This window comes from Metopolophium dirhodum, chromosome 6, assembly GCF_019925205.1.
Source record: "Metopolophium dirhodum isolate CAU chromosome 6, ASM1992520v1, whole genome shotgun sequence".
Lineage (NCBI taxonomy): Eukaryota > Metazoa > Arthropoda > Insecta > Hemiptera > Aphididae > Metopolophium > Metopolophium dirhodum.
In genome coordinates this window covers 23168717-23312895 of record NC_083565.1, presented here as the reverse complement: position 1 = coordinate 23312895, position 144179 = coordinate 23168717, and the positions used below count along the sequence as shown (strand labels likewise).

At 29.4% G+C, this 144179-nt stretch overlaps 11 protein-coding genes across 16 annotated transcripts; 5 read left to right on the top strand and 6 right to left on the bottom strand.

The window, feature by feature from the left end:
- Window positions 1-22878: 22878 nt before the first annotated feature.
- Window positions 22879-32827, bottom strand: LOC132946714 (zinc finger and BTB domain-containing protein 18-like). Its single transcript, XM_061016772.1, has 4 exons — window positions 31375-32827; window positions 25002-25806; window positions 24799-24855; window positions 22879-24715 (listed from the first exon to the last, which is right to left on the bottom strand). Exons 1-4 carry the CDS (start codon window positions 31561-31563, stop codon window positions 24474-24476), a joined length of 1293 nt encoding a protein of 430 aa, XP_060872755.1. The 5' UTR covers window positions 31564-32827; the 3' UTR covers window positions 22879-24473.
- Window positions 32828-47540: 14713 nt separating this feature from the next.
- Window positions 47541-49642, bottom strand: LOC132947265 (uncharacterized). 3 transcript variants are annotated; one of them, XM_061017519.1, is made up of 3 exons: window positions 49400-49642; window positions 49249-49311; window positions 47541-48712 (listed from the first exon to the last, which is right to left on the bottom strand). In XM_061017519.1, the coding sequence occupies exons 2-3, from the start codon at window positions 49280-49282 to the stop codon at window positions 47847-47849; spliced, it is 900 nt and encodes a 299-aa protein (XP_060873502.1). In that variant the 5' UTR covers window positions 49283-49311; window positions 49400-49642; the 3' UTR covers window positions 47541-47846. The 3 variants fall into 3 exon arrangements, with proteins under 3 accessions (XP_060873502.1, XP_060873501.1, XP_060873503.1); XM_061017518.1 differs by having other exon boundaries at window positions 49249-49642; XM_061017520.1 differs by lacking the exon at window positions 49249-49311.
- A 1972-nt stretch (window positions 49643-51614) lies between these two features.
- LOC132946070 (serine/threonine-protein kinase Wnk-like) lies at window positions 51615-59744 on the bottom strand. Its single transcript, XM_061015895.1, has 24 exons — window positions 59447-59744; window positions 59024-59238; window positions 58839-58959; window positions 58465-58781; window positions 58281-58383; window positions 57806-58199; window positions 57584-57741; window positions 57411-57499; window positions 57129-57342; window positions 56914-57043; window positions 56740-56825; window positions 55776-56632; window positions 55272-55473; window positions 55070-55201; window positions 54513-54635; window positions 54332-54391; window positions 54059-54273; window positions 53777-53987; window positions 53387-53707; window positions 53225-53317; window positions 52476-52625; window positions 52243-52364; window positions 52041-52171; window positions 51615-51982 (listed from the first exon to the last, which is right to left on the bottom strand). Exons 2-24 carry the CDS (start codon window positions 59230-59232, stop codon window positions 51816-51818), a joined length of 4605 nt encoding a protein of 1534 aa, XP_060871878.1. The 5' UTR covers window positions 59233-59238; window positions 59447-59744; the 3' UTR covers window positions 51615-51815.
- Window positions 59745-61395: 1651 nt separating this feature from the next.
- LOC132946071 (vam6/Vps39-like protein) lies at window positions 61396-67807 on the top strand. The gene is made up of 16 exons (XM_061015896.1): window positions 61396-61633; window positions 61708-61783; window positions 62195-62350; window positions 62414-62520; window positions 62588-62794; window positions 64197-64377; window positions 64441-64694; window positions 65600-65729; window positions 65796-65920; window positions 65986-66111; window positions 66178-66400; window positions 66494-66877; window positions 66958-67106; window positions 67175-67453; window positions 67518-67612; window positions 67669-67807. Exons 2-16 carry the CDS (start codon window positions 61714-61716, stop codon window positions 67736-67738), a joined length of 2556 nt encoding a protein of 851 aa, XP_060871879.1. The 5' UTR covers window positions 61396-61633; window positions 61708-61713; the 3' UTR covers window positions 67739-67807.
- Window positions 67098-72974, bottom strand: LOC132946072 (anaphase-promoting complex subunit 7). Its single transcript, XM_061015897.1, has 10 exons — window positions 72525-72974; window positions 72222-72444; window positions 71937-72118; window positions 71521-71630; window positions 71272-71458; window positions 70999-71205; window positions 70823-70933; window positions 70633-70764; window positions 69657-69931; window positions 67098-68054 (listed from the first exon to the last, which is right to left on the bottom strand). Exons 1-10 carry the CDS (start codon window positions 72591-72593, stop codon window positions 67811-67813), a joined length of 1740 nt encoding a protein of 579 aa, XP_060871880.1. The 5' UTR covers window positions 72594-72974; the 3' UTR covers window positions 67098-67810.
- A 3416-nt stretch (window positions 72975-76390) lies between these two features.
- LOC132946047 (uncharacterized) lies at window positions 76391-77093 on the top strand. Its single transcript, XM_061015869.1, has 2 exons — window positions 76391-76569; window positions 76633-77093. Exons 1-2 carry the CDS (start codon window positions 76425-76427, stop codon window positions 76935-76937), a joined length of 450 nt encoding a protein of 149 aa, XP_060871852.1. The 5' UTR covers window positions 76391-76424; the 3' UTR covers window positions 76938-77093.
- A 426-nt stretch (window positions 77094-77519) lies between these two features.
- On the top strand, window positions 77520-95051 carry LOC132946419 (uncharacterized). 2 transcript variants are annotated; one of them, XM_061016413.1, is made up of 21 exons: window positions 77542-77982; window positions 78047-78191; window positions 78269-78529; window positions 80685-80816; window positions 82276-82441; window positions 82566-82690; window positions 82755-82879; window positions 82991-83209; window positions 83522-83724; window positions 84297-84485; window positions 85405-85596; window positions 85679-85814; window positions 85891-86026; window positions 91533-91734; window positions 92378-92654; window positions 92753-92865; window positions 92933-93240; window positions 93940-94184; window positions 94266-94499; window positions 94570-94728; window positions 94786-95051. In XM_061016413.1, the coding sequence occupies exons 1-21, from the start codon at window positions 77857-77859 to the stop codon at window positions 94927-94929; spliced, it is 3837 nt and encodes a 1278-aa protein (XP_060872396.1). In that variant the 5' UTR covers window positions 77542-77856; the 3' UTR covers window positions 94930-95051. The 2 variants fall into 2 exon arrangements, with proteins under 2 accessions (XP_060872397.1, XP_060872396.1); XM_061016414.1 differs by lacking the exon at window positions 94786-95051 and having other exon boundaries at window positions 77520-77982; window positions 94580-94719.
- Window positions 88115-91526, bottom strand: LOC132946420 (E3 SUMO-protein ligase ZBED1-like). The gene is made up of 3 exons (XM_061016415.1): window positions 90696-91526; window positions 88866-89943; window positions 88115-88775 (listed from the first exon to the last, which is right to left on the bottom strand). The coding sequence occupies exons 1-3, from the start codon at window positions 90881-90883 to the stop codon at window positions 88164-88166; spliced, it is 1878 nt and encodes a 625-aa protein (XP_060872398.1). The 5' UTR covers window positions 90884-91526; the 3' UTR covers window positions 88115-88163.
- Window positions 95052-100546: 5495 nt separating the features above from the next.
- LOC132946447 (microtubule-associated protein Jupiter-like) lies at window positions 100547-117159 on the top strand. 3 transcript variants are annotated; one of them, XM_061016451.1, is made up of 4 exons: window positions 113356-113433; window positions 113787-113864; window positions 114999-115180; window positions 116644-117159. In XM_061016451.1, the coding sequence occupies exons 1-4, from the start codon at window positions 113423-113425 to the stop codon at window positions 116790-116792; spliced, it is 420 nt and encodes a 139-aa protein (XP_060872434.1). In that variant the 5' UTR covers window positions 113356-113422; the 3' UTR covers window positions 116793-117159. The 3 variants fall into 3 exon arrangements, with proteins under 3 accessions (XP_060872436.1, XP_060872435.1, XP_060872434.1); XM_061016453.1 differs by lacking the exons at window positions 113356-113433; window positions 113787-113864 and adding an exon at window positions 100547-100747; XM_061016452.1 differs by lacking the exons at window positions 113356-113433; window positions 113787-113864 and adding an exon at window positions 108452-108630.
- Window positions 117140-119173, bottom strand: LOC132946446 (beta-1,3-galactosyltransferase 5-like). Its single transcript, XM_061016450.1, has one exon. The coding sequence runs from the start codon at window positions 118872-118874 to the stop codon at window positions 117759-117761; it is 1116 nt and encodes a 371-aa protein (XP_060872433.1). The 5' UTR covers window positions 118875-119173; the 3' UTR covers window positions 117140-117758.
- Window positions 119174-133689: 14516 nt separating this feature from the next.
- Window positions 133690-135747, top strand: LOC132947550 (beta-galactosidase-like). The gene is made up of 6 exons (XM_061017855.1): window positions 133690-133723; window positions 134031-134368; window positions 134434-134709; window positions 134767-134913; window positions 135200-135415; window positions 135498-135747. Exons 1-6 carry the CDS (start codon window positions 133690-133692, stop codon window positions 135699-135701), a joined length of 1215 nt encoding a protein of 404 aa, XP_060873838.1. The 3' UTR covers window positions 135702-135747.
- Window positions 135748-144179: the final 8432 nt, after the last annotated feature.

The following is a 144179-nucleotide window of genomic DNA, read 5'->3' as shown; positions in this document are numbered from 1 at the left end:
ATGCACCTACATTGAAAAAAAAAATATTGATTTATAATGAGTTCAAATTATGTAAGTAATACAAACATTTTCAAGACGTTAACTGCCCTTAGGCCTTGGAGATCACGTGTCTCTTACTCTCTCATATACTGTCAAAAGAATCGCCCTATACCCCACATGTTTTCATTTCCGTAACAATTTCTAATCACGTTTTTTAACCGATCCGATAACAACCCCGTTCGACGGTATATAGGTACGAGTTTTATTCTTTCGTTTTCGCACATATACTCCGTCAATGATTGTGTTTTCCCCAATTACACGCTCACGCGGTTACCTCTCTCGCGGGTAACCATATAATATATATATATATCGTTTATTTTTCTAAACTAGAGTGCATGCACAACGCACCGCGACCGCGGCCCGCAGCCGATAAATCATCGCCGTAGATATTAGTTGTAATTTAAAATAACCGAACGAAACCAGTCCGCTGGTTAATTGGTCATGTATATATGTACCATATATATATTATAGTATACGTAATATACATACACGGCGACTCGGGTATATACACTCGTACAGGTGTCTGACTGCGTGAGAACACTGCACCGTCGCCGCGCGCGAGTGTTATTTTAACGACCTGTTGGGTGTTGTATTGAAATTGAAAATAATCAATACAACATCGGATCGTGTAGTGTATTATGCACTGTCATAAACCATGCTGCAATGCTCGGGCGCTGTTGCATATTATATTATGCAGTTGACGCGCGGGGAAATGCGCTTCCAACGCATTTTTGAGCTCGTGTGCCGATGCGGGGCGGTCGCGTGTGTGTGTGTGTGTGTGTGTGTGCGCCTATCGCATAAATATACTTGTGGCATTAAAATCGACCTCTTAAATCAAATTGTTTTCCAGAACGTCGAAATCACCACAACCACGGCTAAAACGTTTATAATATGATTAAAATTCAACATTATACCTGGTTTGACACGGGTTATAATATTATAATATATTAGGTACACATAATTTCAAGTTCGAATAACGTTCGCTAAATTATTTCGTTTGAGAAATAAATGTTATAATCGAATCTAATATACCTTCGTGAATATAATTTATTATAATACTGCTATAGGTATACTATTATAATAAACTTCACTGAATCAAGACACTTTTGGCTCCAAAGTCTAAATCCGTTATCCCTCTACCCCCTCCCCTCTTGTACAAGACGAGAACAAACAATATGGTCACGTATAAAAATCGGCCTCACTTACACTTAATTTAAAAAGAACCGAGACCCACATGTGAATTTTGCAACATATCTTTAATATCCATAAAATACCTCCGCCAAGGATGTCCATGGTTATCCGAAGAAAGAAAATCATTTTCACAACCAACGAATCTAGAAGATATATCATTATCAACGAACAATTTTTAATTTATTAATGCATTTCTTTAAAAAAAAACCAAACAGTACAACCAAATTTAAATATTACACAAATTTACTATTATTATTATTATTATTATTATTATTATTATTACCTAATTAACTTTGTGTGATTATTATGATGAATGTATATAATATTATAACATAAAATATAAAATGTAAATTTTTTTCAGTCAACGGCTAATTGAATCTGTAATAAAAAATAAATTTAAAAAAAATACCAGAGTCGTATAATTAAACTATTAAAGTCAATTTAAACTCATAATGAATTGGTACTATACTCATATCGTATACCTAATATTATAAAATAACACTACCACGTCGACATATGTCGACATATGTGTATAATATTATACCTACTTCTTGTTAATCGTGTACTTTTGTTAAACTTGCCTCATATACGAGTACCAAACCTGTGCTGCTAACCAGTGTTGGGAATTATCTTATCTAGATAAAAATAATTAAATCATCTAATTATCTCTTCTAGATAAATGTAATGGTTATCTGTGGTGATTTATCTGGATAAATAATATAATAATCAGAATATTTTGAATACCGAAATAGCCAATAATTTACGAGAACCGAGTAGTGATTCCAAATTCCAATATTATTATAGTTAAAAAAAGAAATGTTTACTGAAATATTGTCAGTTTTATTATTTTTTTTTTTTTTAATTGATCTTGAGCCCGGCAGCTGAGGCCATTGGCTCTTTTTAGTTTTTTACTGTAGGATATTAAGTCGGTAGGGGGAGGAACACGTGTGTGTTTTGCTTGGCAGAATTTTTGATTGGGCACCCGTAGGTATCTGCCATGCCCGGGTGGGGGATGGCGACACTTGTTCTCCGGACACCGTGACTTGTCCGAAGAAAAATGCCGCCCATGGCCGAGGAATCGAACTCGGGTCGACTGCGTCGCAGCCGACGCCTTAGTCCACTCAGCCACTCCGTCCCCCTATTGTTATTTTATTTTTATTCAAGTTGTAATAATAAAAAAAATAAAAATTGTATATTATTTTAGTTGAGAAATGACATTAAGGATCTATTAATTAATACATTTTATCTAATTAGTAATTACTAATAAATTACATTATTTATAATATAATTTTAAAAAAAAATCATCTATTTTTTTATCTAGATAAATGTATGTGTATTTTTATCTTTATCTGGATAAAAAATAATGATGTTATATTTTATCTTATCTAGATAAATTTTGAATGGATTATCTATTGTCTTATCCGGATGATTTTTTGGTTATCTTTTCCCAACACTGCTACTAACACACTGTACCTACTCATAGGTTACTGTCTATGAGTATATAGTTGTGCGGTTGTGCCTACATCATACACAACGATTTACTTCAAGAATTGAGACATCGTGGCCATGCATAAAAATGTATCCTAAGTATACCTATAAGTTGATATTATGTGATTACATTTAAAACAAATTGATAATACTAATAAATATTATTGGTAGGTACAACTTTGTAGGTTTAAATAACTATGAACTTTTTTTCAAATATTTTTGTAATGTTTAAAATTAATATTTTACAATTTTACATTGTTTATATATTCCATAGTCTAATTATATCTTATACATAGTGTATCGATTGATCGATTGTTGAACGATAAGAAATAAGTAAAGAAAAGCTCAAAAACAAATAGGCATACCTACATTGGCTGCATATTATTATGTATCGATTTATACTCTTTACAATATTGCCTGTACGGTATTTTTTTCAAACGAATAAATATATTTTTAAATTTAACTTATATGTACCTATGCAAGTTAATTTTACACTGTGAAGCTTACTTGAGCTAATTAAATTATGTTAAAACACCGAGGTCACAACTCACAACTCTCAGTTTACCAACCGTCTAATTATTGTTCTACATCGCGATTGTTAGAAGGTTGTATCTAGTTTTAAAGTGTTGCAACGCATAATAAATTATAAATATTCTCAATATACTTTATAATCAATAAATTACATGAAACATGTTAGCACTCGATAATAACGTGTATATGAGTGCTTGTCGGTTATTTTTCACACTATATTATATAATTTTATGGTAAATGTATTCTCGAGGAACCCGACAGTTAACTTTTAAAGTTTCATCATTATAAATGTATTAATAATTAAATTAGTAACAAACCTGTTGAATATTTTTAAACAACCTGCAGATATAAAACACCTATTATATATTATAATATATGATAATGTAGATACAATTTAAAATATTGATGTTATCAATTAAATATAAGGAAGTTTTGCTAAACATCAAACACGAGAGAGGTGAACAAGGTGAATTATATATATTCACAATTTCTATTTTCTATAGAAATATAATTTCCGATATGATATTGTCTAAGGCTATAGAACTCAGCCGAATAAGTATAGGTAAGTACAGGTAAGTACAGGTACCTACCACTAAAACGTCTATAATAACCTATAATTTAAATTCAAAAATCGTATGCGATTTATTTACTTAAGTAATATAATTTACTAATAAATAATATGATAAAGTTATATTATATGATTTATGGGTATAAATAACACAGTGGTCTCTGATGAGGCCTAAATTATAGGTTGCAACTGAAGAAGTCTGCAGATAAGCCGCGTTCCGTTTAAATATTTCCCTGGTAAAATAATTGAAAATTAGTTTCAAAATACACCTATCCCTACCAACCAACCAAAGGTGCAATCTAAATTCCGTTACTAATTTGAATAAACTATCCATCAACGCAACGACGCGCGTTTGTTAAAAGGGAATAAATCAATTTGTTAATTTTTTTTCCAATTATTATTATACGTTACCTAGTAAAGAAAATGTTTTACGTAGATTCCATCATAAAAATATTTTTCTTGTTTTATAAAGTATTTGCGAAAAACGAAAAAGCAATTATTACAGTCATATTATAATATCGGCGGTATACAGCTGCACATCGAGTCGGTTATTTTCGTTTCTTGAAAATATGTGATTTTTACTTGTTCCCGTTCACCGCGGTCCAATCATACATATCATCTTGCACTTTAAACATCCTACTTATTGCCACTATACTAGTAACTATATGGTAGGCTAATGCCTAAAACATGATAATAATAACGAATGATTATTTTATTGTTTAAGTCTTCCGTAATTCCGTAAAATTATACAAATTTCCGTTGAAACATGACGTGATTTATGGAACTAAAAATGTATAATTATTATACACATACATAATATACTCACACTATTGTTCCAACATACGTGTACTACAGTTGTAACGTGGAAATTATAAACCTATACAATTCGCAATAAATGTACTGCTTAAGTGCATTAATTATTTACGCAAACATCGATCAATATATTTCATTTATTATATTATGATTAAACGAGCGAGTCAAATATTACAATAGTCATGTGAAAACATAAAATAACGATGAAGGGTATGAACACCGCAAAATTTCTAACGAGTTCGATATAGGCAATTTTCTATTTGTGTGCATGCGGGTCGTGTAAATGTGTGCGTAAGAAGTGATCATTAGTGTGGGTGACTGTGTATAAAATAAAAAGCGCACCCGCACCCGCACGCAAATGTCAGCACTTTACCACCAATTACAAGTCAATTCAATGTCCAATATTTAGCTCTAAAACTAGTGATATTTTTGAATTTTAATTATCGAGTTTAGCGGTTGAAATATCAAAAATTGACTTCCATACAGACGCAGATTAACTTCTCTCCTACAATATTGACAATAGGTGTATTTACTCTCAAACCGCTCAATAAACCATATTATTGGAAATACGAAATTATACATTTTCATAGAATTTTTCAATACCATTCATACCCCATAATATTATGCAGTATATAGATGTCGGGAGAGGTGGGCATACAATTTAGATTTAAGTGATACAAACACTAAGATATAAATTAAAGGAAATAACAGTTACATTCAAAAATTGAAAAATGTCGATACCAAAATGTGTTTACACGTTGCACGGTTCTAATTAAAGGAGAGTTTTTACCATAATATTATAGTAAAATTATTATAATATAGTTTATAGTTTATACCTTATGAAATATATTTTGGTTGAATATAATTTGGTGCTGCCATCTAGGATATAGTTTCCGATTTAAACAAGCGCTGATGTTTAACTAAAAAACTAAATTTTTCCGTACGTAGTTGGCACACGAAACACAATACAATAAAATATTGATGATCTACCGAACTGTTCGTTTCGTTTCATTTAATGCACATACCTAACGTGCTCTTTTATGTATTTATCATGTAAATACATAATAATATATTATTATTGTATCAAATCTCGGTTTTAATGTTTTACATTAACTATTGTCTAATATTGTACCTATAGAGTTTCAATAAAGTAACGTTTAAACATCACAATAACGAAATTGGCATTCAAAAGCCATAAGCCTGTACTATAAATATTAATTATTATTAATGACAAGCGATTAAGGATGTGAGTAATGTATTTTAAGAATTATCGTAATAGACGTAGTAATCTGAAGGTCAAATATCACGAGCCTCTATTTAATTAATTTTAAAGACCATTTTAATTAAAAATAGATCTATATTATACTATTTTATAATTGTCGATCGATAATAAGACGTCGTGTTAAGTACAATAACAACATGATGTCGTCCTTAACGTCCAAAACAAATAGGTTATAGTTGAAAAAAACCAAATTAATTATTAATGCGTACTTATGTATAATCCAAAGTAAATATAGATACGAGTAAATACATTATACGCAATTTATTGTAATAGAGGTACACTGTCGTTAAAAATTATAATGTCTTAATAGTTAATTATAAGTAATTAACCACCGTTCCATATTATTATCTTTTATTTTGATTAGTCCGATTTATTTTTCGTTAATTTTTATCATCACTGTTCCGTAATTATTATTACGATATACATTTTTTTTAATTTAATTTCAATATAATTCGAAGAAACTGGAACTTAATTGAAAATCTAAGTTTTATAGTCTACAGCATAAATATAGTGTCTACAAGACTTCTGTTAGGAAAACGAGTTCACTAAATATAAGGTATAGGTATACTTATGATATTTGTATCATATAGTGAAACCTGATTATCGTGTGCAATCAATCGCAAATATCTATGATGTTCGTATAGATGATAGATACACGGGATGCATACGATATAATAAAATTATTTCTGTTTAATATTCTAAAAAATACGTAAGTTTATGTGTTTTTAAAAAAATCCGTTAACATAATATTATTATGTCGAAATATTAAAACGCGTACAACTAATATTACATTTAAAAATTAATAATTTTACGATCGATTTGTCCATAACTCAAGTGTATACGTACCTACATATATAGCATTATAATACCATGTTATTTAAGGCAGAGTTTCTTAAACGTAGAGAACGCTACCCTGTCCCTGGACCTCCGGAACAATATAGACATTCTGCAGTCCAGATCTCCCGAGATTTCGGGCCTTATAAGGCTATATATATACAGGGTGATTCATTAAGCGTAAAACAATCACTATCTCAAAAAGTATTGATGTTTTTGAAAATATTTTTTTACATAGTTTCAAGTTGTTGAAAACACGACGTTTTTGTTAAAAAATCATGTTTTTAAATATTTTTTATACTTACATTTTTTTAAGTTTTCTACTTTTTTGAACGACAACATAGAGTTTTAATTTCGTTTTCCAAAGCAGAATATTTTTCTAAGTATTTTGATTCATACAAAACGAATTTAGGGCGAGTAGTTTATGAGTTATAAGTATTTAAAGTTTAGATTGGTGGAGTGGAGTGGTGTGGGGTTATTCCGCAAAATGTTTGTCCACTACTCCGCATGTCTAAACTTTAAATACTTATAAGTTATAACTCACAAACTACTCGTCCTAAATTCGATTTTTATGTATCAAAATACTTAGAAAAATAGTCTGCTTTGGAAAATGGAATTAAAACTCTATGTTGTCATTCAAAAAAGTAAAAAACTTAAAAAAATATTATTTTTCAACAAAAACGTTGTTTTTTTAACAACTTGAAACTGTGTATAAAAATATTTTCAAAAACATTAATACTTTTTGATATAATGAGTGCTGTACGCTTAATGAATCAGCCTGTATACGCGTATTATATTATAATATTTTAACGAGGATTCGTATTTCGATTTGTATCAGGTGTACTGCAGCGCTCGATGCTTAATGTATATTGTACTGTTGGGGAAGTCTTTTAGATTCTGAACAACGCGATGAATGACTTATTGATTTTGCAACTATGTGTTTTTTTTTTTACATATCTGTACGGGCAACGAAGTGCACGGGATCAGCTAATTTTATATAAAATGATTCGATCTCAAACTTTGACGATGATTTCTGATAGCAAATTGAATTTAGTTGTTTCATCAATATTTGAAATTCTTTGTCTCTGCTCGGTTTTTTTTTTTTTTTATATTATTTTATTACCAACTATCATTTATCTATATATAATATCTGCAGCTAGAACTTGGAATATAGTTCAATCATTTCGTGTGATATTCATAGGCGTAGTATGCATGGGGGCTATGGGGGCTACAGCTCCCATGGAAACTTTTGTAGCCCCTTTGGTGTTTACTTTCATTTTTACATTTTATCCGAAATTATAGGTTTAAGTGTTTTTATAATATTCTAGACCTATAATTTAGCCCCCACAAATAATTATACCAAACTACGCCCGTGGTGATATTAAATATTTTATAATCCTATCACCGGAGGAATTGATTAACAACCAAGTGATTTTAGGTTTTCCAATTATTTTATATTCTGAGCGGAGCGAGGGATCTAGTGGTTTTACAATGGTGTTAATTTTTTTATTTATTTTTTTTTTTATCCTGTATACAAAAGTTTTACCAGAAGGAGTGCTTCGATTTCAACATATAGTATCTTATCTTTTAGAAAATATTAGATTAAGATGGTACTTTAGGATGTAAGTTTTCGATTTTCTCAATAGTTATTTAATTCCACGGGAAAAACCACCGACAAATTACAAAAAACCGCTAAAAATGGGATTTTAATTTCTAACGCTTTCCTTATCACCATAGAAACGAATAAAAATAACGATTTTGGTTATTTTGTTGTAATTTACAATATTAATTCAACATACAGGCTATAATAAAATATAACAACAATATAAAATATCCAGACTGACAAACCGTCTCTGCTCAGAATCGTTTTTCTTATACAATGATATGATATCATTGAATTCAAATTTAATACAATCCATTATACGGTGACCCTCTTGTAGCCTACTGTATAGCAGAGCGACATCCACTTACCCTCTTTTTTTATTTTTATATTATTAATATATTCTTTTGAGCGATGTCTAACTGCTATAAGTAAAGTGTGCCCAATACCAAAGAAATATAGAATATAGATATACATTATATATATTTAACTTATTATTTTGATTATCATTAGTCATAATCCCTGATATATACATGGTAAATCGTTTATTTAATTCCTTACCACGTCCCATGATAACAAACAAACTGTATTTAAATACCCACGAAAATAGTTCCGTGTCGTTAAAATATTGGTCATATTGTGGCCCTAAATTGCCTACCTAACGCGCCGTCCTGAATTTTCATAATATTTAATGTCGTACATTTACCGGTCTTTTGGTAAGTGTTATACTAAATTACCTCAAATACCTCTTGACCCAGGGATGGATCCGGGGAGGGGGGGGCTAAGGGCCCAGGACACCCCCGGACATCCCCCTCTCAGATCTTTGCTCTGGATCCGTGCCTGGACTTGATGATAAAGCATATATTAATAAAATTGAAATTATTCAGTACCTATACCCGCCGTGGAATAAGATCATGACCGGTCGCGCAGTCAAAACAACTTCCTCCGCACCGCTTGTCCTTGCGACCACTTCGGGGAACCAATCAAAAACCGGCTACGCGAAACGGACGAAAAACGGTCCGCCGCGCAGTCATGATCTTATTCCACGGCGGGTCTAAACATAATATTTTATATGACGTATAATATAATATAATGGGCAACAATATACAGTATAATCTGTAACGCTGATGTTAACTTTGTTTCTAAAGAATCTATCTACTCCCTATGCTATGTTTAGTTAATTAAATCGTACTTTTAGTTCTATAATGTATAAGTAAAATACTTTAAAACAAATTATTATATCCACGAAACTCATATAACACATAAGAGCTCATAGCTCATTTGGTATACTTATCAGCTTATATTAGGTATTAATGCAGTTTATTGTAACTATTTAAATATAATTGATTTTATCAAAATAAAAATTATAAATAAAAAAACATAAAAAAAAACAAACAAAATATAGTAATAACTTAAAATAACAGACCGTAAAAACACAAGTATAAAACTTTTTTTTCCATTGGTGGAACGCATAGAAACCCATTATTAATGTACCTTGCAAGAATATAAAAAATGAACTACAATGGAGATTTAAAAATTGTAATAACTGAATAAAATGGCAAAACATTTTGGAGTTCGAGCGCTCTGCAGCATTCGTGGACAAATGTGATAGAGTCCCTTTTTTTGTAAAGCTTGTGTTTTCATGTGCTTACAAATGAGTAAATTACTTCGTCGGTTCTCCTGTAAGTGGGCCGGGCGAGTTGAGAGACATTAATCCGGGGTTAAACGTGATATCTGTGATAAGGGATTTTCATGCCATACGGCTACTTTGGACATTTGTCACACAACAGACCTCCAAATGTAGAGCGGCCAGCAGGTCGTATATATAAATATATATATAAGACATTCAGTCGGCTACCGAGATAAGGCAGAGCAGAAGACGTCTGTTCTGAGTATATAGACATATATATTATATGTGTATATATATCCAGACAAATATACCAGCTTTTAAATATTTTAAAAATATTCCCATTTCGCCGGCAGTCTAATTCGCCGACAAATTATACCGGTTTTATAATATAGATATAATTGTCCCGATTCGCCGATAGGTGACAATAATTGTATCAAAAACGGATATGACAGCGATAATATAATAGTATGTGTGTTGTCGATAAGTTCAATGATTAAATGTTTTTCCATACATCAGATCAATGGGAGTATATAGATTGGTGAACTTAGTTCATTCCAGCCGTTTGAACTGTGAAGTTCGGAATTTAATAGACAATTAAAACGTGCTTTCTAAAAATTAATTAAAATGGATCCAATATGGTTTTTTTTTGTATGTTATATTGACTAAGCAATTTTAATTTGACAATTTATATGCAATAATTGTATTTTAAGTTATATTGAATTTTATTCAAACTTACGTATTCAAACAGTAAAGATTGAGACAAGAGTATCATAGTAGTTATCCCATTTAATATAAGCTCGACAATAGGGATCAACCGTTTCATACAGAGATTTTTCTGCAAAATAAATTAGTATTAGATATCATGTTGAGTGTGTTCATTAGAATACCCTTCTACAGTCGCGTACAGAACTCGATTTGTATACGTTTATAAAGAAAAATGTTTAGTTCACAAACCAGGCTAATGTTTAAAAATAAATAAAAAATATGGAATGCCCAACACATTAATGGACATTTGTATATTTTAACCATACTTACGTTTTTTCTTTATTGTTGATAAAACATCTGTAAATATAAAATGTTATTACTTATTTACTTATATTGACTATTGAGTACGAACTAAACTATATCTGACTGACCATTTTTTTAGTTACGTAGTATAAAATAATAAATTAAATAAAAATTATCTTAATTTATTTTAGATTTTATGGGGTATAATGTGTTCTTTTTTTATTATTATTATTTTTTTTTTTGTGTCTGTCGTCTCCTTTTAGGACAATAAAAATGGTTCGATTTTTTTCAACAGTACCTTTTCTGGTTGGAAAGTGAATATAGTTCTGTACTTTGGGGGGTAAAAACTAAAAAGTAATCAATAATAGTTGGGAAAACCAAACAACAAATTAATAAAGAACTGAGATTTTTACGCAAAATAAGTTTTCAAAAAAAAATTGGTTTTGTTTTATTGTACTGTAATAACGTAAAATAGGATAACATATAAATACGTATAATAATACGGCTCCTGCCGATAGTTATATTAAAATAGTAAAGGTTAGAATAGTATAATTACGCTATTACCTTCCTCCAGGTGTTCGGAGGGCTCTCGAGATCGTGTATTCGAGAATTATATCAAATACACCGTACAATATGATTTTATGGAAAAAAGCACATAGAACGTATTGACTGCAATCCACATAAAATATTATATCAAATGCCTTACCTGATTCGCAGTTGTTCGTAGACGATATTGTAAGAGTTTTAGGTTTTAGATAAGATAAAGTACTACTTCAAATACACAAATTGAATTAACGAACGCACTGATTATTGCTTGCATAAGAAGTCCAGTTGTCGCTCGTTGAAATCGGTTTGATACTTGAGAGGTTGTTACTTGGTGGCTGGTGCTCATGCACTGGTTTAAGGGACGGACGCGAGGATGCTGACCAGAGAGTGGAGGGTGGCTTTGTCACTAACTTATTGTGGGCCTGGGAACTAGATTATTCTTTGGCGTCAGCATAAAATAAGGTCACACACATCCTACGTAATATTGTTATGAGTGCGTGTCGAATTATTAGTTGTCGTTGTCAATGGTTTTATTTGATGCGACCGATTTCTACAAGCGACAGTCTGGCCGTTGTTTATTATTCTGTAAAATTTTAGTTTATTATAAGGGTGTGTGAGCATATCATTACATCCACCCTGCACTTTTTTGTGTTGTGCCCTCACAACACCACTCGTAGGCGAGAGTGAGAGCAATACAAATATTCATGTAGAGGAGAGATAAAGTTAGAAAAAGTTGAAAGTTGAAAGTTGAAAAATTAAAAGTTGAAAATTGAAAGTTGAAAGTTGAAAGTTGAAAAAAAATTATACAATTTAAACTGGACATATATATATATATAAAGAAAACAAATTTTACTATACAATCTAAAAGGGGCAATGTATATAATATTAAAGTTTACATATTACATTGGAAAACAAAAAATTAGGAAGATAGAACTGAAACTGAAAGTTCGTATTCCCCGCATTCCATTGATGTGTTTCTATTCTTATATATTTTATATTTTAAGTTCCCTATCTGGTGTTGTAATGATAGCTATACAGTTTTTTTTTTTTTCTTAATTTTAATATTTGTGTACAATATATTTGTCATGTTGACATGTTATGAATTTTTACATATTTTGGTTTTTATCCTATATATTCTACATAGTTTTAACTTTTAACTAATCTAATTATACATTTTTCATATTTACTTTGCTTACAATGTATTTAGTTCATAGACATTTTTTTTTTTTTGTTTTTATGATAACTTAAAAGTTAAACAAAGTTAATTTTTTTTTATATATATATTTTTATTTTGGTATTTCTTATGCTCAACATTTATTTTCTTATTAGTACTAGCTTAAAATTAAGTTAATCATTTTACATTTTTTTTTACATTTGTTTTCAAGCTTATGCTGATTTAAATAAGTTAGAAAGAATTTTACACATTCTTTGTACTTGACTTGCTTTAACATTTTCTTTTATATCTTATACTAACTTAAATTAGGTTAATCATTTTACATTTTTTTTTTAAACTTTTTTTTTTTACATTTGTTTTCATGTTTATGCTGACTTAAATAAATTATAAAAATTTTACACATTCTTTGTACTTGACTTGCTTTAACATTTTTTTTTTTATATCCTATACTAACTTAAATTAGGTTAATCATTTTACATTTTTTTTTTTTTTAAACTTTTTTTTTACATTTGTTTTCATGCTTATGCTGACTTAAATAAATTATAAAAATTTTACACATTCTTTGTACTTGACTTGCTTTAACATTTTCTTTTATATCTTATACTAACTTAAATTAGGTTAATCATTTTACATTTTTTTTTTTGTATACATTTACTTGCTTTAACATTTATTTTTGTTCTTATGCTGACTTAAATTAGGTTTTAGTGCTTAGGTAAGTAACTTAAGGTATGTTATTTGTATTTGTTATTATTATTCTGTAACTCTTATACAATAGTTATATAATAGTTATACAGGTAGTCTTAATAATTCGTGATTTTTTTTTTTTTTTTTTAAAGTTATGTTAGTAAAACAAAACATTTATTTGGGGTTTTTATTATTAGTCCTGTAGGAGGTTGATAGTATGATTGAGTCTTCCATAAGATTTGGTATTAATATTTTTTTTGTTTTCATAATATATAGTTTGGATACTTGTCAGGGTAGTATTTTTATTGTTAATTGGTTTATTTTACAAGTGTTGTGGTATTTGTGAATTAAAGATTAATGTTTTTTGTATTTTTAAGAGTGTTGGTTTGTTTGACCTTTTATTATTTATTTTTTTTGTTTGTATATCAATTGGTTTGTTAGGGTATTTTACTAATTTCTTAATTCTTTATTTCTTTTTGTATGATTTTCGATCGAAGTTATTTGTATTTTGTTTATTTTAATCGTTGTGTTCTTACCATCGTTTATCGTATCTTTAAGTTTTATATTGTGTATCAATGAATCGAGTGTCTGTATTTCTTGTATGTGAATTTAATTATATTGTTGGGATTTTTACTGGACATTTTTGATTTAACGGTATACAATCCACGATTCCCATCGTCGAGGACGTTTTCTCCTGGTTTGAATATAGGACATATATTATTGGCTTGATTTTTAGGTTGTATCATGTGTTTTATTTTTGTTTCATTTTTATTATTATCATTAAAAAATTTATGAATGTTATTTATTATGTTAATGTGTTCTTTTGATTTACAATTGTGTGTTATTTTTTGTTCATCTTTATAGTATATATGTATTTTAATGTTAATATTTTGAAATTCAGAGTATATTAATTTTCTTATTATAGACCAATTTAATTTGTCTATTCGTGAAACTAAGGTGCAGGGTATTGCAATTTTTGAAATATTTAGTTTTGTAGCTTCAAGTTTTAGATTGTGAATTGAAGATTTTAGATCCTTATATTTGGGCTTGTGATAGTGTAAATTTTTTGTTATTAAGTGAAATATAGTTTTATAGTTATTGATTATAGGTATTGTGTCCCCCACATTTATTTCTTGTAATGCAAGTTGTGGTTTAGTATCACCGTATACTTTGGATAGTAAATTTGTTATCCCCTTATTCATTTTGAGATCTGCAGATATACAGTGTGCTATAGCGAAGTTATCTGGGCAATTAAATATGCTACCTGTTAATTCTATAATATTGTTGGTATTATCTATACTATTGAGCGCGTTTATATTGTTGATTTTTAATTGGATATTTATATTATTATTTAAAATAATGTTACTGTCTTTGAAATCGATCAGGGCATTATTTTTGATCAAAAAGTCATTTCCAAGTAAAATTGCGCTGCTTAATTTTTTTACTACGTGAGCGTCAATATTGAAATAGTTATTGTCGATTTTGATTTTAATTTTGGTTGTACCTACCACGCATAGTAGTTCATTATCTGGTCCTGATAGCTGTAGTGTACTCGGCGTTATTGTATAATTACTGGGTAGTAGTTCTTGTTTAATACAACATATGTTTGCCCCCGTGTCAATTGTTATTGGTAAGATAATATTATTAAATTGAGCTTCAATATAAATAGCATCGGGCGTACAGTTAATTTTATTTATATTTTGTTTCCGTATTTCTGTATTTAAAGATGAGCAATTATCAGAAGAATTTAACCTTGTATTTAATTTTTTTGGCTTGTTGTTAGTTGAACTTGAACGACAAGTGATCGCGGAATGTCCAAATTTATTGCATAATTGACATATTATATTAGTTTTGTTTTTAAAGTAACATTCATATTCAGTGTGGTTATTCTTCGAGCATATCGAGCATTGTTTTGTGTGTGCTGAATTATAATTATTATTGATATAATTACTGTTATTTTCGTTATATCTCAAAATTGGGTCGTATTTAGTAAAATTGTTTTGATAATTATTATCATTGTTTATCTGAGATAGTTTTAACTGACCTATAGTTTCTTTTAAATTTTCTATTTCCTCTCGTAATTTACTATTTTCGTTGGTTTTTAGTTTGTAGTTTGTATTTATTTGCTGGATTTTATTTTCAATTGTCTCTGTTTCAATTTCATATGGGTTTTTATCTATACTATCTGCTGTCATAAACTCTATAAGTTCATATTTGCGAACGTTTTTTTTAAGTTCATCAAGTGTTTCATTTCCTAATATTCCTATACATCTCAATATTGTGGGTTTTAAGCCTTTCATTATACTTCGTACCATTTCTCCTTGTGACATATCTTTGTCAATTCGCCTACACAATGACTCTACTTCATTAATGTAAGACACACTTTGTTCATCCGGTTTCTGTTTGCGTTTTTCAAGCATTATTCGAAGCATATGAGTTTGGGCAATGGGTTCAAATTCTAGTCTAAATTTTTTTTCTAGATCGGACCAATTAATGTTTTCAACGGTATCCATAATATTGTCATAAAATATGAGAGTAGTGCCTTCTAAAAATACGGGAATATATAGACTTTTTTCAAATTCGGACCATCCGTTAATAAGTGCAGCTCTTTGATATTTTTTTAAGAAAGAATCAACGTTTTCAGAATTATTTCCCGTGAATTTTCCGGGTTCAAAGTAAGGTTTTTTATTGTCTCCCATATTTAATTACCTATTTGTATTATTTTTAAAAAATAGATTTATAATAAATAATGTACCATTATTTAATTGTAATATTTTTGCAACTAATTTAATAGATTTAATTAATATATTTATTACTAAATAAGTAAATTTTTTATTTTAATGAATATAAATTAATTGGTTTTGTTTTTATAATAAATGATGATACCTATGTTAAATCGTAAATCGTAAATTAGTATGTTTTATTAATAAATAAATCACTTTTTGTTATTATTGTTTTTCTAAGTTTTATTTTTAATATTTTTTTGTATTAATAATATAATTTTTTTATTAATTCTTAAAATTAATATTAAAATATTATAATCTTATATAACGAATATAATTTTGTAAAATGTATTTGATCAATTCTCAGTTTATTTATCTGAATAAACTGAACTTGTGTTGGGCGCCACTTTGTAATAACGTAAAATAGGATAACATATAAATACGTAAAATAATACGGCTCCTGCCGATAGTTATATTAAAATAGTAAAGGTTAGAATAGTATAATTACGCTATTACCTTCCTCCAGGTGTTCGGAGGGCTCTCGAGATCGTGTATTCGAGAATTATATCAAATACACCGTACAATATGATTTTATGGAAAAAAGCACATAGAACGTATTGACTGCAATCCACATAAAATATTATATCAAATGCCTTACCTGATTCGCAGTTGTTCGTAGACGATATTGTAAGAGTTTTAGGTTTTAGATAAGATAAAGTACTACTTCAAATACACAAATTGAATTAACGAACGCACTGATTATTGCTTGCATAAGAAGTCCAGTTGTCGCTCGTTGAAATCGGTTTGATACTTGAGAGGTTGTTACTTGGTGGCTGGTGCTCATGCACTGGTTTAAGGGACGGACGCGAGGATGCTGACCAGAGAGTGGAGGGTGGCTTTGTCACTAACTTATTGTGGGCCTGGGAACTAGATTATTCTTTGGCGTCAGCATAAAATAAGGTCACACACATCCTACGTAATATTGTTATGAGTGCGTGTCGAATTATTAGTTGTCGTTGTCAATGGTTTTATTTGATGCGACCGATTTCTACAAGCGACAGTCTGGCCGTTGTTTATTATTCTGTAAAATTTTAGTTTATTATAAGGGTGTGTGAGCATATCATTACAGTACCTAACTCAAAGAAAATACCCTTACATACTTCACATTTTCACAGAATGTTTACATTAGCATTTTTCTATACACCATATACCTAATTTTCAAAATATTTTTTCTTGTTTTGAGATGTTTACGGACATTTTCAATTTTAATTTTTTTAGTTTTTTTTTTCTATAACATTTAATGTCAATAAAAATTTATTTGATAGTCAAAAAGCCTCAAAATTTAATAGAATGTCGGCTTAACCGGGTTATTGTATTAATAATAACAATATAAATATAATATAAAATATACTAGGCTAACAAAGCTAAACGATTTTCAATTTTCAATTTTTCAGCACCTTAAAATAAGGGTTTTTTTTCAAAAATTCCATGAAATAATTGCATTAGGTGGTACACATAAATATTTATTTTGGGCAAATCTGATTTTAAATCAAAAAAAGAATCATTTTGAATCTCTATCAGTAAACATTATCTGCGGGCCACAAAAATATGAGACACGGGCCCAGTGGCGTCATTTGGGGGGGGGGGGGGCAAGGTGGGCATTTGCCCCTGTCTGATTTTAAAAGCAGCCCTATGGGCCGGTGTCCAGTTGTTGCCGTTTTACCATTATTATATTTTATTAGTGCAAAAACGTGCCTATAATAATGTTATAATAATATTTTTAGTCAAACATTTGCTGTCTGGGAATTGTATAATATTTTCAGAAAATATTATAGTATGTACTAAGAAATTATTGTCACAATGATACATTTTTACTAATTGATAGTTGGAATATATTTAGACGTATGCGAGGAGTGAGGACGTACACATTGTATGTATGGGTATGTATTTATGTATGTTTGTTTGTGTGAGTGTGTTTTGTGAAGGAAAATGAACAGTTAGTATCATAATCTCGTATAGTTTAATTTCTAAAATCTAAAATGATTACAAATTCTAAAAACAACAACCGATTGACGCTCTTATTATTTATCATTGATCACGGACTTCATAACTTGCGACAGTCGTGTATGATTCAACTATTATGCGTATTGTGTTAATTTAGTTGAGTACCTAAATTAAAATTAATTTTTTCGTGACGCATGTTTACATTAATCTTTTAATTTGGGCAAAATATGATCTAAAAAAAATAGATGGGTGGTTAGGTGGTGCGACTAAAAATATAAAATTACCGCAAACTGCTCGAAAAGTATCGAAAATAATTTCTAGCATGTTAATAAACAGACAAAACTTGAGCTGGTAAGCAAGCAATAAAAAAAAATATATTATAATTTAAGATAATATTAATTTGTAAACATATCATATACTTATAAAAGGTATATATATATATACTTATATACTTATATACTTATAATGAATCAGGTAAAATTGATTTATAGATAATGCAGTTAATAGATTTTCAAAAATAAAAAAAAGAAGATATCTTAATAAACTACTTATATTTTTGCGGTTTTTTTACCCATTCGGGCCGGTCTAAACCTTTGCCCCCCTCTATTGAAAACTGAAATGACGCCACTGCACGGGCCGCTTGTTTGACATGAATGACATGCCTCTGGTGGACAACAATCAAAAACTTTAAAATAATAGTTAGGTAATAAATAGTTATGAATTATCTAATATTCACTAAGCCCTTCATATTGCCCTATACGTACTTAGATATAGTATCTACTATAGCTCTATACTATATTATATTCATATCGTTGACTCTTAAAACTATACACTCGCGGTAAAATACAGGACAAAAGTACAAAACCGCATACTTTTAGTAGGTTAAAACCGCTCAATTTTTTTAATTATTGTATCCAAAAACCGCACACCTACGATTTTGACCCCAAAAAGGTCTTTACTATAATACTTTGTAATATACCTATATGTAAATGTTTAAATTATTATTTATTCAAACCAAAAAATGTGCATAATCAAATTTAAAAATTTAAATAAGTGCTTCTAAAAATAAATAAATTTAATTAAAAATAAAAAATTTTACTATTATGTATTTACCAACTTGTTTTTATTTTTCAATTGGACGGACAATATTTTACTTATATTGGACTTACGTTTTAACCACTATATATGTACACAAGGCCGACTAATAACGATTGGCGACAAAAGACGTGACTAAATACTTAAGACTTAAAACGTGTTAGCGTATGATAGTGTAGCATTCGAATTTAAACTTATTTAGTTTTTTGAATACTTTCAGAGTATATGAATTTTATATTACATATTTTTTTCAACCCCCTTCTCTCCATTAAGTATTCATGAGAATGCCTCTGACCTCCACTGTAATATTTTGTTCCGCTATTAAATTTTATAAAAGGATTAAATTATTCACAAAACGGAACAAAAAGTCCACCGAGAGCAACAAAATATCCTTAAAGGACATGTTGTTCCGTTTTAAGATTTTTTGTTCTGCGATTGATTATTTTGAAAAAGGAACAAAATGTCCGTGGAACAAAATATCACCTTAACTATATTACCACCTGTTATGGCATTCATTAATATAGGTACCTAATATTACAGGTAAAATAATTTTCAGTTTTCTCTCGCTTGCTCATATCTTGGGCTGCGTTAATTATTTTTCGATACACTCCAGCTACAGCTTGGATTATTATTAAAATTTAAAACATAGTGCCTCTACCTTGTTATAGATATCCCGAGCTCTTGTCCATCTATATATTACAATATGTTAACAATATATATTTCACAGCAAACCATAAAAAAAACCTGTTATCTTTAAATGTCATCCAGTCTTCTCTCTTCCTTGTGGGCTATAATTCTAGGAAAACCTACTATATAATATAGAAGGTTGAAAAGACATTGGTCAATGGACGCGAGGCACCTTAAGCCAATAATATTATCGACTTATTTTTGTAAGCAATATTAACCGGCTATTTTCAGAGGTCACTATAATGAGTATTGAGTAGAGCTCGGATATATATTATGCAATAAAAAAAAAAAAAAATGGTAAAATATACATTTGATTTTTAAAAATATGCAAAAATATGTAAAAAAAATTTTAATCCTATCAAACATTAAATAGTTTTATTTAAAAATCGATTGCAAATATTAAAATCTATTTTATTAATATAATACGTTTTGAGTTTTGACCATCAGTTTTGAAAACTCTTTGACAAAGTGTCATATTTAAGATTTAACTCCTTCCCTTTTGAACTAGTTGCATTCTTAGAAATCGTTTATTTAAATGTTGCGTGCAGTACTATTTTCGGCTTTTATAAATTTTTATTTGATTAATATTCAACATTGATTATTGAAAATTACTAATTAGCATATTGTATTCGTTTAAAATCCTTAACATTACAAATAATACCGACTACACCATATTCTGAGTGGCTTATAATATAATAAGTACATTAACCCAAGTTATATTTAGTTTTTAATTTTAAAATGCTGAGTCATATATAGGTATCGACGACTTTTATAGAAGATTGTCTCAGATTGTATTTATTATAACTAATTATTAATAAATAGCAAAAACAATTATGCAATGAAGTTATATGTGGTATGTGCACTACTAGGTCTATGTTCGTTATTTTATAATATTTTGGTGTAGAATTAGGCGTGCAGTATTAAAATATCTTAATTTTAGGCCCTGCACTAAATGTGACGGATAAAATATTACATTTTGTTGGGAGGTAGATACCAGCTACATTGGCTAACAAGCGTCCACAATAAAATCGTATTCTGTGCAGTCGACCATGCTTAACATGTTAACTGACGGTTAATAAATAATATGAATAGTAGGTATATATTATGATAAAAAAAAAAAAGTAAGTATTTTAGTTCTTTCAAATAAATATTCAAAACTCTAAATATGCAGTTTATATCAATGTTGATTGAAATATGCAAAATTTTAACTTCTATACAATAGAATATGAATCCGTATATATGAGCCAATACCTATAGGCTATAGCTAGTTAACCGATGTATTTGCGGATTAGAAATAAAAAATGTTAATGCATTGAAATCCTAGCCCTATACTAATTACTAATGAGTAATGAGTAATGAATACCAAGTTAGTAATATTATATTACGGTAGATTCCTCTCACATGTATGCTGTATCCATGATGTAGCCATGTAGGTACTTGTAATTTTCATTTTTTTTATCAATTTACCTACCTATTTATAATAATATATACAAATTATTACAAATTAGTATGTAACTGAAATGCCAAGTACGCGCATATTAAGCGAAATGTACCTCAGGTACCTGTGAGGTTTTCGAAATAAAATTATAGTTGAGGTAGGTACCTACGTAGCGAGACGACGAAACATTTTTTAGTGTCACGTATATTTAAGTGGCGAAATTGGCAGCTTATATTTTTTTAATTGCGATTTCGTTATTATAAATGTATTTGACGTCGACAATTGTCGAGAACAAAATACGACGGCCAATTTAAGATTTAAAAAAAGTAATTCTTAAGAAATTATTTTTATTAAAAACAAAAGTTATTCTCCTCGTTAAACAGGTTAACTACTTAATTATGGCTCTCCGTCGGCGGACAAGACCGCACAACGCACACATGGATAGGTACCACACACAAAAGTACAATTATTAGGCATATCAACGAGTCGCGAGTTTTTCGTGTCAAGTAATTTTTGTATAATAATAATCCATATTACCCTCCCCCCCCCAATAAGTAGGTATCGGGGCAGTAGATTAATGGAAAAGTGTTATATAACTAAGAGGCAGCAACTGAAATATAAAATATATTTTTCAACGAAAAATTGGAAAACCCGGCGCACCTTAAGCTTAAAATCTGTTTAATAATATTATTACTTCAATATAGCCACTGTAGCCCCCCGAGGACGTTTATTATTTGTACCCAATAGAAAAGTTTGGTTGCGCTGTAGGCATGTAAGAAGTATTATATCTATTGTGACTATTCTGTGGTATAAACGCGTGCGTATAGTAAACTAGTAAAGCTCTATGGAAAATGTCGGAAATCTAAAATCAAACCGATCGATAGATTTCCTTTTATAAGTGTATTAAGTTTCGCAACGGATTAAGGGCAATACCGAGACAATAGATCCTCGCGCATATTTTTTCGTTCGAATTCGCACGTGTAACCTCTCCTCTATTAATTTATCATCATCAGTCGGTAGGACTATTGTTTTGTTTTTTATTTTATTTTTATTTTTTACGCCTTAAAAATTTCAAATCGTAAATGACCTGCAGTGGCTTGCAGACCGTGAACAATTGCGATTCGTTTCGGTCAGAGAAAAATACGTGGCCAACACAAGCTTGCATAGCTTTCCTCGTTTCAGATACGCTTAAGCCTCGAGTGAAATCATAAATACATCGCAAAACCGTATAAATTGATAATATATATTATTATTATTATTATTATTATACAGGTTGTACCGCACACACGCAGGCCTCGTCGTCTGCTTTTCAAAATATTCATAACTGGACCAACAAAATTAATGTAATCGTGTGACTAGCTGATTATTTTGAATTTCATTTTATCAAAACTATCATCGTAGAAAACATAGTTTTTTTTTTCTATTAGGACATTTAGACATTAAGATACAGAAATAATCTTCCACAATTTCATAGGTATTTTTACAAGTTTATTTCATAGAAAAATTAAATAAGTAGGTACCTAAAAAAAAGAATGATAATAGATTCATAAAAAAGCGAATAATATTATAAATCCAACACAATACTTAATAATACAAAATTAATAGTTAACAAAATTAGTCTTAAGTATAAATCATATAAAATGTATAAAAAAAATAGGGCACTTACCATATTTCTAACCTGTTTACCGTTACAAAAAATTCATAATATAGACGTATACAAAATAATAAAACGAAATTTTATATTGGTAGTTTGTAAATAATATAAATCAAGGAAAATGCCCATTATTAACACAAAAATACAATAATAAACATTGTACATGGTCAGATCGATCTAATTCAGTCAGATGAAGTATATATTTAAATACATATATTATATATATACACATATATAACATAAAATTATTGTCATGGAAAAATAGTGGATTTTTTTTAAGTAAAACTAGTGGTGCATAAGATGAAGACCCGTAGCGATTTAACAGTCGATATGTATTATTCAAAATCCTAAGACTTGATTTCGTGAGCAAATTCATTTAACATGAACCACCTCTTATTGTACTATTTTTATCATTTTCCCAACAGTGTGGAATACCTTTAACATTATTTTGTTCCGTAAAATATGGTAGTTTACTGACAACTAGTTTTAACCATCATATAAAAATACAAACCTAACATATAACAAAGCACATGTAAAAAAAATTTTACAAAAAAATAAAACATGTAGGTACATCTGAAAATACAACAAACATTTGGAAGACACTAGTTGTACATACAGTTTTAGAAACGAGAGTATAATCTGAATGCTGTAGTTTAAGTAAAAATTCAATAATCACATGTTCGTAAGGCACTTTGGAAGCTCACAGTGAGGTATATCCGTAAAAAAATACATAATAAAACATTGATACAAAAAGAAAAAAACATTTTATCACATAGCGTTAAACAATTCATGAGCTTTGAAATTCGTAATTATATAATGATAAATTCGCTTAAGTACTACAACTTATAAAAATAATTAATACTAGAGAATAAACTTACATGTAAGTTAAGATGATTATCATTTAATTTTATATATATTTTAGGAACAAGTGTCGCGGTTAATCCTTAAATACTGCATACATAATATTAATATTATATAAAATAATACGCACACTGTCCTACAATTACATAAGAAAAAAAAATACAACTTAACATAAGACACATGCATATAACATTTTACATAAAAACACAGTTTCAAAAACATCTGGTCATATAATGAGGACAACATTATTCATATAAAAATTCCAATGTTTAGGAAACAATATTAAGTCATCGTGTTTAAAAATATTTTTGGACATTATACAATACACAATGGATAATAATTAATAACTGTTATTATAATAAAATCAATAGAGTCAACTCAAATTGATATTGAGCCTTAAAATTATTTGTTCAAACGAATTAGGAAAATAATTGTTTCATTTCATTCAATAAAATTGGAAGCTAATACTGAACCCTGATCAATGAAGTTTCCATGAAATCACAACAATGAGCAAATATGAAGGTTTGTTTAATAATAATAATAAAAAAAATTAAAAGTAAAAAAGTTAGAGAGCCTCAACTACTCAAAACTTTTACGTTGGATGTTGTGACGCATCTAGGAACTTACTCTAACGCAGTGTGGTACTTGCGTATGTGCACCCTTAGATTACCACTCTGTTTGGCGCGATATTCACAATGAGGACAACGATGAACTGGCTCTTTCCCTCCACATTCAAATACTTCATGACGTTTCAATGTACTCTTCCATCGGTACCTCTTGCCGCAATGCTGACAACTGAATGGATTTGCTTGAGTTGTACGCACATATTTGGAGTTTTGTTCAAAGTTTTTCCACCATAAAGAACCTAAAGGAAAAACTATAATAAATATACATCATTCATTAGCACACAAAATCGACTATGTCAAATGACAAAGTCGTCATAAATACCTTGATCCTGCATGTTTGGTGGTATGTTCATGCCTCCATATTCAGTAAGTTCCATACCTGAAAGAATAACATCTTTAAAGTTAAAGCATTATAAAATATATAACTAATTATTAGCAATCAATGACTTGACTTAAATTAGTTTACTAGTAACAAATCCATACAACAAGAAACAATACAATTTTGATTCAATAAATGATTTTTACCTTCTTCAGGCCGAAAATTTGTCATGCTGATTTGTGAGGATGATAAGTCTAACTTAGCACTTGCGCTTGTCGTACACATATCATTATGAAGATTATTTTCACTTTCACTAGCTTCTTCTTCTGTATCAGTTTTCTCAAGTTTAATATCGCTTATTGAGCCACTAGAAGGCCAGCACTTTTCTTCTTTATCTTCAACTATTAAACCATTGACTTCGGACTTTTTCTCTGGATTATCTTCGTCGGCTTGAACATTTGCAGATTCCACCACAGGTTTAGGAATGACTGGAGGAGATGGTATGTTGGCCTTGCCTTCGCCAGCTAAACTGGGTGCAGTGGGATTTGGTGTATTGTTAACATCTAAACTATTAGCATTAGTACGACTCGGATTAACTGGTGACACAACAAGACTACTAAAGTTCTTCACTGGTTGTACTAATTTACGTCGTTTTATATTTGGTATAGGAGGTGCAATAAGTGTTGGGGGTGGCAGTGGTGGTGGGACAGTCATGGATGGATCAAAAGCACCATCAGTAACTTTAGGTGTAACAGACTTTTTTGGCAGACCAGGAGAAATATTTCTGGTTGCATTTTTTCGAGAATCTAGTTTTCGATCAGATCGACCACTACTTTCGGTCAGTCCTTTGATTTGCAACGATTCAGCTGCTTTCAGGAATGAGCCAAGTTGTTCTTGGGTAATGTTCACTTCACCGCGGTACATATAGTCCATCATAGAACGTAATTCTTGATATGTTACATCTTTAAGTATAAGCACCGGATATTTGTCAAAATGTTGATTTAACAGCATCTAAAAGAAAAAAAGTAGAGTAAAAATTTGTCTAAAATACTTCTAGTAATAATGAAACATTTAATAAATAAATTATATTTCTGTTTTTAAATACCTATAACCTAACATAAGAAAATTGATTACCTATAACAAATTTTACAGTATATTGTATATATATATAAGATGTAAGTTTTTAAAAAAACCAACAACAAAAAATGTATCTACAATTCTTTGAGCTAAAATTAAATAATTATACTTTTAGAAGCTGGCATAAGTATAATGTGAAATCAGAAAATACCTACTTAAAAAAAAAAAAACAATTCTCTGAACTATTCAAAACAACTCATTTCATTCAACACAATCAAAGAAATTATTATTATTTAAAGCAATTTGATTAAAATTAAATGTACAGATAAAGGGACTAGTAATAAGTTATGTGATATATTTTTATTGGTGCCTACTGCCCAACACAGTAGGTAGGCTATTATTAAATAATAATTCACATAGCTTGTTACTGGTATCTCATAAAAGAGGTCAAGTTGACAAAGTGTATCAGACAGCTGTCTGAATAATGTCATACACTCAATAGTCTACCGGAACAAGAAAAAAAAAGTATGAGCTAATTTCTCCTCACACATACAGGCTAAACAATATATTATATTCTACACATTTATTGCCTATTGTGTGACATATTATTTTCTTTTTTTTTATTACATTTATAAATTCCTTAAAAAATTCATTTTTAATAGTACCTATAAGAAAAATCAAAATACTATTAAGTGTTAAATTGTATTTGTTCTGTTTATTCTATACACATTTAATAAACAAATATCATATCAATATATAATAGATATAAGTGAATTTTTAAAATAAATAATTGAAAGACTAAATGAGGTAACAAAGTAACCATCTTAAAAAAAAAAACTATCTAGGCCACTTTTTTTATGATTTGCCTTCTATTATAATTGACAGTACACTCAAAGTTGGATGTACCAAATCAGTGAATGGAAAATAGAAAGGCAATAATAAGATGAGGCTAAACACAGTTATATAATAGTTTTCAACAAGATTTTCACGGTATTTGTTTATTTTAAATCATTCAGTTGAACTAAAAGTAATTCAACAAAGACCTAAATATAAATTATAGGTATTACATTTTAAGATGCAAATTCATTAACTACACATATATAACATTTTCTACACGAATAGTTTTTTTTTTTAAAATCAACACCCAACTATTAAACAATATAATAATTAAAAAGAAAGAGATAAAAAAGATAAAGAATTATGCCTAAATAAATAATATTTTATATACCTTTAATTTATATTTAATTAATTAATATAGTATTACTTATTATACTGATAATAGTAATGTATAGATTATTCTATTATCACATATGTATCCTTTAATTTCCAATATTGTAATACCAAAATATCATCTCAAAACAAAGATTTATAGGTACAAATACGTTCATTAACAATATTTTAATGAATAATAATTTGTACACAATTTTCAATGATTAATAGATAATAGGCATATGTTCAGTTAATAAAAAAAATAATAGATTATAACAACACATATACAAATATGCATTGAAACCTTTCAAATTATTAACATAAACATTTTATTCATAAAAATACATTAGAGGAATTAAATGACAAATTATTATAGTTTTGACATCAAATATATTTTATTGATTACTCTAAACTGAAAAAAATAAGAAATAAAAGAATAAAATATTATTTTGCTACATATTTAGTATTATGTACAAAGAGTATTTTCAAATATGACAAATAAGCTAAATATTCTCTCTTATCTCTGAAATATAGTTTAATAAGCAAAAAATAAACTTTTTTCTACGAATTATTTTTCAACAAATTGTCAACATATTTGTTAACCACATCACATTATGTAATAACTTTTTGTACTTAGTTAGGTAATGATAAATAATTAAACAAATTATGCAAATTACAATACATTATTAAATGTAGGGTAGAACATACACAGTAATTTAAGTGAAAAATTAGTTAACACTATACCTATCCATTAAATGATACATACCTGTCTAGTTAAAAAAATTGTATTAAAAATAAATGTATTCTGTAATATATATCTTAAATTTATAAAAAGTTTAAAATTTTTATAATTTTTAATGACACGGTCAAAACTAATAATTACTGTTTTTAGCGTTTAAGAAAAATAATTGATCTATTTTTTATAGTAATCATTGGACAATTTATAGTTTCAGTTTGTTAACAAGGTCTGATCAATAATAATTAACATGTGTCTCAATAAAATAAAAATTGAATACAGAAAAGTTGTAAAATTGTATTTTAAATTATAAAAAAATAATTTGGTATCTAAATATCTAATAAGTATTAACATATTGAAAATGAGTAAGTAGAACTAAAAGAGAAAAAAGGGTAATTAAAATTGTGTTGACTTCAATATTATTGGATTCTAACAAAAGTATAAATACCTACCTATTATTTTAAAAGTATACACAATGTTTTTTGATTTATAGATAACCAACTTATTTACTATACCAAATTTTAAAAGAAAATAGTATTTAATTTTAAAATTACAATCAACCCGAAAAAATTAATCATAACCTTTTGACCCGCCAATGAAAAAAAGAGATAATGATAATTACTTGATTTGATTGTTTTATTCTTCTAAATTACTGAAGTAACAAATAAGTTTTCTATCACTAGAATATTTTAATAAAGTTACAAAAAATATTCAAACAACATATTTTATTTCGTTAGAAACTATAATGATAACTATTTAGAATCCAGTGGTTTTCGATTACCTACATTTATCTATTAACTAATAATAATAATAACAATAATTCATTTATTAATTATTCACTGACATTGATATTATTTAAACATTTTTTTATTTTATTATTATTATAACTTTAGATTTTATACCTAAATTTAAATATGCAATGGAAAACAATTATAAATATATGTATCATAAAATGCATCGATACAAAATATTTATTTAAGAAAATTTGATTTTAAATACATATATATACAACTATGCAATGATCTAATTTTTAATTTAAAATCAACAATTACTTAGAGAATGAATATGATGTCATAACAACCATGAAAAAATAATAAAAGAAATCAAACATTAACAATATGGTTAACATCACACATTTATCATAAATTTGTGTAAAGGAAATTTACCCAATCTATATTATTGTTTGTTTAAAAATATTGCATTAAATTAATTCTTACCTAATGCTTGTTTGATACTTTAATAGAGATAATAAAGGTAATATATCACTAAGCACAAAATGTACGTACCTATATAAAAATAGAGCTAAATATAGGAACTATAGTTTATAGTTATAATTTAATTGCCTACACTAGTAACGTCTCACAGGAATAGGCAATTAAAAATGAACATTTTTAGGGACCACGTGAACGACTTAAAACTTAGTTTAGCAATAAACCTAGGTATATTAATTTATTAACATTTAAAAGTTAAATTCAATTTTTCTTTTAACGTTGAATATATCATACCTAGGTAATAATTTGGTATTATTTATGTTTGTATTATATACATTACTACTAATAGGTTAGGTACCTACTATATATATTATATTAATTATTGAACGACATGAAAATGCAGCTTTGCCACGTTAAATTAATAAGGTTCCCTGCGCTATACCTATATTGTGTAACCTACTGGATTCAACTAATTATATTTAACTTTTTGTATGTTGATATATTAACGATGATAGAGTATCAATAAATATTATATCATACCTACTTAATTCTACTATTTTGAAATTACATAATTAATTGTTTTGACAGTTTGATATTCTGTTAAATAAAATAGGTGCTTTTTTAAATAATAATTTCACTTTGAAGTATAAACTAGGTACATAATTACTATTTAGACATTTTTTAAATTACCTAACTTTAATTGTATTTGTATAAAGTAAGGTAAGCTGGCTATTTCTTATTCGGGGATATTCTTAGGAAACTGACTAAGTAAGCAATAAAATAACGTTTCTTAGCTATGAAATATGGAACATTTTACATTGTTGTTATTGTATTATGGACCCTAAAAAATTAATATAATTCAACTTTTGCAGTAGGTAAGTAGGTACCTACCAACAATAAACTGTTGATTGTAACTCATCAAAATTCGACTTTACATCATCCTACGTATATACATCTTTAAAACAAGTTTAAGACACATCCAACCAGACTTACTTACATAACTACCGCCATGACTATACCTACCTCAATCAATTCAGAAGATTCTGGCTTTCTATAGCCAATACATAAATTAATAAATCAATAGAGAAATTTTTAAAATATCAGTGTTATTCAAACAATACAAAAGTTACATGAAATTTTTTATGAAATCTTTATATATTAATATTTTAACAATCAAATTCTTTGTATCAGAATACTTATAAATTTACCAACATATATATATATATATATGGGAGGTAGGATTAGTTACATAAAAAAATATATTTAATTCATGGATACTGGCTAATTTAAAAAAGAACCTACTGTTAGATAATATTTGTTTTATGGTTAAATAAAATTGTCAATTGTAATAGTTTTACTGACACCTCAATTAAAACTAGATACAGTTCAGTTTATAGGAGACATCTACTAAAAGAATATAGTAAATTAGTATGCTAAATTTAATGATGCTGATAACCTTTCATAGGACCTATTAACAACTTTTAATATTCTGATTCATTTTCTATATCATTCATATTATATCAATATAATATACCCGTATGTCATATTATGTACCTAGATTATATGTCTAACACAGTAGTATTTTTAATCCAACCTAAATGAAAGGACAGTTCAATAGATTAACATAAAATATTTTGGGTATGTACAGTTTTTGTATCATAGTAGGTACCTAACTAAAACATGGAAAGTTTTTTTTTTTTTAAAACAGTAATTGACGTTTGAAAACTTAGATAGTTTAAGACAATTACGAGCTAACAATAAATAACCATGCAGAGAAGTAATGTGAACACAGCTTTTCATATAAATGACTACACCACACACTGATAAAGATTTAGGTTAGTTTAATCATAAAATCCAAAACCAACTAATAAAAAGACTGGCTGTGCAAAGAGTAATGCAATGAGCAACAGGCAACAGTTTAACGTGAACGTCGATTACCCCCAATGCTTTCGATCAATATTCTAACCTACAGCCAAATAAAAATCACGTTTTCGATTCATCAATAGCGTATTGGGCAATAACAAAACCACCAAAAAAGTTTCGTGAACAACGGATATCCGTCATTGAAACAATGATAAAAACAACAACAACCTCGACCACGACAACAAAGAAAAAGTTGGAAGTTTCGAGGGCGAAAAAATCGATACGTCCTGGCCGACTCAACAGGTGCTCCTCCTCCGTGCGGTCAAACAACGAAAACGCGGTGGCACAACATATGGGACACGCCGCAACGTGGATGACACCACGGCGCGATAAGATTCGGGTGGACGACGACGTCCACAACAACCAAAACGACACACGGCCGTAACAATATATTATACTAAAAAAATGTACGGCGAGGCTTACCGCGAAATAGGGGCTGCAGGCGGACAGGACGACTTTGTGCGCGTTCATGCACTGTCCCTCGGCGGCCAGGGCGCAGTCCACCAGCGATCCGCTCTCCAGCAGGCTGTCGAACACCGAAATCAACGTGTTCTGATGGTTGTTCCACCGCAAGCAGAACTGTTGCTGCTGCTGCTGTTGGTGGTGGTCCATGGCGTGACGGGTTCGACGGTGGTTATAATATTATTATGATTGTGACAACAACAACAACAACAACAGCGATAATATTATATTTTATGGTATCGTCCGGACACGCGGACGGTGGACAGCTGCTGACCGGCTAAAAAACGTGGACGGTATTGCGCTGATCGTACTTGCCTGGCGAAAACGTCTACGCTACAAAATGCGACGACAACAACGGCGACGAGCAGTCGACGCGAAGACGACCTGTTGTGCGCGTTCGCGTGTGCACAACATACACACACACACACACGCACGCACGCACTGACACACGCACGCGCAAGAGCGAGACCGGTAGGGCCGGACGGCTGTGTTGGAACAAACGCGCGCCGCAGCGGCAGCACCACACGCACCACAAAAAGCGCGAATCGCACGAACACGCGAGATCGCGAGAAACTTATCGGCCGAGATACACGAGCAAAGTCGACGTACGGATAGTAATAGTTTACGAGTTAAAAATTAAAGATATTCGAAAACGAGAACGTTTGGTTATTATAATTATAACATTATTATAATGTTATTACGTATATGCGATCGACTGAATATCGTGTCGAAATACCAGCTAATACCCAATATCTTATAACTCTTGTTATGATTGTTGTGGTCGATCGTACGATGGCAAAACATTAGGTATATAATATTATCATTATTAAATATTATTACGACGTCGTTGCGGATTTCGCGACGGGCCTCCGGAACGCGTAGAATGAGTCGGTACGGAACGTCGTGCCACGGTCGTCTGCGACAAAAGCGTCGGATGAGTTACTATTGTTGGGCCGATATCATGAGATGGGTATGGTGGGTATCTATTGGACGTCCGGCGGTCCCGTTTTCAGCGGTGGCAGCAGCACCGGCGAAAGCAGCGCTGTGGGACAAAGAGAAATTTTCACACTGAAACGCGGCGTAACGAAATTCAAACATACCATCGCATCGGCACTCCGGTGTGGTGTTCGGTACTTCGGTTCGTCCGTCGCGTATATTACCAAAATATTGTGTGTGCGCGCGCGCGCTCGCGGGCCGGGTAGTCTCGGGCCGTTGGAGGGGTAGGACTGGTACGGTGGCGCGGGAACGGTCGGGCGGGGAGCCGAGAGAGAGAAATACACGAAAAATGGAGAGAAAAACAGAAACGACGGCGCGAAACGCGGACAATAAAGTTTTTTTTTTTCGGCAGTGCCAACTTTGAAAGTTTGCACGGTAATTTCGGACCGGTCGGCGGTCGCTGCACACGGAGGGCGGCCGCGGCCGTCTTCGGGCCCTCCGCGCCGGTTACCCAGAGGCCTGTCAGCGGCGGTGGGCAGTGGCCAGTGCTTTATGATAGTAACCAGTAACTAAGTTGTCAATCTCGCCAAATTACACAGCACGAAACCATCCAACAACGCAGGCTAATGTTGTGTTGATTTATCTTTTGATATATTATTATTAATGTGTGCACACACACTCGCACATTCAATATAAAAAAAATTATAATATTGTTATCAGTCCGCGTGCCAGCGCGCGTAAATGAGTTTTTTTTATTAATGAAACGAACGTCGGCGGCGCAAGTGTTAATTAGTGCGGGACCGGGGGGAACGTCAATCCGTCGGCCGGTGGGGTCGGCGGCGGCTACGATTTACGGATCCGTAAACATGACCGACAATTATTGTTAGAGTATAGTAATAATAATATCCGAATAGTTATTTCTGTTATCCGGTGGGCCGTTCGCCAGTGTTATTAGTTCGTGGTCGACGTGCCGAAAAATATATGGTAGAGGGAAGAAACGTGCTTGCAGTGTGCGCATCCGCCGGCCGCCCGAGGGAATGGCGCGTTCGGCGTACCGGTCACACTGCGCGCCTCGGCGAACGTTTGGAAAGTTCGACGGCGGCGGCGGCGGCTGTTTGTTTACACAATACACGGCCGCGGAGATTCGAACGCGGGCAAAAAAAAATATCGAAACAAGGGAAAAAATAAAGAGAGAAATAATATGAATTTTCGACGGCGGCACGGTTTCGGTGGGAGGAGAGAATTCTATTTCACGGAATTACATTGTGATGATCCGTATCGGGTCCGTCCTCACTCCTCGTCGCCGCCTCGTGGTTCTTTTATTATAATGTTATTATATGTATTATATTATTATACACGTTTTATTATTATTTTGCTGAAACCTCGTATATAACACAATGCGCTCGAAAAACGGTACATAATATACTTGTAAATTGTAATATAATATAGTATTGTACTTTGCGTCCTCTCCGCGCATATTCATTGGAAAGCCAATGCGCGTGTCTTTTACTATTTATAACACACCACGATGGATACTGGAAACAAATTATCATTACGTTTGTGACGCAGACGTACATCAAATATTATATTGTGTACTCGAGATACCATTGTCTTTAATTCCCGAAAAAACTAGCTCGGCCCGGCGCTTACGCATAATATTAATATGTATTATATCCTCTACGCACACTACACCGAAATAACAATAATAATATACGATTCGTCAGCCGGATCGGAATATTTTAAATATTTTGGAGAAAAAAAAAAATTGATATTACGACGAAACGTCCCGTGTAATGGCATGATGACGAACGGTGGCGGCGGCGGACGGACGGACATAATAATATTATAATATATTGCTATGTTTTTCCACGGTAAACACGTGTTACGTACACGTACCGTGTATATTATTATTATTATATATTTTATTATCTGAGATCGAGATGAACTATACAGTAAAAACCGATCGTCGTCCGGCGGTGGCAAAATCCGTTCACGTCCATTCGTTCGATTTTTTCTGGACACGACGCATATGTGTGCGCGCATGCCACGAATTCCGAGAAATGGGATAAAAACTGCCGAAGACGACGACGATGGTCCGCCGCGACGCCCCCAAAAGGCAAAAATGTATAATATTATCAACGGGCGGTGGAAAAAATGTGTTCTCCAGCCCATGCATGCTGCGGACCCACGAAATATTACATTATTATACGTCGTGTTCGCCACGCGGGTTCGATCGTATACAGAGCGCACACATTGTCGCGCCGGGCCGGAAACGAAGAACAATAGTATCGCCGGCGAAATGCGGCAGTCCCCGGGATAAATAATTGATTGTGAAAATTAACGATTTTATTTATTTTAATAATTATAAATTACTAATAAGTTAATATCGTGTTAAACGGGATGATTCTCCGGTCGTAGTACACGGAATACGGACGCACTAAGTAAATAAAGTTGTGCGAGATTAATGGGATTGGTATAGCTGCGATTTTCCGACTTCTAACACTGCAAGTAGTGTAGACACGCCGAACACGAGAATTTAGAAGTGTTATATTTCCAACATACCGATTGATCTAGACATCTAGTCAATAGTGTGATTCGTGAATTCTAAAAACTCATTTTAATTCGATTTTTCAATTTTTTTAATTTTTTCCAGAAACATTGAAATAATGATGAAAGTCGATCTCGAGTAGAGACTTTGGTCGATAAATTCAAATATGTTTTCAGAATTCTAACGACTTCATTCGCTCAATCTGTACGTTGGAAATAGAACACTTCTACATTCCTATGAAGCGCGTGTGTTAGACCTTAGGCAATGACAGAAAATCACTTCTTTCAATCTACGATATTACTTTAATTTTTTTCCATATTATTATTATTATTATTATTTACTGTCCTTAACCTTATCAATAAACAATATGAAAAAAAAATGTCTCAGCCATTTAAGGAGTGATAAAAATATTATTGCATATGTTTTAAATAGTGCACACGAATATTGTGTATCAGTCCCTAGAATTGCGTCCAACTCTAATAGTCTAATCATAAAAGAAAGGTAGCAGTTTAGCAGGAATTTCGTTCTTACATAATAATACTATTATAATATACATATTAAAAAACAAATTAAATTGTAAATTATTTGTAAATTGTATTTGTCCAGCTTACTTTAGGAACCACTAATGAATTGAATTATGGTGAAAAAGTAACACGAATTGAGTCCCCGACGCAATTCATTCAAAAAGGTACGTTTAGTGTTTGCCTGTCTTGGTACAAAATTCGTGAGCACTGTTTAAAACGAAGATGAACCACAAAATAATTATTGTTGGATTGTATAACTTAATATAACTCGTTTTTATACCGGTCTGGATAAATGGAGAACTAGGACCCTAGGTCATATAACCCTCGTCAGGCTTGTGTGCAAATAAACAAAAGAGATAAATTTAATTTTAAATTAACTGTGGTTATTTTGTACTCCTTTAAATTGTTTTTTATTATATTGAATGGTTTTAGAGAGGGCTTCCCAGTTTATCCATTGGAATTTCGCCCCTGAACTCTTTAAATCTTCAGGAACTTTAAGCACGTTTTTGCTTCCCTCGACTACTTTTTTTTCCAATTCGACTGACATTTATGACTTACGGATTAATCATTCACGTTTAACATAATATTATTATTAACAATTATTATTTATTAACAGTTAATATTACTATTTATTACAGGTAGTCATAGTAGTCGAGAAATTCGAATGTTTTCGATGAGATGGGCGAAACGCGGACTATCGGAATACTAAATATTATTGTATACAACGTTTGCGTACAAATATCATTCCGAACCAACTGCACGAATATAATGTTAATAATAATAATAATAATAATAATAATATTTGGCAATAAATCTCGTCGACCCCGCTCCGTCGAATATTATAACCTATACCTGCTGTTATATGCATTGTGCCGAGCCCGTTTCGAACCCTTGTCGAAAGGCACACACGTGGTAACCTCACTATTATATTATTATTTTATACAACGACGGTGTTCTTCCACCGTTCCCAATGGTGTTTTTGGACTAGCGATCCTGTACGTTCGTATATAAAAACGCGCGCGCATCATCGTCTCTTGTGCAGTAGGTGGTAGGTATACACGTGAAAAAAATATACAGGTAGGTAGATAGGTATAGGCATGGGTTTAGGGTTATGCCGCCGAACGAACGAAAAAAAAAAAGGTTCGACTACGACGAAATATCCAAAAACTGGTTTTCGAACGGGTATATATGCGATATTCGTGCGTATCGCGTGTACAGAGCGATTCGGTTATCCGCAAATTCGTCCGACAACACAATTACAATAATATTGTGGTGTATTATCGTAGTTATTGTGCGGACAATGATATTATTAATATTTTCAAGTCGATCGAAAATGCAATCGGACGTTTTCAAACAATCATAATATTCTAAAAACTATCTCTTTTCAAAGACCACCTCGTATTCGTTGAGAAAGTCCACCCGTACTGTTCTGATATATTATTATATCTTGTGACCGTAGTCGGGGGTGTTATCGATTTTAAACAAAAATTGTGTACTGCGACGAGCTCGTTTGCCGTTTGGGGTGGGGATTTATTGAGGGTCACTCACAGCATTACGAGTGTGTGATCCATAATTGTATTTCGAAAAGAAATAAATATTGACACGGGTAAATATTATCTTGTATGAAATTTTTCCCGGAGTGAAGGACTGGTTTGCGTTAAATGAACCACTCGGTATAATATAGCGCGCGCGATCGTGTACGAGTAAATACTAAATAACGACAAAAAAAACCTCTATATTTTAATAGTTAAAATATATATATTCGAACAAAAAACATAAAACGCACGAGATTATATGTCGACTACCTAACTGTCCAGTCACGATAAGGTTAGGTATATTATAAATTCGAACGTCCTTTTTTTAGTTCGATCGCGAAAACGTGTCCGACCGTAATATTATTACAATACTGCCGGTAGCTGAATTTTTATTGCGCTTTTATCGACGAATTATCGATTTATATTTATATATAAATATAATACCAATGTGTGTAATATTGTACACACAATGATAATAATATATATTTATTTATACGTAGGTAAATACTATTAATTATTATCATCGTATTATAATGTAAAATTGTAGAATTGCTGTTAATGGACACTTTCCGTATTTACCTGTAATCATAATGTGAACAAATAAAATATAAATAGGTATATAGGTAACTACATAATATTAAAACACATCGTTTATTGTTTACGGTGTACGCCAGACGGCACAACAAAATCTATTACGATGATATTATTTTAATACCAGTCGGCCGCCGATACCCTAAAAAATCTCGTTCGATACGCGAATGACCGATAAAAAAACAAACTACATAGTAAACTGTACGACAATAATCGGTTCGCGCGCGTTATAACAATAGGCATTACGGCGATCTATGGACCAGGTATATGGTAACGCGTGTAAAAATATCTGCAAACTATGAGTCATTACTCCGTTTACCGCGACGATCTGGTTGAAAAGTACGCTGAAAGTCAGTGACGGCGGCGGCGGCGGCCTGCTTGCCGCTCGCGGTGTTCGGATGTAGGTCTCCGCCGCTGCCGCAACGAAAATGTTTTTCTCTCGCGCGATTCGTTACGTTTGGTTTCCATCCGAAAAGCGCTCCGGCTCGGCGTCACACTCTTCTCTAATATCTATTTCTCATTTTCTCGCCACCCGCCGTCCTGCAAAACTGTATTATTATTATTATTATTATTATCATCATCATTCTCGCCGTGTGAGCGTATGCTGACTGCACTATATAATATTATGTACGGCTAGAATACAACTATTTTCCAATGTCGTCGGCCTTCGGAATTCGCGACCGCCAAGGCCAGGGATTGTCGAATTTGCGCATAGGTATATATAGCGACAAGTCCAGTTCGGTCGCCATTATACATATTTCATCATAATAAACAACAATACAAATCATTTATTATAACTTACCTTTGTTATTCGCCGACCGTTTGCGTTCGACTATTATTACGCGCACGCGTGCTCGCTAATTGGACATTCGGACGGGTCGAGAAACGTTCGGTAAAAAACATACACACACGATGGAGCGCGAAACGACGGAAAGAAAACGGTATTCGGTCAATTTCCGCCTGAAGAATAGGAAATTTGGCAACTGATAGTAGGAAATTTTAAAATAATATTTGGAGGGATTAGAAACGCGAACTGTTTTTTGTGCTAAAAAGATAATAGGACTTTTCATTCAAATACGTATATAGGTACCTACTAATCGATCTAATTACGCAATAAATATCTTAAAAACAAGCTTGGATTCCTCATTTTCTCGTCAAGTCGTATTTAGATCCTATTAACAACTTATAAACCAACTTTAAAAATTTAAAAATCGGAGAACTCAATTCATTGTATATTTGTATAGTATAGGTATACCTATATCGAGTGTACCTCTTCATTGAGTAGGTCACGTGAATGGATGTGTACAATTTTAATTCAATGCTCATCAAGAAAAACGATTCAGAGCAGAGAAGGTATCTGTCGCTTGTCATTCTATTATCTATAGATAAAAATAAGATCTATAATAAGTATATTATATATATTATATAATTATTATTGATATTGACTTTCAGGGGTGGACTGAGGCAACTTGGCGCGGAAAATCTATATTTTGACCGATCCTTGCCATTCCGTCATTACAAAATGTAAAATTTAAATATGGTATAAAAGTTTTAACAAATGAATAGTTTATCTTAAATACAGAGTATAATATATTACTTATTTTCTATTACTCTATAACTGAGTCACAATGGATGAAAAACTTAGGTCGATCTTTAAACTGCTCTAACTTAATTTTTCTAAGATTTTCCTTTCTCTCTCACTGATTTTCTCAGCACCACCCTTTCTTTTAGCTTCCATTTTAAACAACCAAATAGTGAAATAAATATTACAAAATCACCAAAAAAAAACACACTGTATACAATAAATTAATAAACAAGTGAAAAAATTCACTTTTATGAAATAAGAACGTTACATTGAATACATTGAACGTACGAAACTCTACCTATATATTTTATCAGCCAATTTACCCATCAATAATATTATATTTTATATTTTACTATTATGCGTAGGTGCAATATATATTAATATTATATATTTTATTGTGTACAATATATTATTAGGTAATATTAAGTAAATACTCGCTGACTAGGATATATTAATTGATTTCCACGATTAGTATAATAAAGTCATAATAGGTTATAAATAGGGCGTATAGATTTAAATGTAAAAAAAAAAATAAGAAAAATGCGATTTAACGCACTAATATTACAAACTACAAAGGTAGATAAAATTCCCAGAAAAATTAAAAGCCAATTTAAATGAATATAAAGTAGAATTTAGATGGGTATAGTCGATATATTTTGTGTTTCATTTTAGCACTGGACAATGAGATGCTAATTAATATTTTCAAATAAAAACTTCAATAGTTATAATTGTTGTAAGTGTTGTTTTGTATAAGTCTATAACTAAAGTCATAGGAGCCTGGACCGAACACAATACGTAATAAAAATAGAAACATTATTTAAAAAAAATATAATTAATTATTATTTGCTTGGAAAGCAATGTTTTAGAAATTTCAGCAAAAAATGCAATTTGTATTTAAATTCACGCGCTAGTTATAAATAATAATTTCTGATGACACTCAGCCGAACACGAAATCTAAAATCTTAAACACCTAGGTTATATAAAAAAATGTTCACACTCACGTGGTTTCATACGAAAATACAAAATATTTATCATTTAAGTTTATAATCATCCATTTTTTTATAAATACAAATATAATTACAAATTATTTTTAGCAGAGGCCCACCGGAAAGTTCCCGGAATTCAGCCAGCCCAGTCCGCCCCTGTTGACTTTTGAGAATGAATTTGAAGATTGAGTTAATACTAATTTGCCATATAGAACGTGGTATAAATAGGCAATATAGCTTAGGTAATTAATTCTTTTATTATTATTTTTATTAGCTTATTATAGCTTAACGACAACACTTAAAGCTTGTAAAATTCATACATTTGAATATACAAAATAATAGTTAAACATAGTAATAATGAAATACATATAGTTATAAAATAATCGATATTAATATAACAAAAATAGAAGGTAAATTAAAATGTACAGGAAAATTCATAACATTATTTAATTTAATGAGATATATGAGATTATTATAATGATGTTATAAGTGTAAAACGCTTGTACCACGATGAGGAGGGAAACGAGTGGATTACATATTATAATTAATGCAGAAATGAGAAATAGGTTTGAAATAAATTTAGATATCAATGGGTCGTTAGTAGAATTATTGAATAATATAATATGGACTACTATTAGTCACCGACGGTGGCATAAGAAAGTTTAGTCTGAAGAAGTGGAAAGTTAAGAAAATATGACGCACAGTGGTTTATACTCGGAATGTGATGATTTGGTTGAATGAAATGCCACTTGAGAAGGGATTTGCATAGTTTGTACACCGGATATACTATTATCTTATAGCTGGACGTATCGCTCCCGCATAGGGCGCACTTGACTGCAGTTGGCAGGGCTTCTTAAATTAATTTAAATATTTTAAAAATGCCATTGTGTGTAATGTATAATATAGTAAAATATAATGAATAATAATAATATATACCTTCGAAAAAATTTCAAATAAAGTATTCTTGGTAAATTTCTGACCAAGTGAACAATTTTTTAACGAGGTAAGCAAACACATATATTAAAAATGTAACTAGATATACCTAGCATTGTTTTGTTTGCAAAAAATATGTTGTTATTATTAAAAACTAAAAAAAAGTTTTAATTTAAAATATCGTTGAATAACTCTAAAAAAATTTATTATTTTGAAAATTTGAAAATTTTTAATTTATAAAATAGACATTTGTTGAACATTTCAAGTGTGTGTGTTTCCTGAATGGTTTTCCTTTTTGAATTACAACAAAATATATCAAAAATTGATTGAGGAAAAATAGTTAATTTAGGACCAAATGTCGAAGAAATTTGGATTTGAAATTCCCGTGAAAAATTAATGTGACTTTCCAGTAAACTTTTTTTTTGTTATAGGTACCTACGAAAATTGATGAGAAATCTTGTATTACGCATTTTCAGGACCGTGGAGATAAATCAAGTGCCCCTGGGTTCTGGGACAATCAAATCCGGCCCCCCTATAAGTCCTCAGTCCTCACCACAGTGAAGTATTAAACTTACTACAATAGGCGTGCGCAGGACATTTTTGCTGAGGGTGCACAATACTAAAATTTTCCCTAGCCATTTAACAAGTTCAGGCCAGGACTAATAAAAAAAACGATTTTTATAGTGTATTGTACATGCCTATCATCGTGTGACCACGGCTCTGAAAAAAATTATAAACTCAAAAAATATTATCTATCCATCTACCTATTTCTAAGCTGAACTCGCTGGGGGTGCAGTTGCATACCCTGCACCCCCCCCCCCCCTGTGTGTGTACCTATGCTTATACTACTAACATCCAGCGTAGTCTTTTCATATTGTGTATACCAAATAGATATCGTATAGATATTTTATAAATATATAATTATTATTATGATATAGGTAATGTATAAGTATTCTTAAACAACTACCACGATACTTAAAAACATTAATATTGTAGTGTTTCAATTCACATTGTTATCGCAGACTTGTTATTATAGCCTTTAGGTACTGCATTATACTGCATTGCGCTATAATTTTTTAGCAACAAGCTATTAACAGGAATCATGTTGGCAGCCCATAAATAGCCAACACCGGCCCATATTAATTAATAATAAGTCGGGAATTGGCCGGGCCCCAGGGCTACAGTCCCGGCTGCCCCCCCCCACTTCTCGTCGGGTATAGGTACATTTGTAAATCATAGATATAAAAAGAAGAATTTTTATGAATTTCTAACTACAAAATAATCTAAAATATTCGCGATTTTGATGGATTTTGTCAACATTTTAACCTTAAACGCTTAAAAACAAATATCGTGACAATGTTTTTTTCGATATTTTTTATATGGTATATGAGCAGTTCATGAGGGACCTTGAATTAAAATTTCAAATTTGTTGACGTTCAAAATTTTTTTATTTACATTTAAAGAAAAAAACTAAAAAATCATAAATGTCCCTAAATATATACCTCAAAAAACGTCAAAATATTTTTAAAATTTTATGATCAATAGAAACTGCTAATATAGGGTTAGATATTAATATATTATACATGGCGAATAAGATTTCAAGTTATTCGTTTTTTAGTTATACCAAAAAAACAATATTGATTATGTCAAAAACTGCAGGTTTTGCTCAAAAATAACTGTTTTTCTGGCTGATGAAAGTGAACTATTATTGAAGGGTCGGATTTAGGCAATATTCTATATCCATTGTGAGTGATGTGTGACTGCAGTATGTGTAATGACTGATCATTAGTGTGCGTGAATTCCTAGAATGTTTTATATAATTTTAATGATAGGCTACGGCTAAGAAGCGGTGTCTCAATTTATTAAATGATACGAGAGCAAGGTGGCCATCGAAGAAACATTAAAACGAACAATAAAAAACCACAGAAAAAAGAAAAATCATATCGATCTAGCTACACAAGACGAACTTGAGATTTCGGTAAGTCATCAATCCTTTGACACTTATTAACGAAATTTAATTAGCCGGTAAGTTGAATAATTATTATTTGTACAAAACAATATACTTTAGAAGTTTCAAGTAACAACGAATAATATTAAAACCTTATTTTAACCCAAACCTTGTTTTAAATTTTTAATCTTAAGCTGTAAAAAATAAAATTTAAGTATAACATTTTCAAAATGTTTTGACTTGTTTTGAGATGTTTATGGACATTTTCAGTTTCCAGTTTTTTCATTCTTTTTCTATAAATAATGTGTCAATAAAATTGTATTCGTTGGGTCAAAAACTTGAAAATTTAATACAAGGCTCCTAGTATATTGTTACAATAGCAGTTGAAAAATATTAAAATTATTATTTTTAATATTAAAATACAGTCAACATTTTTTTAATAAGCATTTAAATTTTGAAATTTGACAAAATACGTGCAAATACGAAAATGTGCGAAGTATTTAGTTTAATTTAGTTATACTTAAAAAATATTGTTCGTGGGTACTTACTTGATACTTCTAAATCAAATTATTATATTATCTCCACTCAGAATCTGAAATGTTATTATATACATACTTATTTATTTTATTAATTTATGTTGAGAGTGAGAGTGGTGTTCTATACAAGAGAGCCACATAACAAAGTAGTAAATACTGTGAGTCTGTGACTTGATGATAACGGGAAAGAAGCAAATGAAAATATAGTGATGTTTGCAACACATAAAGGGCTAGTAAATTTAACAAGTTCTTGGAGATGGTATATGGATGGAAACTTTGCTTTGGCATCAAAACTTTTTACTCTACTCTTATGTTATACGTGTAGAAATGAATACAATTTTTACAACAGCAGCTAGTATACATTCTTTTACAGAATAAAACTTTGACAACTTATGAGCAAATGCTCACTACGCTTTTAAAAAATGTGACAACCTAACCTAACATTTATTTCCTGATCCTCTGATAGTACATGTTAATGTTGAACGTACAGTTATCATAGCTATCACGCGCATGTTCTCGGACAAGATGTACATGTTTCTACCATTTAACTCAATCAACCTATCGGAAAGTACAAGAGTTATGACTGTGTAGACACAATACAGAAAAGATCAAAACTCAATTGAATTTTGTGGAGAAATTGATTGTTTGGCATTTTTTCCGGTTCCAGATGTCAAAGATGGTATGGCATATTTAAAAAACATTGTTCCTGAGGCGGCCGAAATGTGATTAAATTATTTCGATAATTCGATACAAGCATAGGCACAAATTGACAATTTGGCGAGACGGACAGCATCGTGTCGATATCGATAAGTTCTGCGTTTACAGGTGTTATCACTGCGCTGTTAGTCGATACTGCATACGGTGAATCCGTCAAAACGTTAACGTCAGTGGATGGGACGGACGGCATCTTATCTTGTTCGTCGACTGCGGCATTAGTTTGAAATGAAATTTTCTCCCGAAAACCTCCATCGAAGTTGATGATCAGACATAATTTTTTCTACTAGAAAAGTTGAGAAGTTTAAGATGTACAAACATTTACAAATACTTCACCTAAAAGCTTATAAATCATAACTAATAGACTGGACGAAATCAAATTGTAATTAATTTTCAAACCCCCCTCCTATCATTGAAAAATCCCGTGTGTGTCACCGTATCGTTCAATTTTGAAAAAACCGTCGACCAGCAACGAATATTGCGGCGTAATCGGATAACATGCTCGATTTAAGACTCAAGAAGACGCGTGTGTTGTCTCCGTCTTACAAATGTACAACATAGCAAAAACTGTTATGCGCGGTAAAGAACCGAGAAGGCTACTATATCATAACTAAGAAACGAGATTTTCACCACATAAAAAAGGTGGATAAGTGGATGTCGCTCTGCTGTACAGCAGGTTACAAGTGGGTCACTGTAATTGATGGTGTTACATTTGAAATCAATGATATAATATCATTGTATAAGAAAAACGATTCTGAGCGAAAACGGTCAGTCAGCCTATGATTTTACCAAGTATATTTGATGATATTGTGAATAAAGTAATTTATATATAACCTATTTACGTGGAGCCTTGTTTTAAATTTTCAATCCTTAGCCATAAAAGTTAAACATTTTATACATTTTCAACTACAAAATAACTAATAAATTATAAATTTGATAAATGTTGTCAAAATTTGAACTTTAAATGCTTATAAAAAAAAATTGTGCCTATGTATTTTTAATATTTTTCAACTGCTATTAGAACGATATATCAAGAGCCTTATATTAAATTCTCACGCTTTTTTACCCAACAAAATTTTTTTTATTGATATTTATAGAAAAAAAAACTAAAAAAATTGAAAACTAACAATGTCCGTAAACCGCTCAAAAAGAGTCAAAATATTTTCAAAATTGTATGGTGTATAGAAAATGCTAATATAAACATTCAGTGAAATTTTCAAGTATCTACAGTCATTCGTTTTTTAATTACAATAAAATAAGAAAATTGTTACATGAGAAATCGATTGAATATCAAATGTTGTAAAAATATAAATTTCAGACGCTCATAACAATTTAATTTAAGTTTCTTGTAGACATTTTTTTTTTTGATAATGGTATACAAACTTATGAGTAATCATATATTACATTTTAAAATCTTAGATTTAAAAAGAAAAATTTTTATGAATTCTCAACTCAAAATAATTTGCTAATTTTCGTGATATTTCCGTATTTTGTCAAAATTTGAACTTTAAATGCTTATAAATAAAAACTGTGACTAAGGATTTTTAATTTTTTTCATCTGCCTTTGAAACAATAATCTAGGAGCCTTCTATTAAATTTTCAAGCTTTTTTACTCAACAAATAAAATTTTATTGATATTTATAGAAAAAAAAAACTAAAAAAATTGAAAACTGACAATGTCCGTAAACCGCTCAAAAAAAGTAAAAATATTTTCAAAACTTTATGGTGTATAGAAAATGCTAATATAAACATTCAGTCAAAATGTCATGTCCCTACGGTCATTTGTTTTAGAGTTACACCAAAAACCTAAATCGATTTTCTCGAAAACAGATTTTGCGTAAAAATTCCAGTTTTTCCTTAATTTTTCTTTTGTTTTTCACGTCGCTTTTGAAAATTACTGGAAAATGATATTCACTTTCCTATCAGAAAAGTTACTGTTGAAGAAAATCCAAGCACTTTTACTGTCCTAAAAGGTGATGACAGACACAAAAAAAAAAAATAAAAAAAAAAACACACATCATTGTAAAATCAATACATTAATCGCTTCGCTCAGAATCTAAAATGAGATTTGTGGCTGTGCAACGTTGTTTTTATTTTTTCAATATCATATATATGACAAAAAGTTTTTCAAGTTTGAAAAACACAAACAATAATGGTTTTTGTAACAGTAAAAACTTTTTTCATATAAGTGATATCAAAAAAATAAAAACAACGTCGCACAGCCCAAGTTCTCATTTTCATGTCGTGGAAATCTCGTTTCTTAGTTATGACTGTAGCCTTCCCGGTTCTTACCCGCGCAAAACAGTTTTTTACCATGTCGTACATATCGATTTTATATTTTATTGTTGTTTGACTTTGTATTCGACTTACAAAATAAACGAAAAAAATTTGTTGTCTTGAGACAGTATATTTTAGACAAATCGATATGTCATTCCCTCAAAAAAATTATTCTCCATATTTTTTGTAATTGGTAATTTTACTCCAAGATTACTTAAAAACATAAAAAAGTGATTCTGCGTAAATGCGTTTTGTCTATGTTTCGCGTGGGCCAGAGAGAGAAAACAAATGGTGCGCTGGCATCCTCTTCAACCTATACATGTAGGTTTCAAACGACGGCGGAATTCTCCACGAAATCCGCTCAACAAATGTCTCATTGAACATCATCGTGTATAACCCCAGCCACGAGAACTGAGAAGAACATGATACTACTTAGAATAAAATGCACGACATTTTATTTTGCTTTTTTTTGTATATTTATGCATTTTTTGGTACATTTTTTCAAAATGTGTTCTAAATAAACGTATTTTAAATGTTGATTTTTATTTTAAAACTTGAAAATGCAACTACGATGATACAGGTAAAAAAAATAATTTAAAACTATTATTTAGCTAATTTTTTTTTTATAAATTATCTTAAACAGAATAAACTTAATTTACAGATTAATAGTTGTGGAAGAAGGAAAACTCAAAGAAGCAGGCTTGTAGATAAATTTATTATGATAACTTTTTAAAAAAAATAATTTAATGAACTAATAGATAAAAAACTAATAAATAATTTTAATACTTTTTTTGTAATAAATATTTTTTTTAAGACCCATTTTTAATGCTTTTTTGGGAGATTTAGACAGCTTTATTGCTTTTTTTTAGTGCTTATCATTAGTTTTTTATTGCTTTAAAATCCGTACTCTACTAAAAAGTAATGTATATCACTTGTCACTTACGCTGACAATAAGTAATATCTACAAATAAGTTTTATAAGAGATACAATTAATAATAATTTTGAACAGATAGATTATTTTAAGTCATATTATATTTTATAATATTGTTAATTAATGTTATTTAATAAATCACAAGAGAACACAACTACCAGCTATTTCTAATACAATATGTCAATATGAAAGTACAATCATCATGTAGCAATTAAAATTCAATTGTTAATGATAATTCAATAATATATAATTTTAACACACATACAAATATTCATACTAATTTCAAAATTGTTATGTCTATATAGATACAGCATTTAATATATTGTACAATAAAAAAAGTAATTTAAACAATTAATAAATAATATTACATATCATTCTAATGAAATTGTTTATGACGTAGACGGTGCAATTTTTCTGAACTTATAGCTTTTACTTTCTGGATTAGCCCAACACTCTTTAACATGTTCATTTATATTTTTAAAAAGTTTGTAACAAAATGAACAATAAACTTGACTGACGGTTTTGCGAGCAATTTTAGGAATTTTAGGACTTGGAACCTGGGATCGAGTCATTGGATAAGATTGGCTAATCACAACCGGTGAAGTATTGCTAACAGGTGTTGGGGATGGTTGTAAAAATACTGGTCGTGGCTGTAACATTGTATATTGAACTGGATTGTTTGAGTTTTTTACATTATCACCCAGAAAAATTTGATAAGCAATCCCAGGCATTTGTGTCGAAGGCACAATTAACTGGTGTTGAGTTGAGGCCTGTTCCAAGTGTGAAGTACTCGCAGAAGCTATGGGCCGGGTCATGGGCAATATAGGTCTAGGTCTACGACCCATCCGTCCTCTTGGCTTTTTCACTGTTTTGAAATTAACTTTTGATGCGGCAATTTTTTTCACTTGAATGTCAATGGCTGGTGGTGGTGGTGGTGGTGGAAGTGGCTCACATACAATTGTTGGGTGTATTTTAATCTCTTCTTCTTCGACTTCTTCTATTTCTTCTATTTCATCTTTAACGTCAACAATGGTTTGGTACTCACATTCCTGTATTTCTTCTTTGATTTGATCTGTAAACAATTCATCAGAAGCTTTTACCCGCACTCTTTTATCACTATGAATTGCCATTTCATTTTCTTCATGGCTTTCAAGTGTTATTGATTTTACAGCCTCATTTGCTTCTTCGAAATCTTCAGTTACTTCAGCTTCTTCGATTGACTGGTGGTCCATATCATAATTAAAATTGTCATCATCTTAATTTAAAAATAATAATTATTAGTTATAACAATACAATTAATTAAAATAAATATTTAGAAGCATTAATATATTAGCATATAAACATAGCCGAGCAGCAACATACTAGAGAAAAAAAAAGTGTAAAACAACACTAAAATGGATAAAAAATATTATTAAAGCAAACTTGAAAATATGAAAAATTTATTAAGTTCACCATATGCAAGGCATAACACACATTTTTGAGTAAATTTAATACATACCATAACTTTAAATTTGTAGAGTCTAAACTCTCAATTAACATATTTAAGTACTACAAACTAACTTCATGACGGTAAAAAATTTAACTATTTTCAGTAAGCATACTTATTTTCCATAAATATGTATTAGTATATATGATCAGGTAATTGCAAGGAAACAATTATCTTCTCAAAAATATTAACACAAAAATATGTACTTAAATATCGTTCACAAGACTGCAAATAGTAGAATTTCAATAAGCATAAATTCATGATAAAAATAAAATAAAATTACAGTACACCAATGCCTTACTAGCCTTCAATGATATAATATAATATTATGTTGCGCATTTACTCAATACACGTATATAACTTCTTTTCTGAAACATACTCATACTCATACATTATGGATTTAGTCTGAGTGTACACTGAAATATAATAATGAGAATAATAAAAGTTATACTTTACCGTTTTGATGGCCGCCATAATGTAATTTATATTAACAGTATAGCGTTAATTGGTAAAATTATGTAAAATAAATAAGAAACATAAGACTGTAAGCTCTAACTAAAATTAAACTTTTCTATAACTATTCTGTGGTTAATACTTTAATAGGTCCATTGGCCCAAATCCTTAGTAAAATCTAGATTTTAGACCAGAATGGTAGAATATATAACTAAATCACATAACTTTACTAAATACAAATCAAACCTTATCACTTATCAACCGAACGTTAGATAGCAAATCATACTGATCAAGGTGGTTATATATATATATATATGTCCACCTTGTTACTGATATTAAGGGACGGGGTCATCTGGAATAAAAATAATTTTATTGTACTCAAGAAACACTGTAGACTAAAAATTCCTTAAATTCGCAAATCTCAAATTTCAATAATTACCCTAATTACTATAATCATAGAGCAATACTATAATATAATAATATGAGGCCGTGATACTCGCATGTGTCGTCTCCGTCTTACAAGTGCGTAACATGGCAAATTCTACGCGAAGCAGAACACGTGTAACTCCGTTAGTTTAAAAATTAGAGTGAATTTACCTCTTATAAAATCATTATCTAGACAACCTGATGGACTTTTTGTTATATTTTAATTTTTTAAATTGTAAATTGTCTGTACATTTTGAAGTACTCATAAACTCGCTTAAAAATTAAAATATAATAAAAAGCTCATGAGGTTGTCTAGATAATAATCTTACCTTTAGATTTTATAAGAGGTCAATTTACTCTCGTATTTAAATTAACGGAGCTACACGGGTTTTGCTGAACGTAAAATTTGCAATTTATGTTATGCACTTGTAAGACGGAGACAACACATGCGGTTATCACGTCATCACAAGTAATAACTAATAAGACATCTGTCATTACCATTTACATAATACGTTCACGCCGAACTTAATTATTGAGTTTTGAGTGATGACTAATGACCAATGAGTAGGTATTGAAGTATTGAGTTTAATAATAATTGCATTTGAATATTTTTATTCTTTGCCATTACTCATCAGATAGGTATGAGTAAAATATAAAATATTATTTTAAACAATATTATCATACGTGTCATTGTGTCAACTATTCAGTCCACCGTTTAAGAGAAGCGTGAAATTTTTTCATTTAATTTTTTGGTTGGGATGCTATACATGTCCAAACACCCTAAATCAAATAACAATACTAATTACCGAATAACTATTAACTGATTTACTGATAGGTCAGTTTCCTGAACAAAATGTTAAAAGCATTACGGCTGTAAATAGTAACATCTTCATTCTATAATGTATTCTACAGCCACTATAGAGGGTTCAAACCACGATCTTAGAAGTATAGGACATATTAAGGTCTCTCAATCAATGTATTGTTTCTTTGCACCTATATGGAAAACTTGTAATCAAAAAATTAATTGACAAATTACATTAAATGTATGACAAAATAGATTGTCATGATTAAATGTGCCTTCTTATTATTACACTATGACAACTATAACATTTCAAAAACACATAAACATAATGTTCTGCAGGCACGCAGATCTCAAATCTGTTAATTTTTATGAAGTTGGACTGTTTGAAAAATTTTTTAGAAGAAAAGGACAACCTTAAATAGCCAAATTTTTGTCATTTTTTTGAATAAAATTAATAACCAAGACTAATTTTTTAGTTTGACAAATCTAAAAATATAAATAAAAAATTAATTATTCTGAATTCTGGTTATTTTAATAATGCAAAAAAAGATAGGTAAGGCATTTCTTTTTAACGTGGCATATTTGACGTATCTCAAAAGGTATCATTGATTATTATGAATTTTCATAAATTATAGTTATATAAATGTATTAAGAAATGTATACATTAGTATTTTTCTAATAGTTCAGGTTGTATTAAATACCTTAAGAATTATGACTTACAAAATCAATTTAATTAGACTAGACTATGCAAATTACAAACAATCTGTAAGTTGTAACCTACAAAATTATAACAATTATTGAAAAACTAATAATCATAAAAAAAAAATTGATTAAATATTGTAACAATTTCCATTAAATTATGTTTAAAACATAAAATTATAGATTGTTAATAAATAATATTATTAGATTAAAGATGTTAGTATTGGTCTGAGTGTAACACTCAAATATGTTATATTATGCAATCATTTGAATAAATGTGCAAATACAACATATTAGTAGGTATATGTATTTATAAATTGAATAATTAAATAATATATTTGTTGAATACAATTTTCTAAGGAACTTATACAAAATAAAATAACAATTTAATTATAAGCGTTTTAGATGAACGTTGTGTATAGTGAAAAAAATAAGGAATAACGAAATGTTAAAAGTACGCTTAAAAGATTATTATTTTTTCTTTGCTGTTGACTAATGATTAGAGCCGTGGTGTTGGGATTCGGCTAAGGAAGGTGATAAAAGCTTAACAGACTCTGGTAAGAAGTATAAGCCAGTTGGCGTAAACTTCATCACTCCATTATCTGGCGTTGGTGAGACTGATCTGGAATTTCCACTAGTTTCACTAGGTACTTTTTTACCTTAAATTTTAAATAATATTAATATTGTTGTTCAAAAATGATTGAAATGTATACTTACTAGAATTAGAAATTGGTGATAAAGCTTCATATAATATAGTGGGTTGCAGACTTTCTGTTCTTAACATTTGCATGCAACTTTTTAGTTCATCTAGATGACGTTTACGTAAATTCTCTAATTCGAAATATTGCCTAAGATGAAATAAAAATTTACATAACTGGAAGAATAAATAATAAATACATTTAATTTGATTCAGTTTTACCTTTGTAATAGATTTTGAAAATCAAAAGGAGATGCATTTAATTTAGTAGCTTGGGAGATTTCATTTGTATTAACAGGTTTATAAGCTATGTCCAAATCTTTCTGATCCTTAGTTTCATCGTTCTAAAAAAAGGTATTAAAATCAATAAATTTACAGATTACGGTAAAACTAAAAATAACGTTCAAATATATGTTATAATGTTGGAATATTCTGGTTAAATATTTTTAACGTACAGAGTGTGAAACTGATTGGTAATTATCACAAGGGACATCTGTTTCCACAGATTGTGCCACATGTTGGTCGGTTGATAAGGGTAATGAATGGAGATTGACTGCATTTGAGGAATATTTTTTGTACGTATTGGTATGCATACTAGACAACTTCTAAAACAAATAATCAAATATTTATTCGTAAAATACTTTGATAATGGACTTGCTGTAATAGATTACTCTATACTCTTTTTAAAATGAGAAGGAACCTCAGATATCTGCTACAGCGCACCTTCCGTACAGAGACGACTGTAATGTTATCCATTTTCCATTTGGTAGGGCTCAGAATTACTTGGCAAAAATCTACTAAGGTTCCTTCTTATACAGACTGCAGTAAAATTTAAATATTTACAAAAAATATTGAATTTATCATGGCGTTATGTTATACTATTAATTTTATTTGTTAATACTATCTTACTCATTATCATAACAATAATATTTTATGGTAATTTATTTTTATCATAATATGACTAAAGGTCACAGAAAAGCTTTAGTTAACAATATTTTACTATATCAATACGGACTATGTACTCTTGTCCTGTTACTTATTAAATAAACTTAGTAATCTCTTTTTTGAAATAATATGATGTACTATTTTTTATGTTACTTATAAGATGTATGATATGAAAAAATTGTAAATACTTTGATACCTATTACCTACACAATACTAAATGTATTTTATTTTTTATTTAACTATTACTTTAAAACATTACCTTTTCTAAACTATGCAAATCAACTGACTGAGCACGGCTAATTTTTCTCTCTTTAGAATCTTCTTTATGACTATTAGAATGACTTTCAAATTCCTGATAAATATAAGAAAAATAATTTAGTTAGTAATGTGGTTAAAAATTAAGCATAAAAAATTGAAATACTTGAATAGATGGATCTTGGTTTTGAATGAATCTTGATTGAACCATTATGACATGACCAGGTAATGGTTGTACAACCATAGTTTGTTGATCTTTGTTTTCTTCTGGTACTATCACACGGTGGAGTGTTTCATTACCCGTCAAAATAGACTGAGCTTGGACTGCATGCACTAAAATTGGCCCAACTTCATCGCCAATGTGTACTTCATCAATGCCAATGGCTACTGATTGCATAGGCTTAACAACTTCAATAGCAATAGGTATTTTTAATTTAGACGTTGCAGAACTAATTGCGTGTAATGTACTTTGAGGTGAAAGCGGTCCCTTTAATATGTATACACAATTATAAACACTGAACAGTAAATACATATTTATTAATTAATAAATACGTACAAGTATGTTGCCAGCAGGCATTGAAATGGAAGCCAAACGTTTTTGAAGGGTATTCATGTATGTCTCATAACCAGTATGCCCATGAGGTGTACTTGGATGAGAACCGATAGGTGGAGTACTACTAGATGATAATTCTGATGGCTGAGCTGTAAGTTGGATTAATTTTTGCTGGAGTTCGGATATAGTAAGAGAACCTCCTTTTTGACATGCTCTAGATATAATTGCAATTTATCAATCAATAATTTTAGTTTATTGTTTATTTTGACATAATTTAATACATACGAATCAGATGGAACTTGGGAATGTAGTTTAGAGTCAGTCGTTAGACCAGTATTCGTATCGGGATTTGATATATCTTCATTTGTAGTTGAAGGACAAACTGGTACATTTTGATTATTAGTACTTGCTAATGTTATCATTTCAGTCAGAATACTCTTTTCAAGTGATTCTGGACTAAGTAATTCATTTTGTTTTGGTATGTTCTTATCATTATAATACTATAAAATAATAAAAATAAAAAAAAATACAAATACACCAATAAAATAAAAGACTTACTTCTTCTAATGTTTGTTCCGTAATGACTGGGCTTACTAAAAACCTTGATATTTTCCGTGCCTAAGTAAACAATATTTGAGATTAGGACTAATAAACATAGGTTTTTTAGTTAATTCACTAAAATTATAAAATATGGTTTTATTCAAAATCATAAATGACCAGTTTTTTTTAAAATACATACTGGTTTTTTCTTCTCAGGCTCTGATTTTTCCTCAACTTCTTTTATAGTTTCAGTAACAGTAACATTGAGCTGATTTGTATTTATTCCACTTTCTGAGTCTCCAGTAATTGGAATTCTTTCAGTCTAAACATCAGTTAAGAAAAAAAAATAATAGAATACTACATTAGTTTTAAAATAATATAAACAACAAGAGCTTCGTGACTTCGTGAGCAGCAACAATATAATAAGTGCAATAAATAAGTTTTTCTTAATGACACCAATACATTAGATAAATATTTAAATTCACAAATGCTTCTATATTATTATATATATTATTTATTGTTCAACAATTAGTAGTGCCAAACTGCATTGTGTAAGCTAATAATTGATACAAAACAGTACAATTATCTATACAAATATTTAACTTTCAAACATCAAATGAAAATAAGAAATTGTTATAGTAATTTGGATATACACTTTTTTATTTGTGAGCATGCTTGTCCTACATTGTCTGTTTATCACCCCTAATAGCTAATATTGTATTATATTTTGTGTTTTGAAAAATACTTAAGTAGTACCTCTTGTTTTAATAAAGACGGATCAATACTATTAGACACAGGTTCCATGTCCAATTTCAGTTTATTCACCAAGTCTTTCATCATTTCGGCCACTAAATCTACATGCGATACTTCTAATAAATCTTCAGTGACCTTAAAATAAAACCATTAAAAATATTATTTTATTTGTTTTTATCTTTAGATTTTTCAACAATCAATTTACCAATTTGTTTGCTACATCATAAGGGACAACATCATCAATATTAAACCTGAATGTTACAGTTTTGTGTTTATTACTTTCTAATTGACATTCTGCTTGGCGATTATCATACACAGCCAAAAGATTTAATGACGGACCAGTAGTTCTACTTTTTTTTCTAGTTGCCGCTTCTTTTATCACAGATGATTCTTCTAAATTATCAACCCTAAAATTCCAAATGATATATAATTAAACATGATTATTATTTTATTAAATCAGTAAAGCATCAATAACCACACGCTTGTAATTAATTCTAAAATACAAATAAGTTGTTCCTTAATTCATGATTTTTGTATTTTAATATTATGATACTTGATTTACTACATAAAATTTAAGTGTATTAACCAAACAAAATGTTTTCATTTAAAATTGATATGTATTCATGGATAAAATACGGTTAGCATTGTTCTGGCCTTAATCAGTACAGACTAAAGATACTCATTTCTACATTAAGAACATATATTTTACCTCAAGTTTTGTTTAACATCTGGCTCAGTAGCATTATTTGTTGATTCAACCGTAGGTTCTAAAGACTTTTCCTCTACCGGTATGATCTCTTCGGGAAGGATAATTTGATTATTATAATTTGGATGTACTTGATTCTCTTGGTAGGATTGTATATTTGATAAATATGGTTCATTGGATGGAGATTGTGCATTACAATAGTTTAAATTATCACATTGGTTTACATTTATTCCTTCTTGATTTCTTACATATACATTTTGATTATTTTGTAATGCATTTTCTTCATGTATAATGGCATGAAGCTGGATATCTTGTAGGACAAGTCCTTGAACAGAATCTGACGATAATGAAGAAAGATTGGAAACAGTAGATACCGTGGATATTTTTCTTTGCAACTCTTCATCAGCTGTTGAAGGCACTTGATTCTGAACTGTATTAATTTGGTAGTTCCATTGTGGATTTTGAATATATGTAGAAGCATCTTGGTTTATTGCAGGATCAACATTTTGATACATAGTTGGATCTTGATGATAAATATTGTCATTTCCATTTGATACATAGTTTTCTGGTACAGCTTCCACCATATTTGGCACTTGATTAATATCAGAGAGCTGTTTATAAGTCATATTGGTATCGGATGTATAAGCCGAATCTGTAGATGCATTAGATATATTTGATATTTTTCTATAATTATCTTGCTGACTTATTGTATCAACTGATCGAAGTGGTAGACTTTTAGATGGCGATGTTTGTATAAATAATTGGTCTTGATTAATAAGTTCTGCAACATTAATTTCACTGGAGGGTTTAAGTAGATTTTCAGGAAGGACTGATATGTTATCATACTTCATTTCTTCATCCTATAATAAAACATTAAGTACAAAAATCAATTTTGATCAATAACAAAAAATGTGAATTGAATCAACAATATTTTATTTATTTTAATAAAAATAAAAAAAAATTGTACCTGATTAATATATTTAGCAGGTTGGTACATAACAACAGTTTCTGGTTGTCGAAACTGCAATCCACTAACATCTGAACTTATATCATCTAAATAAAAATAATGCCCATGTAGTTTCAAAATGAATTCCAACCTTAATCCCAAAAATTAATTATATAACAATCAGTCCATATGTACCCTTATATAGTTCTTCGTCTATTGGCACATCTCTTTTGTCATTTTGTTCTTTATTAAGATTATAAACTTGATTAGTTAACATCTTAGCAATGGTTTTACTATCTTCCTCCAAAATTAATCCAGATTTTGCCTACAAAGTAACGGATGTTAGTATATTACTGTAAATAATTTACAGTTAGGTTAGGTAAATTACTATTAAAAATTTTAAATTGTACCATTTCAGATGCTACATCATCTGCATTGTCATTATTGATATCAAAATCAAATTGAATTGCTTCATTTTCTCTGTGTTTATTGCTACAACGCTTTTTTGGATCAAGAATACGTAAACGAAATTCAATTCGACTGTCTGTTCTGCTAACCATTTCTAATTTAATTCCTGGATCTTCCGTGAAAAAATCATGAGCCAATAATTCTTTGATTGATGGTCTATAAAAAAATATACTCTATATTGTATTATATTACATGATATTAGGTTAAAAGATGTTTAAAATTACCTTTCATCTTTTTTCAATTTAATACATGACTCTATTATATCTTTGATTTCTGGATTTTCAATCTTATCAAAACTTAAAGGTTTAACACCCTAAAAGTTAAAAAATAAAATGATTTCATAAATACAGAATATAAAATAATATACATCTATTGCTTTAAAAAAATATTGACTTACACTTATCACTTTTTTATAAATTTGAGCAGGTCCTGTGCATTCAGTATAAGGATACTCAGAAGTAGCCATTTCCAGCATACACATTCCAAAGGCGTATACATCAACACTCTCATCATAATGTTCTTCATACATTTCTGGAGCCATAAATTCAGGAGTACCTAAAATGTACAATTTAAAATGAATATCTTTAATTAAACTAGGTAACATCTTGCTTCAAATTACCAATAACAGATTTAGCAAATGATCGATTTTTTAGAGTGGCTAGTCCTAAATCACCAATTTTTACGCATCCAGTTGTACCGGTAATAAAAATATTATCACATTTTAGATCTCTGTGTATAATTGGAGGTGTTCGAGAATGCAAGAAACTTAATCCTTTTACAATTTGTCGACACCAAGACTTTAGTACTTTAGGATTAATCTTTTTGAAACGACGTAAATATGTTTTTAATGTTCCTGATGTCATTAGTTCAGTAACAAGTACAATATATTTTCGTTTTGTTAAAGAAACTTCCCAATAGTCATAAAACCGAACTATATTAGGATGCTGCAAGCCTTTTAGCATTTCAGCTTCTTCACGAAACCGAGCGCGTTCAGTCTTCGTTAATTTATTTTCCTGTAAATAATAAAACAACAAAATTAATCAATTAATCAATTATAAGCTATAAAAATTCAATAATAATATTTGTTAATTCACCTGGAGCTCACACCAAGCCACTGCAACACCAGTTTGAGTATCTAAACCTCGGAAGACTGTTTTGAAAGAACCATGTCCAAGCTCTTCATCAAACTTGAGAAACCTGATATTTATATAAATTAGGTGTGTGAATTTAAATATTATAAAAACTTCTTATAAAATTTAATAAATAATTATTAATTACCTCCCATCTGGAGAAATCCCGGTAGCTTTTTCTTCGTCGTCATCTGAACGATTGAGTATAGCTGATTTTGTATTCAATATTTCCGTTGGTATCGGTAATGTAATTTGAGGGGAACATGTCTCTTCGATTATCTCTACAGAACAAGAACCTGTGTCATAATAATTCTGGGTGAATAGATATGATTGTTTGGACGGCATATCTGCAGATGATGATTGGCATTCCTTATCAGGTTTGTTATCCACAGTTTTCTTTTGAACAGTTGTTTCACGTCTGAAACGAGGAGATGGTGTAGCAGCTCCTCTGCCTCTCGCTGACACCTATGGAAAAAAAAATATTGAAATAAGAATATACAAAAATAAATAAAGTATATAAACCTTTCTTTGTGGAGTACTTGGGGAACTCAGACTGGTACGATTTATTGGGGTTTTTGTAATAGTTCTGTTTGGAGTTCTACAGCTGGCTGCACAACTCGATTCGCCTGTCAATTGGTTTAATCTGTAATTGTTAGTGATCGTTTTATAACTCGATTTCACTATTCCGGGTTAACTATCCTAACTACCTAGGAATTCTGTTAACGCTCAACACTCTATCTACAGAAGTGGCATTTCTGTGAGCTTCGTGATTGCCATTAATACGATCGTGCTCGACGCTGCTTGCTCGCAACTTAGTGGCACTGCAACAGTCGTGCCTGGCGGTGGTGTTTTTGTTCCTCGGCGGTGTTTCGTTGTTGTTTTTGGCGACGCGGGACAGCCGATTCCGAAAACTCATGGCTCACTGTGTCAACGAGAAAAACAATACGCAATGAAAAAACGTACACAGGCAACGTTAAACGGTCGGAAAAATCAAACAGATTTACGCTTAAAACCGCAAGAGGAACAAAATACAAAAACGAACGGTGTCAAATCCGAATGGAGAAAAATCCCGTGATACAGCCGTCGCTGCAGTGGTTTTCTCGTATCGGGCTAAACACAACAAACCTTACCTTGTATTCACATATTACTACGGTCGCTCATTGAGCCAAACACGTACGGCGCACTAACAAACCGATGCACAAAAAAACAGCCGCGTGTCTATTGCGTCGAGTATATTTAGCGACTCGGTATGTTTTATTTTTTTTTCGATTTAAATTGAGTTAGATTTTCTCTGGCTCTGGCCTATCCCCACAATGTCGACGCGCAGGCAGATCGGAACTCCACTGCTGAGGTGATAATAGACACGAAACCACAAGAGCAGGCCGATTAGGCCGACCGGGACGGCGGGACTGTGGCGGGACGGAACCTCGGCGCAACGAGATACTGCCTACCAGGTGCCGCGGCGGGGATGACGGCGGCGGGGCGCGGCGACGAAGTAGCGCCGCCCAAAACAACCTTGGTACAAGTGCTGCCACCACCCGTCGACGGAGTCAATGAACGTGAAATCTCTATGGGAGCCAATTTAATTAATAATAATAATAATAAAAAAAAAAATTGCATATTATACATTTATACACGTATTGCAGGCACATCTGTAACACACGTATGCACACACACACACACACACACACACACGCGCGCGTCATATACTACACGCGCACACACGTAGTGCCTCCATATCCACTGCAGTGTAAATTTTATTTTTTTATTATCGATTTTTTTTTCCCATTATTTTATTACATGCAGCGGAACGGAAATTTTGGCATATGTAATTGTGTTTCGGTTATATTGTATACACCATATTATAGTATAACACTAGAACGTGTGATATTATATTATACCGTTCACGCCCGTCGTCGTATAGCCGTATAGGTATCATAATATTATATAGAATACGACGCAGAAAGAAAAACGAACGACCGCGGAACAAACGCAATCTTTCTATCAATAATATAGTCAATATAGTACGATACAACATAACATGCATTATAATAATTGTCTGCGTGGAATCCTTCTGATTTACAATAGTTATACAAGTATACCTACGACAACGCCGTTTTGTCGTATAGAATTTTTTTTTTTTCGTTCGAAGCGCACAAGAATGTCACAGTTTTTACGCCGTTATCGTCGATGATGTCACCCGGCCGTGCACCGACTACGCCCACTTTTCGTTTTATCTCTCGGAACTTCGTCTGGTACTAATGGTGACTGGCGTAATAATTGTGTTATCTGAAGATTTTCCACAATATTATAGTCTAGTCAGTGAATGTTCCACTCGACGACGTCATATACTGAATATTTCTGTATTTAACGACGTCGACGCGAAACTCTTGTATATAGACATATGACGTGTGCGCATACAACAGACTGTGTGGGCAGTTGTATATAGGCACGCTGAATGCATCTTTTTCTATAATATTATGGTCGTAGGTATACCACGAGAAAGCTCATCAATATTCGTACTCTTTCTTATAGTTTCTTCTACCAATATGCGGTGGCGCAGCATAATATAATAATAATATAAGACTGCAGTGTGCTGCTGACGAAATGTTTCAATCGATTATCATAATATGTTTGAATTTACCGACTTTTATATTCCGCACGCATTATGCGCACACGATAATTATGTCTGTAACAGTTGAGTAGGTACTGCGGTAAATTGTATAAAGCACGACGTACTAATTCAAATGGTATCCACGCCTATATTTAAATTTTAAAATAACAATATTTTATTATAGATCGGACGCACTATGTTTTATTATTTTATCGGTTTATCATGCATCTACGAATGATATTATGAGTCAATAGTCTGCCATTCTATATTTATATCATTACCATATTCAATATTGGCATAATGTAGGTATACGCGGCATAAATATTTTTATGGAAAGACCGCGAAATTCGTGAAATTGTAAATGGAAGAATAAAAAAACAGTTTTACTTTCCATGACGTGATGTAACTCTCCGTCGCCGACTCATATCAATGTTATCGTAATTGAGTAATTGATAAAAAATAAAATCTCTGTAAATAACATAATTTTTGCGTTAAAAAATAAAAATTAATATGTTGAATTTAGAATTAAGGAAGCAAAATGCCTAATATTATTATTAACTATAAAGAATTTAGTAGCTTTCGATATTAATAATTATACACTCAGCAGCCGTATTGTACAAATACAAATACAGCGGCCTAGGTTTAATATTTATTCATAATTGATTAATTTTAGGTACCTACCTATGTGACCTACGTATTCTAGGTATGGTAATCTTTGCTCGTTACTGGCTATAAATTGTTATTCCTGTGTGATTTACGAGTGCCATTGATTTACAGTTCAAAATGCACGACGTATATGAAGTTGTTAAACTGTTGAAGTATTCTGTACAAATCGAAAGCATCACTGCTTATGGTAATTGTTTTCATCATAAGTTTTAATTGTTGAAAATGTGTCTATTACATACATAGAATATTATTCTATCTTTATTATGATTTTTCGACGGGTGTTCATGAATTCATATTTCACCATTTTCAGAAATCTGCATCATACTCTATCATTTGTTTTTAAACTTGTTATATATATATTACATCATTACACTATTTAAGATAATTCTTTTTGACTTGAATTGCCTTGCCCTAATTATTATCTATACAAATATAAATTGTTTTTAGACTATTGAATTAGTATTTCTTTTAATTATAATCCCTTATAGTTCATAATTCATAAAATTGAATGCAAGTAGGTAACCATACCACTGATAATATGAGAAAGTATATGACCATACTATGTTATTAATATTAAATGTATTCTTTTATTTCTTAGATAATTATTTGCTGGTTGGTAATCGTCTGGGTCACATATTTTTGTACACCACCAGTCCTAGAGTACAATTAGTTGACTGTAATAAAACATTTAGCAAAAGACCTATACTACAATTGACTGCAATATCAGAATGTCAAATAGTTATTTGTCTATCAGGTACTTAACATTTGAATAAGAAACGTTTTTTTTTATTCTAATTTTTTTTTATTACATTTTTAGATGAAAGAGTTAGTGTGCTTGATGTATCTCGAGATAAAGTAATACATTTGAAAACAACTGGCTTACAAAAAACTAAAGGTGCTAGTTCTTTTACTATAAATGTGAAGGTAAATTATTTAAACTTAATAAATGACATGATTAAACAGAAAAAATGTTAAAAATATATATTTATAGACTCCCGATGGATTACAAAGTAATCCCAGCAACACAGTAGTTCGCCTTTGTGTAGCTGTTAAGAGACAATTGCAAGTTTACTATTGGAAAGGAAAAGATTTTTTGGAACATTCTGAAAATATTGACTTACCAGATATACCACGTACACTAGTCTGGTGTGATCAAACAGTAGTTATTGGCTGTAAAAATGAATATTATTTATTTGATGTAAGTTTACTCATACTAATAACTGTAAACATGATTTCTATGTGTTAGTATTCAATACTGTAAGTTGTTAATCTAGGGTACAAATAGGATAAATAGTATTTTGTAAAATATTTATTTATATAGTTTTGTTCAAAGTAACACTATAGTTAAAATTACATGAATGAAATATTCATGTTAATAATTAATTATTAATTGCAAATATTTAATAGGCTAAAATTATATAGTCGTATGGTCTTCCTTAATAAATGTATAATAATTTTTATAATTTAATATTATACTAACATTTTTCATAAAACTGCTCTAAATATTATAAAATAACTATAGAATTTCATAAAAACAAAAATTGAAAAAATGAAAAATTGTATTTGAATTACTTGTTGACTATTGTTTTAATGGAACATCTCTATATCTTAATAATAATATATTAATACATTTTTATTATGATAGGGTTAAAAGGGTTTGACCTTCATAGTTCATACAGATAGTTTGAGTTATTTTATTTACCAGTAAAAATACATGTATCCGTGAGTTTAAAACCGTTTTAATGCCATCATATAAACATATTACATAATTTGTTACAATGAATCAGTGTAATAAAAATTTAAAAAAAGGATACTAGCAAAACAACTTCTCTAATTTTTTACTTTGCTAATAATAAATATTTTTGTAGTTTGGAACAATTTTTTGTCAGAATTATTGATTGTTTAGAAAAAATAATAATGAGCTTCACTGTAAATGTAATTGGAAATCTAAAATTCTAAGCCTATACATTATCAGTTAAGCTACAAAAACTAATAAATAAACCAATTCCTAAAAGTGTATTATAATTATTAATAACTAAAGCCTATTAATCAAATATAAATAAACACTTAAGTACCTAGTTCATAGAATTACAACAGCAGTCATGAAAATTAACGCAAGAGTAAATTTAGACAGGTCATGGATATATTCATATTTTAAGTTATCAAAAATGTAATATTCTAATAGTGTATTGATATTTTATAGTAAGTAGTAGGCACACTACAAAAATTAAAAATAAATCTTTAAAATTTTGGGCCGTGTCATTCATTATTTGCTTACTAGTTACTATATTCTATATAAGTTAATGTTCTATTTATGTATAGGTTCAACGAATTTAATTTAGTAAATAGCAATAACAAAAATAATAATCATATCTATTCTGTATGCATTTTTTTTTTATAGTTGAAATTTCAATAGTTATCAGTGAATATGATTTATTATTTAATAGTTAGATCCCTTAGTATAGACTGATTATAATAATATTTCAAATAATCGGCTGTAAAATCACTAAAGAATTTAAGTTTAAAATAAATACTTGATGTTTTCTGATTATGTTAAACTGAATAGTGTTAAAGAAATTTAAACATTGTATTTATTGTAGGTTACTATGGAACAAGTAAAACCTTTGTTCTTAACTGGGAAAAATCAAGAGCCCATAATAACCAAAATATCTGACACAATGTTTGGTGTTGTCAAAGATTCCCATTTTATTGTTATGAGTACAATGGATGATGTAGCTGAACAGCAATTTATTAAATGGATAGACACACCATCTATTATTTGTGAGTAAAAGTTTTATACTTAAGAGTATAAGTATTGTATTATTTAACACAATTTTATTTCAGTATATGATGAACCTTACTTAATCGCAAGTATAAGTGATAAGTTGTATGTACAAACTATAGAATCAGTTGAAAGTTCAGTGTCTCGTCAAGTAATATCAGTTACTTCTAAAACATCGAATATGTTTTCTTGTCAAAATGGTTTAATTTATGTTTCGTCTACGTTGGATGTCTGCTGTTTAAAAGCAGTTCCATTTGCAAAACAAATCAAACGACTTCTTGAAGACAAAGATTTCCAACTGGCTTTAAAATTGGCTGTAAGTAATTAACTATAAAGATTAGTAGTTTGTCATATTATAATACATTTTATATTAAGGGGATTCCATACCGTGATTTTCTGTTTTTGTCTAACACACGCACGACATAGGATTTTAGACGGATTCTTTGCCAAACATATCAATTGATCCAATGAAGTGAACAGAATTCTGAAAACAGATTTTAATTCGTCGTCATATCTATTTGAAATCGATTTTCCCACAATTTTGATTTTTTGATTTTAGATTCTCCAAAAATTGAAATACAAAAATGTTTATATACTCTTTTTTAATATGACGTTTTCTGGAATTTGGAGGGATAATATCAAAAATGTGGGAAAGTCGATTTCAAGTAGACTTGACGACGAATTCAAATCTGTTTTCAGAATTCTCATCGCTTTAATAGATCAATTGGAATGTTTGGCAAAAAACACGTCTAAAATACTATGTCGCGCGTGTGTTAGACAAAAACAGAAAATCACGGTATCGAATCCCCTTAAATATTATTTTCTTACAAATTAATTGGGTGCATTTTTCTTGTTTAATGATAAATACCCAACACTAGTCAACACAAGTGACTAATATGTTTTGTTAAAAGTGCCATTTTTTATGTTAGATTTTTTATTTTTAAATAATGAATGCGTATTAACCCTTTGACTACTGTTGTTGTGTATACCCTTTCTTCTTATTAAAAATAAAAACTGTTTTTCAACTTAAATAATGTCATAACACATTGGCGGATAGTTATGAAATATATAGTACTTCAAAAATCGACCAAAAATGGATCCTATATAAAACGTAAAAACTAAGTTATATTATTTTCATAAAATCAATAAATCATAATAATATTTTCATATTCACCTATATTTTAGTTAGTATATTTTTTAATTTATTATGATATAATATAGAACATATCTGATGAATCTGTTGATGATAAAGAAAAAAATGTATCACAAATTAGAACCTTATATGCCAATGATTTATTTGAAAAAAAGAAATATCAAGAATCCATGAGAGAATTTTTGAAGTTAAATACAGGTATAAAAGTTGTATTGTTCATATTTTAAACTTGATCTGAGTGCAATATTAATTTAAATTCTACAGATCCTTATGATGTTATCAGATTATTTCCAAATTTATTACCTCAAAGTGATTCAGACTATGGAGAGGAAATTCTTGAAAAAGAAATGGAAATAAAAATTGTTGCATTGATTGAATATTTAACTGAAGTAATAACATGACTATTTAATCAAATTATTTGTATTTCAAGTTTAAACTCTTGGTGAATTTTTAGGTGCGATTCAAACTTTTGAAAGAACCCAATGTTAAAAATCAATCAGATATTCTTGAAATAAATAGTAATCATCAAGAACAGTTACTTCAGATAATAGACACTACGCTTCTGAAATGTTATTTACAAGTAAGTTCTAGATACCTACAAAAAATAATGACAAAATAATAATTTATATACATTTTTACGTTTTAGACTAATGATGCTCTGATAGCACCTCTTTTAAGACTTAATCATTGTCATTTATTAGAAACGGAAACAACATTAAAAAAGTATAAGAAATACAGTGAATTAATAATTTTGTATCAGACCAAAGGATTACATAGTAAGGCATTAGAACTCCTTCAAAAGCAGTCAGATGATTCTGATTCTAATCTCAAAGGACCCGAAAGAACTATTCAATATCTACAAAATATTGGTAATTAATTCCCATTAGTGTTTATTAATAATTATTATATTATCTTCTGTTTTTTATATATATTTTATAATTTACAAAATATTTATTTAATAGGTTCAAATAATATTGATATCATTCTACAGTTTTCTGATTGGGTGTTAAATAAGTATCCAGAAGAAGGGCTTACTATATTTACAGAAGATGTTGCTGAAGTAGAACATTTACCTAGACCTAAAGTATTGGATTTTTTAATTAGAAATCACAAAAATCTTATTATACCTTATCTGGAACATGTAATACACGTTTGGAATGATACCAATGCTATATGTCATAATGCTTTAATACATCAATATAGAGAAAAGCTTCAAAAATACAACACCATGTCAATGCAAGCTGATGAACAAACAGCACAAAACACTAAAACAAAACTTTTGGAATTTTTAGAACAATCAAAGTGTTATACTCCGGAAACAGTATTGGTACATTTTCCTTTGGATGGTAATGTTAAAAATGTTTTGCTATTCTAGTATTATTATATGGTTAAAGATGTCTTACTATTATAAAATATAATTTAATAGGATTTTTTGAAGAACGTGCTATAGTATTGGGTAAACTTGGTCGCCATGAACAAGTCTTGTCTATGTATGTCACTGTGTTGGATGATGTTAACCGAGCAATTGAGTACTGTGATAAAGTTTATAAATCAAAAAATGAAGACTGCGATCAAGTAATTTTATTAAAACAATTAAAAATTATAATACATGTTATGTTTATACATTTAAAAATTAATTATAGATTTACGTAATACTGTTGAGATTACTTATTGACCCTCCAGATAGTTGGTTAGCTGGACTAGGAGGCGTATCAAAGCCAGCACCCAATTTAGAAAAAGTTGTTGAAATTTTAAATAAAAATGCTGCTCAAATCGCTACTCCAGATGTATTAAAAGTGTTACCAGATGAAATACCTATTAATCGTATTAATAATTTTCTAGTAATTGCACTAGACAAAGCAATCAGTGATAGAAGGCTTTATCAAGTGAATCGTGGACTACTTTATGCTAAGCTTTTAAAAGTAAAAATTATTTTTGTTTAATATGTATTTGAAATATTCTAATATTTAATATTGTATATGTTAGATTCAACAACAGAGAATATTTTACGAGTCGCAAAATATTACTTTGACAGAATTCAATATATGTAGAGTATGTAAAAAACGATTTGGAAATCAAAGGTACTTTAATTAATTAAATAATAAAAAACAAAATATACATTATCTAAATGTTTCAGTGCGTTTGTAAGATGCCCAAATGGTGAAATTGTCCACTATTCATGTCATAATCACAAGGCAGATCAATAAGAAAATAAGTAATAACTAAACTTATTTAAAATATCAGAGTTAATTTACATAGCTTAAAACTGCCATGAACAATTATATGGATATGTCTGATCCAGATCCTTCATGATCAGAATCCATAAATGTATCTTCTTCATGTACAGCATTATTGAATGGTGTTGATTCATTTTCGGCATTATTAACACCACTAAATGTTGCATCTAAAAGTGACCCATTTAAAACTGGTCCAGTCGAATCTGCAGATGTGGCTGTTGAAGTATTACACGGTTTCCCCAAACTCTCTAAACTCTCCATAACTCGTTTATTATTAGGGTCGAGACTAAAAATAATCAAACAAAAAATTATAATTATTATGTGAATTTTTATTAAATAAAATATAAGTTTTATAATTTATAAAAATTTAATTAAGATACCTATAGTAATTTAAAAAGTGAATATGTTTATTTAACATCAATTATAGAATAGAATTATTTTTAAAAAAAAATCCTATTGTTATCAGATGAAATATTCTAATTAAACTATGTTTTTATATTTATATATTAAGTATTCAATATTTAAATTTAAAATTAATTATACTTATATAAAGGAATATTATATTGTTATTATTTATTAAAACATAATATTTAATACACCTAAAAACCAATAGAATAATGAATAACCATCAAATATATGTAAGCTACTAAGAAGATTGTGGTTTATTCAAGTGCAGCAGTGTCTATAAGGCGCACATCATTTTCTTAACCAATAAAAATGTTATTTCATTTTGATTTAATAGTTTTGTTATTTTATTTTTAGTGCACCAGACAATTTAGTTTATACATTGCGGATTTTATGTTCGTTATTATAGCATAACAATAAGATAACTTGATCATTGCATAGATAGAAAAGTAGACTGGAACATAATATAACTAATATTATAAGTAGATCATGAGCAGGAGAAAATAATTACCACATGGACCATGTACAAAGCTAAAGATTGACGACATTGACATAATTAAATAAGTTATAACTCAAAAAATACAATTTTAGAAGCCTATTTTGTCCTGAAAGTAGTTTTTTTTAATAATATATTTATAAAAATGTATACGTGTATTTAAATCCAATCATCATTGATATTGAACTTATGGATGTGGCATTGTATAAAAATATGTAAGCCAACATAACTGATACTATTAGTTAAGGGGGCTGGAAGCGCTCTTTTTCAAAGGAGTAAACTATAGGCAATTAGCTTATCAGTTGAAGTCACATAGTACTGTTGTGAGTGTCCAGCGCGCCACCACTACTACCCGCATATTCAACAACGGTGGGATAATCATAACAATTTCCGGCAAACAACTAGCGGCTCGCACGCACATGCACAAGTCACTGCATTTGATGAAATAAAATATTTTGTTCCAACAAAAAACTAATTTTAATCAATCTATACCTAAAAGCCAGACAAAAATACGCCAACTCAAAATTATTGGATTTCAATTCTGTAAAAAGATTTGAGTTGATGGACCTTTTTTCTGGGTTATTGTGGGAGTCGATTTTAGAATAACTGTTTAACTTTCTTAAAAAAGACAATAAAATAAATCTGAAAATTTAAACTAAGATTTAAGAACAATTTTTAAAGAAATATCAAAAATAAATTTCCATAATAACATAGAAAAAAGGTCGATCAACTCAAATCTTTTTACAGAGTTCAAATCTGATTATTTTAAGTATGCGTAATATTGTCAGACTTTTGGGTCTAAAACGTGAAATAAATACACAGCTTCCAATCCCCTTTTCATCCTTGTTTCAATGTTAGTTTCTTTATTGTTCAAAAGCTTCTGTGTCAATAACAACAATTATTTCTCTATCTGCTATGTTGGCCTTAAAGTGTATGAATGCCATATCCAAATGTTTGATATTAAACTTAAAAAATCAATCTAATTACTTGAGTGCAGAATAATAGAAGTCAAACGCTTTTTCTAGTTGATTTTGTTTAACACTTAAATCGCCTAGCATTTGATATATTCTACAAGTTGGTTGATCTAATGCTTGCTTATGCAATACAGCAACAGCAGGACTGAGATTTCCTTCTTGTTCATATATCTGAGCAATCATATATATTGCTGGGAGATAGTATTCATCGACATTTAATGCTCTTTCCAAAAGTATTTTTGCTTTACTCACTGTCATTGGATCTTTCATGAGTATTGAAGCATATAACTAAACAATAAATATGAATTATGTAAGATATATTAAAATATATTTATAAATAGGTACAGAGATTTCTATTAATATTTACTTAAGAGGATGTCGGGGCACTATTAGTTTTTTTCTCTCTGGACCACGTGCAACATAGACAAAACGCATTGACGTAGAATCAGTTTTTCTATGTTTTTAAGTAATCTTAGAGTAAAATCACCAATTACAAAAAAGATAGAGAATAATATTTTTGAGGGAATGACAAATCAGTTTTATATTATATTTGACTTTGGCTTTAAAAATAAACAAAAAAAATGTGTTAATTTAAATTATGTTTAAACTGTTTTGAGACAATATTTAGACAAATCAATATGTCATTCCCATTATTCTTTATCTTTTTTGTAATGGGTGATTTTACTCTAAGATAACTTAAAAATATGGAAAAAAATGATTCTGCGTAAATGCGTTTTGTCTATGTTGCGCGTGGACGAGAGAGGGAAAACAAATTGTATGCTGACATCCTCTTAAGAGGACACTACACAGACATTTGTTGTCTCCGTATTACAAGTGTGTAACATAGCAAATGTATACTCAGCAGATCACGTTTAGCAACTATTTAGCAAATATTTACTAATATAATATGAATATATTGGCCCAGCCTCGTAATTATTAAAAATAAATAAATTTTAATTAAATTAAAAATGTATTTTTTATTAACTTACTGTTAATGCTTTCGGGTGGTTATTCATTTGTTTACAACAATTACTAGCAGCTGTTACAGCATTTCTCATCTTATGCAATGCTATATAACAATCTACCATACCTTTATGAGGATCGAAAAGATAAGACGCAATCTAGGAAATAATAGACACGTATAATATCATAAAGAAAAAAGAAAATTTAATTACTTACATCATTAGCTTTACGGAATTGTAAAATAGCATCAGAATACTTTTTCATACTTGTTAATATCATTCCGTGCAACAATAGCGCTTCAATATTTTTTTGATCAACAGAACAAGCCTATAAAAACACAATTATTGTTGTAGGGTAAATTGGTATATTTATTTAAAAATCATTATAAATACTTTTTGCGCTAAGCACAGTGCTTTAGAATAATTACTATTACTATAACACACAAAAGCAAGAACTATCCACATATGGGAGTCAATCGATGATTCATCCGTATAACTTGTTGGGAGCAATTTTTCTAAATCTCTATTGTGTTTTTCCATGTATAGACACATGGCTAGTGTGCACAGACCATCTTGCATTAGTGGATTTAACCTGTAAGCCTACAAAATACACTGTGTTAAAATATAATTTAGAAATTCAAACAAGTAATTATTGTAAATACTAACTCTTTGTAAGTAAATAAGCGCATTTTTACGATCTCCATAAAAATAATATGACTTTCCTATAGCTACTAATAATCTATTACTATTGCATAAAGGTGAGTTATCATCCAATTGTTTTAATGTATTGATAGCTGCAGGATACTCAGTCTGTTGAAACAGATAAGCATGGGCTTTTATCCAGCCACTGATCCTAAAATAATATATACATACAATAGGTGATATAGTTCCAAATATTAATTATTAAATACTAACCATTCAAGTCCATTAATTCCAACCATTTCTAACATCATAGCATTCACTTCTGTTCCTTTAACACCTAAGCTCAAAAGTCCTTCAGCTGCTTCAATTGCTAATGGACATTCCTAGAAAAATTAAAACTGAATTAAACTACATAGGTATATAATCATAGTTAATTATTCCGAGCAAAACAATGTAGTTATTGATTTTAATTTTATCATACAACGTGTGGATATACATTTAAATAAATAGTATAGAAAAATATAATTAAAAAATAAGACATATATTTAGAAAAATTGTTCAGAAGATAATTAACATTTTAGGTTTGTCTACAGTTTCTACTGTGGTTAAAATTACTAGAAATTGGTAATAATGTAATTTCTAGTTAATAGAAAACAAGATATCGGCAAATTATTATTGTAGATACTTACTTTTAGAACTTTGTTATAAGCAGTAACAGCGTGAACAATATTGCCCATTTGATGATTAAGTTTTGCTATAGCCATGTTAATTTTAGTTTTTCTCTGTTTGGACGGTACCGATTGTAAGACAGTTAAGGCCTGTTTATTATCTTTTAATTTCACTAAACATAGATGCAGTTGATATTTAATATCTGAAAAATAAACAGTATTTTTTGTTTTTAAAAAATATTAATACACTCACACATAAATTACATTAAGCTTATTTATAGTTATATATATATATTATATACTAACCTAAAACAGGCATAGGATCTTTTGCGCCATCATATGGAGTTTGTGGAGGGTTTGCGGAAATCCAGGCTTCTTTAAATGTCAACGCAGTTATATAAGCAGCTTCTGCTTGGCGATAATTACCTAAGGAGTAATGTGAATCACCCTGATATGCTAATACACGGAATTTGTGTGGCGCTGTTAAGATATCTGTTGTATGTTCACTAACTTTTAAAACCATTTCTGCCTAAAATGTAAGTAAAATATGTTAAAACTTAAAAAAAATATGTTCAAATTTTACATAACAACAATTAATCTAAAATGTACCACTTTTATGACATTGGAATGCAATTTTTGGCTGTGTAACAATTTTATTTGATCAAATAACATACTCATTTTGAAAAAAAAAATTAAAACTTTATATTGGATTGCCTTTATCAATGAAAACTATAAGCAAGCTTCAACGTAATTATGTATACAATTAATATCACTGTTCTTTGTAAGTAGTAAAAATAAAAAATGAAAAAAATCTAAATAGATAAATACAATATTCAATACGTATTTTAAAATAAACAATATAGGTACAATTCGATAAACTTATAGTTAAAAATCTGGGAAAAAGGTTATTTTGGAAAAATACAATTCCGGTAAACTATAGTAGCATAATAGTTTAACATAACAAAACAAATGGTAAATCAATTTTACAAATTAAGTAAATAAGTATAAACAATTAACGGCTTAACGCGGCATTAACAAACAATAATGTCTGAATGCTCATATGACATGCTGTAATCTGTTATCTGTTTGACTACTGCTTATCGTATTATCACTATAATAACAAAGACTGAACAATAAGAAAGACCATTCGCGGTCCACAAGGAGTCTTCTAAATTTATTCATTTTCCCGCGTAAATCAAATATCAACGTAATTACTAAACTCAACTACAATATTTTAATTATTATTTATTCATATTCAATGAACATTTTTCATAATCATATGGGGGGTATTGCTTGCATAATTAGTTACTCTAATTGGAGTACGGTTCACTAATTTGGACCAGCATACTACAAATGGTTCTTTTCAGCTTAAAAGAGTCCAACGTAAATTTGTATAGTATGCAAGTTTCGTTTTAGACATTCAGTGTCTCCCACACGATTACAATTGAGCCTCAAAGATTCTTGACCTTAAATCTCTAGCTGGCCGTAGACGGATGTTTGGTAAAACTTTCCTAAGAGGTCTGTTACCTAATGATATTGACTCTCTACTCCAGCAGCGCATCAAGGGGGAGTGCAAAAGGAGCACTTGCTCCAGGCGGCAGAGGCGACAATACATTAAAGCCTAAAGGGCGGAAAAAATATCGTATGTAATATAATTCAAATAAAATATTTAGTAGAATAAATATTAATTACCTATTTTAGTTTTCGAATTTACCTAAAATTGTAATGAAAACTAATATATTAGGACTATTAGGTATAAGTACGCAGTTGTGGTCCTTGTTTTCGTAATATCTACTTGTTATTTTAGATTCTATAAACGAAGCAAAGAATGTATTGATTTTACAATTTTATTTTATTTTTTATTGTCATGTCTATCATTATATACCATTTGGAGCAGTAACACTGCTTCGATTTTCTCCAACAATGTCTTGTTCGACGGGAAAGTAAATCTAGTTAGTACATTCGAGAGGTCAAAGTTCTCAATTGAGTCGAGAAAAATCACATGTAAAAACAAAACAAAAATTAAGAAAAACCCGTAATTTTTACGCAAAATCGGTTTTCGACCAAATTTTGGTTTTTGATTTTTGGTCATTTTTTCCGCCGCAAAATGTCTTCTCGTCGTCCTTTGTGCAGTATGTCTATGGCCGGACATTCCCTGATTTCTAACCAGCGTTTCTACTAGATGGTTTGTCCGAATCGTCTGGTTAAAAAGAATGTCTTAGATTATAGTTATTATGTTATTTATGTTTTAGATTAATAAAGACAAATTGTATGGATTAATATTGATAATGTTTTTTTGTTCATAACTTATAACAATATATACTTATAACTAAAATAACTAATATGGCTATTGGCTATGTAAACCGTCACACCGACACTGTTAATAATATTATAGTTTGTACAAAATACAAACCCAAACGTGAAGCGAGTAAATATGCAGTGGCGTCATTTCAGTTTTTATTAGACTAAGGGAACTTTTCACGGCTTTTCCAACTCAAAATTTTTTTCACTCAGATTCTCATAGCATAGTGCCATAGTTGTTAAGGGTGGGGGGAGGTGTAGTAAATGTGCCGAATTAAGGTTGATGTAAATACTAGACTGGGGCACATGCCCAAGTTGCCTCACCACAAATGACGCCACTGTAGGTATGTGAAATTGTTTTCAAGAAATACTGTGTTTTTATACACGCTCGTGCATTATTGTACAACATAAACAATAACAATATAGAGTGTAAATCAGGAATTGGCGATATACTTTCAAAAATTGTCTTAAAATACAAAATACATTTGATTTTAATGAGTAATTATTGTAACAATACAGATAACTATATAGATACACTTGAAAAAATACAGGTAAGTGGATGTCGCTCTGCTGTACAGTAGGTTGAAATTGGGTCACTGTATAATGGATTGTATTAAATTTGAATTCAATGATATAATAATATAATATCATTGTATACAAAAAACGATTCTGAGCGGAGACGGTTTGTCAGTCTGAATATTTTATAATGTTATCAATGATAACTTATCATCATAATAATCATACATTAAAAATGTAATTTGGTAATAAGTATAATACTATAGTTATAAATTTATAATATAACATATTATGTGAAATATTTAAATTTGGTTGTACAGATTAGTTTTTTTTAAGGAAATACATAAGTTTACTAAAGTTAACCCTCATAATTTGTAAAAATAGCAGTTGAGAACTATAAAAGATTCATAGCCTGATTTTTCTTTATAAATATTTTGACAAAATTCATAAAAACCCAAAAATGTTCAAATTATTTTGTAGTTAGAAATGTATAGTGTTAAATTTTTATAGCTATTGATTGAAAATGTAAAACAAGGTTTCTCATAAAAAGTTCATAATGTAGTGAGTTGTAACAAAAAATCTAAAAAATATATTGGCGGAGTTTTTTTTTTATAAATATATTTTTAAGTTCAAAATTATTGAGCGAAATTAGATATCTAAACAAAAATAAAAACGATTTCAGTTATTTTGTTGTAATTTAAAAATAATATTCGTGGGCACTTGAAGGCTCTAAAGTGTATTATTATGTTATATACACATAATGATGTTTTCAAATGCAATTGTTAAAAATTAATTCAATCTACTGTACCTATTACAGTCTCACATACTTGGTCCTGGGGTGAAGATCTTCGGATCAATCTTGGTACTTCTGTACTTATTACTAAATCTAAGTCTAATATTAAAATAAATTACTTCAGTAAGAATAATATCATAAAATATACTTGGTAATATTATAACAGACCGTCTTCGCTCAGAATCGTTTTTCGTATATACAATTGTTATATAATTTAATTCAAATTATTTAACACATCCGTTACAGCAACCCTTCTAGGCGCCTACTGTACACCAGAGCGGCATCAACTTGCCCACCTTTTTTTATTTAAATTTAAGTTATAAGATATACGTCATGAATCAGGATTTTCAATACTGCGAACACTCAATTAATTAATAATAAAAAAATATATCCAAAACTCTGTAATATACTCTAATACCAGTTAAACTGCGTGTATACACATTACACACACACACACACACACACACACACACACCTACAGTCCTACATAATATTATATGTTACGGTAAATGATGTTATATCGGAAATTAAAGTTATTCGCCGGTTATTAACGTTATTTACCTACGAATGAGGGAATTATCGTTAATTTCTAGTTAATAATGTTAACAACCGTATGATTTGGGAAATGTTTATTTGATTATAAAATAATGTTCAACGAGCAATGATAAGGTGATCGCCAAACTAATTGTGGTACTAATTGGGTAAACCAATATAACTTTATCGGCCACAGATAATATGGACCTATACAGTATACAATTACTATAGGTACATATTATAATATTGGTGGAGGTTGCATTTGAAAATATCATACCTTACAAAAATTTATATTGATTATAACCTTAGTATATGTACAACTGTCGTCGTATTTACCACTTATTTAAAAACAAGGAGAGAAAATTATGAAACTTTCAAACGAAAAGTTTGCTCAACTTGAAATAGACACAACTGTACGTGTAACTGTGGCGGACGTTGATAGAGCTCGTGGTTCTCCACGAAATATACTAGCAGTTGTCACCCAACTTGAACACGACTTATACAAACTCTGTAAGTTAATTCTTAATGAAAAAATATGTTATTAAAATTATTAATTTTTTAATTATTTTATAGGTACTGAACATGGTTTTCTTAAATACAATTACACACGCCAAGAAATAGCTGCTTGCGAAGAAAATCTATTAGATATGGACAATGTGATAAAATTAGCAGATGGTAGACAGTTGACACTGAGGGAAGCAGCTAGTAATAGTTCGGTTTCGGGCCCTCAAGGGTACCAGCGTTGCAATTGCAAAACTGGTTGCAATAATAAGCGTTGTGCCTGCCGTGGGGCTGAAATATTATGCAATAGTAAATGTCATGGGAGTACATCTTGTAAAAATAAATATAAAATAATATTGCATTTTTTCTATTTTTAAAAATCATAATTTTTCAAATTGTAGTATTTGAGATTCATCGCGTACATATATCTGATCTATAACAACAATTACCTTTGTATTTAGTCATTAACGTGATTATCCGGTTTACAACGATAATTATCTGTGTATTTGGTAAATAACGTTAATAACCGGTGAAGAACGTTAATTTCCATTTAACATCATTTACTGTAACATATATATATAGTGTTTGAAAATGTCATAAAATTTAAACAAATGAAATATTTCAAATGTGTGAAATATTTAAGTATTTTAATAAATTTGGTTTTATTTTTAAATATTTTAATGTTTAAATGATACAAGTAGGTATACAATAGTATACATGTATATTATATACCTACTGAATTCTTACATTAGAAATTAAAACACTAAACATTGTGTTAAAAAAAATTTCAATGTTTTACGTTTTTGTGAAATATTTCACTATATGGTGAAATACTGAAATCATTACATACTTCAAACACTTAATACATATATGTCATATATATTATAAAATAGGTACAATTACACGAGAAATAGACGTAGAAAATAGAAATAGATGTAGACAGGTAGTGAATAAATCGTTTTTTATATAATAGGAAGATTACAAACCAAATCACGCCACTTTTTTGTATATCAGCATACATATTACTTCCATATTAATTGGTTATAGATAAAAACATAATAATACAGCACCTATATATGTGTACAAGATTATTAGTAGGCTTAGTCGTTTAGGTGCGGTTACGCTGCAGTTTGTTTGTATACACTATACATTCGTTGTATTGGTACCTACGTCGCGCGTCGTTGAGAGTTTATTATGGTTATTTCATTCGACACATATTATAAATTTAACGTTGAATTTAAATCTTTATAAACATTTATTATCATTATTTATTAAAATAAAACTTTCTATTTTAAAATGTCAAAAGTTCCTTCGGTAAATATGTCTAATTATGACGAACAAGGGTGTCTCGACGAGATGTTTAAAATTCAAGCAAACGCTACCCCAAATGCAGTTGCTGTAATTAATATTGACGGCTCAATGGTTAGTTCAGTTGTTTATATAATTATACCTAATATGAAGTTGAACTGTTATTTTTTCATTTTAGGTGACGTTTAAAGAATTAGATGAAATGACAGATTTATTGGCCGCCAAACTGAGGAGCATTGGCGTTGCCAAAAACTCGACGGTTGGTATCATGATGGAACGTTGTCTTGAATATACCATTAGTTACATTGCTATTCATAAAGCTGGTACCTACGTTATTATATTATTTATTGGCAAAGGTTTAATAATCAACAAGTTATATTCTAAAATCGTATCTTTATAGGGGGTGCATGTTTAATCCTGGAGGTATCGTATCCATTACCACTTCTTCGTTCGATTTTAGAGGATTCGACTCCCAAAGCAATTCTTACTAAAGAATTCTTTGAAAGTCGATTTGAAGAACAGCAACTAATTTATTTGGATAATGGTTGGTACGATAGTTTGAAGACATCAGTGGATAAATCACTACTCAAAAAAGAACCAAATGAACTGGATGATTTAGCTATAGTAGTGTTCTCATCTGGCACCACGGGAAAACCAAAGGGTATGTTTGTCCGTAAATGGTGATTTTTTTTATAACAAATCTTAGATAATTTCAGTATAAAAATAATCTTTTCTCTAAGTTCTTTGCATTTATAATTCATATACAAAACTATTTAAGTTGGTTTAAATATAATTAATACAAAAATTACTTTGATACAAACTAGAAAGTGTTATTAGCTAATTTATATATTATATAGAGCATAAACTAGAGCGACACTCACTTACCCGCTTTTTAATGTTAATTTTTACCTTTTTTAATGACAAAATGCATTTTTAATTTCATATTCCGAAAAAGGTTATTATTTGGAGTATTTCGATTTATAAAAATCATATTTCGGAAAAGAGGTTTATTATTTATAAGTATTTAAAGCATTGACGAGTGGTTTAGTAAATCACTGGACCAACACTATTTACATTGTATCCCTGTATCACTCCACACCGTCAAGCTAAACTTTAAATACTTATAACTCAATCGCAAATTTCTATACATCGAAGTAATAATAATAAAAAGTGGGCAAGTGGATGTCGCTCTGCTGTACAGTAGGTTACAAGTGGGTCACTGTAATGGATGGTGTTAAATTTAAATTCAATAATATAATATTATTGCATAAGAAATACGATTCTGAGCGAAAACGGTCAGTCAGCGTATGATATTACCAAGTATCTTTGATGATATTAAGGTGAATAAAGTAATTTATACATAACATATTTACGTGGAACCTTATTTTAAATTTTCAATCCTTATAGCTATAAAAGTTGAACATTTAATACATTTTTTACTACAAAATAATTATTAAATTTTAAATTTGATAAATTTTGTAAGAATTTGAACTTTAAATGCTTATAACAAAAATTGTGCCTATGTATTTTTAATATTTTTCAACTGCTATTGTAAAAATATATCAGGAGCCTTGCATTAAAGCTTTTCACGCTTTTTTACCTAACAAATAAAATTGTATTGATATTTATAGAAAAAAAAACTAAAAAAATGTAAAACTGCAGTTGACAATGTCCGTAAACAGCTCAAATCGAGTCAAATTATTTTCAAAATTGCATGTTGTTCACGAAAATGAAAATATAAACATTTAGTAAAATTTTCTTATATCTACAGTTATTTGTTTTTGAAAAACAATAAAATAACAAAACCATTACATCAGAAATCGGGTGAATATCCAATCTTGTAAAAATATGAACTTCAAACGCTCATAAAAATTTTATTTGATTTGCTTGTAGACATTTTTTTTTTTTTTTGACAAAGGTAGACAAACTTATGAATAATCTTGTATTGAATTCTCAAATCTTAGATTAAAAAAGAAAAATTTCTATGAATTCTCAACTCAAAATAAATTGCAAATTTTCGTAATTTTTCCGTATTTTGTCAAGATTTGAACTTTAAATGCTTATAAAAAAAACTGTGACTAAGAATTTTTAATATTTTTCAAATATAATTGTAACAATTTAGTTGGAGCGTTGTATTAAATTTTCAAACATTTTTACTCAACAAATAAAGTTTTATTAACATCCATAGAAATAAAAACTAATAAAATTGGAAAATGAAAATATCCCTAAACAGTTCAAAACAATTCAAAATATTTTGAAACCTACATCGTGTATAGAAAATGCGAATATAAACAACCAGTGAAAATTACATGTATATACGTTCATTTGTTTTAAAGTTGCACCAAAAATCAATATCGATTTGTTGAAAACCGTTTTTGCGAAAAAATTCCCGTATTTCCTTAATTTTTATGTTGTTTTTCCTGGTGCTTTTGAAAACTATTGGGAATTTTAAATTTTGATCTTCTCAATGCACCAACTACATTCATTTTCCCATCGAACAAGATACTGTTGAAGAAAATCAATGCAGTTTTACTGCCCCAAACCGTGATGACAGACACAATATTAAAAAAATAAATAAAAAACACACATCATTGTAAAATCAATACATTCATCGTTCCACTCTGAATCTAAAAAAACTACTAGATTACATTTCTTTAGTAAATGTGGTAGTTGGTTATATTTACCTAATATTTTTGAAAACAGTTTTGCTACGAAATGAAAATGTGGTGAACTACTTTTTTTACTAGTCTTCACTAAGTACTATAAATAGTCATTTCCTTATATACTATTTAAAAATGTAAAATTAAATTGTAAAGGTATTCAATGTCCTCATCGTGGGGCTGTATATTCATTTACATGGAGACATAAAGCGTATCCTTACGTGGCTGATGACAGAGAAGCTTGTAACGTATTTTTCATATGGGAAATGATCAGACCATTACTCAAAGGTAAATACACTTTTATATTAATTAAATAGCATATATTGGCGGTACTTTTATACTAATTAAATGGTATAGATTGGTGGTATTTTTAAATAATAATATTTTCATCAGACGATTAAGATCAATAAAATAATTACTATTACCTATTCTTACTATAATAACTTATTTGTGAGTTATTAACACTATCATTAAACAATATAATAATATTATTATCATTCATAGTATTAACCTTAGACCTTAGTCAGCTATCATATTATTAATATTGTTAATATAATTGTATAATAATAGTTATAATAACTAATAGGTAGCACTCGATATGCTGAAACATATTTAAACTACTAAAAAAAAAAAATAATATAATAATAAATATTAATCATTAAACAGCTAGGTTGTATTAAGTATTATTATTTATTACTATAGCTATGTTATTATTATAATTACCTAGGTCTAAATTGTAAAATGTAAATGCATATTTCCAATTAAATATTTTTAAATATAATACATTTATAAACAAGTATTTTATAAACTTTATAATATAAAGCATAAAGAGCAAATATATTTTTTTTGTCATGTTAGTATACTCTGAATAATTTTATAAGTTTTAAAAATTAGCTTACTAATGAAATAGTTATATTTTTTATATTTTATATATAATACCACCTATCTGAATATCCTGGTTTCGGCCTTGTGTAGTTTTTTTGTGGCAAATCCTTAATAGTATAGGTGTATCTTGGTTTAAGTGTATCTCAGTTTTACCTCGGTTCACGGACAAATCGGCGTCAGTGTACCTAGATTTGTGAAATAATTCAACCTAGATGGGCAATCGCAAGTCGTGGATTGGATTTAACACTTAATATATTTTTAACGTGGCTTAAACTACTTACCCTTTAAAATGTTCTGACATAACCATAAAGAATCCCTGAGATTTTCGTCAAATTCAATTGAGTAGTTTTTGAGTATATAAGCCATCCACATACATTTGGTTTTAAGTTATAGTTTCTTCATTCAATGCCATAAGCATGACAATTAGTTGCATGATTGTAATTGATCTGCTGACTGCTGACTGCCCTAGTAACCAATGCCAACCATTTGGCATTTATAAAAAAAATTTCAATTTCCACCGTGGATCTCAAGATCCCTGTTTGATCACCTGTTTAAAATGTGAATATCGGAAAATCCTTTCTCATTGCACATCTATCATTAGAGGAACCACTATTCCAAATTTCAAGTTCGTACGTTTTGTAGTTTTTGAGATTTAGCGATGAATGAATGAGTGAGTGAGTGGTATTTGGCTTATATATAATATATATATACATATATGTATATAGATTATATATAGAATTTCTGAATTCAATATTATATATTTTATGTTTGTTTTTAATAACTGTGTAATGTGTATACTATAACATATGTTGATGGTTGACTATAATATATTATAATTTATTATATACGCATATATTTATAGGACTTCCTATGTATATAATTCCTGATGATGCTATTTATGATCCTCCAAGATTATTGGAGTTTCTACGGAAAAATAAAATAACAAGAATGTTATTCACACCATCCCTTTTACAATCAGTCCTAGATTACAAGGGTATAAATGTACCCGAAGGATTCCAAACACTTAAGTAAAATATTTAATACGATATTAATAGACCATACTATTTAATAGGTACTCATTATATTAAAATGTTTCTTTAGATAAATTTTTTGTAAATTAAAAGTTTTATTTATTTATTGCATATTTATCAGACAAATTTGGATATGTGGGGAAGTAATGACATCATCTTTAAGAGACAGAATGGAAAAAATTGTTCCGTGGGTCAAAATGTTTAATTTTTATAGTGTGTCTGAATGCCATGACGTGACTTGTGCTGGTAAATAATTAATTAATTAATTATTTTTACCTACCTGTTATTTATTATTTAAAATTGTATATAGATGTTTCAAAAGCAAGTGACTTAGAACAAAGCAAATTTTCTACCGTCGGTGCACCTTTGCCTGGTGTTCATGTATTAATAATGGACAACGAATACGATGTAAAAAGTATAGGAATATCAGGCGAGGTAAAATTATATTTTGTATAATGTTGAATAATGTTTTTTATTACTTTTTCAAGTACACGTAGACAAATATTAACCACTTAAATATAATTCATCTTGTTTAATTGTATATAGATTTACGTCGGAGGACCAACACTTGCAATCGGATATTTAAATCGCCTAGAATTAACCACTTTGAAATTTATTAAACGACCCAGTACAGTACCAAAAGAATTTGGTGATCGGTTATACAAAACCGGCGATTGGGGTTATTTAAGAACTGATGGAAGTTTAGAGATTTGTGGACGATGTGATACTATGGTTAAAATTAGAGGCTATACTGTTGAACTACAGGTTAGTATATACCTAGCATATAAATTATAAACTGTCATCATGCATTCAACGACTATATAGATATTGATATAAATATAACAATGATTATACGTCATAAAATATAAAACAAAATCTATTGAAGTTCTTTCTCCAAAAAAATTGTTATGATGCTTTTGTTGTTTAACCATGATATAGGCGATAATTATTGTCCAATAAATCTAAAGAAAATTTCTTATATATTTAGATATTTAATATCTATCGTTATAGACTGTAGTCACTTAACGCTTTATAATATATAAATTAATAATTAGTTTACATAATTTATTTGTATAGGCTATCGAAGCTACTATTTTAAGTGAGCCAGAAGTAAATTCCGTGTGTGTTTTATCCATTGGAGAAGAAGGCACTGACAAGTATTTAATAGGATACGTTGTATTAGAAGCTGAAGCAAACTTATCGGCATCATCATTAAAACAAAGATTGAAGCTTAAATTACCATTTTACATGGTTCCGCCATTTTTCTTCTTTTTGGATAGGTTTGTATATAAAATATAATATATGGGTAACTCGTGCCAATTGCTATTATTTTATTATTTTTATAAATAATAAGCAATAGTTTAAAAATCATTTATTAAAGATGATTATTGGTTTATAATATTGTTAGGTAGGTAATTTTAACAAGTTTTTTTTAGTGTACACTTTTAGGCGTGTCTTAAACTCGTGGGTATGGACGGTATGGTAAAATAAAACCAAAATAATTTTCAATCAAAACTTTATGCATTAACGAAAACGATAAACAATATTATCTAAGTACTAAACGATTACATTTGATTATCACTTATCAATGTTACCTATATGGATATGCATAATATTTCATGATGTTTATTTTGTCATGGTCATATTCTTAATTCGTCTTTAGTATTAAATACCTACCTATAATATTGTTATTAATTAATATTTAATAATTATAGAATACCTACTTTTAAATATTAAAATATTACATTAACATAAATAATTATATTAGCTAGGGACTAGGGAGGTACATAAGTTATAACTTATAACAAAATTAAATAGTATAAAGTGATTTTTAATTATAACTTAATTGTAGATTGCCAGTTGTGGAAGCTTCTGGTAAATTGGATAAGTCAGTTTTGCCGAAAATTATCTTGGATGAAGTAAATGGTATTTTAGTTGAAAACTTTAAAACGCAAACTGAAAAAACAGTGGCTACCATATTTTGTAAGGCCCTAAAAACCTACAGTCTTGATGTTGAAGACAATTTTTTCGAGAATGGCGGGTAAGTGGAAAATAATCTATTAGAGTAACACTATTTAATATATTTTGTACACTACCTAGTACTACTGTACAAGAATATAGCTTGAACATCTATATACAAAATACACAACATCAAAATTTAAGTTTCAAATGTGTTAATTTTGTGGTATTGTTATCACGTGAAAAACATATATTACCTATTTTAAATTCTCGACAAACTTACAAATTATTAATCAATGTGCAGAAATGCCAAGTTTCTTTTCGTTGATCGACTACAATAAAGTAAAATGAATACACCAACATATAAAATACTTGTATTTTACAATTTATCTAACAACCATGACAGGCTAGGAAGCTAATTTTTGAATACCTACGTGGCTACGTAAGTACCTATTTTTAATTATGATATCTCTGTATTATAGTGGCACAATATTAAAGAGGTTAAGCCCCCTTGGATCGTCTTATGACCACTAATTATTCTTTTGACTATATCCTACAAATTGAAAAAAAAAACATTTTATCAAGTTTATCTATATTATGTAGTTCACGTTTAGGAAGATAGGTACCAGATAGAAGGTACCTAGTGTCGTATCTACTATCTAGTGGTATCCATACGGCATATTTTAATTGTAAAATCTATAGACTATAATATAAGCAACTATAACTCCGCTACTCATGCGTTTGTTGTCTCCGTTTTACAAAGTACAACATAGCAAATGCCACTGTCTTTACTCTCTAATCTCCATGACTCCATCCCATTCTCGAGTGTGTAAAGATTATAAAATCTACTTATTTTAGGACATACTGACATATATAGGACATAAGTATATTCCTACTATTCATGGAAAAAGATTATTAGTAGGTACCTACTAGGCAATACATTTATTATTTTATTCCAACAATAATACTATATTATAATTTATGAATATTTTTAATTTTAGGCATTCATTATTAGCAGCTAGTGTAATCGGCGAATTAAATTGTACATTTGGAACTCAATTCCGTGTACATGATCTATTTCTAAATCCCAATGTTAAAGCAATGGCATCGTTATTAGATCAAAACATGTCATCTGCATCACATGAAATTAACTTGATGGAGGAACTAAATAATCTTGTTGATGACTCTACTATGTAATGGATATAGATTCTTGATTAGATATAAGTATCTTATAAAGTAATAACATTTCATAACAAACATTATGTACATTTCTAGTTCAGATAAAATGATTAGATGGTTTTGGAGAGCTGTAAATCTAAATAAAAATAAATTCACTAATGGTAATGTACTCCTTACTGGGGCAACGGGATTTGTCGGTGCGTTTATTTTGCAAAAGTTATTGCAAACTCAAGTAATTATTATCTATATACTAATATTTATTCCTCTATTTTTATAACTACCTATTAAATAAAATATGTTTTTTCTAGGTAAACATATTTTGTTTGATAAGGGATTCTGCAGAATACAAACCTTTGGAAAAGCTTGAGCAGACAATGAAACGGTATAATATAAGTGTCGGTTCTTCAAGTGGCCCATTTTATTCTAAAGTTGTTGTCTTAAAAGGTACCTAACAATATACATTTTAAATTAAAGATTTGTGAAAGATACTATAGGTACATGCAGGGCCCCCACTAGTTGGGGAAGTTTGTTGAACCTGGAGTACAGGAGCCTGGCTATTTTAGGGGCCCGTTGAAATTAATTTGGAATTATTGAAATGTTGATAGGTATACTTATTTTATACACAATTTTTTTGACATTTTGCTATTTTAAGCTGCGGGTTAATCATTGATTACTAAAAAATTACCATAGGACACCTGTATCGCTTGTAATGGGTTGTATTTTATTATTGAAAGTTTTGTATAGGGACCGCAAAAACATTTAGTACATAGCCAAAACTTAATGTGTGGGGATTGGCCACCTAGGTGCATACTAAATTTCTACTTATACTCAGATAAAATCTTTTTTTTATTATTAGCTTTTAACCATTAATTATTATAGCTCAACAGTTACATACTTACATGATAATTTAATCATACCTATATTTAATTGGGCATTAGGGTAGGTATACATAATAGTACAGAATAGGGATATAATAAATATTAATTAGGTAGTATTTATTGTAACTAATAGTAATGAGATCATTTAAAGATATTATAATAATAAAATGATAAAATTATTATAGTAGGTATACCTAAAACAAAATGAATAGTTATAATATAGTCATTAGGGAGTAGATATAATTTGAGTTAACTAACCCTAACGTTAATCAAACTATCAAGGGCTATTACAATTGTTGATAAATATAGGAATTAACTTATAATTGACAAATAATACATCATAAGCAATGCTGGATTCGGATATAATTTTTCCCAGGGTCGGTTTTGTTCTTCCCACTCTAAATACTGCCTCTAAAATATAAATGATAATCCATACAATAGACATACAGCCAGTCTAGGCAATAACTTTGTTACTTCATTTGTTACACATTACGTAATTTCACTAGAATTATTTCCAAGTGACAAAAAGGTAATGGAAATTACTTTTGATAGGTAATTTCTATAGTATAACGCGTTACAGTGACAAATTATTTATAATTATTTATTTATAGTACCTACCTATTGCAAATTGAAAATAGGAAACTAAAAATATTATATCCATGTAAAAACAAATTTTTCTTTGATGATGAAGTTGTTGAAGAACCATATCCAGAAATTGAACGATTTATGAAAACTCCTTATACATCTGATCTCACAGTTTTAAACTCGATGACGTTAGTCAAGAATATTTTTATTAAATAAAACACAGCTTTTGTAGATCGATTATTTAGTGTTGAAAGTGACATTTGTTCTAAAATAAGATGCGTATGAGCTATAACAACTTTGAAGATACTCTATTATGTAAAGTTAATTTAAAAAAACAAATAAATAATAACATATTGTAATTAATGAACTAAAGAAAAGATTTTAATTTATTTATTTAATAGGTAGGATTATGTTGTGAGTTAGTGACATAAATACATAATATACTTAACTATATAATAGTTAATTACTATTGATAAGTACAATAAATTATAAAGAACTATTTTATAATAGTTATAAGTAATTAATATTGTTATGTACTTATGTATTAACTGTACATATTTTTTAACTAGGTATTAGTGGTGGGCATATCCGGATTTCAAAAATCCGAATTATTCGGATTTGTCAAATCCGGATTTAGAAAATCCGGATTTCACGGATTATCCGGAGTATCCGGATTATTCAACTCGATTTTGCTGTTCAATGACTCATTTTTATATAATAATAATATTTTAATTCTATAATATAATTTTCAGACATGGGTATACAAAATTTCGAACACATTTTAAGTACTAGTGATGTTTTGCGCTTAGCTGTAATAAAAACAATTACTTAATTATGTAAATGGTTTTATTGAAATTTTTAAGCACATTTTTATTTGTAAAAATTAATTATTATTTTTTTATACTAAAAAAAAAATGTAAAATAATGTAACATAACATTTTATATAATAATTATTAAATAATATCTAACAAAAATCAAAATAACAAAATAAATACTTTATAACATAGCAAAAATTATATTTAATCTCACTAGGTAAATAATATATATTAATAATACAACAATAATTCATACAAAACAGTAAACATATTCATGCATATTACTTAAATTATTTTTTTTAATTAAAAATTATTATTTTGTTTTAAAAAAACTAAGGCTGACAAATGGCATGGTGTAATTCTATTACGTTTTGGGGATAATATATTACCGGCTGTTGAAAAAACTCTCTCTGATGAAGCAGAAGATGCTGGTATACATAATATTTGTTTAGCTAATACGGCTAACGTTGGATAAATGTTTTCATGATCTTTCCACCATGCACATGGATCTGCATTATGATTTATTTGAAATTCCGCCATATACCTTGAAAACTCGTCAGTATCATTATTTGGTTCTTCTTCAAGTAATTCATCAAGTGCTGTGCGTTTTTCTGTAGGTATACGTACATCAGTATTTCTGCTTAACAAAACCATTTTTGAACGTACTATTTGTTTAATACGATTTTTAATATTTTCGGAAGATTCAAATGACATATTTTTGTATCTAGGATCAAGTATGCTAGCCATTTGAGTGATACTAATTTCTCTTTCGCAATCGTTGTCAACATCAATTTGTACAGAAAAACGTGTTGATAATTCGTGAATAATGGTCTCTTTGAATAGAGTTGAAAACCTACTATCTAGATTATTGGGTTTATAATGTTTTACAATAAGACTTTTAACAATTGGTAAAACCTGAAAATAAACACAACAATTTTATGATATTTACAAAATAATAATTATTGTTGAATATTAATTTATACTTATAATTTTTAATCAACTTACCATTGATATAGTGACATTTTGATCAGCACATAAAACTGTTGTTGCTGTTTTTAATGGTTTCAATAAAGTAACAAGTATTTCTATTTTTTCCCAGTCTTCTTCTAGTAATTCTTGATCTTTCGCGATCTTACTATTAAAAAGTGTCCGATCAGACATAATGACAACTACAGCTGAACGAAGTTCCAACAATCGTTCTAACATACCTAGAGTAGAATTCCAACGTGTAGGGCAACTTTGTACAAGATTAAGTTTTTTGCACTCTTTCTCAGCTAAATAATTTTCTAAGGCATATGTTCTTTTAGAAGATTGTCGAAAACTAGCAACAATTTTTGATGCGGTTTTTAATAAAGGACGACATGTATTTAAATCTAAACATTTTTTCACAGCTAATTGTAGTGTATGAGCAGCACAACGATTTGAATAAATATCTTGATCGTAAAATAGTTTTACAGCATTTGAAATGTTTGCAGCATTATCATGACTAATTCCCGTTATTTTATTATTTAAATTCCAAGACTCAATAACATTCATAATACTGTCTTTTAAATTTTCAGCCGTATGACTTTCTTGTATTTCTTCAATTGAAAGAGTTACACTATACAATTTCCAATTATCATCAAAATAATGAGCAGTAAATGTTAAATATGAATCAATTGCTGTTGATGTCCAACCATCAGTTGTTAAAGAAATATAATTAATGTTTTCTATGATATTTCTGATACTTTGTGATTTATCTATATACATTTTTTCAATACGTGTAGTAATGCTTTTTCGCGATGGAATAGTATAAAGTGGCTCAATTGTTGAAATTAATGAACGAAAACCTTTATTTTCAACTGTACTAAATGGTAACATATCAACAATTATCATTTTGCAAATACTTTGCGTAATAATTTCACATCGATTTTTATCTAATGGTCTTGAATTTCTTTTACAAATGTTATCGTTATGGTAGTGCTTTTTACGTTTCAAAGCAGGGCTGATTGATGATGAGGAAGTTGACTGAGAAGAAATGAAAGTTGAAGATGTTGAAGCTATTTGTTCATTATCGCTATTGCTCTCATTACTATCAATTTCTCTACAAAAAAATATTTTGGGATTTTTAATCTAGTGTAATAACAATTATTCAATAATTAAAATTAAATAAAAAATGGGAGCGTCGCGAGACGTACCGTAAAAGTGAGAACTATATTTTCAGGTTAGATATTATGATGACATGGTATGATAAATGCAAAATATTATTACAATATAACAATCAAATATACATATATGTCATCTTAAAATTAATTATTTTCTACTAATACAATGGTAACACTTTCAATAGCTCGTGCAGGTTCTACATTAGGTAGAACATTAGGCAATCTATCTGCGGTAGATCGCGGACCCCGTACTGTTTGTACGTACCTAAGTGTATGATTTAACAGTAAAGTATCAAAGTATTACCAAGTTTGTTATTTTTACTTAATTCCGCCTAAGTTGGATTAATATAATTAAATAATACAAAATCCTAAACTAACCTAACCGTACTAAAATACAATGAAAAAAACCAAATTTAACACTCTTTAAATTAGCCTATCTTCTTACCAGAGGTCTAATCTACGCACAGACATTCATTTATATACATAAATATGTATATTGACAAAAAATAATAATAGAAATCAACAAACGTGCCAGATTAACCAATAGCAACCAATTATATATTTATTTACGCGGACGTTCAACGAAATAGGTCCCCAATTAAGCGCATATAGCGCATATTATAGCGCAATAAAGTTCTCACTTTAATAACTAATTAAAGCACAAACAGTGTAGTATTAATAACATGCTTACCCTGTATGTTCTTTAGCGTGCTGTTCTTCATTAATTTCGTTTGCAGTGGGCTTATGCCACCGATTATAATGCGACCATAAAATAGATGTAGATCCCATATTTTTTAAAACGTCGTTGCATACAGAACATATAGCAGTTTTATTTGATTCGCCACGCGTAAAAAAATTCCAAATTTTACTTGGAGGCATTATAGTACAATTATTCAATGTTAACACGTTTGATGCAACAGAAATACTATTCCTACAAATATGTCTCCACTCTCCACTTGATATTTTTCGATAATTTTTATTTGATAATTGTAAAAGAACATGTCCGAGTAAACAATTATATCGATAACAATTATTGTTGTAAGATAAATTTAACTTATCTTCAAAAAACCTTTTTCAATAACCATCCGAAGGTTATGCAGTAAAGATTAATTAATTGGGTATACACTATACTTATCTATTTGGAATGTATACATTTCGAACGATTTTTATGATACGAACTTTGATATAATATAACATTTTGTTAAATTTTCATTATAATAAAATAATTTATTTTACCATACATTAAAAATATTTGTAAGTCTGAAGTCACATAAAAAAGCAAATCCATAAATCCGGATAATCCGGATAATTCGGGAAATCCGGATAAGAATTTGATTCAAATCCGGATTTGGATATCCGGATATTCGGATAATTCAGATATTCGGATTTCATGCCCATCCCTACTAGGTATAGTAGGTTCTAATTTAAGTTAAAATTCTAAATTATGTATAAAGTTGGAGTAACCTTGTTCCATCTATAATAATATATTATATTTATAAATTATTTTAACAGTTTAACTATGTTTTAGGTGATGTGTCTTTAGTACATTTTGGAATGTCAGATGATGACTATGAAGCAATATGTTTTGATATTGATTATGTTATACATGCAGCTGCTCAGGTTAATTTATTATATCCATTTGAAGCATTGTATACAAATAATGTCATAGGTACCAAAAATATAATACAATTTTGTATGGATGGTAAAATTAAACCATTGCATTATATTAGGTTAGTAAAAAATGGTCAATAATTAAGACTTTTATTGATTTTTTATTGTTTAACAATTTAAAAATAATTTTCAATTAATAAATACAATGGGTTTTGTATTATTTATTTATTCTTAATTCACCCTCAGAGATAATTAAAATTAAAAACAAAATTTAAACAGCTTATTTTGTATTAGATTCAGATCATTCTATGGAAATATTATAAATTTATATTATAGCTTTTGCCTATACTCTATATGTTACTGAGTACCCCAGCTATACTTTGCTACACAGATATACATACTATAACACTTTAAACTATAATAAACCTTTTTAAAAACACTGTCTTGTATGAACATTATGAGTATTAAAACTAGTATAGTGTACTTGAATGCTGCAACTAAATAACAAGTCGATGAAATAAAGTTTCATTGATTGAACTGAGTATTATTATTTATTTGTAATAGAAACTACTTATTTTAATAAAATACATAAGACACATTTTACCGTTGACAACAAATATTAAAAAAACAATAGTAAGATTATACAAAAGTTTAAAACATTAATAATAAGCCATATGTAAATAACCACAATATTTATAATAATGCTAAAAATTATAATATAATATATAAACATGAAAAAATGTTTATCTGCCACATTTTTAGCTCATCAGCTGTATTTCCTCAAGGGCTTAAAGATATTTCAGAGAATGATAACCCTGAAAACTGGGCACCATTGCTCAAAAATGGTTATGGGCAAACTAAGTGGCTGGCTGAACAATTAATTTTGAATGCTATTAGAAAAGGATTACCTGCATCAATATTTAGATGTGGAAACATAAGTGGAAGTAGATTGGTATCTAGCTGGAACTTAGCAGATTTTACTTTATTTATAATACAGGGTGTATTATATACAAATGTATATCCTGACATAAGCTGGGAGGTAAGTATTATAATAAGCATATGGTATTAACATATTATTATGATATAAGAAGATAAATTATAAAATAAACAATTTATTAATATGCAAAATTTTTACAGATTGAACTAACACCTGTTGATTTTGTTGCAAATACTATTGTGGAACTGACACAGAATATAAATGACTCATCAGGAAAAATCTACCATTTAGTTAATGACACATTGAACTCAAAGTAGGTATTATGTTTTTAAATGATAAATGGTAATTATATAAATAATATATTATTGGTATTTTCATAGACATTTATGGGAAGTAATGAAGGACGTTGGATACAGTTTAGAATGTGTATCTTACAAAAAATGGACAGAAATAATTGAAAAAAATTCAATTCTTCAACCTCAATTAGCTTCACTTACTTATTTATTAAATTCTACTGTAGAAGATAATAATTATTTAGAGAATCAATCAACAGTGAAAAAAATAAATGTTGAATCGTATTTAGCTTCTGCCAATTTAAAGTATCCAAATTTAGACAGTAATGAATGCCATAGAATATTAAAAACATTAGCCAATTTGAATTTAATTCCACAAATGGCCATTACCAAAGGTAATTTAAATTTATAGTATTAACAATGGAGGATGATTTTATAATAAAAAATATTTTAAATCTTTTATCTGGATTAAAAAATAGTTAATAATTAATATTTACATTCTATATTAGTTAAGTACTTACTTAATGTAGATGACACTACAACAATTTGTATTTTAAATTTATCTATTCTGAATTTCTCATGTTATAATTATGTATTTTTTAAAAAAATTGGTAAATATATTTTAAGTATTTCAAATTTAAATTAAATTATTTCATATTTTAATGACTAAATATTTATAATATGTTGAACTTACCCTTCATAATATGGAGCTATTTATAAAAAATATAATTTATTCAAATTAAGTTTACTATATTAATATGACTAAAAACCAGTTATTATGGTTTCTAATTAACTAGAAACTACATGTCAAGCGAATGACTGGGAGGCAGCCTCTTAAAGATCAAGTGTGACGTGTAGTGGGAGGAGTGTATAGGATAGCTACAATGCTACATTCTATTCATTATATACCTAGTTGTTAGTAGCTGGTTTGCCTGTAGCTGTCTGTACATATTGAGATGATACACCCATACACATCTCTTGTAAAATTTTAAGTATCCCGTTGATAAGCTCTTGTTTCCTGTTTATTCTATCTTAGTCCATACGAATAACCTAATGTATGATATGATTGACACAATATACCTGATTTTTTTTAGGTTCAGAGAAATCATTACTAACACAGTCATTGCCTTTAAAGTCAAAAATTGTATTTATTACTGGAGCTTCTTCAGGAATCGGTTACGAAATAACTAAAAGCCTGGCATTAGCTGGAGCCATAGTGATTCCAACAGGAAGACGAATTCATCTTCTGATGGAATTAAAAAAGAAGATATATTCATTAGGTGTGACTAACAAAAACACTGTTTTTCCATATGAAATGGATGTTACTAATCCGATTAATGTAAATTTAATTATTTAGTTTATATATTGCTTTATAAGCTGATGTTATAGCTGTTATATATAATATATAAATAATATATAGGTAAGAACAGTGGTTAGAAATGTTGAAGAATCAATCGGCCCAATTGATATAATGATTATAAATGCAGGAGTAATGTTTTTTACAACATTTGATAAATGTAAATTAGACGAATGGGATGAAATGGTACGAGTGAATTGTAATGGTATGTTAAATTGTCTTGGAGCTGTTCTTCCTACCATGACATTAAGAAATTCTGGCCATGTTGTAAACATAACATCAAACGCTGGTCGAAGAGTAAGTAGTGAACTCAGAACTTGCATTGGTAGTTTTATATATAAATCAAAAAATGAATGAAATTTTAAAGTCATTTCCAGGTTTAGGGGTATACTCAGGAACAAAATTTTTCATGGAGGGCATAGCTAGTGCACTAAGAACTGAGATGACTGAGCACAACATAAAAGTCACCTGCATTCAACCTGGAGATGTTAAAACTGAATTAATAAATAGAACTAGTGATTATGAGGTAAAATAGTTTCCTGTATTATTTTGATACAATAATGATATTATTTTATAAATTTAGGCTTTAAAGCGATATGACTGCAGCTCTAATAATGAAATACTCGACCCATCAAATATCGCAGATGCTGTCTTATTTGCAGTTAAACAACCATCATTTTGTGCTGTCAATGAAATTCTAATCGAACCAAAAATGCTACCAATTTAAATATTTGATATCACAATTCCATATTGTACAAAAAAAGAAAGAAATGTATTCTATTTTTATTTTTAATGAAATAAATTAACCATATAAAAAATTTTGAAACCTCAACATAATTAACCTATCATTTTTATAAAAGATGAGAAACAGGACTACAATATGATAACTCTAGTTAAGTGTACCTAATAACTATTTATAAAAAATGTGAATTTTGAGTTTAGATATTAGTGGAATTATATAATTAATCTTAAAAAGGTGGCCAAGTGGGTGTCGCTCTGCTGTACAGTAAGTGGGTCACTGTTATAGATGGTGTTAAATTTGAATTCAATGATATAATATAATTGTATAAGAAAAACTGTTCTGAGCAAAGACGGTCAGTCAGCTTATGATGTTCATTTTTTTATGATGTGTGACGTGTGTCTGTCATCACCTTTTAAGACAGTAAAAGTGCTTGGATTTTCATCAACAGTAACTTTTTTGATAGGAAAGTGAATCTAGTTGGTTTTTTGGGGGGTCAAAAGTAAAAATTTAACAGTAGTTTTCAAAAGTGATATGAGAAACAAAAGAAAAATAAATGAAAAACGGGGATTTTTCCGCAAAATTTGTTTTTGAGAAAATCGATTTTGGTTAACTCTAAAACAATTGACCGTAGGTATATGAAATTTTGACTGAATGTTTATATTAGCATTTTCTATACACCATGACATTTTCCAAATATTTTGACTTATATTGAGCTTTTTACGGACATTTGATCAGTTTCCATTTTTTTTAGTTTTTTTTTCTATAAATATCAATAAAATTTTATTTGTAGGAAAAAAAAGCGTGAAAATTTAATGCAAGGTTCCTGATATATTGTTACAATAGCAGTTGAAAAATATTAAATATATATTGGTACAATTTTTTTTTATAAGCATTTAAAGTTCAAATTTTGACAAAATTTAACAAATTTAAAATTTAATAATTATTTTGTAGTAAAAAATGTATTTCATGTTCAACTTTTATAGCTAAGAATTGAAAATTTAAAACAATGTTCCACGTAAATAGGTTATTTATAAATTACTTTATTCACATTAATATCATCAAATATACTTGGTAATAGCATAGGTTGACTGACCATTTTCGCTCAGAATCGTATTTCTAATACAATGATATTATATCATTGAATTCAAATTTAACACCATCCATTACAGTGATCCACTTGTAACCTACTGTACAGCAGAGCGACATCCACTTACCCATCTTTTTATTTAATTTATTTGAATTCTAAAAAATAAAAATAGGTATCTATATGAAATTGAACTAAAATTGACTTATTGACCATTATAATACTATACATAATATTTTAATACATATACACCAGTATAAATACATTTTCACAAACAATTTCATTTTAGTGATATTTCATGTGATAAAGATTAATACAAAATATAGCCAATATAGGTACCATTGGAAGATATATTCTAAGACCGTGATAGGTACTGATAACCGCATATAAAGCAGCGCGAGGGTACGCCGATACTTATACACCATAGACGTAGACCTAAAGGTCTATGTTATACACAAGTATTAAAGTAGCACATGCCGCGCGTGGCTTAGGTACAACGACAAAACTGGAGGGGCGCAGTTCAAATATAGTGGTGAGCGTATGCGCGCAGAGGAGATCGCCGAGCTGAGGCAGATTGAGCCGACAAGCCACGAGTGAAGCCTACTGGGCTATACACGGCGTATTCCGTCGAATTAAAAAAGCATTGGTTTATAATATTTATATCGGCTCCGATATTATAAACTAATGCGTTTTTAATTCGACGGAATACGCGGCGTCCGAAACGCGATCGAATTTGCTACGCTGTGTATAGCTGTGTATAGCCCCGGCCGCGTATTTACGTATTTTCCGTCTCGAATATTTTGGTATCTAATCAAATATAAATAGATGCCCCAACAGAGACGCAAAGTTACACCAACATAGAAGACAGCTCGGAATCAAATAATAATTTTTGAAACATACAAACATACAAACCATTAATGATCAGAAGAAGAACCAGAGAATGAATCATTTACAATTCTCAAAAAATGTTCAATGATTTATTATACTAGTTATTTGGCGAAAAAATGTTTGATAAAATTTCAATGTGAACAATGTAAAAAAATAAAAATACTTACTAAAACCAAATATAACTTAGATTCTAAGGTTAGAAAAATGTGTACAAATATGTTTAAATGTTTTTAAGCAAAATCACATCAGTTTTAAAAGTGAAAAACATTTAGTTGATCAATTAGTTGACTAAATTTAGTTGACTTAATCTTATCATAATATACTCAAAACTATTGAGAAACAAGAACCTCCATGCGTGACGCTTAAAAGTTAAAATAAATAAAACAAAATCGTTTGTTTTTTGAAATATTGTTGTCGTAGAGATGTAGAATTATAGTCAAGTTATTGCATAGATCCCTGCATTACATTTGCCGTGAACGATGAATGCAGAGGCGTGACAAGAAATATTATGTGTGTTTTTCAAATGTAATTGTAATAATATATTAGTGGCCTTGTATTCAATTTTCAAGTTTTTTTTATCCAACTAATAAAATTTCATTGACATTCATAGAAAAAAACCAAAAAATTGGAAACTGAAAATATCCGTAAACAGTTCAAAACAAATCAAAACATTTGAACATTTTATCGTGTATAGAAAATTTGATTATAAACAATCAGTGAAAATTGCATGTATCTACGGTAATTTGTTTTAGAGTTACATCAAAAACCAAAGACAATTTTGTCAAAAACCGATTTTGCGTAAAAATTCTCGTTTTTCGTTAATATTTTTTTTTCCCATTGCTTTTGAAAACTATTGGGAGTTTTAATTTTTGAACAAACAAGTACCCACCGATATTTTAAATGAGACCTACTAACTTTTAGAAATGTATGCAAGTTATTGTAAATAAAAATAAATATTTATTCAGGTAATCTAGCTTTTTTCTGACTTTGTACGTGGTAATGTCAGTGGTAAATCGATCCGATTCCGCGTACGAAATCATACTGCTGGTAAGAGACAAATATTACTTCATGTTGTTTATATTATATATGGCCTATACCGGGAATGGAAACTTAATTGCATCTATAAATAAAACACATACTAGCTATTACAATAATGTAGAGTGTAGACAATAGTATTTTGTGTGGCAAGGGCGGTTAGTGAGCTATTTCAGTCGCGGGCGAAGTGTGCGGCTACGAATCGTCCACATTTTTACTATTATAAAACTGCATAGAGCATATTATGAGGTGGTGATATGTAAAAACCTACAAATCAGGACCTTACTTATAAGTTATACTTATAAGTAATAATATTGATTTTATAATATACAAAATTATAAAAACTAACTGTAATACCTAGTGATTATAGTAAATATATTTACTTGATCATTGGCTATCTCAAAATGTCCATCAACAATAGTGTCACGACCAGTCCACGTGACTAAAGGATTACATAAAAATTGTTTAATTGCTTAATCAACTGTTCAGTATAATAAATGTTGTGCATATTATCTTGTAGTTAGTTGAAAAATGTATCTTTTGTAATAAATTATGTATTCGATTGAACAGACAATTTAAATCAACTTGAACCAATGAACAACACCACCACGTTGGTCGGATCAAATAAAATATTTTCACTGTACGATTACCAAGTCCCAGTATATAACCAACTTACTATACTACTATAGTTTATAGATACGACTGCTGTGGTTCTAGTAAACTCACTTCTAGCTAACTATATACCGACCTAAAATAAAAAAATGATCAATTTTAAATCGATAACACTTTGAATGAAGTACTAAGAGGATGTCAGCGCACCATTTGTTTTCTCTCTCTGACCCACGCACAACATAGAAAAAAGGCATTTGCGCAGAATCGTTTTTCTATGTTTTTAAGTAATCTTAGAGTAAAATCACCCATTATAAAAAGATAGAGAATAATATTTTAGAGGGAATGACATATCGATTTTATATTTTATTATTATTTGACTTTGTATTCGACTTTCAAAATAAACAAAAAAATAATGTAAATTTAATATTCAACATTTAGAGAAATCGATATGTCATTCCTTCAAAAATATTATTCTCTATCTTTTTAGTAATGGGTTACTCTTAGTTAGTTTTAACTAAGATTACTTAAAACATAGAAAAAACGATTCTGCGCAAATGTGTTTTGTCTATGTTGCGCTTGGGCCAGAGAGAGAAAACAAATAGTTCGCTAACATCATCTTAATACAATATTGTTAACCACTCTCCTGGACTAGGAAATTCCATAATATACAAATTCAGAAAACAGGTGCATGATTTGGTATTGCATTGTTTACAAAAATGTATCTTTTTTCTAAAGAATACTTTATATCTAAAGTAGGTACAAGTTATACAATTAATTATAATACATTTTTCTATAGTTAAATTTGGTTAAAAATATGCTTACCAACTGAAAACCAGTCCCTGTAAAGTGCTTTTTGATAATTTAGTTCCAAATTTCCAATTGCTTCTTATAGCAGTTTAAAATTACACTCCGCAAATTAACTACGTTTTGAACTAATTCAATGAGACTACAACCGAGTATCATAGGTTGCATTTTAAGCAATAAATTCAATAATTTTAAAAATTATGTAAATAGTACATTTAAGGCTGCTGAAAGCTGGTCGATTTTTGTACATTTAGATCAATAAGTGGAAGAAAAAAAATCTTTTGAATTTATTCTTTCTAGAATATTGTTTACATCCAACCCCTTAAAAATGGTTGGCTTTTAACGGCCTTAAATTGCTTAAGTCTCTAGTTGGTATATATAGTTCCATACACCCAATTCACTAATTCTACATGAAAGCTGTTTAAAATTTTCCATTTTTAATAAAACAACAACAGTTTCAACAGAAAAGTACGTTTAATAGCCTATCTGCGACGCCTTAAAATTGTAATATTGCCTTTGAAATGCATTGAAAATAAATTATATTTATTGTAATTATGACGCATCTGCATAGATATTTATAAATCATTATAAAGTTGTACGTTCGGAAATATAAAAAATACAGTTTTAAAAACTAATTTTCTATGCTTTTTGTTTTTCTCAATTAATATCAACAAAAGTATTGGCATTTTTTACACTTAAATTACCTAAATATGCCAAAAAAAGGGAATATGTTAATAAATTTAAAGTAAAAGTTTCACCTTTGAAGTATCTGTTTTATGAAACAAATTATGTACTTTTAAGTTGGAATAATACTAGAGGCAAAAAATAATGCACTTTGTTTCGAAATCCAGCCCTAATGATAACAGTTTACCGCCATATGAAGTATTTGAATTTGTATTATTCAAAGACATTGTAGTAGCATACATTTTTATGTCTTGTCAATTGGACGTTTTAATAGAAATTTTTTATTTAATTTTTTCGACAAAGTATTACCTATTAATCGCCATTGATAATTTAAAAATAATACTTACCGAATTTTTATAAAATAATAATAAATATTGAATCAAAATAATCAAACAATACACTGATCCGTTACTCACCGATGGTGCTGTTATCAACGTGGTGACGAACGAGGGCGAATTATGCCGATGGGCGATGGCCAATGGTCGTTCAGTTGATACTATTCGTTAATATTTCCGTTCGTTGCCCTGCCAGTCCGACGTCCGGTCACAGTTCCATATTAAACACTTTATTTGTTAACTAAAACTTTTTGTTGACTCTAATCGCAACCGCATTTCTTTGAAAATTCCCAAAAGAACTTAAAATGACTTCCACAAATTTCAACGTTGGCATCGGTGACATCAGAAGAAACACCAGCAAGTAAGTTTGAGCCAAATCACGTTGTTTTGTCCGTACGCGTTTACGTATGATATTATTACCTCTTATACTCATGATGAAAAACATGAGCTGTATGAATATTTTGATGTTATAATAATATTAATGTATAGTTTAAATTTACTGCAATACGACTCAAATTAAATTTAGTCGTTCTTTGGTTATTTCCCATTGAATTTATCTGTATACTTTGTTAGGGCGGTGTTTTCCCGCTAAAAAGTAGAACAAAGGATAACTAGTAATATATTATGCACGAGAATATTTTTGCGATCGATATCCACAATTTATAGTAGTAACACTCGGCCACTCTAATTAATAGTAATTACCTAACAACCAACCAAATATATGTATCATTTGTTATTTTTACTTATGAGTTATGAGTATATGAATCGATGTTTGATTATTTTATGTATATAAATTGTAAACGATTTTTCCAATTGAACTATAGATAATATTAATTATTTTTATGGATAAAATTATATTGGTATTTTGAACATTTTGTTGCCTAATTTATAGGTAGGTACTATTGTATTTGTAATAAATAACTTTTTGAATTTAATTACTATAAATGATCATGAACCAGATGCAGCAAAAGTGTTGACAGATAGAATACCCAGAAATATAAAAACAAATACCAATCTTTGATTGATTATCTATCTCTGTTTATCTAATTTGTTTACACATGTTATTAAAGCAACTATATTATTCTTGAGTGGCGCTTGATGGCAGTTGGAATTACCAACTCAGAAAAGAAGTCTAAATTTATTATTATTTATAAAATAAGTCTGACCGAAGTTTTAATTTATATTTTATTCCTATTAACAATGATTACAATTAAAAATTATTGATATCTTCTTCCAATTCCATTTTCCAGTTTAATGTGTATATTACCATTGATTATAAATAAATTAACGATTTTAAGATGATGATAAGTTAATTCAATGATATTATTTCTATGAGATAGATAACTACTAGTTTTCTTACCTTACAGTATTTCACTTTTTGATCAAGTTTTATTTTTGATGTTATCTTATACCTATTACTGATTCATTTTCATATCTTTATTATTTACTACTTTACATTTTATAACCCATCTATGTAATACTTTATAATTCAGAACCATAACTATTGCGAAGACAATTACTGTCCAAGGGAACGATTATAAAAAATTGGGGTCTAGTGAATAACCCAACTTAGGGCATTAGCTTACACATCCAAATTGTAGGTATACAAAATAACCTACATTTAGACTAGAAATATAATTTTTAAAAAGTCTAATACAACTTACACCAATATATTATATAGATACTATAATAAATGTTTTGCATCTCCCATTTATTTGAACGATTTTTCACTCCTAAATTTTTTACCTTGAACCATCTCTATTTTTAACTGAATTAATTTTTTTTTCTGCATAATATATTCATAAATAATTTATTAATAGTTAATAATAAATCATAGGTATTATATTGAAGTTAATAAAAATATATATGTTATATGCATTAGCTTGAATTTTATGTTTTAAATTTGTATGACAAGTAGTTACTATGGTTACCAGCTCGGTTACCAGGCATTACTCAGTATTTTAAACAAAAGGATTCAATAGTATGTTTGTACTTTTAAAATTAAGTATTTAAAATACCTCCCAAATATTATAAAAAGTTAAATATTTGAGTAATACTCAAATATTTTTTAGAAGTATTTGAAATAACCTTTAAAAACAAAAAAAAATTTTATTTAGTTCTAATATAATTTGTTATAGTAAAAAATCTAATCAGTCATGTTAGTTCCTTTTTAGTGATAGTTCCATCACAACAATGAACTTTTCTCTACAGAGGTATAATATATTAGATTAAAACTATATAGGTATGTATTTGGATAATTGGATATTCCATACCGTCGTCGATCCTGTCGACGATAAACAATAATAATATTATTGATAACCATTTTCTTGGTAAATAGGTAGTACTAATAATTAGTAATAATATTTTGTATAGTTAAATAAATTAAAAGTATAATAGCTGCTAAGCAAAAGCTTGTTGCATAATATATATTTTGTTATTGACTTAATTAGCTTATTCTGGTACCGTAGTCGTCGACGACTGGAGAAAAATAATATTTAATGAAGCTATTAATCGATGTAAACCGATATCGAATTGTCCATAAATGACTCGATAAATGATAAATATATAATATAATATTGTTATTATGTTGAAGGATAAACATGACGGCACGTTTTTTTTTTATTTAACAAGGATGATAAATAGAAACAAATTAAGAATTAAAATAATAAAAAAAAGTATTCAATCAAATAGTATTCAATAGTAAAAAAAAGTATTTGAATACTTTTACTCAAATACTTTACAACACTGCCTGTATATAATTGTATGTATAATGTCTAATGTTTATGTAATGTATAAACAGTGATAGTGTAAGCATACTCATCCCACTTATAACCCTAGCTAAAGGGGATGCTTTTTATCCACAGTTAGAAGTAGGAGGATCATGCCCCCTGCGTCCCCTCTCCACTTTAACCCCTGAGTATAGGCTTAAAGATTCTATAAATATAGATTATAAAATAAACATTATTAGAAAAAATATTTTTATATGTAGGTATCAGTTAAAAAATAATTTTTAATATTTTAAAAAATAGTTATTAAAATATCACCTACCTGCATAGAAATATATAGAAAAATATTTTTACTTTATTTCACAATATGAAATATCTATTAATTAAATAAGCAAGTAGGTATATGAAGTATTGCATTAAAATGTAATATAATATAATTAATACATATCTAAATACACTACTTTATCTATATTACAATACATTGTCGACTGTAGTATAATGCACTTGATTATTCATAACTAATAAGTAATAACTTATATAGTATTTAATAAAAAAAAAATTGTCTTTCTTAACTTCAGGTTTGGCACATGATGGTGGTTTATTATATACCTACCACCATTGTACAATATTAAAATTTACATACATATTTTAGTAAATATTATAATAAATTTAATTTATTAATAAATCATCATAATATTATATTTGTAAAACTACCTCACAAAATGGGATTAAAATCTACTTTTAAGCAGTTAAATATTTTTTTATATTAAATAATTCTTTAATGTTAAAATAATTTCATATAACTTAAAAATGTAGTTAAAAAAACCTAGCATTATGATGTTTTATAATGAAATGTATTCAAAATGTATATAGGTACTAATACTATACTATACTTCCCAATAATTATCGATCTGTCATTGTCTGTCGATGTATTTTTACATGTTATTGCAGTACATAGTACTAGATTGAGACAGATTCGTAAAAGTAATTTTATTTTAGTTTCAATTTATAATCAAATGCTTTCTATAGACAACGCCCTTCCTGAATATCTGTTGTACCTAATCATAAGCCATTAACTGCTTATTGTTTAGAATACTATATTAACAAATAATAATTGAAGATTATGAGGAGTGGTATAGAAGTTAAATTGAATAAGCATTTGTTTTTGTTAGAAATATAATTGTAACACAATATGTTTCATGAAAGTCTATTAAAATGAAATGAAACCTTTAATTTTAATAGTCTACTGTTTAATTTAATACTTTAATCGTCACAATGGTAAAATATCTTCCAACATGATTGTTAAGAAAAAAAATATAGACTAACATCATACTATTATCGTTGATAAAATGTAAACATGAGTCTGAGTTCAATATCGTTTATCACTACAAAAACGTTTATTGAAAATTGTAGTTTTTTATGAAAAATGTAAATAAATACATAATAAGTAATAATATAATTGACTAACTTTTATTCCGTTTAGATTATATTCAACTGATGATGTATTTTTAGAGTGTATAATATGGCAAATTGGTTTAAACTCAAAAAATTGATTCACATTTTATGCTTATAACGGTTTATTAGTTATTTATTTATTTTATTTGCTTAAAAATAATAACAATTATTTTAATCCTAAGTACTCTACATTTTCATGAAAATACGATACGTATCGGTACGTTTTGCCGCACGTCAAGTACGTCATTCACTTCTTAAACACTTGATATTGTACCGAATTACCTATACTACAATATAAAAATATTGATAATTCCTTCTATTATTTTTCCTATGCGTAAATAAGTATTCTAAATGTTTATTTATAAAACGATTTTATGTATAAAAAATAAGGAATGTATCAGTTATTTTTAAACTTCCTTAATTCGTATTAGGTCTTCCAGTAAATTGCTTATCTTATAGCCATCGGTTGAACCAAAAAAAAATTTCTCAAAAAGTCCTCAATTGTATGCATTATTTAAGCTATTTTATTATGTAGAGGATTTACAATAAAGTAATAGGTAGAAATATTTTTTTTGTTTTAATATAAACACATAAAAATTAAATAATAGTATATTAGATATTTTATACACATTTGTAATGAATTTATAGTCAGAAAAAAGTGTAATAATTTGTAAAATCTTTTTTGTATGTCTGTTTTAATTTTTATCGCTGATAACGTCATGTTATTGCTAAGTTTGCCACAATCGGGTTAATGTCCTTAATACAAGTATCGTAAACCAAAAATGACCATTCACAGATTCAATGTAATATTTTTTTTTTGTTCTTTGTATAACGAACACCGTTACCAGTCGCTAGTCAGAGTAGGTTGTAATATATCTAAGGCACATTGTGTACCATTAAAAAGAGATAATGAAAATGCACTCATCATCATGGGAAACATTATGAACCATGGATAATGGTTTGTTGTCCAGGCAAAAGGGTTTCTTAATGATCATGCTGGAGCTGGACATTGGTATGCCCAGTGGTTTTCCGTTGGGCGTATATTGTAATTTTTAAAAAGAAAATAACTTTCGAAACTCGAGAGCTCAATGTTTACAGCAGGTTTTTTTATTCCATTTACTACTTCAACCTTTAAAGTACTTGATAACAATACAAATTATTTCATATTAAAATTGAGTGTGCTTCTTACGAATTCACTTAGAAATGTTCGAAGTGAATAATATAATATGGTTGTTAATGTTAAACTTTTGTAGTGTATAAAAAAACTAAATGTTATGTAGGTAGTTAGATAACTATATTAATCTTGTATAGTTGTAACTTTAAAGTTGTTTAGTTGTGTCTTAAACTTCATATTTTCGAGACGGTTAAAAATATTTCGTACTTTACTAATATAAAAATAAATAAAATAACATCATAGTTAGTACAGACTACAGATTAAAAATTTCAAGAAATGCATATTTCTCCCCACCCCGTTTAGAGGCCGATGGCATTATATTATAATATGTGTACTGGGTGTTGAGGACAAAAGAGTAAATATGATGACCGTTCCGGTTTGGATTTGATTGTTCCGCTGCGGTTTTGTGTTATATAATAATGTTCTATTAAAACGAACAGAAGACGCATCTAACGAAAAATGTTAGGCAAAATTAAAACAATCAACAGAATCATCGAACTGTGATGTTAATCACGGCGATTATAAATGTGGGATTAAGGTGCATAAACGAGTAAATAGACATGTAGCTAATTATAAATAAAAAGTAGACCATTCTCAAAGATCGGATCGTGAAGCACGTATTCATTAAAACTTAGAAAGTCAAAGGATTTTAAACTGTGGGCACGCAAAAAGATAAGATTACAGTTGTCAAACGCTTAACCACTTATATTGGATTTCAGGATCAGAACGAATTAATACAGGTACTTTTTTAATTGGATTTACATTTTAAATTGCTATTGTGAACTTGTAATTGTAGCGCAATCGTATATAAATGGCGTTTTGATATTGTTGAATAATTTGCTTTAGACAATGTCAAAAGAGTTAGTTTCCTTTTTCAGTTACTTTTGATCTTGAAGTAGTATTTTACTGTAATTTAATAATATACCGTTAACTGCGATACATGTAGAAAATAGCCTATCAACAAGAAGGAACAATGGCCGCAGTCAAGGCTATAAAACAAAACATCTTAAAAAGTATCGAATCGTCTTTAAGAAATCCGGATATAACCTACATAATATTATTATTAATAATAAGTGCACGATCTTCTGTAATCTTAGTATAAACTGTTCATGCACCAGTAATTATTTTCGTTTCTTAAAGAACTTTTAATCATATACCTATAATATATTGTTTTAATAACATATTATTTAACAAAAACAATTAAAACTTAAATAAATATGTTTAATAAGTTAATCTCAGTTAACTACGGATAAAAAATGACTGATAGTGGCAGGTGACTGGTTTAAAATAGTCGACGGACCGTATCTTGTTTATGGAGGAAGGTTTGTCATCCATCGATAATTTGTAATTTGTAGATAGGTTGAAAATGTATGGATAGATCCGGTTGGTACCCATATTGTATACAGTGTAAAGTATTGACCACAGACCTTGAATACATATTATTGTCGTCTTCAAAAAAACTATTATATTTAAAATTGTTGAGGTTAAATGAACATAGACAAATATTTATTACAAGTTTTAAATATATTGAACAAATTCTTTTTTACCAAAAGGAAAGTATAAATTATTTTAAATATTGAAACTTGAAACCCAATTAATTAGTTTTATACTCATAATCGTATATCTCATTTGTTCGTATTTGTATTTATTGTTGGAATTCTGAAATTTGTTTATGTACCTATTATAAGTATTATAAATATTTTAGAAGTCAAACAATAATTATCAACAAATGACTAATGTTGAAGAATAAACAAGAGCATAAGATGAATTGTTTCAGTTTACATTTGTAAAATAATTTATTCTTGCCTTTTGCTAAAATCGTAATTGTTCAATAACTTTAAACTTGTAACAATATTTTTTTTCATGTTAGTTTTAAATACAATCTTTTAAATATAATAGTTGTTTTGAAGACAGGTGTTTAAAAATACCCATCCTTTAGCGTATTTAATATTTTATAGCTTAAAATTTAAATAGTAAAAACCCATGTATTAATATCTTATTTAAGACGGCGATACTTTAAATTTTTGATTACAGGTTTAGCATTACTGGTTGATATGAATTAAACACATTAAATATAAACAGTTGATTAAAATACCTTCTAATATTTTCATATTAATTTAATTGTCTTGCTGATAATGTTACCTAGGTTAATTATAATATTATGTCCAGATGTAATCTAAAAACTATTTCCTCCTGTTTAAATGAGTATTCTGTTTTTATATGACATAATAATATATCATATTATATCATTTATAATTCAATTTATAAAAACTTGAAATACATTTTTCCAAAAATGTTCTATTGTTGTTATTTATATATCATATTCTATATTTTTGTAAATATATCAATTTAATTTGTGCCCAACGAATTGGTGGTGTCTAAGTTGCAAAACAAACCTTAAAACTGTTATGTCTGTAGGTACAATGAAATCGTTAAAAGTGCTTAAATTACGTGAAACTGTTTTCTGATTCTTCGCAGACATTTCCGTCTCATATTGCTATTTTGACAGTTATACTGATTCTTTTGGTGAATACTAAAACAGTGTAAATCCGGTGTGGCGTGTATATTGTAACGTAGCCTTTCAATAAGGAGAACGAGGAATGGGTTTGTGTTAGGAAGTGTTGGATCCGTCTTTTTTGGTCGGTAGGTCCGCGTCCGCCATAGAAGTGTAACGTTGCATGCAGTCTGTCGGCGATTTACCCGTAACCACGATACCGCAGCACACTAGGAAAACAAGAGTGCCCTACACCAGCGCAGTCGTGCATTGTCAGTATTCCTCGTTTGACGTGTCCCTTGTGTTCTGTTCAAGTCTCTCATAAACTGGACTATGGCTACTTATGCATCCTACAGACACATTGAATTGGACAATATAGGATGTGGAAAAAAAAAGTAATTATTTAATTCAAAATAAATGTAATATTTATTTATTAAAAAAATAATAAGTATTTATTTTTAGTTTATAACTTTTTATATTTTTATAAATTCGTTTCAAGCAATTTATTATTATTTCATGGCATTATTATGTCCTTGTTTTTACATTTTCAAATTTAAAGTTATATAAGTTATATTATTTAAATCTATTAAACATTTCACGAAAATATATCTTTTTCTTTATCATAGCGTCAGTTGTTTCATGTTTGTAGTTATAGATATTAAAAATTAATTTTTCGAATTTCTGGTAACTCTTCAACAAAATACTAATATATTTACTGTGAATTTATATAAAAGTCTTTATTATCGATAATTACTATTTAGTATATTTTACTAATGTGTTAGTAAAAATAATATATAGATATATATTACATTTATAAATACTAAATAAAAGTACATATTATAAAATGTAAATTATTTTATTAATCTAGTGATTAGTTATTACGAAATAAAATTGAATTATAGATAAATTATGTATTAATAATAAATACATTTTTAGTTTTAATTTACAGTAGAAACTTGTAATTTAAAAAAATTTCAAATAAATACAGTTTTTATACTTAATTGAGGTAAATAGGTACCTAACGCGTTTTAATTTAACAATCATATATAATTTAATTGCAGTTATTAAATTCGTATGAAATTTTTGTAAGCTAAAATTTTAATTAGGTTAGGTATTCTTTTATGTATAACTATGACTAGTTTAATAACTATAATATTATGTACTTATTATTATTATTCATTACTCAAGTTTATTCTTCTGTGATTACTATATCAGTAAGTAGTAGTACGGTATTATCTTTTTACGAACATTGTAAGCTCACTAGGTACTTGTTATTTAAAAATACTTCAACGGAACGATAGACACTATAAACTAAAAAATTGTATTTTAATTAGTAAAATACTTTTACTTTATTAATATTACTGATATCTATAAAAAGTATATCTATATGTATTTTTAGTTTTTTCTTATATGTAATAATAATATCTTGAATATTATAATCGTTAATCTATAAATATTATGAAGAGTGAGAAGTGACTTAGTAAAATAAGCTGCTCATTAGTGGTATTTAAATTGTATTATACCATGCAGTGTATAATATTATTATCAATAGGTATACAAACATTATAATATACTTTTTTGTACAGAACGGTGGCCCAAATCTTATAGTTTTTATTATAAATTATTATTCTTATGATTTATGATACGTAGGACTGTAGGAGGTAATATGCCTGAAATTGAATGTTTGTGAGAGTTAGATTTTGAGTTTTTCTTTCCCATACATAAACAGTAGATTATCATATTCAAAAGAGTTATTTTACTATTTATCAATATTAACCATGAAGTATTTTCATTTAATTTGCTTCACTTTCATTCAGTATAGTGATTGTTCAGAAAGAATATATATTTTTCTTGAGAATTTGAACTATTTAGTTTTCCATCAAACTATAAAAGTATTACAATGTGCGTCATAAAAACGTAATTTACGTTGGTATGGTATTGTGCATGCGAATAATAATGCACGGAAAGTATACATCAATTTAGTAAACGATGACTACATAAGTAGTGAGTTGGTGTCTGGTACAGATATAAAATGTCAATGTGTATCACATTTTTATTCTCTGTTCTAAAATATATTCATATTATTTCGGTACCTGGCAATTACAGCATTCAACTATAAATTAAATGGGTTGTTATTATTTATATTATTATGTTTATGTTATATCCGAAATGATTATCCCAGGGGTAGAATTGTAGAAAGGTGTGCTAGTTACGGTATTGTAACTCATTTGAATTTCCTATGTGCACGGTCCACCGAACGTCATAGATGTTCACTGTAATCATCATACTACATAGTGGCACGTGACTTCCTACGGGAATATTTTCGGATAAATAAAAACGGTTCATTGAGTTTTTGAAATTATTTTTAAACAATGTTGTATTACACTTTCATAGAGGAAATGTTTGATCTATTGTAGGTTGTCATCCGTTACTCATGCTATATGGTATTCGGGAATCGACATTAGTATTCTGCTTTATTATTATCATGACCACCCTATGTGTTGTAGCTTTATAGGATATACCAAAATAAATCGTGATAGGGGGAAAGTACATATTTATATTCTTATGTATTTTAGTCATCATAACCTTCATTGTGAAATAAAATTCAGCTATTTAATCAATATTGAACGCTTTCGAACGATAATATTAATCCTAGGCTTCGAATAACATTTTCCATGAACCAAATGTAATTGAGCATAATTGTTTTTAGTTAATTAAACTTTCCCTATTTGATTGTGACCCTAATAATCCATTAGGAAATTAATAAAGTAAACATCTGCATTTTCTCATTTTAAATTACATACCACGTTTTTTTTTTTTTAATTTACATTAGATTCATATTATATTGATAACAAAATAAAAACGTTATTGAGTTAAGGTTATGCATGTAGTAGATTTATTAGTATTTTGTATGTCAGTATTACGTTTACATTTTAGTATACCCAGGAATGAAGACTTCGTGCTTGATCGAATTTTTATGGGACCACCAGGTTAATAATATAATAACTAGTAAACCATGTTATATTATGAAGTTTTATACGCAAATAGAAAAACTAGTTCATAATGCCTAATGGTTTTTTTTTATTATTAAATTACTACTTAGAGACGAGACCAATAATGTACAACGTACATGAATCCGTAGACCACGCGGTTACCCTCTATCGTTATCGTTTTGTATTATTCCTCATTCAGTATCCGTTACTACGTAATCGCTTTGGGATCTAAAATAGTTTTATTGTACAAATGTACTCAAGTCAAGTTCTGTTTCGTCTTGAACCATGGCTTCGGTGTAATATGCTAACCGAACGTTGACCCTTGTCCCGTTATATAGTAAATACATAACAAATTACCCTCGCAATGGCGAACTCTGGCTTTTACTATGTTAATGTCGGTTTTAAACACGCATCAAGTATTAAAGATATAAATTAACTATGTTGCTTGAGAAATTCATGTTATATATTTATATCTGCTTTTACTTATAAGGATAATAGACTAAAATATATAACAGAAGTAGTTGTGTGTTCAATTGACAATTCAGTATATTATTCTTTTGGTGCATAACATAAGAAATTAAATTAAAATTAAGTACAATATTTGTTTGTTTAGTTTTCTATTTATCATAAAATAACAAATATACCTATGTTGCGATTATTTCATTTTGTAATATTGTATGCCGGCGTGTAATCAGAGTTTTACGATTGGAACTCTGTTTCAACAATTGAAATGTTTATCGATAATTTTAATATAAATCTTTTATCAAAAGTAAAATGGCTTTCAACGTTCAAAACAAATAATTTTATTGCAAAATAGTTAATCATTACTCCTTGTATAGCGTGAGTCATATAATCTGAAATGTGATTACTCCGTGTATAATATGTTATACAATTTAGGGAGAACCCTTAACACGAGGGTGAAAAAATGACTGTCTGCGTCAAAACCCAATTTCATTTTTGCAAGATTTTATAGGGTCCAAAGTTATTAAGTATTTTAATGTGTGTGTCGACTGTAAAGGAAGGAAATGGGAATGACAAAGAAAATATTGGACATGCAGTAAATTTCGATACTGTTATATCTTATATTGCATTTTTAACGTTGACAATGTCAATGAACGTAAACCTAACATAGCCAATCTATTATAGACGCATTTATTATTCTATAGTTGTTCTAAAACTTTTTGATGCCAATGAATAGAGAATCCCTCTAGCTATATTTGTAATCGGATGTTCTTTCCGTTTTCGTATACATACTGTATGTATTAAAATTATTAATTCGGGTTATGAAATAAAGAAACGTGCTTAAAATCAATCGCTCATAAAACTACTATTAAAAATAACGGTTGTTACGAAATGAATCTTTTGAACCCGACAGTTGGGATTATTGAGGGTCGATCCCCCCCCGTAACAAAATCAATTTAAAGTCAATCGAATTTTTTTACGATTATTCTTTATAAATTATTATTTTATATATTATAAGAAAATTAATGTTTAATGTCATTATAAGAATAAAAATATCAAAATGAACAAGTGTTGGTAATTGTTTTCAACATTTGAAAATGAAACATACCAAATTATTATGTCCAATTTTATAATGTATATATCTAATAGGTACTTAATACGTTTTAAACATGTAAAGGAACGTTTCTGATTTCAATGTATATTTTAAATGTCAGCTAAATTATTTCAGCAACATTGATTTCTTTACTTGTATACTTGCATAATAATATATTCTATTATTCTAATTTAATAATTTAACTTTAACTTGTATATTACTCCTAAAGTCTTAAAGGACTAATATTATTTTAACTAACACACAGTTAAGGGAACTCTAATATGCATTGTATATTATTATTCATAAAACTGTATTTTTATACGGTATTAATATAATAAATTATAACTGTATTTTTAATAACGATTCACAACTTAGTTAATATAATTTATTGTTACTGATCACTGTGAGTTCTTATTTTATTATAATATTTAAAATAAAATAAAAGAGCACATTTTATATTTTCATTGTGGCTGTACTGGTTTATTACACAGTTACACCTACACATACAATTCAAGGTAGATATTTTTATTTAATATTTTAATATAAAACTCTCGATACTCGGTACAAGTTCTTCATTTTACATAAGGTGCTAGTCAAGACTTATTCGTTTTTTCATTTGTTTGTTGATATTCGTCGGAAATGAGTTTAAGGTATAATATTTTACTTTTGATTATATATTATAGTATTATACACCATTTTTTTAATTTCTTTAATTCTATTTATACATTACATTTTGATTAGAATATTTATAATATAAAAAAACCGTAATTTTAATTATAATTTTCATTTTCATTTCGTCAATAAAGAAATTTGTGTAGGATGATCACTCTTAAGATATTCCAAATAAGGCGAGGTCATTCAAATATCGTCCAGTTTTCTTTGTCTACCCACTTATATTAGTTGTGCTATTTTAAAATCGTCCTATTTTCCATTGTGGTAATCGATTTCCTTAAGTTTTATTTCTTTACATAAATAAAAATAATATGTCTAAATTATCTATTAGAGAAAATAGGACGCCTCCTGGAGGAGTTTGTCATGATCTTTGGGGCGCCGAGTTCGTAGGATCTCCGTGTCATAATAGGCAAGTAAAACACTCGAAAAGTGTACACAATATTCTAAATTATAACACTTATAATTTAACAATATTAAAATAATATTATAAAGAATAATCCTCATATTGTAATAACTTAATAGTCGGTGACGTTAAAGATAATTTAAATTAAAAACATTAAAATGTACGTTAAATGTTAAATGTTAATAATTATTAACTTAGTTTAACTAGTGCTTGAAAGTTAAAATTAATTAAATCTGGCTTATTTATTTATAACACTGTGCTTTTGAGGTTTCAACTTCCTGAAACAATGTTGTTTTAATGTATGAACATCAATGTTTTTGTATGCTTAATAAGCATTAACAAATATTTACTAATTTCTTTGACATAGGCTATTGCCTATTAGTAATTATTTCTATTTAGTATTTACTTTATATTTTATATGGTGTATATACAATATACATGCAATATGCATGTAAGTATCAAGGTACCCTGAACATTTTTGATTTATTACTTTATCTTAGATTGTTTAACAATATTAATAAATTATTACTATACGTCTTGAAGGTACTTGGGTGGCAGGTATTTATTGAATTCTTAAAAATAATTTGTTTTAAATAAAATCACAACTTTTGACTTATTTACAGGTAGTTAATATTAAAAAATAATTAAGCTAAATACTAATTTAATTACACACTATCACTACACGTAAACGCTTCCCACATAAAAATATCCATGTTTTGATCTGTATATATTATTATTTATTACCATATGGTAAGTAAAATGCCTTACGAATCCTTGAACATTTTTAAGTGGTGACCTGATATTATGATAGGTTCTTATTAATAATAAGTATATCATATAAAAAATATCAATTTGTTAAAATAACTGAAGTACCTACATTAGTTTATTGATTTGTTGTTAGACAATAAATTATTTATTATTATTTTCACATCTACAAAAGTTAATAACATTTTATTTTAATCCAATGACTAGATTACTAGAGGTTGTTGTCACAATTAACTATATTAATATAACATCAAATATTGTAAATAAATATTCCTTATATAATATTGTATTAATTTTTAATATATTTTTAAATGCAATACTAAGTATAGTTTGTATTTACAATAAATTAATAAAAACATTTTTTTTCTTTTTAAGAGTCTTGAAACCACCAGGTGGTGGAAGTAGTGACATATTTGGAATGACATCATGTGATGAAGTTAATCCACATAAACGTGGTACAAATCAGAAGAATCTCCAAAGCTCTATTATTTTGGGTGGTCAAACACCAAAACATAGTAGTGGTACAGAAGCAGCCAATGGAAACTCTGATAAACCTGGTAATTTTAATATTAAAAGTTTGTTCTATGTATAAGTAGTCTAAAAATATTTGAATTGAATAAGTTATACTTATAGCTAATGATACTAATGTTGAATCTCAAATTGCTATTGATAGTAAGGTTGAGTATAAAGTTGCTAATGATAATAATGTTGAGTCTCAAATTGTAAAAGAAAATATTGAGAAAACTGTATCTGAAACTCCAAGTGATAAAGGTAAGTGATTAACGCATGATTATCTACCTATTTTTATTCTAGTTGTTGTGCCTTGGATACATTAAAACATACCATGTGAATGGTTACATATTATTTTAATTTATAGCTTTACCTTTTTTTGTACATAAATTATGCATTTCAATCACAGTATGTTATTACAATATCTATCTAATAATTATTCAATATATTTCTTAAGCTGTTAAAATATAAAAATATTTTATTTAAATCTTCTTAATGACATAATTGATAAAAATTGGAATTACATTTTTATTAACAATCAATTACCTAGTTATAACATATTATAGGCATAACCTAATATTTCTGCTTTCATATTTTTTAGCTATAAGATAATGTTAAAGCTTAATAACAATCTTTAAAATGCATTATGAATTTTATATAGTTATATTACAAAAGACTAAGGTTACATTTTATTATTTTAATCCTATTATTAAATTAATTTTATTACATGACTAGTTTGTTGGTTTTAAATTATAATATCACATAAATGTCATCTCTTATGGTTCAATTTATTTTAACTAAGTATTTAGTATAATATGCTTTTAATAATTAATTCAATCACATTTTTTTTTTTGCTTGCTTCTAGTTATTAGTTAATCACATTATTTATAACATTTTTAACTTAAATGTATGTATTATTATTTATTAATTGTTAATAATACACTTTTAAATATCTTGTATCTTATTAAATAGAACATTAAATGTTAACAAATTTTGTTTAATTAAGCAAATTATCTACCTAATTGCCTTTAAGTATAATATAGAGTACACCTTTTTCTGCATACTTAATAATTCAATTCTGCTTGCTACTTTTATGTTTGTCTACTGGATATTTGCTTGAAGCTTTTAACTTTGAATCTGCTACTTCCAATAAAACTAATTGTCAAAGATGGACTTATAAGAAAAAAGGTATGTTATAAATTTATAGCAAACAAAATAATAAACATTAAACTGTAATTAAATATGGTGGTATATGCCTATCATATTATAATATAAAATGGGAAATGTTTTTAAAGATTTTATAAATGTGTGTTAAATGTTTTTGTTTTATTTTTAAGTACATATAATTTCTTATATGATAATTTATCTGAATATTATGTGATCAATTATAAAATACCTATTATTAACGTTATATTATGTATAATAAATTGTGTTTAATTTATGAACTCTGTACATTGAATAAAATTAGGTTTTGTACACAGTGTTAATTTGATGTGCTTTTATGTTTTAGATGGTAATCCAGTGACTGGAGAAGGCTATGAAGCTCCTAAGGTAACAGCTACACCAGCTCAGCATGTTTCTGCTCAATCAGAACCAGCTCCTGAACAAAAGAAGGCAAGCCGTGTGCCACCAGGTGGATACAGTTCCGGATTATGGTAATTGCTGGACCAGGAAGAACAACAACATTTTGTCACAATTTATACATCGCTTTGTATTTCTATGATATATTGATGACCTTTGATCACATTTCATCAATAAAAAACTTATTTATGGTATATAAAAAAATGACTCAGTGTATAATTTTACAATTGTCATTCTTTTAAAACTACCCTGCATTTTATTCATTCTCAAATTATTTGATTATTTTTTTGTAATGTTGTGAATTGATTTATTCCTAAAAAAAATTCTTTTTTTATACACAATAAAATACTATATTTATTAATGATTTTAGTATGAGATATTAGTTGATTAAAACTAACATAACCTAAGTGTCTTAAATAAATAAATTATTTATTTCTCATAACAATTGTATATTTATTTATAAAAAATAATTTAAACAAAACATTACTATAGTAGGAGGTATTAGTCAAATAATTTTTATAAAAATAAAATAAACACCAAAATGAACAAAAAAGGAACTTAATTTATTTCTACCATAAATGTAGAATAAAAAGACATTATTAATGTCTGTAATAAATACATTATTAAATATTATCACATGAAAAATAATATGAAATATTTGATTTATAAAATGGTGAATCGCTTTCAATACAGGAGCGGATCTAGGGGGGGGGGTCAGCTGACCCATAGTTAATATTTGCTAATCAAATCGGCCTCTTTTAAGATCTTGGGTAGTAGGACACTAATTGGACCCTCAAACAGTACACATACAGTACAAATTAATTTTTTTTGTTTTATATACCTAGTCCACAAATATAGGTTTCTAATCTGGTTTTAATAAGTGGCCCTTTAAATGTTCTGACCCACAGTTTCCTAACTCTGGATCCGCCACTGTTTCAATATATTATTAATTATAATATACGATTAATAGTTTTTTGCTTGATCGGCTCATTAAATCCATACAATAAATGTATACAATAATATGTAGATTGTTATTTGTTAATCCTAATTCAATATTTCGATTGACGGTCTTCCCATCCTCGTATCTAGTGGTTGTTTCTTTTTCCATAAATCCAGACAGTTGTGATGGAGTTTTGACTTGCGAAACACGTCACAGGAAGAGTTGGTAGCCTTACAAGTTGTAAGCTGTTCAGCGTACCGCTGGAGCAATGTGTCGTCGTCGCCGGTGGGTGCTGCCAGAAAGTCGCACCGCTGTCGCTTGTGTACGCAACAGTGTATCGGTCCCGGGTCGGTCTCGAAGTCTGGTCTCAGGTCGGTGAACGCGAGTCCTGCGCGTTCGGCGAGTATGCCCGTCACGTACAGATCGTCGATCCAAAAGTATTTTTCGCGCTCGTCGATCGCCAGCAGCAGACGCGGGACGGACGCCGCCCTGGCCGCGTACAGCCAACCGGACAGGAACGGCGGGTACGCGTCGCCCGCAAACTCGGCGCGGCTCACGTACCACTTGTTGCTCTTGTCCCGTATGGGTTTCGCGGCGATCACACACCCGGCCAGATCGCGGTTGCCGGCCCGTCCCAGCACGGCGTTCAGCTTGAACACGTTCACCGCGATGTCGTCGTCCATCTTAACCATGTAGTCGGACCGCGGGCACCGTTTCGCGAACCACGTCAGGGCCATCGCGTGCTTGTACGTCAGGTTCCTGTACGCTTCCCGGAAGTTTCCCTGCACCACGTCGCCGTGCCGGGACGACTCCCGGAGCAGCCGGGCCTGCAGGTCGCCGTCGCGGTCGCCCGACGACGGCAAGCCGACCATGAACACGTAACGGAATCCGAGCCGATCGAGCACCGTCCGCGGATAGGACTGGCGGATGGCCCGGCGGCGCTCGAAGTGGCCGACGTGGCTGTGGACCACTATGGGCGTGTGGCGTCGGGGCCCGTCGCACGTGCCGCTGTCGATGAGGTACTCGAAGCCGTTCAGGTCCAACAACGGACGCCGCCGCCGGCCATCGGTGGTGAGCATCGGTGACGGTCCGGGGCGCATCGGCGCGCTCCGCCGGGTGTCGCGGTCTGCGGAAAACGCGTCGAACAGCACCATGAACGACGTGCTGACGGCGAGAAACATGACGATTTCGTACCTCCACGACGGCGGCCGCGGCGCCATCGTCCGCCGTCACCGTCGGTGCGGCCGCAGCCGGTGCTTGCTGCTGCTACGGGTCGGTGCACCGGCGGTCCGCCATCGACGCGGCGCTCGTTGAAGATAACGATATTATTTTTTTGTTTTCCGCGTCACGTAAACGATAATAATACAATAACATTATAATATTGTATACACGTCGCACTTCCGAGCGAGCGCGTCGACGCCGACTCGTAAGATTTTCTGTATAGTCGCCGCGGTGTGTTTACTTCGCGTCCTTGGAATCTCGTGAGCGACCGTGTGTTGGTTTTCTGCGACATATTAAACATATTATTTAAAACAGCTTTCACTTAGCTAAAGACTGGCAACCCCTCCTCCCTGCCCCCCTCACAGCATACGCCGTTCGTTGTGTTGTTTCTAATGTGTGGAAGGGGTGGGGGGGGGGGAGACGACGACGTCGGTTGTCGACCAATACTCTCGAGCCGTGTCTCGGTTCACTCGAACGCACAAAATGATATTCATTCGATATCGTTATACCAAATGTTTATATTATTATATTTTTAGTTTTTGGGTTTAGAGTAATATTATAATATGATAGGTATAGACGCACCATTGTATAAAAGAATAATATTTCAAATTTATTTAATGGTATATACCTCAACACCTGGGTATATAATGTGTGGCTTCTGTTGGAAGTCGGAACTCATTCCATGCATATCCGTTGTAATTGACCCCTAATTTTTTAGTTCCTCTGTGCGGTCGACGATAATAATCGTGATAGGTACGTAGTATACATGCACGCCTTGCACTGCAGTGTATGTTGAACATATTATATCCCCAGAAGAATATAGTAGTCACATGGCGTAAGGCGATCAGGTGGCCTTGGAAGCCAGGTGCAAAGCTTCGGATGATTCATTTTGAATAACCCTGTATTTAATATACATAACACAAGTCGACGGGAAAAACTTACGAAATTATCTCATAAAACACCCACTGCAACGGGTAATCTAGCGCTTCCGTAGGCGTATGGTTACACGCTGTGCTGTCCGCAGTAGGAAAACTTGACATATTCGTTTCGTAACACCACCGTAGTGACTGTGTGGCGTTACAAAATTAACAAACTTCATTTTTGAAATGCGAGAACTAACATTTAAAAAAAAAATAATGATACAAAAACTTACTGTAAAATAAATAAAGTATCTACAGTAAAAATAGGGTAGTGATTCTCATAAATTGTGGAAATAATAATTTTGTATGGCCATATAATATTATATTATGATACTCCTTAGCCCTTATTAGAATTTAGATGGTTTCATATGTCTTTTACTATTTGACATTTGAAATATCAAGGGTGGCTGTCATTTGAAAACGAGTTTGCTACAGCTATAGCCACCCCTCCCTCCCCATACAATGTCATAGACCTATAGTTACCACTTGCCACAATAGGTAGTACAAAGGGCGATACCAGGTTTGCGGTTTACGCATTAACTTCTATCCTAACACATTGTCCATAATGGAAAGAACCGCTGGTATAACCCCGATATGTTTTATTAGTCGATGATTGGTCGTAGGTAAATGGTTGCCTTGTTTTCTTAGCGTATTCGCTGCGCAGTGTTATGGACACCATATTTAAAATGAAAATTATGTATGATTAAAATGGTTAATAATTTTTATCTACCCATAGTATTTATATGGTGTCGAAATAAAATCAAAGACAAAAACAAACTTCACACACTATACCATATAAATATATAATAATATACTACTACATACTATCGTTAAACATAATAGTCGAACAATAATTATTACAATAAATTCGCAGTCAGCAGATAAATACTATATCCTTAATCGTGCGTTTACAACTAACTAGTTTGAATAATAAGGCTAAAACTCGAGCACATTTAAAATTTAACATAGCACTTATTTTAATTATAATAATATATTGTTTATTTGTTTTAAAGATTTTAATATTTTAGAGAGAATAATAAGATGCTATAGACGCCCGATAATGATAAGAATAAACTATTGGATGATATAAATAGGTCAATATTCGTAATAAATAATGACTTATACACCTAATATATTATATTATAGATAATAGATTATTATATAGGTGCCTATAGAAAACATGACCTGCAGTTTTAAATTGCAAAATTTGCAATAAAACATGTTTAAAAAATACAAAAATAAAATTGCAAGATATAAGTTAATTATAATACCTTTAAGTCGAGATGTCAAATAAGATTATTACTATTAAAAAATAAATAATGTTATATTGATGTTACCTATATATTACTTTTATAAAAAAAAAACAAATAGTCTGGTACCTACATTGAAATAAACAATATTTTGTATTTTATAAAACAATTTATAAAATTATTTAATGAAATGATAAAATTGAAACATTTTTGGGAAGATTATATAATATGTCTTATGGGAATTATTAAAATATAATATTAATTATTATTAATCACGATGTCCTCTGGATCAGCGGTTGTTCTCAACCTTTTGAAAGAGATGATTTCAGAATCAACATTTTATTTTATTTTTGCGACACTTACAAATATTTTTCTTGTCTTCTTGCATTGCATAGGTTTTTAAAATGTTTATGACAAGTAAATTGTTTTAGCTACCGTGTAGCAATCATTTGTTTCATTGCAGGAGAACATTTGGTGCGTGGTGTAAAGTTCAATAATTTATGAACTATTATGGTTCAATAAACAATCGACTGTTCAAGTACCGATCACCTATTAAAATTGTTTAGTTCTCAGTGGGTTCAAAAGATTAAAAGGTGCTGGTGTACCTATGGTTAGTTCTATGTTCAGTCCATGAACCTCGACAGACGATTTTATTATTTTCGTTCTTGGTTGGTTAAACCGTTCGACCTCGCAAACGACCATAAAAAGTGGTTGAATAGTTCAATGCTATTAACCAGTTGCATCATGTCCACCTTGAAAACGCATCCACTGAGACACTCTTCTAAACTAACCTTTTGTCTCACAAAGTTCAAACTTTATTCTAATATTTAGTACCTATTGTAGCTATTGAATCAACTCGCTCACTATTACAAGTTCATATTATTTAACTCCAATATTTTCTGTGAAAATGTCCTCTCTACTATTACCGTTAAAACCACGGCTCAACCATGAAATTGTTGATAGTCGTCGATATGTCAAAAGCATATATACCTATAACCTATCATATAATATAATTTTTTTTTTTTTTATTAGGGTTAAGGCTTCGACTACTAGGTCATTAGCCTGTGGTACTGTAGGGGAGGGTACTGTTGGTTTGTTTACACGTGTGTGTTTGTTTTTGGCAGAATTTTTAATTTGGGCACCCGTAGGTATCTGCCATGCCCGAGTGGGGGATGGCGGCATTTGTTCTCCGGACACCGCGTGACTTATTCGAAGAAAAATGCCGCCCGCGACCGAGGTATCGAACTCGGGTCGGCTGCGTCGCATGATATTATTATAATGCAATAATGTCTCATACAATCAATTTATTTTTAAAACTTGAAGTTGAAATACATATTTAGTAATATCTAATAAATATGAATTATAAAAAAAATAAGAATAACAATTCATTTAATTAAAACAAATAAAAATATTAGTAGTATAGGTTAGAGATACCTCTAAATATAGTTTCAACTTCCAATAATTAAAGATTTCTTACCTGTAAAATTAAAAAGCGGGTTAAGTTTGTTTCGCTCTACTGTACAGAATAGGTTACAAATAGGTCACTGTAATGGATAGTGTTAAATTTGAATTGAATTAACGAAGAAAATCGAAGCAATTTTTCTGCCCCAAACTGTGATGGGACACAAAAAAAAAAATCATTGTAAAATTAATACATTCATCGCTCTGCTCAGAATCTAAGACTCAAAATATTTTGAAAATGTATTCTTGTAAGGAAATGTTAATATTAACATTCGGTTAGGTTAGGTTTTTAGAGTTAAACTAAAAGTCAAAATCTATTTGTTTGTTGACTAGTTTTGCGTTCTACATTTTATTCATAATTTTTCTTGTTTTTTTCTTTTTTGTTTATTTAATTTAAATTATTTAAATAAATAAATGCCATACAGCTTTTATTGTTTTATTAAATAATAGGATATTTTTACATAAACACCCTACTACAAATTATAATTTAAAAATACGATTTTACAAAAATATGTATGACGGTTCGCCTGATACATGCATTTCCTTAAGAGGATCAGCCTCTAGGTATTTATAGACTTATAGTTCTTACCATAGGTAGGTTACCTATATGGTATCTCTTTCGGGTTATTATCCACTATAACGGTACTCGAAATCCAGTTCTAGATAATAGCGTTGACCATTGGAGCATCAATGGATCCAGAAACTATATTAATTAAAAACATAACACCAGTATCATCCCTACTCAGACCTTACGGCCTACACCCACGACTTTCTAATGTTGATATTCTAATTGCGGACAGGACAGGTTAGACAAATCATGTATATCTTACAACTTATTTGAGTTAAGATATAAACAGGTATGTAAGTGGTGAATGCTCTGCTGTACAGTCGGTGTATATAGATGAGTCACTTCAATGGATGTGTTCCATTTTGAATTCAATGATTTAAAATCACAATCACGAGTCAAAATATGACATTTTCATACATCTGCAAGTACAAAATATTCAAATATATCCAATTGTATATCAATAATTTACAATACTTTACTGAGCATGATAATGAAATACATAAATTTATTAAATTTTATGTCGTATATAACAACTCAAATTAACCTTGATTTTACATAAACTTTAGATATGATAAAAAATTTTCTCTTGATTGATGAATGACGATGGACTAAAGTCTATAGTCTATATAGGCCAGTGGTTCCCAATATTGGTGTTCCGTGTTTCCCCAGGGGTCCACGTGTTGATGTTAGGGGGTCCGTGTAATGTACTATACTGTATGATTTTTCATTTTTATTTTATATTAGTAAAATAATTATTAAATTCGTAGTTGTTTGAAATTCCGGGTATTTTTGGATTATTGAAACTCGATTTACCGCGAAAAAGGCAGATAATTTATTTATTCAAATTGAAAAGTAAGTATTTACAAAAGAGGGGTCCCTGGACTAATTTAAGTTTTAGCTAGTGGTCTGTGCCTTCATACTAATTAGGAACCACTGCTATAAACTATAGTCAGTGGTATCATTTCAGTTTTAAATTATGGGGGTGGGGGAAAGTTTTGACCCGCCCAAAAAGATAACTTAAAGAAAACCTCTCGCAAGTCCATTATGTTACATTTTTATCAAATTACCATTCTTACCTTACATATTTTATTAATGTAAATATTAGTTATATTACTCTGAATATGTTTTACTCTAATCGTTACAACCCTTTTCATTAACTAGGTAGGTAACAACATAATTTGCAAATATAAAGTAACAGATATTTTCATAGACCTTATAGTTTATATTAGTATAAGGTCTATGGATATTTTATAAAAACAATTGTACTTGTAAATATACACATTGGCGCAAATAGGGGGGAGTGGAGCTTGGGGGGGGACTTAGTCCCCCAATTCAAAATCTAGTAATAAGATCTAATTTTTATATTCATTGGTAATAAGCATTATGGCCTATGGGGAGGGGGCCTTGAATCCCCCCAAAAAATTTAGTCAATTTGCGCCTATATGCATATACAAATTAAAACTCTGTAAAATATCAAGATAGTTTTTATTGATTAACAAAATACATTAATTTATTATCCATATTCAAAAATTAATGGAAACATGCCGACAAAATAAAATGTTACACCGTACACGAGTACGCGACGGCCAGGAAGAAGTCGGAAATCAATAATAATTAATAAATAAGAGAGCCGATCCAGTGGCGTAGACAAGGGGTGACGTGGGGGTCAGCTCCACCCCCCCTCCCTCCCCATTTGCTTTTTATTACCTTAGTAAAAAGTTTTGAGAGGGTGGGGGATTTTCAAATTTTCCTCTCCCATTTAATTATGTTGTTTTTTTTTATCCCCCCTCCCTTTCAGAACTCATGTCTACGCCACTGTGCTGATCGCCGATCGGTTGTTGTTTTTAGATTTTAGAATTGAAACTATAATATGGGATTATGATATATTGATATTAATTATACAACAGTAATAATATTAAGTTCCTTTTCCTTCACAAAATGCACACATATTACATATACATACAACATACATACATTATACATACATACATACATACATACATACATACATACATACATACATACATACATACATACATACATACATACATACATACACGATACATACATACAGTATACACAGGGCCGGATCTTAGCTTTTTAACACCCGGGGAAAATTAAAAAAAATACGCCAATCTCAGGGAGATTACCAGAATTAGTATTTTTTTTACGGAAAATCAAGCGCACTCACACAGTATTATGAGGACCAACACTTACAAAACCTTTTGCAATATACTGGACCAATAATTTATTTACCACAAATAATTTAAACGATTTTAAACTAATCAAGTAATAGTTTAGAAGCACTTCTTAATGGTGTATTTAAAGCTAAAATATGTGGAAAATATTTCCAAGTTTCAGGCTTAGAATAAAAATAATATTGATAATAATAACATGTATAAATTATTTATTAACAAATCTAAATTAGGTATCCATTGCTTACTTTTAATATAAAAAGCTTCATGTAAAAGAACAATATTAATTTGCAACATAACAATATTATACATTTTTCATTTTTAATATTTGTTACAATCTAAACTTAATATTATGTACCTAAATACGGAAAAAATACAATGAAACAAAAATGTGATGTACTGTAAATTGTAATATAATGATTATAACATGAAATTTACTTTATCATGGATTATAACTTATCGATAAAATGTATATGTGACACTCGAATTGCCTCCTAAACTTAGGTAGGTGACCTTTTTTTACTTGAATTGCCTCCCGGCGTTTTCGGAGGCAATATTCGAGTATACCCAAATGGTCTACTCGAATTGCCTCACATGACACACCTGGAATATTAATTAATATATCGATAGTTGTACGTGTACTATCGATTATTATATTATTCCGTAATGGTCAAAAATAAAATGTTTAAGACAGTATAATTTACCAGACAGATTAATTTTTCGAATGCAATAATCTTATCCGCGATTAGTGATTAGTCTATCATCACCAGTTCAACACAATCAGTTTCGTTTTCGCAACCACGATAAATAACACGTTATTATATAGTATACATACATTTTTATAAAAATGAACGTGATAAGCGAGATCAGCGAAAAGGGTAAAACCATTAATCATTATAATATGTGCCTAATATACCTAACCTAACCATTATAATATGTGATGGTTTTAAGTTTGGATACAAAAAATAATTAGCTATTGACATTAAACGGTGGACATGTACGAAAAAAATATGTACAGTCTATTTGAAAACCGATCAACGCAATAAAATCCAGTTCGAAAATAGTAAACTTAATCACGATTGTGCGAAAGATTCAGAGCAAAAAATTAACAGACAGATACTCAGCAACAAATTGAAACGAAAAGCTTTAGAACAGATCTCTGAACGACTAGCAAAATTATTTTTAATATTATCAATTATTACTGCTGTGTTTGTCTATTTATTACAACATTTATTTGTTAATTTTATTTATTTTTTTTTTTGTTTATTTTATTTTATACTGTTTATATTATTTTACACTATACAACTTATATCATTATTATTATTACTGTTATACTATGCGCCTGACACGAATAAAAAACAACATTTATTTTATACAAACTTAAGTTTTTGACTGTATAACAGAATGATTTTTCATCTAAATTATGTTTGATATATTTTTTTATAAATCGATCAATTATAGCTATCGCAGGCGATTACAGTACAAGAGTAGGTAGTGACCCTCTTAGGAAGCAATTCGAGTGAATAATATTTTTGAAATCGGCCCAAGTAACAATGAAATGTTTTTTACACGTTTAATAAATATTAAAACATTTCAAAAATAATGTTTTTAAAATATATATTTTTTTTATATTAAAAAAATGTTAGATTTAAAAGATTTTTAATAAAAGATAAATTACATATCAAAGTAATGTTTATTATTCAATATGTATTTCTATACATTTTAAAATTATTAATTAATAAATTTCTTTTTTTTTGCATATTTTAGCGCATATTTATGCAATTTTAAGTGCTATAAAATCCCAACCCTGATAATTAATAATAAGAATAGGAAAAATATTTCACTAAAAGTTTCCTAAAATATCATGGTTTTTACTTTGCCTTTTATTATTTAAGGTTTATGCAATAACACGACTAATTGGGGGGGGGGGGGGGCTGTATCTAGTATCTACATAATATATTATATGCAAGAAAACGATGTAATTTATACCATACTTTAATATGTCACTAATCGGAGAGTTTAACTAAGTGTAATCTATGAATCTATGATAGACTAAGGCGTGTCACTCTCGCGCACTGACAGATGCGGACGGGTATTTCCACGACACTGCGTATACCTATTTCATAATTGTCCTTTTTAATTTTTAAATCAATGTTATTAGATATAATTTATCTCGATTAAAAAAAAAATTATTTTATTTTATTCGCATATCCAATATTACACATTTTCTGTAAAATATTATTTGAACCAAGTTTTGACTTTTGTTTTAAAGTCAATTTTAAAATTTTAATTTACAAATTTCAAACCTTAAAAATACGCCCACGAAAATTATACGCCCGGGGATAAATCCCTGACTTCCCCCCCCTAGATCCGGCCCTGAGTATACATACAATAATACAATATACATCCTACTAATATTATAAACGCGAAAGTTTGTAAGTACCTATGTTTGGTACTCTTTCACGTAAAAACTACTGAATGGATTTTAATGAAACTTTACAACAATATAGCTTATACATCAGAATAACATATAGGATACAATTTATAAAGATATATTGTGTGAAATTTTTTAATTTTAATTTTAATTTTTAAAAAAGTGTAAATTGTACACCTATACGTTTTTTAGTAAGAAATAGTCGCTGGCTGACAATAAATAACATTCAAACAATAAATAATTCAAACAATTATTATAATTATTTAGTAAAGCAAAAAAAAAAAAGGTGGATAAGTGGATGTCGCTCTGCTGTATGGTAGGTTACAAGTGGGTCACTGTAATGGATGGTGTTAAATTTGAATTCAATGATATAATATCATTGTATAAGAAAAACGATTCTGAGCGAAAACGGTCAGTCAGCCTATGATTTTACCAAGTATATTTGATGATATTGTGAATAAAGTAATTTATATATAACCTATTTACGTGGAGCCTTGTTTTAAATTTTCAATCCTTAGCCATAAAAGTTAAAAATTTATAAATTTTTAACTACAAAATAATTAATAAATTATAAATTTGATAAATGTTGTCAAAATTTGAACTTTAAATGCTTATAAAAAAAAATTGTGCTAATGTATTTTTAATATTTTTCAACTGCTATTAGAACGATATATCAGGAGCCTTATATTAAATTTTCACGCTTTTTTACCCAACAAATAAAAATTTATTGATATTTATAGAAAAAAAAACTAAAAAAATTGAAAACTGACAATGTCCGTAAACAGCTCAAAAAGAGTCAAAATATTTTCAACATTTTATGGTGTATAGAAAATGCTAATATAAACATTCAGTCAAAATTTCATGTCCCTACGGTCATTTGTTTTAGAGTTACACCAAAAACCAAAATCGATTTTCTCGAAAACAGATTTTGCGTAAAAATTCCCGTTTTTCCTTAATTTTTCTTTTGTTTTTCACGTCGCTTGTGAAAACTACTGGGAAATTTTTACTTTTGACCCCCCAAAGTACCAACTAGATTCACTTTCCTATCAGAAAAGTTACTATTGAAGAAAATCCAAGCACTTTTACTGTCCTAAAAGGTGATGACAGACACAAAAATAAAAAAAATACATTCATCGCTTCGCTCAGAATTTAAAAAAACAATTAATCAATAAATTAATGTTTGTGTGTAGATTAGACCTCTAGCAAAAATATAGGCTAAATTAAAAATGGTTTAATTTGGTTTTTTTTTATTTAAAGGATTTTAGTACTGTTAGATTATGTTAGGATTTTGTATTAATTGATTATATTAATTTCTCTATTTGTGGAATACAACAAACTTGGTATAACTTTGATACTTTAGAGTTAAATCATACACTTACGTTCAAACAGCACGAGGACCGCGATCCACCACAGGCCTCCCTGATAATATAGTGCTGCGAATCAGAATTTTTTTTCCGGGAAGTTAAGATAAATTTTGAACACCATACGCCGAATATTAAATAACGAATTGAACAAAGTTTGAGTCATATAGAGTTGGATATTTAACGGGCAACGAAGTGCACGGGATCAGATAGTACGTACATATTATATTATATTATTATATATATACAAATACAATATACCTACATACAGAGTACAAACCAAATACGTCATGCTCGTCTCCGCATGTGTCTAAATATAAATATATTCCAACTATTAATTATCAATTTGTAATTACCTACCAATGTATCATCGTGACAATAATTTCTTAGTATAGGTAGGTACACAATATAATATTTTCTCTGAATATTATAAAAATAGACATGATCTTGTGTCAATAAAAATACATATATAGGTAATTCTCATGTGTCTTTGATAAGCTTAAATAAGCAATTATATTATGTAATCAATATGCAATTTCGTTGCTGCCGCCTAATTCAGTGGCGTATTTATAGGAATTTGTCATGGGGATGGTCCTGATAATTTACGGAAAACAGAGCCACGGGGGGCTAAGCCCCCCCACCTAATTAGTCTTTATTAAATAAATATACCATATTTATAATACGATTTAAAATTTTTGAGTTTGTGATTATTAAATAATAATATGTACAAAAAAAATTTAAAAAAATCGGGTAAGTGGATGTCGTTCTTCTGTACAGTAGGTTACAAGTGGGTCAATGTATAATGGATTGCATTAAACTTGAATTCAATGATATAATATCATTGTAAAAGAAAAACGATTCTGAGCGGAGACGGTTTGCCAGTCTGGATATTTTATATTGTTATTATTTATTATAGCCTGTAAGTTGAATTATTATTGAAATATTTTATTTTTATTCGTTTCTATGGTGATACAGTTGATACACAAAGCGTTAGAAATTTAAATCCCATTTTTAGCGGTTTTTTGTTATTTGTTGGTGGTTTTTGTGGTGATGGCATTAAATAACTATTGAGTAAATCCAAAAATTACCTCCCTAAAGTACCATCTTGATCCAATTTTCTAAAAGATAAAATACTACATATTGAAATCGAAGCACTCCTTCTGGTAGAAATTTTGTATACAGGATAAAAAAAAAACTCTAGCTTAAAACCACTAGCTTTATCGCTCCGTTCAGAATCTAATATGTTATAAATTACAACTTTAATAAAAAAATTTCCTAAAATACATTACTTCATTCATTGTTGACCTTACATAACTTTTCAACCTTTTTAAGGACGAAAAAGATCTCTCTGGAGTGTCTGTAGTTACTGGCAATGTACAAAACTACAAAATATTTGAATTAAAAAATGAACTCTGTATTTTTCAACCGTTTTCGGTACGAAACTGATAACAAAAAAAACCACGATATAGTTGAAAATGTTGATAACTGAAGCTTCGAAAATTTTTTACAAATTCTTTCGTATCGTGTAATAAAATTTGTTTTTCTTAATCATGTAAAAACACAATATTTAACATGTACGAGCACGAGTCAATGGGGGGGGGGGGGGGTCTGGATCACACTACCCAGTACCCAGTACCCACTTACGTAAAATGTTAGGGGGTTCAAATGCAACACCTTAAGTAGTTAAGTGCGTACTATAACCAATAAATAATTATTTTAATAATATGCCAATCGCTAATATTTTAAAATACCTATTCTTAATAACTATTAAGTAATAAGTATTAACAATACAGTATAGGTAGGTATAATTAATGGTCAAACGGTCCATCAATAAAATTAAAATATGTAAGTCATAATCAGTGCCGCAACTTGGTACATATTGGTGGGTGTGCGACCAAATATATAGGGCCCATGTATAGAGGCAAAACTACAGGGGAGGGGAGAGGGAGGCTATAGCCCCCACCCCCCAACTACGATTCAGACCCCTCCAAAAAATATTCCTTATTTATTTAGATATAAGGCGTTTATAGGTTATTTTAAATTAATAGTTTTGTTAGGTGTGCTGTAGCCCCCCAGAATTTTTAAGACGAACGTCTCTCCAGCACCACCCATTCAAACATTTTACAATTTTTTTTTACAGGAAATTAGCATGTAATTAGCATGAATTTGCATGACTATCGCCAAAATTTGCATGACAAAGTATACAACTCTATGACAAAAAATGATGTGCGGTGCTGGAGAGACGTCTCACCAGCACCACCCAACGTGAAAAATTAAAAATAATAACAAACTCGATATACCAAAATGTAGCACGTGATTAGCACGAATTTGCACGATATACCCGGAAATTCGCACGTGTCTGGTTCGCGAACAAACCACGTTCGACTATTTCGCGCGTTTTTTTTATAAGCATTTAAAGTTCAAAAATCACGAAAGTTAGCAAATTATTTTGAGTTGAGAATTCGTAAAAATTTTTCTTTTTAAATCTAAGATTTTAATTTTGGTAATAATACAAAACTGTGTACAAAGTTAAATTCGAGTTGCACCAAGTTTATATTTTTAAATTAAAGGTTTTCGAAACGTAATTTCTGGTTAAGAAAATTTTGAAATAAAGTTCCCCATTTGATATTTTAATTAATTTAACTTTAGTTTTACTCAGACGCATCCACGTTGAATCAAAATCAACATATAATTTTGCTTTATTATCCCAATTTAATAAGTTTTCGGCCTCTTCTCAGGCAGCTGAAGCTGGTTGAATCATAAAATACCTCCTACCTCCATTGGTATAGGCACCTATTGTATAAGTACAGGTATGAAGTATTTTATTCCCCACTCATTACACTTCTGCAGTATTATATTTAAGTATTTATTAGAACTTTACACAGAGTTTTTCAAACGTTTAATAGAAATTTCGTAAACAGTCTTATTAAATTTTATTTTTTAAAATTGGTTACACTTGGAGGTTGGAATTTTTTTAAATAGATAACAATTTATTGTCAAGTTATTTTAATGTAGTACCTATACAATTTGAATTCAGTTAATCAAAATGTTTTATTTGTACATTTTATGGTATACAAATGCTTTGATAATTTATTTTATTATACTGTATAAATCAGAAGCTCACACAATACAACTGTATTTTGATTGACTGCTTTTGACTTTTTGATAGTGTCATCAAATAATTCCCAATTGTTAGGCCCTCTTTTACAGTACGCTACATAGTGACCAACAGATGTGCGCAATCTACTTAGCCCTTTAGGATTATGTTATTTAGGATTATATTAATACCTACGTTTCTACTCATAAATTATACTATGTATAATTTATTATTTTACTTATTTTATTTAAAATAGTATAATGGCTTTTGGGTTTACTACAGCGCCAACACCTCTCTTCAATTTTTTTTTTTAGTACTGTAACTCTAGTTGAATAATTTGTATTGACTTGAAAATTGATAATTTGGTGCCCCATGAATAATCATTCTTTAATGAACTAAATATTTTGAATAGTTTATTCTGTTTAAGTTTCGGGGCATTTTAGTTTGAACTTCGTAATGTGTGTTTCTACTGTCAAATTTTTTCCAAACTTTTATTTTTGTTTTCTAAAATCAATTTGCCTGCGGGCGCCAACACCTCCCTTCAATTTTTTTTTTATGATTTTAACTCTAGCCAAATTTTTTAAACATTAACAATCTGGTACCCTTTGAATAATTCTTTAATGAACTAAATATTTTGAATAGTTTTTTCTGTTTAAGATTTTGGAGATTTTAGTTTGATGTTTGTAATGTGTAATCCAACAATATAATTTATATAAATTTTTTTTTGTATTCTAAAATGCATTTGCCGGCGGGCGCCAACACCTTCCTTCAATTTTTTTTTATAATTTTAACTCTAGCCGAATTTTTTAAACATTTTTAGTACTGTAACTTTAGTTGAATATTTTGTATTGACTTGAAAATTGATAATTTGGTGCCCCATGAATAATCATTCTTTAATGAACTAAATATTTTGAATAGTTTTTTCTGTTTAAGTTTCGGGACATTTTAGTTTGAACTTCGTAATAATTTTCAAATTTTATAGAATTGAGGAAAATTTGAAAAACCGGTACTGGTTCCGTTAAGGTATAATTAAATTAATCCAACTGTGATATTTAAATTAATGTTAAAGATATATTTAAGGTATTAGTGTTTTAAAACAGTCAGTACTCATCACTTTAGTCACAATGTGGTAAATCCTAGTTTTTGCACTTTTCGGAACGTTATTGACTTAGTGACAAAATAGTGATAAAAGTTGAAAGTAAGCAGTACTAAGCAGTTTTAATAAGCAAAGTTAATAACTTGAATCATAATATGATGTTGCAGATCAAAATTATATTTTAATACTACATTAAAAACCGAACAGGAATTTAACAAGTAATAACTCATAACGAGTAAGTATATATAATCATTTTTGTTTTTGTATTTTCACAATTCCACATTTATTTGTTCTTATACAGCGTTAGAAATTTTTTCAGAAATTATTTTTTAATATTTTGGGAATTTTTTTCTGATTGCCTGGTAGATATCTTTAATGTTCTATTGTCAATCAAGGATGAAAAAAATATATATAAATTTCATTAGGTAGAAAATGAGTATGGAAGTTTTTATGCCTTCGATTCCGGGTATAAATTATGGATACGTGATTTATTTAGGAGTTATATAAAAAATAAGGCTGCGCTTTTTACAATTGATGGATGTGGGGTCAGTCATACTTTGACTGTGGCGTTATTCCAGAAACGCAACTGTAGATTTTGGAATTTCATCAAACGGTTAGTATTACAAAAAGTCAAAGTAGATTATTTGATGTGTGAAAAAATTTAAAAATATCATCAAAACACTGAAAGACGTGGCAATTTATAAAATTGAATTAATAAATATTAAATTTATTGCAGATTTGAATTATAGTATATTTTTATATGTTTGTTTTAGCTTCTCAATGTTTTGATTTCATGAGAAAGGTTCAAAAAGGAGGTCCACTAGTGAACTCAGAGTTCTATCCCGGTTGGTTAACTAATTGGCAAGAATCAGTATCTATAGTCAACCCCATCGATGTTGTAAAACAAATGAAAGTAATGTTGGCAATTAATGCTTCGTTTAAAATTTTCGGTACAAATTTTGGATTCACATCGGGAGCGAATACAAATGACACCAAAGAAAGTATTGGATACTTACCACAGTTGACCTCATACGATTATAATGCTCCATTGGATGAAGCTGTAGACCCTACAGAAAAGTATTTCAAAATTAAACAGACACTTGAAGAAGCCGTGAGTTTTAATAACAGTTAACTATCCAATATACATATACGGTTTATTAATTAATTATTTTTAAGAAATATGCTGTGACAAACGAGATATCACCAAATCCCGCACCCAAAGGTGCCTATGGAAAATTCTATTTAAGACCTTTGGTTAGCATATTTGAAAAGGTTGCTCAACGTATTAAACCAGTGATCAGTGATGTTCCTTTACCGTTTGAGGACTTAGATATTAACACTGGTTTTGTAATGTATGAAACAACATTAACAGATGATCAAAAAAATGTTGAAAATCCAGTAAACCTAACTGTGAACACGGTTAGAGATCGAGCAATCATTTACCTGGATCAAGTAAAGTTACATTGCAGTTATAGTTTTAGAAACATGAGTGTTCAAATTTTTTTTTAGGTACAAGTGGGTACTATGAATCGGTTGAAAGCTAATACTACAATAAGCTTAAACATTAACCGTACTGTTCAAAACCTAAGCATTTTAATTGAGAATCAGGGAAGGATGAATTTTGGAGACTTAATTGAAGATAGGAAGATAATAATAGCTGACAATAAATTATTTTATTCATGGTCTGAGACTGAAATAGTATAATTTATAATAGTATACTATAGTATTATAGTATAATATAATGCTTACCAGTTACCATAGAAGTTAATATTTGATAAATTGTGTACAGACTGGCGAGTGGTTACATTACCTTTTTAGAAACAAAAGTGGTAATATTTACAATCACTGAATTAGATTGTATTATATTTATTTTAACTACCAACTGAGTATAATTACTGAATTAAAATATTGTATGTAAAATAATACTAATTATATTTTCTAGGGAATTTTTGATCAAGTGATTCTCGGAAATAAAATATTAAGCCCTTGGAAAATGACTGCATATCCTTTGAATGGTACATCATGGATTTCTTCAATCAAATCAGTTGAAAACGTCAACAGTGTTAAATTACCAGCATTTTATAAAACACAGTTTACATTAACAGTTAACTATACAAAATGTTTAGACACTTATTTGGACACTTCAGGCTGGACAAAGGTGTGTTCTTACAAGTTAATACTGTTAAGTCGACTTTTATCCACATATTTACAATTTAAAAAATAATATTCGATATTTACAGGGTGTAGTGTTTTTAAACAATGTAAACCTTGGTCGGTATTGGCCACTTGGTGGACCTCAAGTTACACTTTATGTGCCAGCTCCTTTTTTAAAACCATCACCTTATGCCAATACACTAGTGATATTAGAACTTGAAGGTACATCTCAAGATTTGTCCGTGAAATTTGTGGATAAACCTGTTCTTGATGGTCCTATAATGACATAGATAAAATGTATGTTATATAATTGATTAAGAAAAATATATTAAAATTATTAAATGTTTGATTTATTTTATTTTTATCATATAATAATTATCGTGATTTTAAACTCTGTGTGTCATTCTATAAAACCATTCATTGACAAGCAATAATTCACAGTTCATAACATCAACTAGATAGGGCCCAGCTAGGATACCTACATAATTCATATATTGTGTATAGCAATGCAATCTAGGTATCTTGCGACGGAAGTGAGTGGATGCCACAGTATGGTCTTTGCGTTAGAAGCTTCAATTGAGTACCTAGGTATTTTGTTGTTTTTTAAATTTTTATTTACATAATTTTTTCTAGTAATTCCATCACCACATACCAGATGACGATACGTCATTCAGTAAAAAGATTGTCCGTGGCAATAAATATATAATTCAAGTTTAAAAAGTACTCTGAACTGAAATTTGAAAGTATCTATTTTATGAAAATAACCTGAACGCACTCAAATGTGCGAGTTCGTGGTATAAACTTATATTTTAATATTATATATTCCTACTGCTTAACAAACTGTCCGTCTATTGTTGGCTCATTTTATTTTTTTTGTTCACCGAAATTATCAAAGAATTGTTAATCGTTTCCGACTAATGTCGATAATTATTGGCGATTATCATAGATGATACAAAATATATTAGGTATATTATGATAAATCCATTAAACTTATATAATACTCAGTACCTATATGGTCAATTGATAAATTGTGTGTTCTTTTACAGAAATCTTTGTGATCTGCAACGTATGAATAGATACGGTTAAGTTGAATTATTATTATTTGTTTATTGTCATATTTGTATATAATAATATATTTTAGTCGTTTCAATTACCCACGAATAATATTTTTAAAATAGGTATAGCACGAACTACAATCGTTCTTCTTTGTTTAAATATCTGATTTCGTCCAATTTGATTATAAAAATATAAAATAACTAGGTATAAGAAAAACTGTGTTTTTTCTAAAAAAATTTTTTAGATTTTTTGGTTACAGAATAATCTATTTACCTGGAACTTTGTTTTCAAATTTCAAACCTTAGCTACAAAAGTTGAAATATCATTTTTCAATTTTAAAGTTCATAAATTGTGCCTATTTATTTTAAAAAATTTCACCTGTTATTGTAACAATATATCAGGAGCCTTTTATTAAATGTTCATGCTTTTTGACCCCACTACTAAAACTTTATTGACATTTATAGAAAATAAAACTAAAAAAAATGGAAACTGAAAATGCCCGCAAACAGCCAAAACAAGTCAAAATATTTTGGTGGTGTATAGAAAATGATATTATAAACAATCAGGGGAAATTGCATGTACCTTAGCTATCTACGATCATTTGACTTAAAGTTATACCAAAAACTAAAATTGATTTTGTTAAAACGTGATATTATTGGTATAGGTTAAATTTCTATTTTATAATAGATCAATAGCCAATAGATTACCTATAAATCACATTTTTTTATTTAAATCCCGGTAGTCATTTGGCATGCAAACTATAACTGAAATAGATAACCAGAATAGGTACATTGCTGATCACAAAGTACTTTCTGTAAAAGTACATTCGATTTAATATTTATCAATAGACTGTATAGATACTTAGTATAATATAAAGTTCTATGGATTTATCATAGTAAATAATATATTTTATAATATCTATGGCAATCGTCAATTGTCGACATTCGTCGGCGACGATAAACAATTTTAATAATTTCAGTGAACAAATAAGTAATAAGCCATCGATATAGACCGACAGTTATGAGCCGTATACATTATATTGTAAGTTCTAACACAAACTCACATATTTCGTTATGATCAGGTATTCAGGTTATTTTCATAATATATTTTGATACTTTCAAGTTTCAGTTCAGAGCGAGATGAAGATGGATAAATATAGTTTCTTCGGCGGCGGCGGCACTCTAGCTAGGTTTCACCGGAAGAGTCGATGCTTACGCGTAAGTTTGTTTTCATATTATTACTATTTTACATTTACTTTTTAGGCTTAAATTAAATATTTATTGCCACGGACAATCTGTTAACTGGGTTACGTAGAAGCATTTATAAGTTTAATCCCAAAAGCGCAATGTATAAAATACGCGAGACCGTCTTCGTAAAAATAATTAAAAAACATTTTGTGAAAGGAACAAGATTACTGCTAATATTTAAGTTTTAATTATTATTAACAAATAAATACAAATAATAGTTATTTTAATAGCTTTTTACTATTAACATTATTCAGTGTAAATATAGTTTCTGATCGACTTACCTATAAATAAGTACCTTCTATAAAATAATTATTCATATCAAATAATCCTAACAATTAAATGCAAGGATTCTCATAAATTGATCTTACAGCAGCCTTAAAACACCAACAATATATTTACACAGACCACAAGAAAAAATAATTGAAAATATTAAAAAAATAAAGAACACATCATTATAAAATTAATACAGTCATCGATCCGCTCAGAATCTAAAATTATATACTTAGAGTTTTAGAAATCTAGTTGGTATTATGGTATTTGATGAATTTACAGTATACGTTTATGGCTTTATGTTAACTCTAAAATCCAGTCATCACATTTTTATTTAATAATTCATAAAATACAATATACTAAAAAATTCTTGTGCTTCTGATATCTATTCACCACCTTAATCAGGTGATTAAAATAAATAAACTAAAATAATAATTTAAATAATACCTATATCATATTATTATAATTCAAATTCAAAATTATAAACTATTTTGGTTTTATTGTCATATCAAATTTCAATAAACAAATTGGTCCTTAACACGGAACTCTTTGATATAAAAAGTCGCATTATATAATATCCGTGGATTCATCATATTGACGTACCTAGTATAATATCAATATCATTTTATTTATTTATCTATGGCAAATCTCAAAATCGTTGCAGGAGACACAGTCGATTAAAAATTCTAAAATTTCAATAAGCAAAGAAAACATGAGCAAAAAACTTACTGCGTTTCGTGCAATTTTATTTTTCATAAATTACAATATTCTAAGTTCTGTAATCTGGAGCGTTTCCTCATGGGCGTCGCAGTTCACACACGTCACGGATTCCGCCGAAAGAGTCGATAATTAAAGTAAGTTTGTTTTTATATTATTTTGGGGCTTAAATTTACGTTTAAGACTTAAAATAAATATTTAATGTCACGAAAAATGTGCTATCCAAGTGTTGTATGCGCATATTTTAGTTCCGAACCAGAAATGTATAAAATACGCGAGATATAAACGTCGTCGTCGTTTTTCCAGTCCCTGTTCGTAGAATAATTATAATTAATAGGAGCTTACCTATATAAGGTACTTAATATATATATGTTATTAATTATTAAAATACAAAACGAACAAACGAAAAACGATTCTGAGCAAAGACATCGTTAACTAATAAATTATACTGAGATTAAAGTAATTTCTTTTACTATTAGGCATTAATACCTACAATATAGTAGGTTAAAGTCATTTTTGCCCAAAAAATTACATTTGAAAGTGTCATCGTGTATATAAATTATAATAATATACTCTAAAAGTTTCATAAATCCGCGAATACCTACTATTTTTAAATTACAACAAAATAACTAAAATCGTTATTCTTGGTTTTAATATGTAATTTCGTCCAAATTTTAACTTATAATATCTGTAAAAAGTAACTGTGTTTATAATAGATTTTTTGGTTACAATATGAACCAGGGGCGGACTGAGCCGGCGGGATACTTGGAACTTTCCCGGTGGGCCGCTATTCAAAAATGATTTGTTATTGCTATATATTTATAATTATTATTAATATAGAAGATCGGCATAAATCGGTATAAATATGAATTATAAATATTTTTTATTTTCATACCATGACGCGTGTGTGAAAAATTGTTTATATTAAGTGTTTAAGATGTTAGATTTCGGTACGGCTGATTGTCCACCGCCCTCACTCTTCAGCATCAATGCATCAGAAATTATTATTTATAATTAGGCCACGGATTTAAATATAAACTGCATTTTCTGAATTTTCTATGACATTGCTTTCCAAGCAAAGAATTCGTTTCATATATTATCAACGAATTGAAAAATGAAATTAGAACATTTATATGGGTTGAAGTCAAATATTTTAAGGCATTTTTCTTGTTTTTAATGCATTTAAATCTACGTCCTATTTATAACTTAACGTTTTAGGTTGATAACTATTATGTAGGTAGGTACCGTTTTGTATGTTCAATGTAACGTTCTTAATTCAAAAAGTAGCTAAATGAGTCAAATGATTTTGTCAAGGGGGGGGGGGGGAGGATGATATGGCTGATTTTTTAACATGCACAATTTCAAGTGTTCATAACCTCCTATGCTACTCTAAGGAGAAGTGACACAATTTCGTAAGAGAGGAGGCGTGAAAATGTTTAAAAAAAACACGAATTTATTTAGTTATTTTGTTATTTAGGTAGTACATATTAATTAATAGGTATTTCTTAAATTCTTTTTATTATTTTATTTGAAACATTATTTTTAAGTATTGGGATCAATAAAACTATTTTTATTTAATTACTATTTTAAATCAATTAGAATTTGTTAATAAACCAAGTAATAAATAAATGGTTACCAAGTAAAAAAACCGTTATCTATATTGTAAATTTGAATTCAATTTAACGCATAGAAACTAATAAATGTTTTTTTGAAGATAATGTAAAAATATCCATCATCCATCGGTTAGGACCATATATATATTTTCTATGATTAGGACGGTGAGGTTATAATTATAAATAATCTATGGCAAATGACAATCGTCTGAGAAGAACAGCGATTCCAATACGTACTCACATATTTCGTTCCATTCTGGTTATTAAACTAGGTGCCTATTTTTATAAATGTCATTAATCTCAATACTTCCAGACTGAACTTTTGGATCAGAGATATGAAGACGCGCGCTGCATTTTCCTTGGCGGAGATGCACAGCTCTGAATAAATAATTACGTAAGTCTTGTCCTTCTATTCTGTTGAGGCGGTAGACCTAATGTAAATATTTATTGTCAGACAAACTTATATAACCGCTAGACGTAGAGTAATTTTTAAAATCCAGTTTTTATAGGTGTGCAAAAATTATGAAAAATACCTGAAACTATAATACTTTGCCTACAACTAGGTACAGCTAGGTTTCACTGGAAGAGTCGATGTTTATGCGTAAATTTGTTTTTATATTATTTTGGTCTTACATTTACTTTTTAGACTTGAATTATATATTTATTGTCGTGGAAAATCTGTTAACTAAGTAAGGTAGAAGCAAATACGTTTACTACTGCCTACCAAAGGCGCAATGTATAATAATAATAAATTATACGCCAGTCCGAACAATCCAAACGCTGTCTTAGTCGTAGTCGAGTTCTAGTTGATAACTGACTTGTGAATAAATGTAATTTTTGTTAGGTATAAAAATAAAACTAATAAATCCTTGAATACAACATTTAAAAATACAAACTCTGTGTAATAAAAATTAATATTAGGTATTTATTGGTAGGTTTATATAATATCTGTAGACTGTAACTAGGTCATTAGAATATTGTAGAACATTTTACTGCATAAGATGCGTGTTATTTCAGAAATGGTATTCGTCAGTGAACATTTTCAAACTGGGAATAATATATCATAAGCAGATTGAAATGTGTGAACGTTTCAGTGTTTCGAAGACTAAGTTTCGTAGCAGATTTTGATTCCGTCACGGGGTATGTATTTTCTTATTTCTCAGTAGGTTTTTTTTGTATTTATAATTTTTTTTTTTTAGTATTGTAACTCTAGTTGAATATTTTGTATTGACTTGAAAATTGATAACTTGGTGCCCTATGAATAATCATTCTTTAATGAACTAAATATTTTGAATGGTTTTACTGTTTAAGATTCTGGGCATTTTAGTTTGTACTTTGTAATGTGTATTCCTACAGTTAAATTTATTCAAAATTTTTTTTTGGTTTCCTAAAATGCATTTGCCTGCGGGTGCCAACACCCTCCTTCAATTTTTTTTTTTAGTAATGTAACTCTAGTTGAATATTTTGTATTGACTTGAAAATTGATAACTTGGTGCCCTATGAATGATCATTCTTTAATGAACTAAATATTTTGAATAGTTTTTCTGTTTAAGATTCTGGGCATTTTAGTTTGTACTTTGTAATGTGTATTCCTACAGTTAAATTTATCCAAATTTTTTTTTTGGTTTCCTAAAATGCATTTGCCTGCGGGCGCCAACACCCTCCTTCAATTTTTTTTTTACTAATGTAACTCTTGTTGAATATTTTGTATTGACTTGAAAATTGATAACTTGGTGCCCTATGAATGATCATTCTTTAATGAACTAAATATTTTGAATAGTTTTTCTGTTTAAGATTCTGGGCATTTTAGTTTGTACTTTGTAATGTGTATTCCTACAGTTAAATTTATTCAAAATTTTTTTTTGGTTTCCTAAAATGCATTTGCCTGTGGGCGCCAACACCCTCTTCAATTTTTTTTTTATGATTTAACCTCTAGCCAAACTTTTTAAACATTGATTATCGGATACCCTTGAATAATCCTTATCGTTAATGAACTTTTTTATTATAGTTAATTGATCAGGGGATGTATTGCCCGAAAATGTTCAATATTTGTATTGTAACTATACTGGTATATAACTATTCGGGCTATCAATAAAGTCGTGTTCAAAATTAGAAAATTGGTGAGGTATGATATTTTTTTAAGTAATTCTTTCGAGTAGGGAATTCGCTCAATGATATTTAAATATTTTCACCGATAATCAAGTACGATGACTTGTAGGTAACTAGAGACTGAGTGAATAGGAATTAGGAAGTGTGTGATATGGCGAAGATAAAGAAATGGGTCAACAGGATTTCAGAATGTTTGGTGTATGAAAGGGAAAGATGAAAAAGAAATGTAAGGTTAGGGTAGGTAAGTGGAGTGAGAGTAGCAGATATGAGAATAATAAGTAAGGTGTTAAGGTACAAAAGAGGATAGACTAAGAAATTAATTTATTAAGGGTAGTGTAGGGTAGTGTACATATTGTAGTGAAAACAAGAGAGAATAGGTTTAGGTGGTTCGGCCACTGTATGATAAGAGATAGTGAGAGTGGCTATAGAAGTTAGTTAATTTAGGTGGGAAATGAGGGGCGAGAAGACTGAAGAAGAGATGGATAGACAGAATACCGATCATATGGAGGTGTGGAATGAGAGTGGCTGAACCTGTATATAGCTGTGAGAGACGGGGGAAGAAAAAGTGTAAAGGTAGAATAGTTATGTTAACAATGCCGAATACATAGGATAAGATCTTGAATTGCAAAGGCCACTAGCTTCAACTAACCATAGGTTTACCTAACTAACCTTCTTATGACTCATTAGGACACTTTGCAGAATAAAAAGATCCTGAGTTGCTGCAGGTTGCCGAACTTAAGTGTTTGATTATCAAGTTGATCCTCTGATTGTTGACACCATGGATAGTCCACGCCTATGTTAAATACATTTGAGGCCGCGTTCCCGGAGGGGAAGGCAATTGAGGCTCCTTTATATTGATAGTCGATACTCGATATGAGTATACTTTATTTGGCCTCAATTGTTCCCCTCGAAGGACGAAGACTGCTGATAAGACCATTATGTCCTATCCATATCTTTATTATCTATGATGGAGCCATACCTAGCTCACTCGTGTAAACTTGTTGCTGGTTGGGATGTCAGTGCACTATTTGTTTTCCATCTTTGACCCACGCATAGCATACCAAATGTACGATTAAGAAAACACTAAAATGATTGTGCGTGGGTCGGAGAGAGAAATAAATGGTGCGCTAAAAATCTGACATCCTCTTAAGTGTTAAATATTTGCCTGCATGTATGCACTAAAAACAGGCAAATATATGCACTGAAATATTCAAAAATATTAAAAAAAATAAAATATTCAAAAAAATACTGAATGAAAACGTTTTTATTAAAATTTTTTTAAATTAATAAATAATAATTCAAATTGGTTTACAAAAAAAATTCTTTATTTACACACTTGGTAGGTAGGTAACGTATGAACCGAAAATATAAAAACATTTTAAGAAAATAAGCATAAATACGAAGAAATCATGAAAACATGCAATTATATTAACTAACCAGAAAAAAACGCATATTGGTAACGGTGTTGTAATAATAGGGATCTCCCCAAAAAAATACGTACTAATAGTTCAAACAAATCATAAAAGCCAACTGTAATAAATATTAATTTATGAAAAAGTATATTAAAAAGCATTATTATTATAAATGAAACAAAACTATCAACTATGGACCGTGACATAATATAGGTATTTCTATATTTTTAGCTCCATAATTTCTGTTAAAATATTAGAAAAATGTATTAAGTACTGTAAAAGTGCTAAATTTGAGTTATTACTTAAAATATTATATTCATAACAAATTATAATAGAAGGTTAGG

Bases quoted from the DNA above. Each gene is read 5' to 3' on its own strand.
- LOC132946447 (XM_061016451.1), top strand. The intron at 113,865-114,998 runs GCAAGTAAAACA...TTTCTTTTTAAG, and splicing joins GGATCTCCGTGTCATAATAG to AGTCTTGAAACCACCAGGTG. The intron at 115,181-116,643 runs GTAATTTTAATA...TTTATGTTTTAG, and splicing joins TGGAAACTCTGATAAACCTG to ATGGTAATCCAGTGACTGGA.
- LOC132946072 (XM_061015897.1), bottom strand. From the start codon at position 72,593: ATGAGTATGTTATTTGATCAAATAAAATTGTTACACAGCCAAAAATTG. The intron at 72,119-72,221 runs GTTAGTATATAA...TTTATTTTTCAG, and splicing joins AGATCCTATGCCTGTTTTAG to ATATTAAATATCAACTGCAT. The intron at 71,206-71,271 runs GTTAGTATTTAC...TGTATTTTGTAG, and splicing joins CGCTTATTTACTTACAAAGA to GCTTACAGGTTAAATCCACT.
- LOC132946419 (XM_061016413.1), top strand. From the start codon at position 77,857: ATGTCAAAAGTTCCTTCGGTAAATATGTCTAATTATGACGAACAAGGG. The intron at 85,597-85,678 runs GTAATGGATATA...GTACATTTCTAG, and splicing joins CTTGTTGATGACTCTACTAT to TTCAGATAAAATGATTAGAT. The intron at 93,241-93,939 runs GTAATTTAAATT...GATTTTTTTTAG, and splicing joins ACAAATGGCCATTACCAAAG to GTTCAGAGAAATCATTACTA.
- LOC132946714 (XM_061016772.1), bottom strand. From the start codon at position 31,563: ATGGACCACCACCAACAGCAGCAGCAGCAACAGTTCTGCTTGCGGTGG. The intron at 24,856-25,001 runs GTAAAAATCATT...TTATTCTTTCAG, and splicing joins AAATTTTCGGCCTGAAGAAG to GTATGGAACTTACTGAATAT. The intron at 24,716-24,798 runs GTATTTATGACG...TTTTTCCTTTAG, and splicing joins ACCAAACATGCAGGATCAAG to GTTCTTTATGGTGGAAAAAC.
- LOC132946446 (XM_061016450.1), bottom strand. From the start codon at position 118,874: ATGGCGCCGCGGCCGCCGTCGTGGAGGTACGAAATCGTCATGTTTCTC.
- LOC132946071 (XM_061015896.1), top strand. From the start codon at position 61,714: ATGCACGACGTATATGAAGTTGTTAAACTGTTGAAGTATTCTGTACAA. The intron at 62,795-64,196 runs GTAAGTTTACTC...TATTTATTGTAG, and splicing joins ATGAATATTATTTATTTGAT to GTTACTATGGAACAAGTAAA. The intron at 64,378-64,440 runs GTGAGTAAAAGT...ATTTTATTTCAG, and splicing joins AGACACACCATCTATTATTT to TATATGATGAACCTTACTTA.
- LOC132946047 (XM_061015869.1), top strand. From the start codon at position 76,425: ATGAAACTTTCAAACGAAAAGTTTGCTCAACTTGAAATAGACACAACT. The intron at 76,570-76,632 runs GTAAGTTAATTC...ATTATTTTATAG, and splicing joins ACACGACTTATACAAACTCT to GTACTGAACATGGTTTTCTT.
- LOC132946420 (XM_061016415.1), bottom strand. From the start codon at position 90,883: ATGCCTCCAAGTAAAATTTGGAATTTTTTTACGCGTGGCGAATCAAAT. The intron at 89,944-90,695 runs GTAAGCATGTTA...ATTTTTTTGTAG, and splicing joins CACGCTAAAGAACATACAGG to AGAAATTGATAGTAATGAGA. The intron at 88,776-88,865 runs GTAAGTTGATTA...GTTTATTTTCAG, and splicing joins AAAATGTCACTATATCAATG to GTTTTACCAATTGTTAAAAG.
- LOC132947265 (XM_061017518.1), bottom strand. From the start codon at position 49,282: ATGCGCAACATAATATTATATTATATCATTGAAG. The intron at 48,713-49,248 runs GCTAGTAAGGCA...TTTTAAATTAAG, and splicing joins ATTATATTATATCATTGAAG to ATGATGACAATTTTAATTAT.
- LOC132947550 (XM_061017855.1), top strand. From the start codon at position 133,690: ATGAGTATGGAAGTTTTTATGCCTTCGATTCCGG. The intron at 134,710-134,766 runs GTAAAGTTACAT...ATTTTTTTTTAG, and splicing joins CAATCATTTACCTGGATCAA to GTACAAGTGGGTACTATGAA. The intron at 135,416-135,497 runs GTGTGTTCTTAC...CGATATTTACAG, and splicing joins ACACTTCAGGCTGGACAAAG to GGTGTAGTGTTTTTAAACAA.
- LOC132946070 (XM_061015895.1), bottom strand. From the start codon at position 59,232: ATGAGTTTTCGGAATCGGCTGTCCCGCGTCGCCAAAAACAACAACGAA. The intron at 57,742-57,805 runs GTAATTTGAAGC...TGTACATTTTAG, and splicing joins ATTTGCTAAATCTGTTATTG to GTACTCCTGAATTTATGGCT. The intron at 53,708-53,776 runs GTACGTATTTAT...TACATATTAAAG, and splicing joins TGCCTGCTGGCAACATACTT to GGACCGCTTTCACCTCAAAG.